The sequence below is a fragment of the Lepisosteus platostomus genome, chromosome 23, assembly GCF_059453375.1.
Source record: "Lepisosteus platostomus isolate fLepPlt1 chromosome 23, fLepPlt1.hap1, whole genome shotgun sequence".
NCBI classification, from domain to species: Eukaryota; Metazoa; Chordata; class Actinopteri; order Semionotiformes; family Lepisosteidae; genus Lepisosteus; species Lepisosteus platostomus.
The window spans coordinates 7,511,816-7,650,228 of record NC_142633.1 but is presented as its reverse complement, the minus strand read 5'-3'; the positions used below and the strand labels follow the sequence as shown (position 1 = coordinate 7,650,228).

Sequence of the window (138,413 nt, the reverse complement as noted above, 5' to 3'; positions counted from 1 at the left end):
ATCAGTTTATTCCCTCAAGAAAGGCTGGCGTGGAGAAAATGTTTTGTGATAAATCGTGTTGTCTGCAGCTTTTGGTGTGACTTTGTTTTCAATACAAAAGTGGTTATGCATAAAAATAGAGATAAATTACCGGTACTAACAGGATTAGATGAAACACACATGATGGTTTCTCTGGAGAATTTCATGTTTATCAGTTATTACAGTACTTGTTTGTGCCTTTTTCTTCATTTAATTAAATTCCTGCATTTACAAAAGGCTGAGAGCCTGGGACGAGACTGGCCAACCATACACAAACCCGTCTATTAGGATTAGCCCAAATTTTCTAAATAATCTGTACTAATCATATATGTTTTTAGAGACAAATGCTTTTGGAAATTTAGTGAAGTCCTTTAAAGGAGTAGAATATGTTTAGAATAATGTACATCTACAGTGGTGTGAAAAAGTGTTTGCCCCCTTCCTGATTATTATTTTTTTTGCAGTTTGTCACAGTGAAATGTTTCAGATCAAACAAATTGAAATATTAGACAAAGATAACACAAGTAAACACAAAATGCAGTTTTTAAATAAAGGTTTTTATTAAGGGGAAAAAAAATCCAAACCTACATGGCCCTGTGTGAAAAAGTGATTGCCCCCTAAACCTGCTAACTGGTTGGGCCACTCTTAGCAGCAACAACTGCAATCAAGTGTTTGCGATAACTGGCAATGAGTCTTTTACAGCGCTGTGGAGGAATTTTGCCCCACTCATCTTTGCAGAATTGTTTTAATTCAGCCACATTGGAGGGTTTTCGAGCCTTAACCGCTTTTTTAAGGTCATGCCACAAAACTCCAAAGTCTTCATTTTGTTTTTCTTAAGCCATTCAGAGGTGGACTTGCTGGTGTGTTTTGGATCATTGTCCTGCTGCAGAACCCAAGTGCGCTTCAGCTTGAGGTCACGAACAGATGGCCGGACATTATCCTTCAGGATTTTTTGGTAGACAGCAGAATTCATGGTTCCATTTACCACAGCAAGTCTTCCAGGTCCTTAAGCAGCAAAACGGCCCCAGACCATCACACTACCACTACCATATTTTACTGTTGGTATGATGTTCCTTTTCTGAAATGCTGTGTTACTTTTACGCCAGATGTAATGGGACACACACCTTCCAAAAAGTTCAACTTTTGTCTCATCAGTCCACAGAGTATTTTCCCAAAAGTCTTGGGGATCATCAAGATGTTTTCTGGCAAAACTGAGACGAGCCTTTATGTTCTTTTTGCTCAGCAGTGGTTTTCGTCTTGGAAAAGCCATTTTTGCCCAGTCTCTTTCTTATGGTTGAGTCATGAACACTGACCTTAACTGAGGCAAGTGAACCCTGCAGTTCTTTGGATGTTGTTGTGGGTTTTTTTCTGACCTCTTGGATGAGTCGTCGCTGCGCTCTTGGGGTAATTTTGGTAGGCCAGCCACTCCTGGGAAGGTTCACCACTGTTCCATGTTTTCGCCATTTGTGGATAATGGCTCTCACTGTGGCTCGCTGGAGTCCCAAAGCTTTAGAAATGGCCTTATAACCTTTTCCAGACTGATAAATCTCAATTACTCTGTTTCTCATTTGTTCCTGAATTTGTTTGGATCGCAGCATGATGTCTAGCTTTTGAGGATCTTTTGGTCTACTTCACTTTGTCAGGCAGGTCCTATTTTAGTGATTTCTTGATTGAGAACAGGTGTGGCAGTAATCAGGCCTGGGTGTGGCTAGAGAAATTGAACTCAGCTTTCCAAAGATGTGATAAACCACAGTTGATTTATGTTTTAACAGGGGGGGCAATCACTTTTTCACACAGGGCCATGTACAGTAGGTTTGGATTTTGTTTTTCCCTTAATAATAAAAACCTTCATTTAAAAACTGCATTTTGTGTTTACTTGTATTATCTTTGTCTAAAATTTCAATTTGTTTGATGATCTGAAACATTTCAGTGTGACAAACATTCAAAAAGATAAGAAATCAGGAAGGGGGCAAACACTTTTTCACACCACTGTACATTTCCCTGTCTAAATCTTACTTGACGTGTTGCCTACCTAATTATCCATACCACTTTCCCTCTTCCAAACCATCTGAATGTTTAAAACACAATTTCGATTTTTTTTTAAAGCCGATTGTACAAGAAAATAAAATAGTAATACATAAAACATGGGATACATTTTTTTTTGTGTGGAAAATGGAGTTAATGAGGACAGGACCATTCTCCTTTCGGCTCAAGCAACATGACCTAAGTGGAATTTGCTATGCCTTCTGTGAGGTCACTAAATCTACTGTGCCAGAGAACGTCGAGACTCATAAACATGGAATCATTCCTACGTTGTTCGGGATGAATTATCCCTGAGGAACATCCAACCATTTTCTAAACACTTTTTCCAATTCAGGGAAGTGGCGGAGCCGGAGCCTATTCCGGCAATGGGCACAAAGCAGGATACACCCTGGAAGGGATGCCAGTCCATCACCCGGCACACACAGATACATAGCCAGAAAAACAGGCTCGCAGCCAGTCTGGTGTCCTGGCAGTTGTGCTACACTGCTTGGAGAATCATCCATCCATTGTCTAACCACTTCATCCAATTCAGGGTTGCTATCCAGGTGCAAGGCAGGGTACATCCTGGACAGGACGCCAGTCCATCACAGGGTAGATGCAAATGCCCCCACACTCACACCAGGGCCAATTTTCCCAGAAGCCAATTAACCTACCAGCACTTCTTTGGGAGGAAACCAGAGCACCCTGAGGAAACGCAAGAGAACACGGGGGTAACATACAAACTCCACACAGACAGCACCCCAGGTCCAGACCTGAACCCAGGGCCCCAGTGCTGCGAGGCTGCAATGCTAACCACTGCGCCACAGAGCTGCCCTTCTACAGAAAATACCTTTTGCTAACAAGGGAAGTGAAGAATTGTAACGAAAGGGAACTAGCTTCAACTCAAAGCGTTTCAGAATACGTTTTGGTGGACATTTGCTTATTAATCATAGCTGAGGCAAAAGAAGAATCATGCAAAGTTGAAAAAAGGTGGCATTCTTCCCTCTTGACCAGAATGTCCAACTCAACGTCCCATCTCGCCTTTGGCTGAAACGTTAAACTTGATCATTTAAGCTTATATAGGGCCCTGGGATCAATTGGGGTGCCATCTGTGTGTTCGCATGCATTTTCAGCCTGGTGCCCCGGTCTCCTTCCTCCAAAAACATACTAGTAGGTTGAATTAACCTTTATTGCCCCTAAAGGAATTAGTCTTTCACATCAGAAGCTCATAAACATATAATCTAACATATACAACAATAATACACTACAACAGCAGTACATTACCACAATACAAAACAACATTTAATAACATCGCACAATCAGAACTTAGTCCAGTACTAAAAGATTAAAAACCGATGATTAGCTGGTAAAGTGTCTAAAACAACATCAATAATAATAAGATCCCTACCTGCAAACAATCTTTTCTTTGTTCAACAATTCAATGCTTTTAGGTATAAATGAAGTAAATGCTCTCTTAGCCTTCATGCAGGGGATTTGGTACCTCCTCTCAGAAGGCAGGAGAGGACATTCTATTAGAGTGGGTGAGAGGGGTCATGGACGATTTTAAGTTCAGGATTAATCATATGTCGCTCCATTAGACATGTTTTTGAGTTCAAGGATGCATCGGTAATATTACCACCAGGCCTGATCATTTTGTTAAACTTGTTTTTCTTCTGCAAGGACAAGGCACCTCCTCAGCTCCGAGTACAAAAGATTGCAATGCTTTAAATAAAACCGTCAAATGTTTTTGTATTCCTTTACTGTTGCAAGATCAGTTCCACTTTCAGTTACAGAGTTCATAGGAAAAGAACATCTCTTTCATTTGTTAACGGGCTTGGAAAATTGGGCCTGGTGTGAGTGGTCACACCAGGTGTCTGTGTGTTCCCTGCAGTGGACTGGTGTCCCACCCAGGGTGTACCCTGCCTTGCGCCCATTGCATGCTGGGATAAGCTCCGGCCCCCCCTTGACAATGGACTGGATGAAGCAATTGGAAAAAGGATGGATGGATGGATTAGAGGTCCCATGGCACTGTTTACAGGAGCAGCAATGTTGTTCTGGCTACATTCCACTTTTATTTAACTGGTGAATTAGTTTAGGTCCTTTTCCACCACTGCTGATGCATAATGGCTGCTATGCATCACCCAGTTCTGCACATTAATGACAGATGAAATAGGATCCCACAACAAAATCTAAACTGCTTTAGATTCTAAGGGGTGAGAAGTATTACATGAAAACAATTTATTATTATTCGAAAAAGAACACCAAATAAACTGGCGGTAAGCAGGTATTCTTTATTACAATAAATGTTACTTAGAAATAACCACAAAACCATTACACACAGCAGTGTAACATACATTTTGTACTGCTGTCATTTGCAGACTCTCTAAATGCAAATGATAAATGCAGGGGCATTTAGAACAACTAATGTCACTCAAGCACTCTCATAACATCTGCAGATAAGTATCCAATTGCAGTCCAAATAAAAATGCATACACCCCATTGTACAAAAAAACCAAACACCAATTAAAAATTCATTTTTTGTCTTCAGTTAAGCTTTTTATAAATTAGAGTAACTGGGTGCAGTCGTTCCTAAAATTTTAGGTACACTTTACATATGCCTAAATTTTTACGCGGTAAAAGTGTCTGAATTCCTGTCTTTGTACAGAACTTGCTAGCCAATGTTGCAAAGAAAAAAAAACACATCCCTCATTTTCTGTCCAAAAAACATGTTCATCTGAAGCAGTTCCAATACTGAGTTTAAACAGGAACATGATTTTAAAACAGGACTTTTTCCAAGTGATCCTTAAAAAGCATACTTCTGCTCTTCCGATTTACAGCAAACTATAAAGCCATTGCATGGCATTGTAAAGTCTGAATTGAGTGTACCCATACTTGAGTACAGAAGAGATATCGCAGATTAGGAAACAAAAAAGATATACTGTTAAAGGAATGTTAACTGGTACAAGTCATTAACTAGAGTTATATTTGGCAAAACATCTTCCTTCTTCAACACTAAAATCAACTGCAGCTCATCAGTCTCAGAGAAACACCCCAGTGATCTAAACTCAAATCATAGATATCTATTGCAATGTGGACCGTAAAGTATCTGACAAACTGCCAATGTCAGTTACATGAAATTTGTTTTTGTAATAACCGGATGGGTAACCAAAGAATCCAAAACATTTTTAACCACCTTTCAGTAAACTTCCAGATTTTTCCCCCATCCTTACCCAAAACATAAGTTTCAGTTCTGGCAAGATTCTTATTTGGACCAGACTTCTCCAAACTTTAAGAGAAACTGCTGACACACTTTTGAGCCATTTCCTTTCATGATGCTGGGAAGCTACAGTTGAGACACATCACCCAATAACAGCAGTGTCGGAGGTGTAAGTCTTCCACAGGTGAAGGACTTGAAATGTAGCCTTTCGGGACACTGAAAAAATGTTTGAGCAACTGAAATTTCAATTCTTTTGCTTTTCTAAAGCTATTTTCCTTCCTTCCCCCTATCCAGGGTCTACTGAGCAAATGACAAAAGGTCCTAACTACTATTCTGGAGCAAAGGCAAGCAAAACAAGAGCAGCAAAGGTATTTTGGCTCATGCAAATTCCTCTAAATTAGACTCAACAGATACTTCTCAGAAACCAAAGTGTTAGTCATTCATCTGCCACAGGATGTTTTTTTTGCTTAAAATCGGACCACGCGTTGCAACAGATCATCTTTTATTTCAGTGCTTTACCTCTATCTGTGGTCAAACTGTTAAAAACAAAAGACCCAGCCAGAACCAAACCTTGACCAATTCTGTCACCTCATATTGAATCTAGTTGACATTTAGAGCTACTGACCTGAAGTTAAAATATTTTGCTTTTAAGGCTAAGACCTAATTACAATCTCTTGTAAACCCCTTCTTTCACCATCTAGTTATTCTGTTACAAAAAATAAAATATTTCCCTAGAGCATTATACCATCCAATTGCAAAAATTTGACATGAGGTATAAGATTCTTTTATGCTGAAGTTGTTTCCTTTGCTGGCTACACAACATGACAATTTGAACCCCAGTCCAACATGTGCAGAAGTACAAAGCACTCGACGAAATAGGCTGGAAGAGATTTTCTGCTTCAGCCTCCTCAGTTGGCAATTTTCTCAATTTCATCAAGGTCATCTGTGTCCAGTTTTTCTATTTTTTTGTCTGTTGGGGGGAAAAAAGGTTTCAGTTACAATTCCTATTATAATGGGAGAACTGAATTGCAGGTTCTGTCTCTTAGACAATTTTTTTTTTAACCAAGCCCGACCTCCACAGTAGGGCATTAAAAATATCACTTTCAGGAAAACACAGGTGTTGATCCGAACGTCAAAACTAAATACAAAAATGGGTTCGGAACACCTGGCTCAACTGAAACTCAACCAGCCTGAATGAGGGTTAGGAGTGTGCTTTCTGTTCCACCACCTTAAAACAAGATTTAAGACTAATCTCCAGGTTCCTATTGGATTTAAAAAAACACCTTAGTATTTCTCTTGTATGTAAAAGGAAAAACTTTGCTCCCAAAAATGCAGACAACATGCAAAAAGCATTTTGAAGGACAAAGAAAACTGATAAGTCTTAAAAACAAACTGTACTTTTGAGTCTGACAGCCACAAGACCATGCTGAATAAACAGGACCTTGATTAACATCTCACTTGCCTGGATTGTGCCATATTAGTTCTCTCTCCTCAGGTTTAGGAGTATGCACTATCCCCTCCTTTTTCAGCTGGAAGCTTGATGCTTCAGATTTAGGCACTGCTTGGAGGGCTGACAGCGATCACCATAAAATACAAAAGCACTGACAAAACCCAGTTAACAGGGTCACCATCACTTGGAGAAGCCCACTGCTTGGGGGCTAAAGAGACAGCCCAGGTCTAAACCTGCAGCTTCTTGGCTATAGGGTCCATCTTTCTCTCCAAGTGAATGTCTTCACTGGATTCATCAGTCAGGAGTACTTCACAGTGCTGCTGATGGGTGTTGCTTTATCCTCCAGAAAATACCGATACACCTCACAGCTCGCCCCTGAAAGTACCGAAAAGGCCACCTGCAGCATGCCAGATTCAAAGAGAAAATGACTCCTGTAACCCCACCCACCCCCCCAGACCTGTAAGTAAAAGTTAACTTACTGAAGTGCTCTTGGATTCGATTGAGGATATTCATGCTGAACTTGCTGTCGATCATGTTGATGGCCAATCCCCTCTTCCCGAAACGCCCCGTGCGACCAATTCTGTGCAAGTACGTCTCGTTGTCAGGATTCCCGTCTTTATCCACGGGCAGGTCGAAATTGATCACCACGGATACCTGCTCTACATCAATCCCTGCAAATCAAACACGCGCACAGAACTTTAGAGCGACACCAAAGATCTTCATCTTAAATCTTTTGCTTCTTAGTTAACAGATCCCAAACACTTGATCAGTCATTTCTCAAAGGATCCTTGGAACTCACTGCCAATTTGATTAAGGCACCCGTGCAGCAGAGGACTGTCAAGTTGGGAATTTTCCAAAAATCATCTGGGGTTCAAGTATAAGTTTAATACTAACGTGTACAGTTTTGTTTGTCCTTTCAGTATATTTATCATCAATTGCCTATCAATCATTAAATCGAACATATTTGTGCTGAGCATTTAACCATTTCAGATCTCTTTATATCACCCCCACTCATGCAGTAAGAGGGAAAAATGAAAATCTAAATTAAAAAGAATCTGAATCAGCACTACAAGCTGCAGTCTTAACTTATCAGTGTATACGTTAATGAAAGATAAGCTAAAACAAACTGCAGGGAAGTCCATCAGGTCTCGTGGGACGCTGTCTTCATCAGACACAGTTTGGACGGGTGTCCGGAAGGTGCACGATAACCACCTCTGGCGCACACGTTGGTGGTGACCAGCACCTTCTCCTTTCCCTCCCGGAAGCGCTCGATGACCGCGGCTCTCTGCTCCACCATCATTTCCCCGCTCAGCAGGGCGACCTGGTGCCCTTCCCGGGACAGCTCCCCTGCCAGCCAGCCCGCTGTCTTCCTGGTCTGTGGAGGACGGGGAAGGGGAAAATCCGTGACCGGCGGTGTAACCCCCCCTTACAGCTTACACTTTGCAAACGTCTTTCCTTTCGATACCGCCCAGCTGGTAGATCTGAAATTAGCTCCGATCGCAGCTATGAACAAATCACTCTAGTGCTGGAGCAGAAAAGGCTACAAGTCGACATGGCTCAAGCATTTATATTCCTCGGGGGCCACTGGCAAAGTCAACCCAGTGAGATTTTCAGTGAATTATGAACCCCAGGGCAAGTAGAAACTGTGGTTATTTTAAACAAAGGCTTGTGGGAGTCTATAGCGAGCACTGGTTAAAAATATTTCAAATTAACACACGAGCAAAATTCTCTAAAGCATGTTTCCAATTTAACAGGGCTGCTTTTGCATCACTGGAAGTTTTGCTGCCTTAATGAGGCAACACAGCGCTACGCATACATTGCTATTCAGTCTCTTTTGTGATGTAAATTGGAGGTTGTACACATTACTGTGTGATCAGTTTCACCGTGGTCTGAAATGCACTCAGCAATGCAGATTCATTATAGCCCTAAATGTAAAAATAGCACAGTTCCCCATTAATTAGGGTCAATTACATAGTCTATCACCTTGACTATACAGTTTTTGAAAAATGGTTCCTCAATCATGATTGCAGCACAGGAACCTGAAAGGCTTCTTCCTACAAAGAAGGACCAACGGCATAACCTCTTCTACCACAATTTGTTATATACAATAGTGACATTCTTGGAACTAGCAGTTTGGCTACTATTCGAAACTGCAGCATGATTACAAAGTCAATTAAGCCATTCCTTTACTTGGCTGAAGTTTGTTCCAGACTCCCACAACTCTTTGCGTAAGGAGGTGACTTGATTCCCACGTTTTTCCATCTGTGTCCCCTGGTTCATGTTCTAGTAGGACTTTGGGCAGTCTTTTGTGCAAAGGAGACGTTTCCATTTTCAGTCCTAAAAACACTGGTTAATTTCTACTTCTGAACCTGGGAGACTCTTGATTATTACAAAAGCACATTCCATCTGTACTTACATGACAGAAGATCATAGCCTGGGCAATGGTTATGGCTCCATATATGTTACAGAGCGCGTGGAACTTCTCCTCTTTGCTGTTGCAGAGGACATAGTACTGCTTGATGGTGTCCAGAGTCTCCTCCTCGCGTTTGAGCTTGATGATGTTGGGGTCTGGGACAATCCTCTGTGCGAACTTCCACACAGAATCCTCAAAGGTGGCAGAGAACAGCAGCATCTGGCAATCTTTCGGTAACATTCTGCAAGACGAGGGTTGAAATCCAGGTGTGAAGCCAAACTACCCTGCTAGAAATCTCTTGTCCTGAAGCAGCTCTGAACACAGATTTAGAATGGCCGTCTAGAATAATATAGAAGGTCGCGCCTATTTTCCCCACCAGTATTCAAAGACAGCTGGAAATAATTGCATCACTTATCTCATTAAACTTTGGTAACATTGTTACCACTGCACAAAGACTGTAGGATGGGGATCCCTAGTTTGCAACACAACAGAAAACAATTTTGCTGGACAGGCACTGTACATAACAGAGCAAGGCTGAACACACTGTAGAGCTGTCAGAGGTTACAGAATCATGCACTGCGGTGAAAAGGTGTTAGACATCTCAGATGCATCTATCCATTTCCTAATTGCTTCATCCAATACAGGCTCATGGGGGAGCTGGAGATTGGAAAGCAACAGGTGCGCACACACACACACATTTTCCCAGAAGCCAGTTAACCTGCCAGTATGTCTTTGGAATGTGGGGGGAAACCTACACGAACAGTGGGAGAACTCCACGCAGACAGCACCTCGGGAGCTGAACCCAGAGCCCCAGTGCTGCAAGACAGCACCGCTCACCACTGCGCCATCTTAGATGCAACCAGGAGCAAATGTATGTGAAGAGCAAGAAGGATTCACTCCACACCTCTACTAGAGGTTCCTACTACTTAAAAAAAAACTTTGTTTCTAACAGTATCACTTAGCTTGAGTGAGCAGAAACCAAGTTTGTAATTTAGCAGCTTTTTCTTGCATTGTTCCTCTTTACACGCTCATTAATCTAAAATACTACAAAACACAAATCAGGATTATGTTCAAAGACAACGGCTACAATTTCATGAGGAGATCGCAAAATGCATTGCCAAGCGGCAAGAAAAACAATTAGTTCTAGAAGCAGCGTACCAAACCATATCTTTCTAAAAGCTAAGGAAATCTCCCAGTAACTTGCTTTTTTTTTTTTAACTTTACAACCTCAAGTTACAAAATCAATCTGTCCAAGAAACCACCTGTTATTTGTGCAGGTCTGTCCTCAAGGCTCTTGCCTGCCATCTAACACTGCTGAGCACTGCTGGAGAGACGCCTCTGTCCCAGACCTCATACAAGGCTTATTAGCAGCTGGTGTTCGTCCAGCTGCTACACGCGGCAGCAGCATTCAAGACAAATACGAGACGACACTTGAAAGTGACAGAGCGAAGAATGATGAAGATGAAGAATGATGAGAAATAAAATTATAGCCATGTTTCCTCCACGGCTGTAGAGTGTACACAGAGTGATGTATGAGGTGGCCTTTTTTAGAAATCTTTCTACTTCTATGCGTTCTGTTTTGAAATAGCTGGGTTGATTTCTCATTTTCACACAATAGCAAGTGTTAAAGCAGCATTCAAGACAAGCGCTTTGAGAAGCCACCTTTAAAGGCGCTTTATTATTACTATTATTATTATTAAAGCATGTGGTGCTACTGGTCTTTGTGGCCAGTGTACGTACAATGAGGTCAAGATGGGCAAACTGTAGCACAAATGGAGAAACAATTACATTTTACAGTTGAAACTGTGAAGATCAAACCAGTTTGTAATGCTTCTTCTTTGCCGATTGTTGATTGTGCAATGTGCCCTATACGGAAATTGCACTTTCCCATGAGCACCCGATAAACTTTACCAGCACTCGTTTTACGTCTGCTGCCATTTGCCACTGTTCGATATGGTTCTATAGAGCTAAAGGTGGAGGTACTATTGGCAAACTCTGTACCAGTCCCTCAGTACCATTCCACACATGTGAGGGTTGCACCAGGGAAAATGCATCTTCTCCATGTCACCCTGCAACTCCCAGCTGCAGGTGTGAGCCTGGCTGGGATGGGTAGCTGGGATGGGAGGCCTCCTGGGAAAATGAAGGTTGCTAAGGTTGCAGGTGTTAGTGGGGCCAGTAGGGGGCACTCACCCTGTGGTCTGTGAGGGTCCTAATGCCCCAGTATAGTGACAGGGACACTGTACTGTAAAAAAGGTGCCGTAATTCGGATGAGAAGTAAAACCGAGGTCCTGATCCTGTCACTTCTTGAAAAGAGTAGGGGTGTTACTCCAGCATCCTGGCCAAATTTCCCCCTGGCCAATCCTGGCCTCCTTATAATCCCCATCTATGAATTGATTTCACTACTCTGTTCTCCTCCCCACTGAGAGCTGGTGTGTGGGGAGCGTTCTGGCGCACTATGGCTGCTGTCACATCATCCAGGTGGGGCTGCACACTGGTGGTGGAGGGGAGCGCTTTGAGAGTGGAGTATCCAAAAAGCAATATATAAGTGTAAGGCATTATTATTATTAAAGATAAAGGATCTACAGGAGGGTTCCTGCTTCAAGTTTCACATATTTTGTGTTACCCTCAGCACTGTATTTAATCTTCTTGTACTCTGGTCTTTGGGTAAGACAAACACTAGGTCCTACTGTAGTGATTCAGCAGTAATATTACACAATTCTGCAGACCCATAGTAAAAGACTCTGCGATACTCTGTGTACATTCATAATCTACCTGGATTCCCTCAGAATCAAAAACGTTGGCCGAAATTGCTCATATCGGTATCCTCATTATGAGCTGCCACTATTTTTCTCCGTTCCTCAAAGGGGAGCTCACCTCTGAATGCGAATGCTCTGGTCTTGGTGGCCTTGCGTTGCGATCATGACGTCGGCCTCGTCCAGCACGAACACTTTGATCTTCTTGGGGTCGATGAACTTGAGCTTGACGCACCAGTCCAGCACTGTCCCCGGGGTCCCGATCACGATCTGCTCCTGGATCTTCATGCCCCTCTCCACTGCACGCAGACACACAGACACACTCACAGAGATCACTTGTGTTCTACTTCAGAGATGGGCGCTTTTATTCTAAGTTTGGGATTGGCATTTTTCTTCTGCATTCCTAGTTAAAGAAATAGTATGAATCGGTATAAAGCTTAAGCCTCAAAGCCAACCTACAGGGAGAGTGAAATGAAGAACTTGGTGAAAATCTGACAAGCTCGCAGCCAGTCTGGTGTCCTGGCAGTTGAGCTACGCTGCTTGGGGAATCATCCATCCATTTTCTAACCACTTCATCCAATTGAGAGTTGCTATCCAGACAAGCAACAGGCACAAGGCAGGGTACACCCTGGACAGGACGCCAGTCCATCACAGGGTAGATGCAAATGCCCCCACACTCACAACAGGGCCAATTTTCCCAGATGCCAATTAACCTACCAGTGTGTCTTTGGACTGCGGGAGGAAACAGGAGCATCCGGAGTAAACCAATCAAAGGGAGAACATACAAACTCCACACAGACAGCACCCTGGGCTCAGAACTGATCCAGGGCTCCAGTGATGTGAGGCAAAAATGCTAACCACTGTGCCACCTGCTTGGGGAATCATGTCAACTGCTAATAAAGTAACCCAGATTTTTCACCTACAAACAGGAAAGATGAGTTTGCGCCGAGAGTGCAGTTTGTTTTAGGAATAGAATTTTAAAAAAGCAAGGAGTTCAAAACTGAACTGACAACACACAGGAGTGAAAACAAAAGGAATTGAACTAAAATGCTCAATAGACAGGATACTCACATTTATTGCCACGGATGGCGTAAGCAAGTTTTACTTCAGGATAAAACTGCCCCATCTGCTCAATCACCTTCCCCGTCTGTAAAGCCAGCTCGTATGTTGGAGAAACGCACAAACACTGAAAGAGGTGGGGGAAAAGACAACAAAGTCAACATCAAAATGATTTTTAAAGCAAATTACCAGGATTACTAGGATTTTGCTTGAGCCAAATGCTTGATCAGAAGCTAATATATTTCAGTTTTCTATCTTGAAGCTTTTTTAAAAACTTCAGATACTGCCCTCATTGACTTGCATATATGAAATACAAACAGCTGAAGTTAAACGATTAAACTTAATTAAGGCTTTTTTTTATCATAAGTATAGCGACTTTCTGTCATTGACTCAAATCAGCATAGAACCTTACCCAAACATCACAAAATAACTAAACTTGTATCAAGGACACCACAGAAATGTAATTCTAAGTAAATTTCTTTATATATATATATTCAGAAGAGAGAAAATATGGAGCCCCTGCCTATCCAAACAATGACTTATTCAACTCACCTGTGGCCACTTGTTTGCAGGGTCCACATGACTCAGCATGGCCAACACAAAGGCAGCTGTTTTACCTGTGCCAGACTGTGACTGCGCAATTAAGTTCTGAGGCCTGAGAACAAATCACACGAAAATGAAAAAAATCAGACAAACATACTGTTTGTTTGGCGATTTGTATACAATCTTATTAAAGGCTGTTCTCCACCAAACAAGAATAGACCTCTCCTCTGCTAACTGTATCCTGAAGGTCTTAGCTATATTAAAATACAATATTGAGCGATATAACCTCCACACTTGTTTACAATTTTGAGGTCTTTGCATTTTGCATTCTGACGATTCTAAAGGCATTTTTCCTTGAATTCACAAAGCAATCTTTTTCAGAACAGTTATCCACTCGGGGGACTGCTTAATTACTCAACACTGCAAATGTTTTTAGGATTTGGCACCGATATTACCTTAATGGTTTTGGAATGACGATGCATGGTTCCCCAAATAAAATGTACATGAGAATGCAGAAGGAAAACAAGGATCCCTTTCCACAACTTGACAAGGACTACATTTCAGTAAAACATTTTCCAGTTTTCATTAAGTGAAATTCTACTCACGGCTCTGCAAGCATCATGGGTAAAGCATTCTCCTGGATTTTGGAAGGTCTGTTGAAACCCATAGCGTACACACCCTGAAGCAACTGTGGTTTCCTGGGGAGACAGACAAGAGCTGCTCAACACACCCGTGCCCTGACTCCGACATGGGCAGCTGATCAGTGACACGCCTGCAAAAAGGGCAGTTTTGTCTGGAAAACCTCTGGGGGAGAAAGCACGGTCAAGGAAAGAGGTCTTGCAGCAATTCAGAGTCAAGTGCTTATGTTCATTTCACATCACCCTCATTCAAACAGGCTGGTGATACAATAGCAAAGGTCATCAAAACGCTCGGATCAATGTTCATATAAATCAGCGTTACCCCAGCTCCAGTGCCCAAAGACTACTTACACTCCGGGAGAGTGAACCAATCTAATCCTGATCAATTCTCTAGACTGGTAAACATTACATACAGGTGCTGAAGAGAACAGTTCTTCTGTGTCGTAACCACAGCCCCCTCTGATGCTAGAAAAACCATTTTGTCCAAGTCCATGGGCCTCAAAACTCTCCTCTGACCGAGACTTAAGAATGGTTACAAATGAGAAAAGGCCTAGCTAGCCAGAATTGCTGACATGAATATGGTGAAAACCTCTCTTAGAATTTGGTACTTAGATCATCATTGAGTGAGAGCTGCCCATTGTGAAGAGCTGTCTTGAAGTGATACGGTAACTGTATACGCTTGTGATATAACAGACTGTTAAACACAATATGTGCCTGACAGCCGATCATCATTTGTTAATGTAGTTCAGGTGGGTAGCTGCGTCAGCATGCGTAGGCTGCAAAGGAACAAGAAATAGGTTTATTCCAAGCTGAAAAGAGAACACAACATTTCGGCTGTGGAGCCTTCTTCGGGTGTGCACAGCTGGGAAAGAAAATAGCTGCTGCTAACACCTGGCACCTTGCTCAGGGCTGATCGGCTGATGGGGCTGGGGGGACAAAAGCAGGGATTCCTTCCGAAATTCCCCGTGAATCAGAAAAGAGACTTCTGAAACATAAAACCACATTTGTAATTAATACCTGAAGCACAGTTTTTCCCTTTTGCATTTCCCTGTGTTTTTCTTTTACGTACATTTGTGTCTATATCCACTCAATGAAGTCTTAGATAGAGGATAGCAGCCCTCCTGTACAACTACCACAACAAACTAAAAGATGCAGCCCTATGCTACTTTACCCAGCATTCCGTGTACAAGACAAAAGCACATACAACAATTATGCAGTGTTTATATTAAGTTTGAAACACAACACTTATGTTCCGGTATGGACTTACAGTCTCAGCTCCTCAAAGGATTTGACAGAATACAGCGGGGAGTTAGGATCTCTCTGAAGAACCTCTACTTGGTTGGTGGTGTTCACCAGATTACTGCGAATCAGTTTATTCAGCAGTGACTGCGCGGCTCTGTCCTCTGAAACAGAAAATAAAAAACCACAGCTAGATTCAAAGACAAACAGGGTGCTTTTTAAGTTTCATCTGAGCTCAGAGGAACCTATAGCAAACAAGATAAAATATTTTGCTGTTCCCAGTTACCCCAGTTATAGATGCATTTGTCCAAGAACTGTAATCCTATAACGAGGGCATCAAAATGGCAAAATAAATGTCAAACTGCAACTGTTCAAAACCTATTTGGTCAGTTCAATCTAAATGTCCAAAGTAAACCAACATAGTTCCGTGTCTGCCATTGATAATGTGTATTGAAGTATTCAGGATATTTCATTTTTTCAAAACCAGAATGGAACCAGAGAACTATCACTCCAAACATGAACTGAAAAGGAAACGAAAAATCTTGCAAAGCGTTTTGACACTTAAGGTGATTCTTTTATTCACAAAAGTTAAGAAAAGCTGAGTGAGCTGCAGTTATGAACAACCTGAACTTCAGTTTCAGTAACTTCTGTTCATCCCAAAGTGTGCCATGGTGCCCCTTTGGAGAGGTGGGTAAACGCATGAAAACCAATCACCTCTGAGAATCCACATTTAAACCACAGAAAGGGGAAAACACTTCTAAAACAAACATAAGAGTAACATGGACTGGATTTCTGGACTGAAGTTTTAAAAGTATTGTGCAATACATCCTGGATATGATTTGGATGTGTTCCTTCACTGGGTAAAAAAAAAAGAGAATTGCAGCATTGAAAAGCTATCACAACTACATAAGTTAAATTTTCAGAAAGTAAGAAAGGTGCAGAATAAATAAGAATGAAGTTTTATGTCTTACAAACCAAACTAGAAAAAATCAGATTAGTACACCAAGGACACGCCAAGGCAGAGGGGCAAAAGAAGCAGATATCTAAAAAATGAAAGAAAAGTAGAATGCAATCAAAGCAAGAACGATGTGCACTAGACTTAAATACATCCACTTGTCCATCGTCAGTAATCCTCTTATCCTGATGTAAGTTGCGGCAACAAAGAGTCTATAGGCATAGGCACTCAAGGCAAGACTGGGAGCCTGTGACTGCTTAGACTGAGCAGGACAGCAGTCTGTAACAGGGTCATGGAGAAAGGGACAGATCAGCATGTGTCCCCAGCATTTTCGTTTGGGAGATGGGATGAAACTAACACACCTGGTACGAACAAGGAGAGAATATCTTCACTTCTCTAATATTAGAGGACAAAATATTTAAATATATACAAACCATATAATTACTTACGTTTAGACAGTATGCAATCTGAATTCTCCTGCCTGTTTAGTTGTAGAATCTAACTTATTTACAAGTGACTGCAGATAAAAAATTAAATTCCACAGCACCAATGCTACAAAACTAACTACAATGTTTTGTTGTACTAACTGCACATATGTCTGAATCTTGCTGATAATGTCACTCCAGTAAATGGTTGCAAAAATGAAACAGGGTTACTCAGAACCTCATACGTGAAAGCATTTAAAATTAACATTGATTATTACTCCTACCGAGCTGTGAAGAGACTCTCAACATAGTGCCTCTCTTACAGACAAGCCCAGCTAAAAAGCACTTGACTAAAGTGCACCACTTCTCAAAGCTGTCACAATTCTACAAAAACTCGCTCATGTTTTGGATGGCTAAAATTATAATTCAAGATGCCTCCCATCTCCTGAATTCTCAGTTTGCAATGCTTTTCAACAGGTTGATGTGTTGTTCTTTATGTTTGTTGATGAATTGTACATTGTGTATTTTAATTAACTGTATTCGTTTTAATTGGAGAAACCTAAGACAACCTAACATATTAAATATAATTCCAAAGAAACCCATATCAGTTTCAGGATTTTATTTTCCAAAAATAAACCAGTTAACGCTTTTTGTCTACTTAACGAAAGCAGTCTCAGGTGCTTGCATCAAACTTGATGCTTGTGAGATGCTTGTGATGACCCATGCATGATGGCTCACACCTGCTTAGCTTCAGTGGGCTGACAGTTATGCGCTGCAGGGTGATATGGCTGCTGGCCAAATAGTACTAGTAATAGTACACCCTATACCATTTTATATAGTTTCCAAACTATATAAAATGATAAACATCAGGATAGCTCTGAATCTAGTATGCTCGTCGTCAGATTTAATCTGGCCCTAAACACTACTTTCTTTCTACTTCCTAAGCCACAATGAAGCAGAACTAGAAGTTCAAGTGCTTTTGCAAGTTATGAAAAACTGAGGAAAAAACTAGCCCCTGCAGCTGCCCCTGGCAGTCACAGGCTCCAAGGGAGTGTCTGCAGCATTGCAGCTAAGTCAATGTTCTGCGAAACTGAAACAAACGTTACAAGCTGCAATGTACCTATACCGTGGATCGCGGCACGTCACTTTGCTAAAATGAGTTGCAATGCTTTTAAAGATGCAATAAAATAAAAGCGTACTCTAAGTAGTGTAGAGTGGCACGGTGGTGCAGTGGTCAGCATTGCTGCCCTGGGCTCAATTCCTTCACCTGGGGTGCTGTCTGTGTGGAGTTCGTATGTTCTCCCCGTGTTCGTGTGGGCTTCCTCTGGGGGCTCCAGTTTCCTCCAACAGTCCCAAGACACTGGCAGGTTAACTGACTCCTGGGAAAACTGGCCCTGTGAGTGTGTGTGAGTGTGTCTGGGTGTGCCCTGTCCAGGATGTACCCTCTCTTGCGCCTGTTGCTTGCATGACAGACTCCAGCTCCCTTGTGACTCTGAACTGGATGAAGTGATTAGAAAATGGATGGTTAAGTAGTGTATTAATGACCCTTACCACATAGTTCAATCCCTGTTATAAAAGCATTATTAGTATGAGATGGGGTAAACAAACATCAATGTTGATGCAGCCCTTAACTACAAAATACTTTTTTTGTTACTGTAACTATTTTGAATAATAGGTTATTAAAGTAATGCATCAGATTTTTAATCTGCAGATTTGAACGAGCTGCCACTGACTGGAAAGTTTAAACAAAATATGCAGTCTAAAGTTAAGTTTCCTGTAGAGACCCACCTTTGTCCTCATCTTCTGGTTTGTCTGATTCATTGTCTTCTGGCTTTGTAGTGCCTGTATTGATAAAAAAAGAGAAAAACGTATAAAAGCAGATTTTTCAAAACAAAGATTTTATATTGAAACAATCAGCTCAATTCCCGTCCCATTTAAAAGATATTTCACAGCACAGACTTCAATTACTTGAAGGAAAAAGTATTGTTCTGCCGTCTCAAAACACTTACCATTTGCCTCAACACTGGGCTTCTCAGTTTTGGGTTTGTCATCCTTCTCTTTGATTTGCAAGGTACCCAGCTGTAATTAGAACCAAAAAAAGAACACAAACACTCAGGGCCAGGCAATATCACAGAGAGCAGCTTTCAAACAGAGATGACATGTTTATGACAGAAGAAGAAAAGCACAAAACGCAATGGATAAACTCATAGCCTTCTGACAAGCTGTATATTGTACAGGACCGCACGCCTAACCTAATTAACTCAGGAAACCCAAAATGTCTCACCCTTCAATTTTCATACACTTTGATATACTTAAGTTCTTTTTAGGGTTACAATTGGGAAAGTGGAAAAAATCGGACAGCTAATGTTATTTTGTTATTTTGCTCTGTCTTAAAACTATTTAAATGAATTGTACGTCTTGCTCAAAAAGCACGGTTCAGACACAGTCGGCCAGGCTAATGGATTACCTGACTGTGCTCGTAGGAATTTCGAAGCTGCATAATTTGTTTCTAATACAGAACGAACGTTTCGTTTCCTGTTGTTCACTGCACATCCATCACAAGAACCGCACATAGGAATGATAGCTTTCACAATACAGCATTTGCATAAAATCTGAAATCTGAGAATAAATGAGATAATAAAGTGCAACTGGGAACTTTCCTGAAAGTATCAGTGATCCACTAAAACACAACGTAAGATGTAGCTAAAGTTCAAGCTTGTTTTCAATGAGACGCAACTTTGGAAAATGAGAGTGGAGCTACGCTTTTAAAAAGACTGTCGAGATTGGACCGGGTCGCTTGGCATAAAAAGTCTCATCTCTGATAAGGAGAGATCTGCAACTATCCACAAACGTCAGAATATGTTTTCCTATACATATAACGACACCGGCAACAGCGCTTTTGTGTGTCCAAATATCTAAAGCCTTTCCCCCTGTATCCCTTCCAGGCCCAGTCTTTTTTTACAGTAGAAACACCCAGTTGCCACCTTACCGATTCTGCAGCAGCTTCTTGTTCGTCTACAGCCAAGGCCCAGGAATCGGTAGCCATAATTTTCCTCTTTGGGTTAAGATAATACCTCTTTCAAGTCAAATTTATGACCGAACTTAATGTTTCCAGAAGTACACCTTATTGTAAACACTCCACCGGCACTCGCTTCCCTGCAACTGTCCCAGCAGCACAACGCAAAAGAAAAAGCTGCGGCTGCGCACATGTAGTACTACACTCAGAGGCATCCGACTGGAAACTCGGGAAGAAGGTATTTCAGTTCCGGAAAGCGAAGTAGATTTACAGGAATGCGAAACTAAAGCAATGGTAGTTCCCCAGATGTTGACAAGCGTATGCACCAGTTTTTAACGGATATAAACATTTTATATGCTAAAGTTTAATCACAAGATGTCAAAATACGGATGTGTACAGTATCCAAAAGCTGATTAAAAAAAATCTATCACCTCACTCTCGCCGGGTTCCCCCTCGTCCTCTCAACATTTTGTATTACACTTTACTCAGTTGCTGGTGACTGAGGCATTGCTGGATGCAGCAACTAAGGGTGTAAAAAATAAACAGCAACTTCGTGACAAAGCAAGTATAAATGAAAACCGTATGTTAAAGAACAAACACCTGGGAAAAGTCTATTAATCTCCAATGCAAAAAGTAATGCAAAACACATTTAAAACTTGAGTCTTGGCTTGGAATATTTATATTACTTTTGTTTGGATTCACATAACAGATTATTTATGAGTCCATTTCATTCAAGCTGCACTATTTTAGTGTTGAAAAGAGAAGACTACATTACAATCGATTGTTAATTTGTTTGATTTCTGATATTATTGGTGAAACCCCATTTGGCTGAGAGATGTATAATGTACTAGGAGACCAACGTGATTTTAAAGCAAGCATGAAGTGACTGATGCTTTAACAACAGGCAATATTAGGTTTATTTCCATGTGTGGGGAAATAAAGTCTTCTGTAAAATAGTTTTTAATATACAAAGGAACAACTAATAGGTTTATTCCATGCTGAAAAGAGAAGAGAGAAAACAACGTTTTCGGCTGTGAAGCTTTCTTCAGGTGTGAGAAAGACAGGGCAAACAGCAAAGATTAAATAGCACAGAAGAACAAAAGCTGGGAGAGGGGAGGAGGCAGGAGGGGCAGAGAGGCCACTCAGGAAGTGCAAAGTGGAGAGGGGCGAAGAAAGGTGTGAAGAATAGAGAAGATAACACGAGAATAAGTCAGTCATTGAGAGAAGGGGGAAGGTGTGAACGTAGTTTCAGGATGAGTTCCGTTTCTGTTGTTTTTCTGCTATGGGAGTTGAGAAACCCTTCTTTGAGAACAGAGACAGAGAGATCAGTGTGATCTTGGCCGTCTGAGGTGAAATGAGAAACTATGGGCTTGGAGAAATCTTTCATCTTCACAGCCCTAACATGTTCTCTGAAGCGGTCTCTGAGTCTCCTTCCGGTTTCCCCAGTGTAGATACATGGGCATTGTTTGCAGGAGATACAGCAAATGAGGTTGCTGGAGGTACAGGATGTCGTCTGGGTGATCCGTAATTTTAATATACTGTATGTATATTAAATACATACAGTTTTTAATATACTGTACGTTAAAGTCGGTGATGGCTTGGCATCCTGTATATGCCAACTTGTGCCCCTTGCTTGCTCTGGCACCCTGAGTCCCTGACTCAGTCCCTGAATTGGATGAAGTGGTTAGAAAATGGGTGGATGACTATGTTAAAGTACAGTATTCTTCAGAACTCAAAGGAATTTCCACAGAGTTTCTCTATTGCTACAGTGGTATACTACTGCAAAATGCATATAAAGTTTTAAACAAAATCTTAAAGTCATTTTAGTTTGCCAATATTGTGCAGAAATTCAGATAAACCAATAACTAACAGAAACAACTTAGTTACAAACTGTATCATGCAGACTGAAGGAGCTTTTGGTAAATGTAGCTGCCATTAGGAAAATGGCTCCATTTTAATTCCAAGGTTCATTTGCTTATCTGAGTTTTCCTTATTAGTTTTGTGTAGTGGTGAAATACTGAAAATGAGACAGGAAATCAGGTGAAAATTAGAAAGATGTGACTCTGTACTAATGCCACAAAACACATTTTACAGACAAATGTGAATTTATTCATTGAATAGGTTGCCAAGCTATATTGCAGAGCTTTCAGGATAAAACATGACACCTGTAGCAGTCTTCATTTGGTACAAGCCTGTTACAGAATGTGATGTCTCTCCATTGGAATGTAGACTTGAACTGGTCCAAGGTGACAGGTCTTTTCTTCTCTGCCTGAGGAGCAGAGCTTTGTGGCTTTGAGTTCCTCATGAGTAAGCCATTGACACGCACTGCCACACTGAAGAGAGTGTGTAAAACATATGTACTGTATCTTTTTTTTAAAAAAAGCCTTAGAAATAGATGTGACAAAAAATTAAAATAGATATTTTTTACGTTCTAAATCATAACTTATGGCAAAATACATCACCTTGTTTCCATTATGATCTATTCAAAAGCATCCTGGAATATACATGAACTTTTGCCTTTTGTGATAATGAAGAAATAACATTTTTTATTCTAGTTGTGGTCCTTGGTTCCACTCCTATGTAAAGCACATTCTTCGTTGGGGAAGGGGTTTGGGACAAGACCGGTATGTTTTGAAACTTTATATTAGGTAATTCATTAAGGAGGTCAGGCTGTGTCAGTTATTATCACTTTCTTGTCTACAATCTTCTTTTCTAAGGGTATTTATCACACACAGAAGTTTTCAGAATTCCCTGCCTCTTTTTATAGTTTATAGTTTATAAGCAGGATAGACCAAACCTAAGCTGCTTAAATTAGAAAAGTAACAAGTTTTAAAAACAATTTTAAATACTGGACATATGACAATCATCCGACAGCTACTATTTCTACAGATTGCGGCAGTCTTTACAATTCTACTAATAATTATTATACTGCTACCATTTCTATTGCAGCTGCTATTGATCCTGCAGCTACCACAATAATATTTCACAATCTGGGGAGTGGAAAAGAACAAGTGAGAGAAGATTGCAGCTGAAATCTGAATGCAAACAGATTGTGAGTGATCCTGTATTGGATAAAGGTTTCCTGAATGGTTTCTGTGGAGTTATTCTTCACAGTGACTCAGTATAAAGACTCCCCTGTGGAAAGGGCAGATGGGTAGAAGAGGCAAGTGAATTCTCCTGCTGTGGAGAATCTGATTCATTTTTATTGCCTTGTTTGAAAGCATCATGAAGGAAGGGCTTGCTTATGAGCACATTAACCACTGAAAGTAAATTTATAGCACATACCGAAGATCTGTAAGCCACAGGAGTAATACTGGCAGTACTTATGCCAGCAGCCATATCACCCTGCATCTCACCACTGGCAGCCCCACTGAAGCTCAGCAGGTGTGAGCCTGGTCAGTACCTGGATGGGAGACCTCCTGGGAAAAACTGGAAGAGGTGTTAGTGGGGCCAGCAGGGGGTGCTCACCCTGCAGTCCATGTGGGTCCTAATGTCCCAGTATAGTGATGGAGAAACTATATTGTAAAAAGGCACCGTCCTTCAGATGAGATGTAAAACTGAGGTCCTGACTCTCTGTGGTCGTTAAAGATCCCAGGACATTTCTCGAAAAGAGTAGGGGTGTAACCCTGGTGTCCTGGCTACATTTTCCCCTGGCCTTTACCAATCATGGCCTCCTAATAATCTCCATCTATCAATTGGCTTCATTATTCTGCTCTCCTCCCCACTGAGAGCTGGTGTGTGGGGAGTGTACTGGTGTCTCTGGTTGCCGTCGCATCATCCAGGTGGGGCTGCACACTGGTGGTGGAGGGGATCCCCATTACCTGCAAAGCACTTTGAGTGGAGTATCCAGAAAAGCGCTATATAAGTGTATGCAATTATTATTATTTGCTCTGCTGATAAACCAAATCAAGCAATTTGCCATAGAAACCTTTATGAGTCATGAAATAATTATACAAAGGAACATCGTTTTAATTGCTTCTTTGTCTTTGTACAGTATCAGGTAATTATATGATAGTAGGTTACCTCTGAAAAATTAATAATAATAAGCAAGTGACAGGGTGTCATGAGTGTATGTCCAAACAGATGCCTCAAGTGTACAAAGCACTGACCAACACAGGCAACTAATGGGAGGCTGTTTGATGATGGCAGAAGTCCTGAGCAGGAGCCTGTGGTTAAAGATGTTGGTAAGGAATCCCACAGGTAAGTATTCAGTTGGGTTCATCTCTGGTGATCAAGAAGGCAAAATCAGCACTTGAACATGTAGAAAGGCCATTGTGATTCTGGCTTCGTGGGATAGGCATTATTGTGATTGAAAATGAACGGCAGGTGCCTACGTCTTGTACTAACAGTGGAAAAGTGGTCCCAAAATGTCCCCATATCCTTGGAGAGTGACACTGTCCTGTACGACACAGTTCTGATTCACTAACTACACTGTCACTCCTCCCCAACCGCACTAATCTTATTCAGCAATACAGACCTGCATGCGTCAGTCCCTGCCAAGTTCAAATGAAACCTTGATTCATCAGAGAAAATGATCTATGCATGTCGCTGCTGATGAATAAGGCTTCATCACAACAAGTAATTCTTTGCCGCATATTTCTGTTTTGCAGTGGAATGGTAAATAACTCAGGACACCCATTTTGGTCCTGCCTTACTGCGGGGACAATCACAAATATTACCAGTTATCCTAAAATAGTTGATTAGACCAAATCGGATTGCGAAGTGAACATTGAATTAATGCACAAGCAACAGCAGTAAACAAACCAGAATTCATAATGCACTGTGCCTGATTGCGGATATCAGTGGGGGCACTTTGCAGATGAACGACACAATGCATTGACAAGGTCTTATAATATATTACATGATTTCCTCGTACACCGAACGGCATTTCACAAAATGTGTGCGCCGGTCTGTTACACACCCTTCACCAATGCAGAAACAATGCTTGATAGAGTCTTTTTTTTTTTTACAAACACCAAAGCAGTCTGTAAATGCTCCTTTAGAGAGCGATTTGATTCGAAAAAGTGCCATTGTGCTTTGACTGCCTTTCAGCTTTTGATTAGCCTTCATAAACTAACATGATACAAATATTTTAGGTCTCGCATTCTGCGTCGCATAAATGCTAACTCAAAGCTGCACAGTGCGAGGAGTGCATTTGACAGCTACAGTTAAAATACAATATGCTTGTGGTGCAAGCAGGCAACACTACAAAGTTGAACAAAAGGTGCTTATGAGCTCATCTTCTGTAGTGGGTGGTGTGAATTAGTGTGGTGCCGGTGATACTGCTTTGCGGGTTGTGTCAGAGTAATAGCTCATAGGATTTACACTACAAGGGGACAGAAGAGCAGAATGGATGGTGAAAAGGAGGTAGGAGAGTAAGCTGACCAGCAGAAGATGAGTAGGGGGAACATGAGAGGTATAGGAGCACACAGATTACTGTTACTGCACTTATAGAGAATGATTTAATATTTCATTTTAGGAAGGCATATCTAATATCGAGGGTGGCGTGACGGCGCAGTGGTTAGCACAGTGATGGAGCCCTGGTTTCTCTTCCAGGACTGGGGAGCTCCTCCTCACGTTTGTGTGGGTTTTCTCAAGGAAAGCTCTGCTTTCCTCCCCCAGTCCAAAAACATGCTGCCAGGTTAATTGGCTTCTGGGAAAACTGGCCCTGGTGTGAGTGTGCACATGCCTACCTGTATGTGTCTGCCCTGCAACGGACTGGCATCCCTTCCAGGATGTACCCTGCCTTGTGCCCCCTGCTTGTTGGTCCCCTGTGACCCTGTGACCCTGAATTGAAAGAAGCAGATAGAAAAATGGATGGATGGACCAAATACTAGAAAACATAACCTTTAGAGGCTGCAGAGCAGTGAGTTTGACTGGCATCAGTAATCAGTCGTACCTTAAAATCTGGGAAAATGTTGAGTTATACCTAATAAGCAAGAAATCTATTATTTATAGGAAATAAGTAACAACAACAAAAGATGCCCCGTTTTCTTGAATCTAAAAATGGGCATCCTAAATCCTAGGTCTGTGGCATCTTCAACAGGACTCTTTGTAGCATTTATCAACAATGGGGAAAAATGTACCTTTTTTATTTAGCACACAGATATCACTTTCCTCTTGTCTTGCAAGTAGGAGATTTGGCACGTTCTGTAGCTACTCAGATAAAAAAAAGAGGGCAGAGCAGGAATCACGGATGAAATTGACAAACAGGAGGCTCAGACCTTCATCAGTGGTGGGAAACAGGTTCTGCATCTGCACAGGAGGGGGAGAGAGAGACAGGAAGAAAGAGGTTTCCAGGCAGCAGAAATTAATTTAATTGTGGAGTGGATGCTGAGATTCTGGTTAAGCCATTTTTTTTCCTTCTTCTTTTTTTCAATCTCATGTCCTTCAAGGAAGAAGCCAGCAGGGCTAGATATCGATCGTCATGGTTACCTCCACCACAACAAAACAGATGGAAGAGACTAATGATGGTCACGGATGTGCAGTACCTTGCCCACTTCTCATGTCTCGCAAGCCCTGCCCGGCGACACTGGGGGCTTTAGAATCAAGCAGAGGGAGAGAGAGAGAAAGAGAGAGAGAGAGAGGAGGAGGGTGATATCACACTCGCTGGAACCCAGACGTGTTTTCTCCCACATCTTTTTTTTTTTCTATGCCTGGTGTTGCATTAACTTCTGCCTGTACCCCTAACTGTCAAAAAGGATTCCTGAATGGGGTACTCTCTGATATAGAACTGTCTTCTCATTAAGGGAAGCTTTTCCAACTCCAGTCACAAGAGAGAGCGAAAGATACTTCTTATAACCACATGTTGCTGATTCTCATCTGGGTTGCTGCCACTGTTCTATCTTTCCTTCGGTTCCTTGGGGGGGCGCGTGTGGGGAACTGGTGTTTTCGGAGAGGTGCTGCCAGCTGACATTTTCACCACGACATACAGGGACAACATCACTGACAAGCAATAAAAAAGGCAGAGGGAGAGAGAGGGGGGAGAGAGAGAGAGAGGGAGAGAGAGAGTGAGGGAGAGCACCAGCTCTCCTTTTGTTTCTGCTCGTTTGTCACTTGTAAGAAGAACTGAAAAAATATATATTGACTGGCTCCCTCACCTGATTGAGGCAAACGATAAGGTAAGAGCTGCTGGTTAAAGACTGCATGTCGGCTCAGTTATAGTGCCATGCTTGTGCTGTCTTGCAATGTACTTGAAATAGTGCTGGATATTGGCAGGGGAATCTTTAATGTGTGCTTGCAATAGCCTGGTATAGGTTGAGTGGAGAAATGTATACTATCAATGGTAATATATAGAGTTGAAAAAAATATTATTTGTGGAAAGGCAGTAAAGAAGGTTTAATATGATGCTCCTAATCCTAAATATAAATTTGGAGTATTACAAACCTTTGCAATGCCTGCAATCATAATAGTTTAATTAACAGGGACCCAAGTCTTTCTTTTAAAGCATCAACAGGTGCCTTTCGTACTTGCTGATCTCTGCTTTAGAACTGAATGGAAGGGTCACAGCTGCAATACATATGTTTTCCTTTCAGAATTCTGAAAAGCTGTTAGAATCAATTAACCTTTTCCCGGGAGACTTGAGTGAGTATTTCACAGGCTGAATCCCTCGAGAGCTTCTTCCTTCAGGTCCTTTCACACTGCTCCTAGTTAAATGTCCACCCTTGTTAGCACATTCTGTTAGGAGTCTGGATAAAGTGGGCTGCATGGTTAAGGAAGGTTACAGGGCTCGTCAGGTTTCAATTCCAGCATTAATTTTCCAAACCATGCCCAGAAGAAGTGTAGATTTCTATTTATAGCACTTCATAGCAATAAACAAAGACAAAAAGTCCATCATCCAAGACACAGATCAAAAAAACAAAACAAAACAAATTGGCTGTTGTACTGTTGTACTGTAAAATTAGTAAGCAGAAGGTGAATTAGACATCATCTTGACAAGTTTGGTGGGTGCATCTTTGAGTAAAAATAAAACTGGTTAAAAAACTGCATACGTTGAATAAATGGGGAAATTGTGGTATGCTTTATAAAAGTGCTACTGTAAAAGAATGCAACCATGCCTTTCTTTTCACAACAGTTACAGGTTTATCATGTAAAAAATGCTGTGGGGCAGAACTGTTGCACTGAAATATTGTACCTGAATTTGACTCTTCGCTTTGTTGTTAAATGCCTAGTCTGTGGGCGATATCTATATTTTTGGGGCTGCACCCCGCAGCTGGGAGACGAATATTTTGACGCGAATGACGGGTTTGCAGTCCTTTGGTTGTGCACAGTCAAGGCCACATGATGGCGCTGTTGTCATTTAAAAAGGGGCGGACACGAAAGATCTTTCCAGCATCAGTGGAAAATCAGCGTGCCCTTTTCAGTCTCAATACGTCTTGTGGGAGCTGGCTCCTGAACCTTAAGTAAATTACCGAGGGCAGACATGAGACAGTTTGGCAAGATGAATTCCAGGATATGTTATGGACTTGGCATATTGTGATGCATTGCCCTGTTAATGCATGGTAATTGTTGCAATGCCATTTGTGCACAAAATAAAACCCGTGCCAACATCTGATATATTAGACACACGCACTGTCTCTCTGCGCCTCTTTTTCTCAATAGAAACAATAAAGATGACATGTTTTACAGTTAACACAAGCGACTCTCACATCCTGCACATACAGTATGCCTCACAGAAGTCACAGATGCATGAACTCCAGGCATTCTGGTTTTTAGCTTTAGCAGTATGTACAGTATATGACTTTCATGAAATTTTTGCTTTGTCTATTGAAATCATCTTCCGGGAGCATATCTGTACTGGTCGGAATTTTCTGTTTCCCTCTCTGCTCAAGCTGATCTCTTAACATTTCTGTGATGTACTGTACAGTAAATGTCAAGCAGGATTGGGAGATGCTGCATGAGCTGAGAAACTGCTATTTTCCTTTCTCATTTAAATGAATTAGTTTTAGTCTGGTGGGGAGTTAAGGATCATTATAAACCAGGAAAAATAATCCTCCTCCCTCACCTTTCTTTAGAGTACTGCATCATGTCTAAATAACCATTTTATTCCTTCACAGATTGCTTTAAGAATAATAATAATTGCTTATTATTATTATTATTATTATTATTATTATTATTATTACAATTATATATCGCTTTTCTGGACACTCCACTCAAAGTGCTTTACAGGTAATGGGGATCCCCTCCACCACCACCAATGTGCAGCATCCACCTACTAGTACTAATATTGTCCCTATGCTTTTCCTTCTTTTGTCCCAAAGCTATTCCCAAACGTTCATGTTGCCATCCCTTTTTACAGTGCAAGCGCAGCATGATGAGGAAAACCACACATATCATTGTTCCCATGTGGTTTGAGTCTTGGAGTTTAAAAGTTTAGACCTTGCTTCATAACATCAGTTCTCTGCTGCTTAATTGGCTTACCTTCATGTCCCCTGTTCAGTCTGTGCCTTCTGGTGGTTTCCACAAGAAGAAAAATAAATCTTTTTAGAGAACTTTGTCAAATATTATTTTTTCCCCTCTACTTCGAAAATAGGGGAGCATTTGACTATTTGGGAAATGTTGCATTACATCTGCAACAAGTTAAATGCTCGTTAGGAAAGGATTAGAGATGGATTTTCGGAGAATCAGCTGCTTTGCTTGACTTTATCTTTATGACTCGGATAATTTTGTATCCTTTGATTGAGGATTTATTAAACAAATCCTTGGCTTTTCCAGCAATTTTCGGAACATGTATCTTTCCTTCTAATGAGGAGTTATGGATACACAGTAGTTCTCTTCTGCCTTCTCCTCCCCTATCCTCTGTGGGGCTACCGGCTGAGCAGACTGAGTGATTAGCTACTTGATTCTCAATCTGCAGGTTTGTTCCAGATGTATCTGTTGTCTCTAGGGGCTCAAGTGCCAGAAATCAAAACTTTACACAGTTTTCCTTCCTTAGCAGGATGGGAGAAATATACACAGGTGCCTCTGTGGTTTTATGTAAAGAAAAGACAGAAAATAAAAGACATTTGTGAGTGTTCTTTCACAAGATGGATACTATTTGCATTCCTCTGTTGGAGATCGTATGTCTTTAATGATCTACTTAAAGTGTGATGAAAGTTGCCGATATGAATATAGTGTGTCTTTAATACAAGGTCCTTTCAGTGATGCGATTCTATTCAGGGTACATGTGGCTAACATCAGTGATATGAAAGAACAGCTCTTGATAGAATTCAAATCTGGTTTGATTTCCACCAAAGCATAAAGTTAATGGCATGATTTGCCTAAGATGATTTATAATGTCATGTCCAGTTAGGACTGCCAAATGGCCACATCCTGTATGTACAGTACAGGGCACTTTGAAAGAGTGCTGGTGTCTGCACATGGGTGATTTCTATGTCCCCGCTGTCAAATTTAATCATTTATATCATTAGCTCATTGTTGAGAATTACAGAATGGGCCTAGGAATAAGGCATTGGATGCCTATGCTTTTTGTAATATTTACACATTTATTGTACAGAATCTCCACCACAGGCCTGCATTGTGGTTCTTAGCAGTATTTTGCCAGGTATCCCTTATTTTAAACATTTCTGGGCAGTTTAAAATTAATTTATTTTTAATAATTTATTAGGCTGCTAAGATGAATGAAAATCTATTTTTGCCCAAGAAACGTAGCCCAACCAAGCTTAATTAAAATATGCCTAAACATGTTCACTGAACGCCCATGTTCAACAGCGACAGATTATAAGAATTTATATTATAAATGATTACAATTATTTCTAACAGCTAGGAGCAGCAAATTATGAAATCTTTGATTCGGTTTTTAAGACCACACAATAAACAACATAGACACACAAGGACATCATGTATTTGGAGGATTACGCCAAACACTTTAAGAGGTCCCATTAAAAATGTTCTCAGCTAAATTTAAAATACCAGAAGTGGTTTTTAGTGCGTTAATTTATTTTCAAGAGTTGGCATAGCGTTGCACTGTTCACAGCACTGGGGCACTGGGCTCAATTCCTGGGGTGCTGTCTGTGTGGAGTCTGCATGTTCTCCCTGTGTTTCCGTGGGTTTCCTCCACGTGCTCCGGTTTCCTGCCACGGTCCAAAGACATGCTGGTAGGTTAATCAGCTTCTGGGGAAATTGACCTGGTGTGAGTGTGCGCAGGTTTGTATGCCCTGTGATGGACTGGTGTCCCATCCAGGGTGTATCCTGCCTTGTGCCGATTGCTTTTTGGGATAGACTTTGGCTCCCTTATAATCCTATATTGGATAAAGTGGTTTTAATTTCCATTGGTAGGAATGGTGCCTGTATTCCTAGATCCCTCAAGAAAACGTGGAGGAAAGGCCAAATAATTATATCCTACACAAAAGGAATTTGCATCAAAGCATCAGAGGCTTTTCATGTGACATTAAGATGACTGGCAGCGTCCTGATTTGTTTGGGGAGCTTGTCTTCTGTCTAACAATGAATGGAAATGGGGCTTTATGTCCGATTTGTATGTCTGAGAGGGTCTTGGTTAACTTAGTGCTCCTGCGCTAAGCAATAATGAATTGCAATTGTTCATCTGTCATTGCCAGTAATGAGGTGGAGCGCAGCTGACTCACTACCTGAATTGTACTACGGGTTTGTCACCATAGACAGACAGAACCATTCAGTTCAATTACACGTTCAGTGAAAGCCTTGCTTCAGGATATTATCTGTTCCATCTGATGCATTTCCTAAAATGTTGCCATACAGCACGTATCTCTCAGGGAGATAAGGGGAGATAACATTCCAGACATACTAACTAAATGCATTAATATTTCTTTTTATAATCTTGAAAATGTAAGCTGCGTGATTCTCTAACCAGGTAGTGGCTTGCCCATGCTAATGACAAACAGCTTATTATAACAAAATCTAGAATTTTATAATAGGTTCTGCTGATGACTAATTTTATTATGCTATATTATCTTGTATGGATTTATTAAGTGTAAATAACAGACCTCAGACTGTGGGGATATTTTTGTGTTCTCTTGTTGAAATGCTATTAGACATGCAAGGATATTTTTGCAAAAAACAGCCAGATGGAAACGAAGTGATTGGGTATTCCTATTTGAGAAGCAAAATACAATACAAATACAGAGTATAAAGTGCTTTGTTTCCCTTTCTGTGGATGAGCAGTGCACAGAAACAATTCATGTCCATGCCTTCACCATAAAAACATGTTGCTTGCTTCTGTGACCCGAAGTCTTTTAATCAATACATCAAGCCTTATATTAAACAGGATAACCACTCTTTGTCTTTTTGAATTCCCAAGCCTTATTCCAAGAGGTTGGAATAAAGTCAGGCTCTGAGGGAATAATTATTTCGCACTCTGGGGTGCAATGCCTCTTAATTAACAACCCATCGCTGCAGGTGACCTGCAATTCCACGGCCTTTTGTTTTAGCAAATCAAATTTCATTATTTATAAGGTGCAATTTCACACCTGGCATCGCAGGGCGCACTGCAAAGCCTACAATATAACCAGGTTAAGAACAAGGTAAAATGATTAAAAAGACATATCAATCCCATTTGGGATGCACTGTGGGACAGTATTTTTTTCTTTTTCTAAAAATGTAGCACACCAGCTACAGTAATTCGTTTTAAATGTGCACATAACAAGCACGCATCAGCATGCTGTCGGTTCTGGATAAAGGCTGCTCCTCACCCTCTCTGTTGCAGATGCACTCAGGGTACCTGTACCTTACCTTTTGTGGACACAACCAAAACGGTAACAGACCAGTTTCGGTTGTGTAACTAATGTCCTTTTGGCCATGACTGACGTAACTGTGCTGCTGAGTGCCCTAGACTGCACCTGCTTAACGCTGAATCCCTTGTTGCTATCAATCCTCAAGAACAGCATCTTTAGTGTGCAAATGTGACTGCTGCCAGAAACACTGTGAGGCTTGGTAGAGACGGAGATACCCTTAAAACACACTTGGCTGTAACGGCTTGCAAAAACTGTTCTTATAGTTTGACGTACAGATGGATTACAATTTGCCACTGCAAAAACCTAACAGCACGCTTGGATGCTTTCTCACATCTTCAAAACCTGATCGATTCTCCCATTTTTGCACGTTTCTTGTGGATCAATGTGGATCTTAATGTGTTCCTTGACTTGCTATGTTTTAACAATTTAATTGAGCTCTTGTTAGAAAGTATTGAAACCATAGAAGTGCGTCTTTCAGTGTTGTAAGGACCCTTTATTTACACAAGCTTACAATACAACCCCTTCAAACAGGTCTCTTTGAAAACATGTGGTTCTGAGGAGCAGCTCAAATATGCACTTACTTGTCACATTTAAATAGTGTTTTGCCTCCTTTATAATTATGAGAATCACGCCTACAACTTAATTGCTACCCCTTCGTAAGATTGCATTTCAAGCACGTTTCAAAGAAATCAAAAGAGAAAGCCATAGCCGTATTTTTCTTGTCAAAATATTTTAATTTGAAGTACTTGAAACTTAAAAGAATAGGTAGTAGGGTTTTGGAGTCATGGTAACACAGTGGCTAGCATTGCTGCTTTGCAGCTCTGGGGCCCTGGTTTCTGTGCCTGGGGAGATGTCTGCGTGGAGTTTGCATGTTCTCCCTGTGTTCCTTTGGGTTTCTTCCTGGTGCTCAGGTTTCCTCCCATAGTTCCACAGACAAACTGGTGGGTTAATTGACTTCTGGGAAAATTGGCTCTGGTGTGACTGTGTGTGCCCTCTCCATCCAGGGTATACCCTGCCTTGTGCCCGTTGCTCCCTTGTGACCCTGTATTGGGTAAAAAGGTTAGAAAATGGATTAATGGGTGTATCATTTTTTTAATTTGGCTTTTGCCTTATTTTGAAGATAAGGTACTACTACATATACTGTACAAAGAGGAAATCTGAACAATGATCCCTCTGTATAATTATGACTGCATGAAGGTTTGTATGGCAAAATTGGTTCATCAGAGAGCAAACGACAGGGTGTTGTAAGTATATGTCCAAACACATGCCTTCAGGCTGCAAAGCACTGACTCCTGAGTCCCCTGTGAATCTTATACGAGATAAAGTGGTTAGAAAAGAGGTGGATGGAATATTTTTCAGTTACGCTTTTGAAACTTAAATAAAAAGTAGTGAGTTTCTGAATGGAAATGTCCTAGACCTTTGCTGATGCTAGAGTGCCGCTATACAAGCAAAGAGCTTGTCGATCTGTTTCATCTTTATATTCTGAAGGTAATCCGTGGCACTAAATTGATATGAGCAAAACAATTGTGCTGCAGGGGTGTGTCACATGCAGTTAACAGAAAAGCACATCACTACTCACGCTCACAACAAGTATAGCTGCTGCCAAAGCATCAGGATAGGAAAAAGAGAGAGGGACGCTCTTGAAAATCACTACAAGCTTTTAGTCCAATTAAAATGCTAGCTTGTTTCATCTTCAGTTGTATTCCTTTTCCATGTTTGCTTAGTCTGTCTTTTTCCATCCTGGGACAGTGGTGCACCACAATGCTGGGTTTCAGGGCTGCTGTCAGGGGCTACACAATGGGTACAACTGCAGGTGCAGCAGCAGCACTATAAGGGATGATGCCCTGACCTGCTTCCCCAGAAAGCAAAACACCTGAGGGGTATTAAACTCTCCCTTTCATCCTTGATGGGGCTGAGAATAGCAGCTTCAATATTCACATGTACAGTATAACGTAACACATGTCTCTGCTTGTCTTCAGTACAACAGGCTTTATTCAAAATGAGATTCTGATCTTGGATTCCAATTTGCCTCACCGTTTGTTTCCTAAAAAAAGGCATTGTTTTGCTGAAAGAACAAACAAGAACGTCACAGCAGTGACACCAACAGACAGAGCTAGACTAAGGCCTTCCCTGAATGCCACCAGTTCAATCAGTGAAACAGTGTCTCATTCCTCTCTCTCAACCACCGAGAGAATCCAAGCTTGAGGTCAAAACTAGAGGCAAAGCACTGAGGAAATCCTAGAGTTGAGGTCGGGACAAAGCGGGCTCAAGAGATATCTGAGCAGAGATGCAAAGCCAAAGAGCTTTCACAGCACACACTCAAGAGTCTATATACCAGAGCCCTGAGTACTCTAAGAGTAGACCTTACATTTTCTGCATCACCTGAGGATGTAAATTGCCTGCAGGTGATAGAGGTTTCCTGTTGGAACATGCTTCCATGGCAACCGGCCCTGAGTGACAGGTGAGTGGAGGTGTGGCCAGTTACCACTGAATGCTAGCCTGCTAGCCTGCTCTGCAGCGTTCCAGTGGGAGCAAGCCTGACAGTGGGGTTGCAGTTCACTGTTGGATAATTCTCCTATAGGGAAAGTGCTTCCTCGGGAGATCTCCTGTGAAAGATTTTTAAAGCATTTTCTTTCCTTCCGGGTACCCACTTCACTTTCCAGGAGGGGAATACCTGCTCGAGTGTGATGGAGTGCAATAAGTGAGCATGAGAGATCCTCCACATGGATCCATTTTCACAACTCAAATTCAGATCCAATGATCCTAGGAAATCACTTAACAGGGAAAAGGCAATAAGCTCACGCCTCAGAAGTTGTTGCAGACGCTGCCCTTAGTGGCAGTGATAGTATTATTCTAAAATCGCATCGCAACACAAATATTGACTTTCTCTAACTTGTGCTTGATCATCAGGTGCTAAAATGTTGGCCCTGCTGTTACTGTTGCCAGTGATCAAAATCCAGCACTTGTGTCTGTGTATCCACCAAACTACAACACAATGACAGGCTTTCAGAAATATTTCATAATTCTATTTCAAAAGCATGACTGTGAAGAGAAGGTCACCACCAGCAGCCCATATTGCCAGCTGAAAGCTTTCTCATAGTGAGAGCAATGAGCTCCAGCCATTAGGATCACAGCAGAGAAGTCTAAACCGCTCAGTCTGGTGATTCAGTCTTCACCAGATCTGTGTTGTGGTAAAAATAAAAAGCCATTTAAATGTATGCAGGAAGGATTTCATAAATGAAATGGAAAAAAAAATGTAAATGAAACTTTTGAAAGGAAAACTTTCTCTAGCAGAATTGTGTCATCATATTTTCTTCTTTTCCACATATCTTTCTCATAGACCCATTGTACTTCAACAAGATGGCGCCTCTACTGTGCAGGGAACTACAGAAACCCTGCTACACATTTTCACCTACTATACCTCCTTTCACACGGATTTGTTCTCCTTTTTGACTGAGAATCTCTGCTAAAGTGCCACTGAGCTTGTAATGGATTTATTTTACTAATGAAATGAAATTGGCTCTGTACGTCCTTTTCTACAGATGTAGATCTTTTCCTTGGGAAAAATAAGTATACCAACTCAGATTTATTGCACTTCAGAACTAGGGGGTAGTAATAGTCAAGTGTTCAATGTGCTGGGTTTTCGCAACGCATTGTTTGGGATTGTAATGTAAGCAGCAAAATAAACCCACCTTTGTGTACCAGCTCATCCCAATTTGTTTAGTCGTGTTGTAGATGTTGCTTGGCAATTGCATTGTATTTGATTTGATGCTGCAGCTTGGAGATTCCTGGTCACTGCTGGCAAATAACATAGTCCAGGTCCTGAGCAACTCCAGGACTCCGGTTCCAAACTGTGCAAAGGATTCCATCATCTTTGCCAGCCACAGATCATTCTTAAATAGCAAAAAACTGAAACTGTGTTACGTTACAAACTATGTTTGTTATTTAATAATTCGATGTTTCACATGCTTTCAACAGGTGTTCACGTGCATGCGTGTTGAAGGACTCATGCAGTCACGGAAGGAGTCCTTCACAATTTAAGTCTTGATCCATGAGTATGTTATCAGTCCCAGTGGAACAATTTTGGGTACAGTCAATGCACACCAGAAACTTAAATCAGTATAGAAAGACATGATTGTCTATTGGTTAAATACAATGCACATATATTACTTGGGTATTGAAACATAAAACATTTTATAGGCTTCAAATGATTAACATACAGTACTTCCTGTTGGAAACTTTATAAATATTGGCAAATGGTCCATCACCAAAATCCATTTCATCTCGGTTTTGAATATAAACTGCAGACTGTAATTGAAAAAGGAATTTTATTGTTATGAGGTGATATTCAGGATGTGTTTTACTCCAATGAAGTGCTGTACATAATTACTTTTTTAAATGACTAATTCATGAAACGGATGTCTGAAGAAAATTCTAAAAGCACGAAAAGGCTGCCAAGCAGAGTGTTGCAATTCAGAGCTTCACTTCATGACCTCACTCCCCCAGCATTAAGAATTTTCCTTGGTCTCAGCGCTTGCTGTTCAACTCAGATTACAGAGACGGGGTATTTGTGGGGAGTGAACTACGACAGGTGGATCTATGTCGTAATTTCTTAAATTTACCTCAAAAGCGTCATGTGTATTTTGTTATTTTCCCAGTTAACCCAGTGCGCAACAGAAAAAGCCTACCATGCCCGGTCTCATCAACAAGGGAAAACGGAGTGCTCTGCCACTCAGTACCTCTGAAATCACTTCCTGTGTCAGAGGTTACACCTTGGCAATGACAGCTTCCCTGACCTACAACAACATAGAGGACCATCCTATAGAAGGTAAGCTACCCAGGTGCAAACCTCATAGTAAAAGGTAAAAATGTAGAAAGCCAAACAAAATTCTCGATGCACTCATCAGAAATGTACACATTGAGCGATATACAGTAACTTTATACTTTACTCAACTGTCACATTAAAAACTCCAAAACTGTTGTAGCAAATGGTTTAGGAGATGGTTCTTGTAGGTGTAGCTGAACCTTGTCCTTGGGAAATTTAAACTTTTAACATTTTTTCCAAGTTGGGAAATTTGTTAGAATATCAGAGACAGCGAAGATTGTTTACTTTGTCTCCTTCTAAGATACCTGACTTGTGTGTGCTGGTATTCTTTTTTTTCTTGGCCTCAGACTCTGTTTAACATCACCGAACATCCAATTATCTCCAAAATCAGTTACACAATCGCAACACTACAACATTTGTTCATACTACATGTCCCGGCAAGCAATCATCATGTCTGCTGTAAAGGCTCGACTCTCCTGCCACTGGCAGCAACCTAGTGAATCTAATACCCATCCGAACTGAGAAAATGCACCACAAAATAAACAACAGGGGCTTGTGAGCAACGGTATTGTAATACAACTCTTAAGGTAAAATCTGAAGAGTAGGAAAGACTGCATGTCTAGCCCTCAAAAGTGATATACAGTATAGCACACTGACGAGAGAGGAAGGTATTTACAGGCATGTTACAGTATTATTTTGTTATACAAGATTGAATCGAGTGAATTACATTAAATGTTTTGTAGTAAAGCACAGTAAAGCAGTTGCTGAGATTATTGCTCTGTCCATGAGTACCTGCTTCTTAAATTTAAAGCCAAACTGACTCGATACCACAGTAATCAAGAAAAATAAGCATGCAAAAATGACTGCAAAACCCTTTTTGGTTTACTAGGGCAATCAAACAATGGGAGTGTTGAGAACAGGCGGCAGAAATTATTAATGCAATTTCTCTCTCTAGTGCTTTTCTACAGCCTTTTCTAAATAGTGTGTATCCTCAGCAACCTATTTCATTTCATACCTGATCAAACAAACGACACCCAGCAAAATTGGGAAATGATCTTACCAGATAGCGATGGTGAATGTTAAAACAAAATGTTTTTTATGCGTTTATCATACTTTTATGCATTTTTGGTTAGTGTTGACTTATGGATTTTTTAATACTAATTACAGGTTGATATCTACTGTAAATGAATTAGAGAAAGTGTGGTTTTACACACCACTCCAAGCATTGATAACCTAATTTTATTCACTAACATTTGGTGCAATGACAACAGTTGCAGTCCATCTGCTATCACCTAATTGAAAGTCACACGTTGGGACTGATAACAGAGAAACAGAGCTTACTGGCTTGTATGTTTTCCACACAGCTAGAGGGCCAGCAGCTCAGAGTTCAGCTGATTAACAAACACAGGAAATAAAAATTTACAGTTTCCAAATCTGTGTAGAAGAGACAGAGATAAGGCTGAGATGTCGAGTGTTTACTGTAGGTGGTCTCACTGATGCTGGGTGGCAACAGCAGACAATCAATCAGGGAGACATACAGTATGGACAACAGCAACTGAGAAAGTCCTGCGAAACCTACCAGTTGGCCTGTGGGAGGAAACCAGTTCGCCCAGAGGAATCCCTATGAGAACATGGGGAGAACATACAAACCCCACACAGACAGCACCCCAGGTCTGGAATTGAACCTCCGTGCTGTGAGGTCACAATGTTAGCCATTGTGCCACTGTGCTGGAACATGGCACCTTGAATTCCAATTCAACAGCTCCAGGTTGTCTTGGAAGCCCTATCTACAGTCACAATCGTCATCCCTCCTCCAGAGGGCGCTCAGAACCTTTTTGTATTTTAGTTTCATTACCATGTTCACCTTTCCCTTGGTCCCGTGTATTATTTTAACCTCGTGCCTCTGAAGACTGGGGCTCTGCATTGATAGACAGATGCCTCAAGGCTCGCCTAGCATCGAGTCGCCCCACATCTGCGGCTTGAGGGCGCAGGCTTCAGAACGGCGTCCTGACCAGCTGAGTCCGGGGCTCGGAGCACCTGGCCTCGTTACCCTTCTTTTAAACTTTCTTGTTCCTGGTTCCATGTCGCCGTTCCTTGTTTTTATTCGTGTCTTGTCTTGAATGGATCTCCTGGTTTTAGATCATGGACTGTGCCCCGGTTTTCCTATTTGGACCATTTTGGACTCGTTTGCCTGCGCTCCTCCCTTGCACCTGGATCACTGTCAACACCGCCCCCCCTGTTCGCCCTCCCCTCCGTTCCTCACCGTGTTTTCCCTGTTGCCCTTCTCCAGTCTCTTCCGGGTTATACCGTCTGCACAGGGTCCTAAATACACACTACACGGGAGTCAGAACCGGCTTCCGTTACACCTCTCTACACTGTAAATGATCAAATGTGAAATGGTGAGATGATCTAGCAGCAAGAAAACAGATTTACGCTTGGGGAAAGGCAGCAAGTGTCTCCACCTTCAAAAGAGCTATCTTTCTTTGTGCCCTGTTTCTTGCAATTTGTCTTTGACTACTTGATAATTGTGTCTCTCAATGCTGATTCGGCAGTTGCTTTTCACACTTTGGCATCCCAGACTGCTGGAGACACACACTAAGCGCTTGCTTGAAGCTTTTTAATGATTTTTTACTACACATCTGCTTAACAGCTTGATATGCAAAATTGTTGAAAGACAAGAAAGGACACCATATGTTGTTACATATTAAAATATTTCCTTTGATCCTCTTGAAAATATAGTACCACATCTTCAGACGTTCGTGTTTCAATTACGGTATATACACTAAGTCATTTGTTTACGTTAAGGGAATATTATAAGAACCAATAAACTCTATTTTCTTAATATGGATGGTGCCATATTGTTATCAGGACACAGGCAGGAGCTACAGTATATATTTCACATCAATTAGAAATAACAATACAAATAATAATCGTAGAAGGCAGCAATGCAGCCACATGTGACAGTGTTTCTCAGTTCAGAGCTGTAAAAAGAATCTGGTTTTCCATTTTGTCTCACACACTCGTTCTTTGAATCCTGGTAATCTTTTTGCTATGGCTAATACTGTAAATCATTTATGTGATAGAGGCCTCATTTCCAGAGCTGACTGTGAATTGAAACCTTTGCTCTCCCACAAAGTCTTCTATTAATGACAGAATGGTCTATGTACTGATTGAAGTTCACTCTGTGACATTTAGTAAAACTGGATATTTTTCAGCAGAAATTACTTCTGTTTATAGTCAAGAATGAACAGATAAATACTGCAGACCTCTGGGTTAGTTTCAATACCTTCCTGGCTCTCAGGAGTAATAAATATCCTTGTCGCATGTTTTTGTCTTTGTTTAGGCAGTACATTTATCAAAACTATCAATGAGGAATTCCAGTGTTTTCTTTCATAAAATATTTTTATTTCAAAAAAGCATTCTCTGTTTTGAAATTGGATCTGCATTGGATTTCTCATTTCATTAAACTGCTTGTTTTATCAGCAAGTAGCTGAGGTAACGCTGAATGAATAAATATGAACAAATATTCTCTTACACCTTGTCCTTGATGTTTTCAGAACTACACCTAAAAAACACATCTAAATGGTGGAATGAAAAAACATTGACTGCCATTAATGTTAAATAAACAAAGAATGGGAGGTGGTCAGTGTGGAACTTAAGGGGATAACCCTTTTATATAGAAACATATCAGAACACCCTTATGGAAGCTATTCCTAACTGTCTGTGCTATTCAACATCACCTACAGTAGTTGCAGCATGGAGCTTTAATTCGTAATGTAAGAACATAAGCAAAGTTATAAATGACAAAGGGCCATTCAGGCCATGTAGTTTGTTTGTTTCGAAGCTAATTGATCCCAGGATCTTCTTCAGCCGTTTCTTGAACGAAACCAGGTAATTGGCTTCGACAGCATGACTGCGTATATTGTTCCACACTCCCACCACCCTTTGTGTAAGGAGTGAGATGCCCAGCCATGTAGTTAAAGCCAGTACCCTGGGATCTTTTCTAGAAGCTTCTGAAACATCCAGGTAGGTAGATCCTTTAAAAATAGGTTAAACTTGTTTTGTCTTGGTGAATGAGGAAAAAACAAGAGGAGCTGCAAGAAACAGAGTTCTTAATTATTTCAATTTGTAGTGCAGGATTCCAAAAATACAAAATCTAAACTCTAGCAAGGACAATTATATTATAGTAAATTAAATTGTGACATTTTCATCAAAGTGTCACGTGACCAGAGTCCTTAACCACCCAATAATAAATCTGTGGTGTAAAAGGACCTACTGGTAGCCACTTCAATTTAATTAGCAGTCAGTCTTACAGTCAGTCTCAGCAGTTACTCTTCACTATTCTGCTTGTCTTGGAGAAAGACTGAGGGAGCACTACGATAACCATGAGTCTTGGATTTCCTGATATTGAAGATTTCCTTCAAATGCTTAGAAATCTTCCTGGATCTTTCTCCAACTGTATGTCAATTTACAATTTACTGCCAAAGGTTTTCAGATAACTCTCCATTTGTCCCAGTATCAGCGTGCTGGTAAAGAAAGGAACCTGTTCAACCTTTTATTCTCTCTAAGACTGTTCACCTGCAATCCAGGCTTTTCCGGATATAGGCACCGCATCTTATTAAACGGACATTTCTAGCAGCTGATAGGAAACAAATTTGCTTTGATTGAGTAGTTTTGGAGTTTTATACCAAAAATTGACAGATAAATCACATAGAAACAATTATAAAAATCAATTTTTCCCATCACCTTCAAAGACAATGGTAAAATAGTTTTATATTTATAGTCCTGTTTTGGTTTTAAGAAATTTAGGCACCCTATATGTACATTTCCATTACAGCATGTGAACGAGAATAGTACGTTTCTTCACATCCTTCTATAAATAGTATTTAAACATACTCCAGGACTGAGAGCTTCTGACCTGTCAAATAGTTGTTTAGGAAGACCCGAGACAGTTTCAGATTTGCCCACTCCCTCTCCTGTTTTTCAGGTCTCTTCATCTACCCGCTGGATGAATGCTCTACAGTGGTGGGCTTCGAAGCCATGATATCCAGTCGAATAGTCACGGTGCAAATTAAAGACAAAGCCAAAATTGATGACTGCTACTTCGACTGCTGTACAGTGGCCAATGGGACGTTCCAAAACGGCAGTGGTAATGTCTTAAAAGATTCATTTCTAGATTAGAGGGCACAGGTTCAAGACACAGTGACTGAAACTTTAATTCCCACAGATTATGAGAAGATTAACACTACACTGAAAATAGAAAAAATGAAAAATGTAACTCCTAGTTGTCTGCAGGAGGGAATATTAACCTTTATAACTGCAGAGCAGGAGAGGTGCTCATGGGAGTTTCCCCACTGAGCCCACAGTCAGTGTCCTGTGATTGTTGTTTTGTCTTCTGCTGTTTTCTTGCTGTTTGCCCACTGCACAGCTGGGTTTCTGAAGCTTGGTACCCACTGTTTCAACAGGAATTGTAACGTTTTAAAGGTGATGATGCCACAAACTGTGACTTGGGTACAGGATGGAGAAATTATATTTAAAAAAAAGCTTTATATAAAAAGGCACACAAATGACTTTGTGTCCCTTGAATCTGAGTAAAGACTGGAGCTTTCACTAGAGTTATATTACTTGATTTAGGAGACATGCCAAGAGTTGCCATGAGTTACTGTCAATAAGAAGATTTAATTTTACTTTCTAATCATGCACTTGAAGATCTCCCTTCCTATACAGAAATTAAATGTAAAGATATACACTGGCAAATGTAAAGCTTGCTATAAATACGGTACATGCTGAAAAGATCATGAAAAGCTGAAATATATTAATGGCAATACTTTATGAGCAGACACTACAATGACACTGACACATACACTATGACATATATACATATATACATACATTTCCCCACGGGATTAATAAAGTATGATCTATTTATATATAAGACATACTGTATATTCCATTAGTTCGTTTATACATGAATCACCCTAATCTCTAGCTTTCATTGATCTATGGCTTGATGAAGGTCACCTCAAGATCTCTCCTTGAACTGTCTTCTGCTAAAATAGTCGCAACCTTTTGAATTATAAAAACACTTTTTGCAAACTGCAAATATTTTACTGGCAAGAAAGGAGGTTGTCCCCCTCACATTTTGTCATGTCTTTGAGTGGGGGGGAGATGGATTCTCCACACAATTATTTCTCGGTGGGGTTTTTCTTAAATTTTCCTTGCTTTTACATTGTGTTCTGCTGTGTTCCGGCACTACCGGTTTCTAAATGAGCAGAGACTCTTTATCTGGGCTTGGATGCAAAATACATGTACTGTCAAGAAACTGAACAACTGGATTTTATGTGCACATGTAGACTAGACTGTCTGGGTACAAACTGGACAAACTGTCCATCTTAAGTGTAGGGAAACTTGGATAAAGAGTTGTAGAAAAAATATTTAAAGAAGGAGATTTTACTCTCGTGAGTTCGTTTCTGATACAAAAGTTACTTTTTTTCTTTTTTCTTTACCCTAGCTGTAGGGAAAAAAGTAAAAACATTGCACACAACAGAATCACCTTCTTATGCACAACCACTTCAAGACTCCAGATTTTTTGGAGTAGTTAAAACACAGGAAAGCAAAGGAATGTAACCATTCTCTAATGGTATCAGAACTTCCAAAAAGCCACAAATGAAAAGAGGCCATACAGCCAATAATAATTCATGAGGAATGAAAGCAGTCTAAGACCAGGACCCCAATGCTTAGAGAAAACATGACCAAGGGGATAGCTGTAAAGGTGGATATGGAGTGGAGGAGGGATGTGAAAATGAACGAGGAAGAGGAGAGGGTGAGGTGTAGTATACGTGTGCACTGAGGCCATTACGTCAGGATTAGTTGTGAGTTGCAGCTGCTGAGCTTATTTAGTTCGACTGCCTTCACCCCTCCTGAACTTAAGCTAGAACTAAATTTATCTTGTTCGATTTGTGCATACAGTAAGTCCTCTATTGCCTGTACTGGGATCAAACCACCATAGACAAAAAGCCCTTGAGCCCACCTGGTCTGGGAGGTGGAAATTCAGGGAGCTCTTGGAGGACAGCCATGCAAAAATGGAGAGAAGAATGAAGAGGAAATGGAGAGAAAAATGATGTCCACACAAACACCCCAAGCAGCAATCAAACCTAGGAGTGTGGGGCTGTGAGGCAGCAGTACTAACCATGCTCTATGTCTCCATGCAGCCTTTATAACAAGGGATTCTATGACTCAATCTGAAGGGCACTCTTGCTCATGTGCTTTCTTTCTCCACACTAGGACACATCATGCTGGATGAGGACTTGGAGCGGACAGTGTTAGTTGTTAACCTGGGTATCATTCCCCCATTGGAGACAGTGACAGTGCTTGTGAGCACGTCCTCGGAGCTGATGGCCCTCCCCAGTGGAGCGATCCGGGTGACCTCTCCCCCAGTCTGCACCCCGAAAGTACAGAAATCCATTAATGAAGAGCACAGCCACTCTCAGAACCCGACCAGAAAGTAAGCATCTTTAATATGCAAGGCAGCATTCGACCTATTCTCCAATGGCAGGGACTTCGGGGAAATATGTCAAAAATCAGTTTTGCTAACATTATAATACAAACGTTCCTCAAAAATAAATACTCCCCATGTGAGCAATTACTGCTATATCTATTTTGTGCATTCTTTCACACGCTTAATAATTTTCTCCAATAGCAGTTTTGCATCACTACCAGGGTTTTTCATATCTGTTTTGGAATTGTTCTCTATTACCATACACTCCCCTCTGCTCTTTCTCAGTTCCCTGCTTAAACAAAGCTTGATATTAGAATTTTCAATAAGTTGTAAGTTGCACTTAGATAGCACTTTAAATTTTAGACTGACCAAGCACAAACGTGGAGTTTAGTCAAAGCTTTGGGGTTAGCTCTCTTGCTTTTATGATCAGTGAGGCTTTTAGGAACAGAAAGGGAACTTTAATGACTTAGTAATCAGGACTCCAGTTTAAACTTTCATCCAAAGCATGGCACTTCCTACATGACAACATCCCCTGATGCCATAATGGATCACTGGTTTGGAACTCCTGGTTCAGAGGGATGAGCATTATCTACTGGTGCAAAAGCACCTCTTACAGTATGCCAATTTTGCTTAGTTTCTGAGTGATCAGGCAACAAGGCAGCAATGGTACTGACAAAGACCACAGTCTACCCCCGAGTTTTTTAAACAGGTAAAGTCTAGGATGATTTTTGTTTTCTGATCGCAGAATTTTATCTTGAATCTCTTGAGTATTTGACAATGCCCTTCCCCACGGAGCAGTATGGATAAACACATTTCTCATTTTGTACCACTGACACCTCTTGTGTCAGTGATGACCTAATGCTATTTCTTTTTCTTTCTTTCTCTTGTCCAGCAAGGATAGACATCATTGTGCCCTGGGTCCCCATGATCAGAGTACAGTAAACAGCCAGCTATGTCTTGCTTGGTTACTGGAAGAAGAGCCAATCAACTCCATTGATTATGAATTTAATTTTCAGCTGGAGATCAGAGGACCCTGTCTCTTAGCAGGTCAGCAGAAAATGAAAAGTGTACCATTGCAAATTGAGCCTGATCCCATATCAGATTGTACAGACCCTGATGGTGTTTCAATCTAATGCCTCTTCCTTTGGAGAGCTGTTGTGTATTAATATATATTCCGTCTGGCTACCAGATGCCAAATTGCTTTCCTTCATTGCGATGCTGATGCTACATTTGTATTCCATAAATTTTATTTGGAGAATGAACACATTTGTCAGCTTTCTCATTCTTTAGCCTCCTCCAGCAATATAAAGTAGTCACTAATTTAGTAAGCTCACATAAAACCCACTGCTTGCCAAATAAACATGATTTGTATTTGGTATTATCTTTCTGGAAGACGAGCTGACACTAGTGGAATGAAAACCTGTTAGCTGAAGGAGTTCAACACTGTATCGCCGAATAGTTGGGTTACTCCAAATGCTTTCTTGAATGAATGGATCCCCACATCAAGTGTGGCAAATGCAATACAATGTTAGGTACAACCACATTCATCATACCAGCAAGCCTCCACACACATTGTCTTTAGTCCTGCCCACCTACATGTAGGTCCTATCAGCATTCAGTAGAAACAGTCTACTACCCAGTGTATTATAACCTCAGATGTTCTCTGAGGCGCATGTTAACCCTGGATGATCAGATCCTTTTCCTACAGTTTATGGTCTAAAGTCATTATGATAATGTGCTGATTATTTTTTCCTGAAATTTCTTGCTCTGTAATCTCTGTAGTATAACTACAATCACACAGATGGATCAGATGGATGTGCATTAGGTTTTCTGGTTTCTCTGTGCTAATCTGCTGATTGTTGAAGCTGAACATGTAATTCTCCGGACCCTTCTCTCATTACAGTCTGCCTTCAATCAGGCTGATAACAACTATGTGAGCTTTTTTACTGATGCAAGGCATGGATATATGTTTTCCCATTTTTGTGTAATTAATATAGTCTTTCTGAACCGCTTTTCATGCAGATTCTTAATCGGCTGCTTTCGCCAGTATGGATTCCAGTGAAATACCAGACATTGAGCATGTGGTATTTTTATGAAACCATACAGTGAGAGGGTTTGGGAAGTAAAATAAAAATAAATAACATGACTTTCCAGCTGGCACAAAATGTAACAATTTACAATTTACAGCTTGTCCTCGATGGTGGTGGGCTGGCTAATATAAAAAATGAACATTTTAGAATTTTAAAATGTTCCCAGAGGGTGCAGTGTGGTTACCACAGACAATCAGACATGTTTTTGTATGTGATTTATCCAAAATATAAATGATTTAAAAATATATAAACATAGGTCTTTAAAAGAAATTAATTGGAGGATGTTTTGTTAAAATTATTGTACAAATTGCAGATGTTACAGAATCCTAAAATATCAGATGATCACTAGCATTGCATTGTAGCATTCTGCCAATGTTATATTTTGGTTTTGACAACTTATAAAGTATGTTTTGACAACATCGCTTGAAGTCTATAAATGTGTATCACCATAATGTTTCTCCGTTGCAACTATTTATGACATTGACACATCGAAACCAGTATATTATTCGGTTAGGAATTTTGTGAATAACCTAAGGCCCTAGTGGATCCCTAAAAGGCTAAAGGCTTAGTGAACATTCAGTATATTATCAGCTAAATACGGTGTATTAGTCAGTACAATCAGAAACATAGTAAATAGAATAATAGTAATTTTGTAACACAACTAAAAGTATACGAATACAGGGAAGAAGATAACTTGAAGTTGTCCTAAATAGAGAAAGAAGAAAGTGACCACTTCTTGGATGCAGGAGATTCCAGTGAGTAGTGGAATGAACAATAGTGATCTCTTCCTTGGTGCTCCTGTACTAGGTGTTCAAAAATATATGATTTCAGGATGTATGGGTGACTGTCATGGTGGCTGTAACCTTCCCTGGTGCGTTGATGATGATTCTGCCTGTGTGCAGGTGTAGAGAGTCCGACTCATGCGATCCGGGCAGACGCAGACCCCTCAGCTCATTCTGCCACCAACATCGTCGTCACCCTGGCTGACAAATACACCTACGATCACCCTGTTGAAATTATCATCTACCCAAGCGGTAGGTTTCTTCACTCTCTTTAATAACTTGGCAGTGTTTATTCGTGAAATCTATGATGTCTATGAAAAGACAAGTATCGACATTTCATGATATTTTGATGCCGTTCATTACTTATCTGAATTTGGATGGGAAATAATCCTGATTTCAACGCTATGGTACTTGTTTTTTTCCTTTTCTCTATATCTGACCTTAATGTACTTATCTGTTATCCCCCTCATTTTCTTGCTTTCCTGTCTTCATCATTTTCCTTTTTGTATTATATCGACATTCTCCTTTGTTACCCTATGTTGCCACAATTGTTGCAATTTTGTAATTTTTGAACAAGAGCTTCAAAGGAAAAAAACAAACATTGCAGTGATAACATGGGTCAGTGTGTAGATGGTGGGAATACACTTCTGCAATGTTGTCGGCTCAAATCTGGGGTTGTCTGGCAGTGGTAGACCGCAGCAGGTTTATAAACTGGTCATCGACTCATTCCCTGTAATTGGATAGGATGATACCTTCAGCATAGCAACCTATGACCATACACAAGCTGTGTAACATCGGGTGTCACATTGAACCTTCTTTTGATTACAGCCTTGAGATGGCTCAAAGCAGCCAGTGCCCAATCCTGTACTTTTCAGCTGCATAGTAATCTCACTTCATTGTGGCATACCTCACTACAGTCTGTGCAATTCCAAGCCCTGAGCAGCCTGACAAAAGTCCTACACAAAATAATGTTTATATAGATAAGGTGAGATAGGAGCACTGGATATGTAAGAAATATCAACTTTGAAGAATTTCTCTGTGCTAGTTCATGTACAGTAAACTAGTAAAGATCTGATATATAACACAATTGTATTATTAACTATTAGTCATCTTGGATAAAGACAAAAAAAATGCATACATGATAATACATTGTGTGATTTCTGGAGATCTGTGCTCCAAACGAGGGAAATTGAACTTCAGTAAGGAAAATGAAGAATGCAAAGCAAATTATTGTGTCAGAGAATTAGAGAACAAAGCATTGACCAGTCAATTTTTTTTTCAAATCTCGCTGACTGATATTTTATTATTTTAAAGGGTAGAATATGTCAACTCAAATTACTGCAGCGCAAGGAAATATCAGTCTTAACATTTCCAACCTACTTTTAGAACAGAACGTCAACCTTTTGTTCAGTTCTTTGTGTGCTATCGTCAAGAAACCCAAACTCCCTGACTCCACCCCGAATCCCTCTGGAACTTCCCTGATGTCTTGTCTTGCCAATGAGGTCTTGCAGCTTAGCATGGCGTCCCTGCCTATTTTTTGCTACAGCTAAGCAAGCTGCCTCTTTAAGGCAGACAGAATTTAATCCTCAGCTCCAGTATTGCCTTTCCTCAGGGCAGATCTGTTCTGCACATCACTGTAGATATAAACCACAGGTTCAGCAAAAGACCAATCAATATCTTGTAAAAGTTTCTCCTTCACAAATAGTTGAACCTTGGGTCAGTTCAATATGACTCATTTCTGAGGGTCAATGGTCCTGCTCTCACTGTGGTTATGATCACTGAGCAGTTCCATGCTTTGTCAGGGAGCTCTGCTGCACTATTATATGTGTGTAATACTTCTGATTCAATAAGTCGAATGCAAACATATAGTGTACAAAAAGGGGCATATAGAATGATAAAAATTATATGATGATTCTTATTTGTATAGAAAACTTAAGTGAAAACATCAGCCCGTATTCTATATCAGTAGCATCTGCTCAGAAGTAATTAAATGGCATAATGTCAATACTCCTTGAATGCTTGTGGATTGATTGAATGAAAGTTCTCCTCAGTTAAAAAAAAGGTTAAAACTTACAGGAAAAATACTGTGGGATGGTAATTACACCTTCTTCTTTCCAACCGGGTTCCTCTAGTGAGGTGAAATTGAAATTGAACTGAGACAGAGCTAAAGAAACTTGACATATAACACATTGAAAATAGAAGAGGTGTTTGCCAAGGATTCTACCTAGTTTAATCTGGCAGAAAAAAAATAAAAGGCAGGAAATGCCTATGGTACTGAATTTCTGAACTTAATGTGGTTTAATTAAATTAGCCAACTGAACAGTAGGACATTCCACATTGCTGAACAAAAGATTTAGAAATTATACTTGAATTTACCCCCTGAAACAAGTTCCTTGATTTGTGTCATTTCACAGCTTGATGTTGCATTTCATGACAGATAGCGAAATGCAAAGAGAGAATACCAAAATACAGACAATGCTGAAGTAATGCCACAGCTGACAATGCAGGAGAAACTCTTTCAGAAATAAAACATCTGTGTTTCATCTTTTTTAGGGTTTAAGCAAAGGAATTTAGAGGTGGCCATTAAGAGATTTACAACAGTCTAATTAATCGTGCCTAAATCACAGGATTTGCGCACACACTGTGTCTTCTGTTTTTTTTTAGTTCCAGCTGAACTCTTAATTACTGAATCTATTGAAGTACTGATTGAATTGTCTGTGCTACAAATTAGCATTAACCCTCTTCCATTTGCTGGGTTTCAGAATTCCTTAACTTACTGTAGGTGCAGTATATTGTTTCAATGACCAGTAAACTGGACTCTCAACAGTTGCATAATGCAAAGCTTAAGTTTTTGTGGCGGAGTAGTATGTCATGTAATGTGTATATGTACTGTATGTTACTAAAGTAAGAGTTTAAAGAGCACAAAACATTAAGAAGTTTGAACAAGTGAACACACTTGCACACTTGTGAGCCACACTGAACAAGTTACAAAAGTCCTTTTCTGATGCCTAGGGATGAGGGTACTAAGCAGTTAAACAGCTGCAATGAAAACAGGAGACACAGGAATCCGGACAGCCAGGGCCTAGAAACTCTGATCTCATTTGCCTGGATTTTCAGAGCCTCATATGCCTCACGTCCTCATAGAAGATGGGGATATGACACCAGAGGAGTATGATGAGCACCTGAAGGGGAGGAGTGACTTCATCAAGGGTGTGAAGAAGGACCCGAGCTGTGAAAAGAAAGTGAGTTTGTTTACGCTGTTTGTGTCCTGAAAGTCAGAGGCAGGTTTAAGCAGTAAGGCTTCAGTTCAGGTCTGGATGGAACCTGCAATCGAGAGATCTGTGGTTCACACCTAGCCTACCAGGATAGGATACTCCTGAGGCACACATCTTTTCTCCAAACAACAGTCACAGATATTGAGCTTTCTTCATGCACCCTCCCCAGACATTCCAACTTCCCTAGATACACCAAAGAGAATAGAACTTTAGGAGTTCAGCCGAATCCTAATCAATGTGCCCTAGAGCGAAAATTTATTGAAAGTGTGAAAAGTAGTAAAAGTTTTTTTGGATTTAACCTCACATAATACCCCCGCCTTCAAGAGGAATGAGCCAGGGAGCTGCTTCAATGGTGAAGAAGTGGTGCTCAACAGGAGAGAGGTTAATTTGTAGGAATTTGACCTCCTTCCAGACTTCTGGTTAAAGACATGACATACAGTATCTTGTCATACCCTCCCCCTGCATTTCTCCAGGAAATGTCATCCAGCTCTGCAGTGAAATAGATTTTTTTCAGCTTCATGAACCAAACTGTTCCATCAGGCAATTAACTAGGGACGACCAGACCGATGCAAGATGTTCTGGAGTCATCAATTAATAATGAGCACAAATTAAAAAGAAATATTGTAAACTACAGAAGGAGACAAACAAAAGAGTGACGGGTCTCTCTGCGACTTCGTTTCCTGCATTTAAACAAATCCAAAAGGAACTGATGAATTCATTTATTATTTTATTACATTTTGGAATAGACACTTCAAGTGCCTTATCAGCCAGCTCTGTCAGATTTTTGACGTGATTACCAAAGGGAGAAAGATTAGCACATACAGTAGGATGAATTATTTCCTATCTCTCACAATGTTTCGTTTTGTCTTATGTGACTTCACTGTTCACTGTTGTCACAGGCGAAAAAAAAATCACTGAAATAATCCATGACACTTTTACATGGAATAAAAAACTGTTGTAGCAGGAGGTTGATGGCAGTTATTAATGCTCTGGACCAAGAAGGAAATACAACATAGTACAGAGAAAGCTACAGAAAGCCACACTGGTGGTGGTGGAGGGGAGTCCCCATTACCTGTAAAGCGCTTTGAGTGGAGTGTCCAGAAAAGCACTATATAAGTGTAAGCAATTAATTAATGACAGTACTGTGTATGTGTGAAAAAGGAACAACTTTTGTTAAAATGGAATTCACGAGGAAGGACAATGCCCAAGATCAAATCGTAATGAACTGTAGTGGAGCGAATATTTGACTTAACCCGCTTGGCTGAGGGCCAACCTCCTGGCCACAGGACGAGGCCAGGTAACCAAGGGGCAGCTGCAGAGGTGGACTTGGGGTGGAGGTGGGATGCAAAAGTCGGACGCGAGGAAGAGGGACATCGCGTTTGGTATTTATAGCGTTTGTTGGAGGAAGGACGAAGGGAGGGATTGCTAATTACTGGTGGCTGGGAATGATTGAAAGTGGTTGTTGTCATCCCTCCCGAACTTTCATTAAATAAACTCCATTAAAAATCTGTAATAAAAATTAATATATTCCATGAAATGAAATACATATGCACCTATAAATGCTTTAAAGTGCATGAGTTTCTGTGTAACACCCTGTTATAATATAATTTCCCACTGTCTTTTTCCGTTTGAGCACTAAAGTCTTATTAACCAATTTTCAAACCACACATGACTATTTGCTTGAATGCCCCCTTCCTGTAATTTGGGACTCTACAGTATCTTTCATAGATAATTTTTAAAATAATTTTACTTGGAAAATGTAGCACAAGAGGGTGGCTCCTCTGGGGCCCTGGGCTGTGTTCTGGACTTGTGGTGCCATCTGTGGACAGCCTGTAGGATAATAGTTCAGGTGGGGAGCTGCGTCAGCATGCGTAGGCTGCAAAGGAACAAGTAATAGGTTTATTCCATGCTGAAAAAAAGAAGAAAGAGAACACAACATTTCGGCCGTGGAGCCTTCTTCAGGTGGCTTCTTCAGGTGGCTTCACACCTGATGAAGGCTCCACGGCCGAAATGTTGTGTTCTCTTTCTTCTTTTTTTCAGCATGGACTAAACCTATTACTTGTTCCTTTGCAGCCTGTAGGATAATTTGAAGGTGGATACCTTGGAGCTGGTATATTCTCCCCATGTTCATGTGTATTTGCTCTGGGTGCCCCAGTTTCCTCCCACAGGCTAAAGATATACTGGTAGGTTAAATTGGCTTCTGGGAAAATTGCCACTAAGCATAAGTAGTTGGTGTCAGTGTCTCTGAGTATGTTCCAATGCACCGGTGTCCATTGCAGGGTGTACCCTGCCTTGAGCCTGTTGTTTGACAACATAGAGCATCCATCACAACCCGGAATGGGAAGAAGCTGTTAGAAAATGGATGGTTGAAAGTACTACATTATTGTAACTTGGCAAAGCATTTGTAGCTTGATTTGAAAATTCTCTTGCCGACATATACAGTAGTGCTCTCAATGGTGTGGTTTGAAACCATTTAATAACTAGCTTTGCACAGGTGAAACACTAGTTTGGCATAAAAGGCAAGATACAGCCACAATAAATTCACGTCTCAGTAAATTCAGCAGGTCTTTGTAGTCTGAAACTTTGAACTTTGAAAGTATAGAAATCTTTGGTTTCTTAAGCCTTTCCTTAGATTTCTTTATTTTACACAGACAGCACAGGCTTTATATAGAAGGGGTTTTCTCACCTCTCTCTGGGAACAAAATAAAACAAATTACATGGTAGACTGCCTGTATAACTGATCTCTTTCTGAAGACTTAATATCCCTCTATCAACCATAAAAGAGTATCTATAGCAACCGTATAGAGCCCTGCAAAACAAGGCAGATATACATAAAATTACAGAACCGAGTTTGCTGCCTTCATCTGGTTTCCCTGGTTATCTGTAGATTGCTGTGGCAGGGCAGGGCTACAGTCTGGGCCGCCTGATCAAATTCATGTTAAAAATCATATCAATAGATGAAGTGTGAAGAAATTGTTTCAGATAGTCTATTTAACGATTTAAAAAATAGAGGTATACTCAGTTTGCTATTTTGCAGATTTCAAAGTAAGCATGAAATAAGGTATTTCCTGATAAAGTCATACTTAAGATAACTGTTATATAGATAATAATATATATAACAGTTCTATATTATAACATTTTCATTATAATTGTTATATAAATGATTATTATGTAATTAAATAACATAAGAACACAAGACTCATTACAGGCTGGAGGAAACTCAGTTCATCAGGTCATCAGGTCATCTGACTAGTAACTGATAGATGATTGAGTATCTCTGCAGACAGCTTCTTGAATGAAGCCAGTGTATCAGCTTTGACAAGATGACCGGGTATCTTGTTCCAGACTCCCACAACCCTTTGTGTAGAAGCACTTCCCCATGTTTTCACACCAGTCCTCTGGTTTGTGTTTTAATTTTCTTTAAGAAGAAGTCCACTTTGCTAGCTTTGATATTGCATTTGAGGATTTTGGATACTTAAATAAAATAAATTAAATTAGGTCTCCTTGTAGGCTTCTCTTTTCAAGATGAAAAATGCCTTTGGGCATTCAGTAAGTGTATAACATGCTGTAACCCCAAATCATCATAGGATTCCAGAGAACTTATATGTCTATTGGCGACCAATATTGCACTCAGCATTTTAGCCCTAACCACTGCCTCCCTATCTGTAATAAAATATTGCACAATACTATAAGAAAAGCCTATGCAAGAGGTTAATGGCAAGTACAAAACTGATTTATTTTACTTTAAAAAATGTTTTATTTAGTTTAGATTCCTAATCTAATAATCGTGGAGTTTGAACAGTAATCATGCAGTTTAAAACTAACAGATCAACATGTATTGTTCATATCACTTCCCCTCTCGTGGACAATATGAACATCCCAAAGTAACCACTGAGAACAGCCGATTTATCTTAGCAGACCAGCTCAATTGATCCCTAGTAGTCTTTCAAGCTTAAGGAATATGACCTTGTCTAGCCCATTGACCTACTCTATATATAATACAAATGCATTTCTTCTTAGACATGCCAGTATGACCAGTCAATTTCAAGGTTAAGAGTTTAATAATATATGGACTACATTACCAGGATGCATACTGGAGATGGGGAAACTGGGAATTTTCTGGGATACACTTAATCCTGTGATAGGTTCACTCACTATGCAAGAAAATAATGAGAACTAATGGGCTAATGGCCTGTTCTCATCATCGCCAGTTTTTATAAATAGGTGTGCCATTAACACAGAGGCATGGTATCCTAACATGAACAGAGACAATCAGCTGTTTTGAGCTCATAGCTGGGGAGGGGTTTAAATGTAGGAAATGCTTAGGAACAATCCAGTGATTTACAAATATGATTGGACTAGAATTGAGAAAAGTATCCTTGCTAGTCTAAAAGGCATACACTTCAAAACAAAAGGATTTCGTTTAAACATATAAAAAATCCTTTTAGAGTAAACAGCTAAAATGGCAATGGTTGTTCACCTCCAGACACAAACTGTCATTCCACCTGCTTGCTGTTACACCACACTCTACAAAGCAGGGAGCAGAGCACAGCTGCAGGCTGGAGGTCCTGACAGGACTGCAGTCTCATACAGTAGCTGTGTCAGTGTCCCACGGGCTCCCAGACATCTCTGAAAAACAAAAGAAGGGATCTCTGACTGAATTGAAGCCTACCCAATACCAGAGGATAAGTCAGCTGTCATCAAACCCTGAGAGACCCTGGTCACTAGTTTATGACTTGTTCTAGATCTGAACCAGCTCTTTTAGGAATAAATACGTCCAACAAGTGGTCTGTGAGGAATTCTTTACCAGTTAAGTCATCGGGGACCCAAACTACTGTACATTATTTACCGTTTACCCTTTATTGAATTATTGAAAATTTACATTTTACTTGTCTTTTTAAAAACGAATGAGATAATTAAAACGTGCAAGACTTTGCTTTACTTTTATTGCACATAGGACGGGGTTCTGTCTGACCCATTAGGTCAGATTAAAGACAAATGTCTGATAGGCTGCGATTCATCCACTGGACACAGATTCTGCTTCTTGAAAAGGTGAGTTCTGCTTGTTGCCTTTAAAAAATATTCACATGGGTATCTTATTGTGCCTACCCTTTTAATACTCCAGGAATCTAGGGGGGCTTTTCCTCCTGGAATGGATGTATCCTTGAATATCTTGTGAAGTATGGACAGGCCTGGTTCAGGTGTTATATTGAAGCTAATTTGGCTATTATTAAACTATTTAAGTTAGCGAACCTTTATTTTCTTAATCAGTTCTTAAATCTCCAGTTGTGATCACACTGATCATCCATCATAGAGATAGAAGCAGCCTTAGTATTGGTTTAAAGCAAAATTCACTATAAGTAAACTCTACCAAGTTGTCCTCAGCTTGTGAAAATGGTTGGCTCTTACTGATGTCTGAACATTACTTAATGTGTTAGTAATTTATCATTTACTGACAATGTAGGGTGAATGGAAGATGTCTTCAACCTGGGTATTTGCACATGCTTAAATTCCAGCTAGCTCACCATTGAAAATGAATTGAATTTTGAATCCCACCACCCACTACATGCTTAAAAACAAAATCTTAAAAATCTGTCTTGTTGACTACTGCTGTGTTTGCAAATTTCAGGTCGAGATTATCCGAAAACGTCTCCACAAGGATATTCTCCATAACCCTGTCGTCATGCTCAACTTCTGCCCAGACTTGAAGGCCGTGCCTTCAGACCTGAAGAGGGTTCAGGGAGAATTTATTTTTCTCATCGACCGCAGTGGAAGCATGAGTGGGGTGAACATCAGTAGAGTGAAGGTAATGTTCATTTATTTTGTTACCCTCTTGTTCTCCGGAACTTTGCTCTGCGGTGGTTCGGGAACTGGGACCAGATTGTCTCAACACCACCACATGTGAGGCTATGGATATCAACTAATGTCAAAATAAAAAGTAGTGGTTCAACATATTTCACCACGATGTGCTTTTCTACAGACTGGCAATTCTGAATAATGATGCCACTGATCAATTGGTAATTGTCTCAGTTACAGAGCTCTCAGACATCTGATGACTGTAATTGGGATTAAACATCCTACATAATATCCAATTGTAGTAGTAGCTGTATGTTGTTGTTTCCACTATACAGAAGTAATCCTTTAGGATTTTTCCTGCAGACTTGTTACATACAGTATGGCTGACTTGGCTTGTGTTGTCAGTAGGTTGTGTTGCTGGATTGTGCTGGTGGTTGGTGACTAGTCACTCACATTGAGTGACTTCATGTTGTAATGTACCAGGTTGTAGCAAATCTTGGTCAACTTAGTCAACTACAGTAAGGGCAAATTTTCTATCATTGCATTAGTGCAAAAGTTTACACATTGTGTGGGTTGTGAGATGACTGAAGGGCTATGGTCTTAATAGTAAAAGTTTAAAACTGGTCTTGCTAGTAGTCAGTGCTGTCAAATGACAAAGGTAGATGTCTTTACTGTGGAATGTCGTGCAGCCAGTTAGATACATTCTTTTCTTACTTTTAAAAGTACAAAAGCACATTACCCAATTATCTTGTTCATCATCTTTCTTTCATTGTGCCAATCAAAAAATAAGCAGCTTGCCATTTGCTTTTACTTGAAGCAAATGAGGGCACTTTAAAAGGGATAAAAGCCTTTATCTAGCAAGTAAAGGATGTTTTGCCTTGAAGTGTTAACTCTTTTGAAGGAGGGTGGTCAATATTTTTTGGCTCCGTTTCAGCAATAAAGGAGTTAAACCCCAAAATACAGAGCTGTCTCTTTGTTCCCTCCTGCATGATCATTTGAGCTACAGCTTTCTTAGTTGATAAGAACTGAAGTCTTGGCAGGGCTCTTTGAAAAAAGAATTCCACGCCACATCTTTGAGTAATGACAGCTAGTCCCCTGTGTCAGATAAAAGCACTGAAAACTACAGTTCCATATTGGAAGAAAGCTCTGACAGATTTTAAAATGCTCCTACCTGGCTTTGAGATTGGTGATGGCTGACTGGCCCTATTTTGTGACTCACAGCTGGGCAGCAACTCAAACAAATTTTCAAAAGAATCTAATCTTCGAGTGAAGGTCACTGAAGTAACTAGTCATTTTAAAGGCTAAGGGGAACATAATAATATGATTATTTTCTTCTTCTTTAACCTCAAAACGAAGCTCCAAAGTAATGTAGTCACCAGCATGCCTTTTAATATAATGAAAAAAATATGCAGCTTTAGTTGCAGTTTTAAAATCCTAGATTGCTGGAAGTAACAAAACAAGAAAGTCATGCTTAACACATCCATAAGAGTTTCCTGGGACATGATTCCCCTGTGACCCTGTACTGGGTGGATGTCCATAAGGATTGGACTTTTAGTTTTTAGCTCAGTTCTCCTATCTTAATTCTCCTATCTGAATTTGGCCTATTCGCTGTTACCATTGGAGCTGTGTGCTAAGCACATATGAGGCTTGTAGTAATTGGAAGAAAGTAATTTTAACTTGTGGATAGGACGTGCAGTGGCACTACCTTGGGAACAGCACAGCCCAAAAAAAACAGGCATAATTTATTACTGCTTTTGATCTTTAGGAGCTTTGAGCTGTCCTGCTGCTTTTCGGGGTGTGATTCCTGTCACTGGGAGCGCTTTCCAATCTTTCGCAGGCCTATCCATGATAAATCGTTTACTGACTCATGATTAAAGGAGTAGTTTTTTTTTATGGTGCACTGTACCAGGAGAGATACCCCTCTGTAATAGTGTCAATTTCTCTTGTAGGCTTCCTTAGAGAATATTGCATTCTCATACTGGAAAGTTCTTCCTGTAATTTGTCGAGCTGTGCCCTTTTGGTTTGTGGGATTTTCAAATACTGTATAGTAATGAAAGACATTGTGGGTTGCTGGATACTAGCAAGGTGGCACAGTGGTACTGTTGCTGAATTCTGGGGTCCTGGGTTGAATTCCAGTCCTGGGATGCTATCTGTGTGGAGTTTGTATGTTCTCCGTGCGTTTATGTGGGTTTCCTCTGGATGCTCCAGTTTCCTCCCACAGTCCAAAAATATACTAGTAGATTAACTGGTTTCCAGGCAATTTTGACCTGATGTGAGTGTGTTTCTACCTGTCTGCCCTGCAATGTACTGGTTTTCCATCCAAACTCCTGACTGAGGGTGTTTTGCCTGCTGAGGCTCAGTTCCCCTGCAACTCTGAGTTGGAAGAAGTGGTTAGAAATGGATGGATGGTAACTGGAAAGTTCAGTTGGGATGATATCGATTGAACTGGGAGTCAATTCAATTTGGATGTGATAGTCAGCTGTCATGGACTGGGTGATTGAAATGAATACAGGAATGATGTGGTGTTTGAAGAACAGAGCAATGCATAGGGTCACTAAAAAATGGGGTAGAGAAACAATGTTATTATTCTGACAATAATTCTTTCCTTGTAGTTTGGATAAAGGATGGGCTATAATGGAGGTAGACTGTTAGGTTGTGTATACTGTATGTCTTTTTTTGTGATTTTTGCTGTTATGGGTGTAATCATAGTGTCACAAGAACAGCAACAAAACAGCAAAAATATTTAAATGTAAAAAGAAAATTGCAAATGACTACTCATGGCAGGAGTTTTTGATAGCTCCTGAGAATGTCAAACTCATTATATTGCCCTGTAATTATTCATTGTCCAGTTATGGTAATAAGTATAATTTCCTTGCACAGTACTCTACAATTTGTATAAGGGGGTGGTTTAAATTTCCTAATAGCATGTTTGCATAAATGACCAGTCTGGCAGTTCAGCTGTCCTTGGCCATTATTAGCTTTCATTGTTGAATATTGGAACATATACTGTAAGTGCTGCATTGGCAGAGAGTTTTATACTGACCTTTTCTGCCAATTTGGATTTATGTTTTCAAATCACAGTAGTTTTATATACAGTATGTTGACTGACACAGAAAACCTCCTGCTTGCTGTCATGACAGCTTCCTGTCTCATGCCAACCAGGTCAGGTGACTGAGAGCAGCAGCTCATTCCCCACAGCATTTTGGGAAATGTGGTTCAGAAAAGGACCTCCATCTTGTCTGGAACTATTGCCCTCTCACAAGTACTGCATCTTCTTCTGCCACATATCTGCATTCCTCATCTTCTTGGTTTCTGGATGCAGGGTGGAACAAAAGTTGAGGCTCCTGTTTTTGAAGGACTTCAAACGGGATCACCTTTTTATACCGATTGTCTTCTGTCTGCTGAGAACCTCCAAATTTACAAAATTTGACAAATTTAATGGTTCTAAAGCATCATCTGAGCTCCAGTGGTACTGAGATGCTGTTTTTCTGATGCAGACAGGCAGCAGTCAGCTTGGATTCATATTTTAGAATATTAATCAGACTTAACTAAACTAAGAATTTATCTTTTAGTTTTTTAATATAAAGAGTTTTAATTCAAAAGCTGGTCAAGGTTTTCCAAACCTGAGGAACCAGAATTGTCCCATATCTGATTCACCCCTGTAAAATATTAATTGTAAAATAATGATTTCTTTCAAGAAACCAAATATTTGGCCATACCCACTACAGCAAGGATCTCTGTAAATTACAGTACCTCATGTTCTCCATGATCTTGTAGTAGGCTCATCTAAGTGAATACAAATGAGTCTCCTGGTTCTTAGGCATCAGCCATTGATAGCAAGGTAGTTGTTACAAGCTACATAAATCTTTTGCTTGGGAGAACCTTATGGCTGTTCTAGTAGTGGTGTTCTTTCAACATGGTGTTTGAGCCCTGTAGCTTAGAGATGACTAATTTGAGCCTGTGCTATGTTATTAGTCAGTTATGACATAGATTCCACAAATATCAGCTAACAACAGGCTTGTGTGGCTTGAGTTTATGTTAAGCAGGGTATTCGTGGCTTCATATGCAACAGTGACTCCTGTGGATTACAGAGTGCTTGTGAGCTTGCACTGCTAAGTTGCGTCTGTCCTTCATTCGATGCTATGTTGCTAGGCTGGGCTGCAGGAACTGTGCAGTTTGCAGTTTGAAAAAAGATAGGTGTCCAGCAACTGCTAATACAGAGGATGGCTGAAAGTGGCCTACCTCCCTACCAAAGCTGTACATGGGTTGTTGAGGCAATCTGAGCTACTTAATCATTGCCAATTCCAAAATGGATTTATAGAGAAGTAACTGGGAATTCAATTTTAAAGGGGGTAAAAGGTAGTCTAAATATTTTTAAAAAGAAAAAAATACTTGTCATAACTAATGTTGAATTGGTGATGCTGTAATACATTTCTCTAACATTTCTCCTGTGTAACTCTCTCTCAGGATGCCATGCTGGTCATTCTTAAAAGTCTGGTCCCTGCCTGTCTTTTCAACATCATAGGCTTCGGCTCCACTTTCAAGACACTGTTCCCAGCGAGTCAGACCTACAGTGAAGTATGACACTACATTTCTCCGAGAACAGCCCAGCCTTTTCCTCACCATGTACAACAGTGCACCTAACATTCTGGCTTTTCCAGAGGTTTACTGTGACTTCCTAAAGGAATGGGACCACAAAGTATTGCACTGTTGGATAACAGCAAGATTGAGGTTTTAATTTAACATCATAGGCCCCCAGTCCTCAGAAGAACCCTTGTTCCGTGACCACAATATAATGAGATAATTGGTTGGGCTGTTTTCCTATGGACTCCCTATGGAGGGGTTGGGTTCTTTTTTTCCAACTGAGCCATCAATGACATAATTAAACTCTTAATGAAACTCATGCTCTGTTCAATAAACCTTTTGAATTGAATTCGGCTTTTAAAAACGCATCTGTAGTTTATCTATAAAGGTTAAAATCTCATACTGTTTGGTATGCATTCAATGTTTAAACCCTGCATTTAGGTACTGTACATCACAAGCAAAAGGTCTGGGAAAGTACTGTATAATGAACAATAAATATAGGACTGATTTAAAACTATTTGCACCTTTTATTTTTTACAGTACTTCCAAGGTCACACACAAATGCACAGAAAACACTGCAGATTGCCTTTAATGATAGGACACAGATACCAAATGGATGTATATGCATTGACCCCACGCATCTCTGTGCTCATCAGGACACCCTTGCCATAGCCTGCGATTACATCAAGAAAATCCGCGCAGACATGGGCGGCACCAACATCTTGTCTCCTCTAAGCTGGATCCTCCATCAGCCTCTGTACCGGGGGCACCCTCGTCTTCTCTTCCTGCTCACGGACGGGGCTGTCAGCAACACGGGGACAGTCATCGAGCTTGTTCGCAGCCACTCCCTCATCACCAGGTAAACCAGGGGCCGCTGAGGTATCATCTACGGATGAGTCGCTCTACTTGTGTGGCTTGGTACAGTGTGTGGTGTTAGGGGTGGGTCTTATTCGTTTAGGAAGTATGAGTTTGTGCAGTTTAAACACGAGGAACGACGCATATCAGTAGTCAAGTACCCACGCAACCTGTTAACATTTTGAGCCAAATATTCTTTTTATTTCACTTATGCCTGCCACTAGACTGCTAATGCAGATGATGTTGTCCCTTTCGGCATCATCTGACTGAACTTTGGCGCACACTTGAGCGATTCACTGCCAAGTGTGAAGCAGCTGGGATGAGAATCAACACCTCCAAGACTGAGGTCAAGGTTCTCTCCCAGAAAAGAGTAGATTGCTCTCCGTAAATCCACTGTAAATCGAGATTCGGAATCGTTGTCGAGGGGAATCGAAATCCAGGAACCAGAAACACACAATTGAGAGATCAGGAGAATTGCTGCGAAGGCAAGACGTGAAGCTCAACAGGGAAACCCAATACTGAGCATTGAAGCAGCTTTGTGCTGCTGTTAAACAGTCTGGAGCTGGAAGGTGTGGTAGTTATTGGGAGGGCTGACTGGATAATTAATTCTGAAGTCTATGCCTTCTGGAATTGGTGGCTTGTGTGTGATTGCGGGTGGTTGTGACAATTTACTGTACAGCTCCACAAGGCCCAGTCATGAGCAGCATTTGGTGGAGTGACTTAATTCTCTTTAGCATCACTAAAGGCTCATAGATTGGACATCACATAGATCACATATTTGGTGACTTCATCAGCCAGGTGATGACCTTACAGTGATTACAGTTATGTTAAACTTATGGAAAAATACATTACTTTTAAAAACAGAAGATGGGAGTCTCATCAGCCTCAGGTAGAGATTCCCACAGTTTAATACGTAGGGCTTTGTAAGTCAGGAGACAACTTTTAATGCCGATCCTGAACTTTACAGGAAGACGATGGGATGAGGCTGAAACAGAAGTGATGAGTTTGTAGGAATATTTTGGGCATACTGGATGTACCTGCAAGCAATGTGTTAAAATATCGCTCCAATCTAGAAAAAACAAACGTATAATACAGTTTCACAGTATCTGATTAGGACAAGATTGGTTGTACATGTGCAATATTACATAGTTGACTTAAGGACACCCATTCATTTTTCTGATGTAAGTGTCAAATGTTAAACTGAGGTTGAAAAGAGATTTTTAATCTGGGTAGCTGATCACAGATGGCTGGACTGATGTTATTTATAGTAGACAAGTCTGTGTTTAGGCCCCAACAGCATCTTCTTTGTCTTGCTACTATTCTGTTGCAACATTATTTTAATATCTGGTAAACAGCTTGTAAGAATAGAGACTATTAGACTAGTGTCATCTTTAGAGTGCAAATAGTTCTGAGCGTTATCAAATAACAGGGGAAATGTACACCATGATGATGGATTACGTGGCGAAGAGGTATAGAAAATAAAAATAATCTTAAATTGAATGAGACTGACTGGGCTGATTATTTTCCAAGAATGGCTTAAAAAAGGAATTGCACAACACGTTTTTACACATTAAACTGCTGTGACAGAGTCACATTACAAAAGAGAACGTTTTCTGATCAGACTAAAGCCAGCAATTATTTACAATAGGCTTACAAGTGGTTCTTCTTGGCAATAAATATACAGCTCCAATATTGAAATGCGGCTTTGAATTGTTCAAAATACTGTGTCATGTTAGAGCAGTTGTTGCAGTATTAGTAGGTTTCACCCTGTTTAGTTTACCTGGCAGTCAGTTTTAGCTGATGTCAATGATTATATTCAGGAAGATTAAACATGAACAAATCAGTAATTATTTCATAATAGGAAACAATTATAACACGGAAGATCACAATGAGTTAAACAAGGTTAAGAACGTATAAAATTGTTAAAGGAAGAGAGGAAGCCATTTGGCCTGTTTAACTAATGCTGTTTTTACGAGCTTCAGGGATGTCATCCTGACATTTTCAGAAAGAAGCCAGAATATTAGCTTGAACACCATGGCTGGATGCCTTGTTTCAGAATCCCACGACACTTGAGTAAAGAAGTGCCTTCTCTTCCTACTTTCCTGAGGATATAAAAAATAATTTGAGAGGCCTCAGTAGTTTTATGCCTTTCTTGAAATCACTGCTCATTATTCATGTCATATTTGAATCCTTAAAACCTGTCTGTACCTCATACATCCATACAGAATAATGAGACAGCAACTGAGTGAAGCATCATTTCTGTGCAAAAAACACATCTGTCATTTTGTTAAATAAAGCCCCTGGTTATTCAACTGCTTAACTCCGTTATGTTAACCCTATTCCCCCCTTTTTAACTGTTGTCTGTTAACCAATTAAAGCAACAGAGCAGTAAAAAGCTTTGAGCAGCTTGGCAGTTAGTGAGATTCAAGAAGCCACAGAGCAGTTCAGCAAAGGTTTGAAACGAATTTTAATTTGTTAAAAAATGCCATTTTCTTGAGAACACCCAAGAAGTGTGTATCTTCCTTGTGGTTTCCCATTTTTAGGAATTTTTTATAGACTGCGTACAGCTTCAGCCACTTTCTGGTGTTACCTACTGTATACACACGGCACAATGGCTGTTTTTGACAAAGCTATCCTCACCTTTCAGTTATTCTCAAAATGTTACATACAATGGGTGTCTGCAAAGAGAAAACCTATAAAGAACCCGGATGAGGTTAGGTTCTACACCAGAGAGCAAGCTCCTAGATTATCATGGTCTAAAAACAAATGTTTAATTTTATTTTTGTAAATCTGATCAGTTTAAACTTGTCTCTTTATACCTCTTTTGAATGTGTTTTGAAACTGAACAAAACAAACCTACAGTAATTCCAAAAACAATCAAGGAAGAGACATGGTCTACAACAAAAATGTGTGAGTAGTAGGATGAGAGAAAGAGGATAGCTCTTATCCATGTTACCTTTACGCAATTATGTGAAGCAGAAATTACAGTAAGAACATGTAATGGATGACCTAAAATAAGTCATATCATCCAACAATGCTGAAACTTAAATTAAAAAGAGCAGAGAAAAAAACCCAGTGCCTAACAACAAAGCAATGTGTGCAATTCACATGTTAGAGATTGCTCTTCTGGAACCCAGAGATGAATTTAACGTTTTTTGATCAGTTGAATAAAACATCAAGTTTAGCACTTTCAACGAGTTAAAGGACAGTGAAATAATATACATATTAGAGAACAATATAATAAATCTACTTGAAATAATCAACAGCAGTGATGTTCTGGCACGCCGAGATGATCTAGTTTTCTGGCTGCGTGAAGGATGAGCTGTCAATCGGTATAGAGATGAATTTACAAGGTCTCTCCTTCTGTGTCCTGGAGTCATCAAAAATCCTATGTGCCCTAGTGAATTCAACTGTTGTGTGGTAGCCACCAAACCATCAAGGAAGCAAATGTACTGTACACATTATGGTACAATTAATTGTCAGAAATGAAAGGAATCATCACCTGCGCTAATCTCCATCCTATTATTTGGTCTGGAATCATGGTTTAATCTCCTTATCTAACTGTCTGGAGGAATGACCAGGACCGGTTTATTCAATCTCAAGGAACAGGTTCCAAACCCTTCCAGAATGACCAGGACCGGTTTATTCAATCTCAAGGAACAGGTTCCAAACCCTTTTTTTTTCTTTTTTCCCCCATTTACCTTTGGGGTTTTGTTTTTATAAATTGCAAAATATAGCAATGTATATGAATATGTATTTATAGCAATGTATATAGCAATGTTTTCCTCGTCCGTGGATGAGAGGAGCTGCAACCCTCTCCTTCAGCTGCTGAAGATGATACTGGATGGTCACCAAAGTGGCACAGGCTGCTTTAATAACGACAAAAAGTTTGGCTTCCAGGGTCCTTGAGGGAATCCGTAATGCAATTCCCCAGTGAGTGGAACTGTACATCCGAGGACCATGGTAGTTCCTACTGTTACGGTCGTCATCCCTCCTTTAGAGGACGCTCCTACCTTTTTTAGTATTATGTTTAGTTTAAATACCTTCACCCGCGTCTCGTCCCCCTTTTTGTTATTTAAGCCCAGCGTCTCCGTAGTTCTGGGCTCTGCTCTGGAAGACGGACGCCTGAAGGCCCGCCTATCCACTGGGCTCAGGAGCAGCCCGAGGGCAAGGCCTTATCCCCAGACATCCTGACCTCTGAGTCCGGGGCTCGGAGCGCCTTGCTCCGTTATGGTTTTATCTTCTGTGTTCCTGATCCCAGTTCCCTGTTCTGGTTTTTACCTGTTTTTGTCTTGGAATGACCTCCTGGCATTGGACATTGGACTGCGCCCAAACTACCCCCATCGGACCTCCCTTGGATTCGCTGCCTGCTCCCTTTCCCCGAGCTCCGGATCGCCACTGTCGCCGCCCTCTGTCCGTTGACCCCACCTTCCCTGAATCTTTCTCCAGACACTTCCGGATTACACCGTCTCGCATAGGGTCTTTTACAACACACTTCACGGGAGTCAGAACCAGCTCTCGTGACATCTACAATGGGTCTTTGTAGTAGACTGGCCTTCAGGCTGCTTCCAGGTTCCTTGCGGAGGAGTTGAAATTGTTTAAAGGAGTATAGCCAGGAAAGCTATCCTAAACTGAATTCTAATTAAATTTTAAAAAATGGACAACATGTTTGAGAGCATCCCAGTTAGATTATATTTTTTGCTGGGAGGGACCAGAAGTCTTCCTTTTTCCACCCTTTAGAGAGGATGCAAATGAAAATTAGTCAAAGCCAATTCATTCACATCCTTGTACAATCAGTCCAGCTGCTCCTAAATATACACATCCTGATGACATTCAGAATAAATGGCAGTAAATGTCTAGCTTGGAATTCACATGCTACTGCAAACAGCTATGTTAAAGGTCACACTGGCTGGGCCTTTTGTTTCTCCTTATTTGTGTTTCTTAGCACAGATTAAATATGCAAAAGCCATTGCAGTTCACATGAGATATACAGTATCTCTGTGGTTATTTTTTGGAATGCACACCAGTTCTTCAAATAAGAAGGAAAGTTGATGAGAATAATCTCGCGGAGCGGTGGCCCTGTGGCTAAGGATCTGTGACCGGAAGGTTGCTGGTTCAAATCCCGTGGCTGGCAGAGGAATCCTACTCCGTTGGGACCCTGAGCAAGGCCCTTAACCCTAACTGCTCCAGGGGTGCCGTACAATGGCTGACCCTGCGCTCTGAACCCCAGCTTCCCTCCCTGTCTGTGTCTCCATGGAGAAAAGCTGGGGTATGCAAAAAGATGAATTCCTGATGCAAGAAATTGTATAGGGCTAATAAAGAAACATTATACATTATTATTAATGAGAAAACTAGAACAGGCTGTGTGTGATGGGAATAGGCTGAAAACATCACATCTGCTCAGCTGATTGTCATTTAAACTCATCAAAGGGATTTCACTTTTCAAGACGACATTAGATTAAAAAAGACAGATTTGATTAATTTTCTAAAGGTATGCGTCTCAGTATTATTTTAACAATTTGTTGTACTCTGTGAATTCTGGTTTCATGTCTTTTAATTGGACACTCTACAGGAAATCATATTTACGGGTTGTTTTCCAGATGTGTTTGACGTACAGTAGCTCATGCTGATTTTAACCCACCCAAATCATGCAGTGGGAACTACAGCTGTGTGGTGGATAATACATGATCCAATAATTACCTGAACCAAAAGCACAACTTTCTGTCTGGAAACCTGAAGTCACCAGGATAACATCTAACTTTCCTTGGCAGGTGTTTCAGTTTTGGAATTGGTCAGAGTGCCTGCAGGAGGCTGGTGATCGGGCTCTCAACTGTATCCAAAGGCACCGCTGAGTTCTTGACTGAGGGCGAGAGACTACAGCCAAAGGTATTTATTTCTACCTGCTCGTTCTTCTGTATGCTCTTCTGCAACATACAGTACTTTTGTGTAGATGCACTGTGTGTCATTGGATGTGAGGACATTCACTGCAGTCCAAGTGATGTCGCTTTATTTCGCTCTGTATTTTAAAGCACGTTTAAAACACTACTTCACCAATCCTACACATCTTAATTGTAACTAGCCAGAATATGTATCTCTTGTTCATGTAAATCATTTGGCTAAAATAATTATTGTTCTCACTTACAGGCGAGCATGAAGATAGCAAAGGATTATATTATTGGCCATAGATAGTATATGCGGGGCACCTATTAGCTATATCGTACTTTGAGACCTTTGGATTTCATTCCAATTAGAACAGAGTAGTTTATTGCCGTATGTACACATACATTGGAATTCTTAATCGTGCTGCTCTCTCGGGACACACACAGTACAACAGACAACATCGCACAACGTAGACAACAAGAACAACAAATATGTTGTGGAACAACAAATATGTAGTAGTGAGACAAAACAATATGGTAGACCATGCAAAGTGCGTACTGCAATGGGATAGAAGCTGATTTTGTGTCTAATGGTCCTTCCTTTAATGATGTTATTAACTTATAAATTAAACTCTTAATTACTAGTAAAATAATGCATGTGTAACCTTGTGTGATTCTCAGGCTTAACTGAAACAGTATACAGAAATGAGTTCAGAAACCCAGCTTTGACCCAGCTTTGAACAAGGCAAATGTTAATAACTGTAACCTCAACCCTAATGTCTAAACCTGTCCAGCACTGTCCAGGCTGAAAAAATAAATAAATCAAATAAAAAGGTCTAATCAAGTAAATAATTCACTGAAAGGGCTCAATTAAAGTCATTTTACTGACATTCTGGTGAGCCATGTACTGCAAGTGCCCTAAATGAAAATTATTTTTTTTCCTAAAGGCATTTAGTACTAATGTGTCTCACAGATTGCAATCAAGCGCTCTGTTACTCAAGCGACAACATTGTCATGGTAACTAACATATGTATGGCCTATGTACAACAATGCAGAAGCATGAAGGAGCATTTCCCGTTTGGGTAGAATATCGAAGTTCAAACAGTGAGCAGCATAAAGTCTCTGCAGTTGCAAGGATACAGCTGGCTGGGTGATTCTAGTTTTAGAGAAAGGGGATGTGATGTAACAGAATGGTTGAGAAAGATTGTGATGCAACAGAGATCCTATGACTGGCTGGGTTCCTGTGAGCTTGCAGTGCTACCAGTTATAGACAGCTGTGTAACGGTCTATGGCCAGCAGCCATATCACTCCGCAACTCACAACTGGCAACCTATTATAGCTCAGCAGGTGTGAGCCTGGTCAGTACCTGGATGGGAGACTCCTGGGAAAAACTAAGGTTGCTGCTGGAAGAGGTGTTAGTGGGGCCAGCAAGGGGCGCTCACCCTGCGGTCCATGTGGGTCCTAATGCCCCAGTGTAGTGACGGGGACACTATACTGTAAACAGGTGCCGTCCTTTGGATGTTACGTAAAACCGAGGTCCTGACTCTCTGTGGTCATTAAAAATCCCAGGGTGTTTCTCGAAAAGAGAAGGAGTGTAACCCTGTCGTCCTGGTCATAATTTCCCATTGGGCTTTACCAATCACGGCCTCCTAATAATCCCCCTCTATGAATTGGCTTCATTACTCTGCTCTTCTCCCCACTGAGAGCTGGTGTGTGGTGAGCGTTCTGGCGCACTATGGCTGCTGTCACATCATCCAGGTGGGGCTGCACATTGGTGGTGGTGGAGGGGATCCCCATTACCTGTAAAGCACTTTGAGTGGAGTGTCCAGAAAAAGCGCTATGTAAGTGTAAGCAGTTATTATTATTATTATGAATTAAAGCCTTAGATATTTTTGTCTTTTGACTTGCTGTGTGTAAACTAGGGCAATTTCAGTATGAGTGTGCTTTGTCTTCAACTCTCCCAATCGTATATGAGGGTTGTGTTGGTGAGCCTAAATCATACAGCAGTAGCAATTCCAACACTGCGGGATGTTTCGAAAAGGCAATCAGCAGTCATTTTTAAAAACAGAAAAAAAAATGACACAAAAGCTGGTAAAAGCTGTTCCTCCACAGCTTTAGAAGTCTTCACAATGACCCTTAAACCAAACTGCGTCAGTTTGCTTAAAGGCTTAAAGGTTATCACAGCTTGCAGGAGCAGTCACGAGTTTAGCTGGCTGCTTCAATGGAGCTGATAAAATTGAGATAAGAGGATGAAGAATTACCTTGTTAATCCCAAAAAAGGGGACCGTATTATTTTAGAGGAGGATCATGAACAAAATGTTAAGCTTAGCGAAGTGACCAAGTGAAACAACACAATGTTTCTAAAAAAAGAATTGCTTTACTTTTCAATTCCAAAAATGAAATTAGAACGTGGGAGGTTTTAATTGAATTCAAACTTCCCTAGAATACAAAACTAGAACAAAACAACTGAAGACTACTGTGTTTCAGAATTCTGAAGAAACTGCTTATTGGCAGTCGTGGGATGCAGATCTCAGGGCGCTCAAATGACTAAATGTAGAGGCTATACAGTATATAGGTATATACAGTCCAGTATATATCTTGTCCTGCAGTACCACTCTGTCCTTCAGATCTTAGAAGCTGAATCTTTTACTGAATTTTTATTTTAATAAAAATATAGACATATCGAATACATTTTTTGTTTTGGGCATAGTTGAGCAAACTCTTTAAACTGTTCTTTACTTGTTTAGTAAATTATTGTTGCCCTCTAGGACTCTATAGAACTCTTAAACTCCTAAAAGGTTATGTATTAAAGTCCTTTTGGTGTTAAATGGGCACGTGAGTGCATTACATTGTATCAGGCAGTACCACCTGTTAGTTCTGTATGGATCCATCTGCTTAAAACCTAGACAAGTGATGGAGGACATTGGCAGAAACACAATTAAGACAATTGGCGCTTGGGTTTTGAATGTTACCAATATCTAATCTGCCAAAAACAGTGGCGGACTGGAAAAAGCAAATCATTTAGCCAACTTATTTAATCAGCCCAGGCAATGTAGGGCTAATTTGGGATACTTCAGGTCCAAGTCTAAAAAACATTTTCGACCCTGTAATACAGTCTGGAACCTCCAGGGGTCCATATAGGCAATCAAGTTGTACTAACCAAAACAACATTACATCTTTTCGTTCGAAACTCCACTTCCTCAATTGCAACAATCCCTGTGATCACAGAAAATGTACGGCACATATTCCACAGAATCAAGCTTCCCAGATGGTGTTTGCCATAGAACAGTTTGCTGCAGAGAATGAGAAGTTAAAGGCTGGTTCGATCAGCCTTTTTTGGCATTCTTGTCATTGTTTAGATTCTATATTTATGTATGGATCTTGTAATACGGAAATTGGAGAATGCAGTCTGTGAAAGCAAATAGCAAGCGATTTTCTTTTTAGGATTTTTGGAAAACTGAAAAAGTATTTCACTCTGTATTTCCACTTCTGTGAGTGCTGAAATAAGACCGATTTTAGCAGTGCAACATCAATCTATAAAGGTAAATGTACTGTAATGTGTACAATAATATTTTATTCAAACTCAGGTACTACAGTTGTATGGCAGTTAATGCTTCTGCATTACAGCTCTTCTGGTTTTGATTCCAGACTGGGACACTCACTGTGTGGAGTTTGCATATCTGTGTGGGCTCTCTCTGGGTGCTCTTCTTAACTTCCAGAGACATTGCTGGCTAGTTGAGTTGATGTATTTACATTGTCCCTTTGTGCGGGCTTTGCAATGAACTGGAGTCTTCTCCAGTGTGAAGTGCTCCTTTTCTCCCTCTGTAAATTATTTAATTTTTAAACCTTTCCTATTTTGTATGACATATTCATAATTTCATTACCCTAATAAATACACACTCCCTGCATTAAAAACGATCACATTTGATAAGTCCCTGATCTGTTGAGAAATCAACATGACCATTATTGCAATCTTCTTTTGAATTACACATTAACTTACCCATAAAAGCAATGATCTGATATACACTTTCCCTAAAGAATAGAATGGCAGATGACCAGTGGTAGGCGTCTCAAATTCAGTTCCTCGAGGGGCTTTTTTAGTTTTTATTCCATCTGAAGTTGCTGATTAACCTAATTATTTTGGAATGTAAAGATAATAATGCAGACTGATTTTCTTAAGGTCTCTCAAGGTTGATTACATAAGACGTGTTGTGGTCTCCAATACTGTACCTGGAGACATCATGGACACATAGCCCCAAGTTTTGCAGGTTAGCAAAGCTGGAGATCCCTGCTATGGGGAATTGGGAATTGGGATATTACTGTAGAAATCATTATGTTATTTTCCTAAATACACATAGAAACACACAAATACAAACAAACATCCCATTTGAAATCCCGTTATACTGTAGATATCCTAAAGAAAGTAAAGGTTAAATAAATACCTACAGAGCAGGTGGCTTTTCTGCAAAGGATTTCTTGTAATGTGAAGACTGAAAGGATTAACACAATTAAATGACTGTTTAATGATAATTCATTACTTGGCTTGATGCCAGTCTATATCAACATCCTGAGGCTGGGAAGAGGAAATATGCTTCTTCCAGAAGAAGTACTAATAGTGACAAGCTGAGACTGCAATCATTCAACTTGGTAATACGTACAGTACAGTGCTGTGCATTAGCAATTTAGGCAGATATTCTACTCTTGTTTCCTACTATAAACAGTATATACATAGTATATATTAATTTATTAGTAATACATTTCATTCTTATTAACATGTCTTAGTGGAATGAGAAGAAATCAAGCTTATTTGACAAACTTTAATGCATCCACATCTGAACCTTCTTCAAAGATATTCTTAAAGAGCCTCAGCAATTTACTCAGATCTTCCACTGATTTGAACCTTCTTCAGAAAGATGACCACAAAAGGCAAATTAAGCATGAGGATAGGTAATGGGTAATAATAGGTAATGTAACATCTTATTTTTAGTAATATACAGTACATCCATAAAGGTAAATTTACAGCACAAATACAGATCTACCGGGGATAACTTTTAGAAGATAACCACAGATTTTTTTTTGTATACTGTAAGGAAGGAAAAAAATAGAAGAACAATTCAAAATATTGAAGACATTTGCACTGTAGTGCATCTCCGTGCATGGCATATAGTATCCTTGAAATTGTCCTTGTTTTAAGCAAACACTTGTATTTATTTCTTGAATGACGGACACTTAAGAAGGCTCCATTATCCTAATACTGTGGAGACATGCTGCGAGCTATGGTGATAGTGATAGGCTAGGCAGGATGAAGACTGTGCTGCTGAATGTAACACGTTTGAACAGAACACCTAAAGACAGAAGGACAAAGGTATTCAAGAAACAGAGCTTCCAAAAACGGTAAATCGGAAAACATTATGTGAAGACCCACACTGGACAGTGTCTGTGGTAAAGAGTCAGTAAAACATACATTGCCCAGGCAAGGCATGTCTGTCCAAAACTGGCATTGGGTATTAAAAAACGGAGCAACTCCAATTTGCAAAATGCATACGGTTCTTTATTAGTTTATGCTGACAATAGAGGACACAGCCTCTGGATTCAGTGGAATAATTCTGAACAATGGGATCATGACGTCATTTTTAAGGAGAAGTCTTTTAACTGTTGCTTTCAGGTTTGGACCAGTTTGTGCTTTTGCCAACTCTTAACTGAAAGCGCACCCTTAACTTTGGGACTATCTGTCCATGTCTATGGATACCTGGCCACTAAGGCAGGCCAAATCACTGAGCCAGAAATACCCACCTCACTGCTAGTATTCTGCCTTCAGTGCAGAATGGGGCGGTGTGGTGGCTCTGTGGCTAAGGGTCTCTGGCTGGAAGGTTGCCATTTGTATCCCGCTGCCGGCAGAGGAATCCTACTCTGTTGGGCGGCAGAGCAAGGCCCTTAACCCCAGCTGCTCCAGGGGTGCCGTATAAATGGCTGACCCTGCGCTCTGACCCCAAGCTTCTCTCTGTGTCTGTGTGTCACATGGAGAACAAGTTGTGGTGTGCGAAAAAGACAACTCCTAGTACACGAAATTATATATGGTCAATAAAGTGATCTGATCTTATCTTCTCATCATGTTCCTAGCTCCGTGTCCACTCACATATTGTGCCTTTGTTTCAGGGAGTAACTCATAATGCTGTGAGTGGTGCCAATGTGGCAGGAGTTAATCTTCAGATGCTGAATCCTGATATTTGCTCAGACAAGGACCCGGAAGGTTGGAAGGAAATGCACAAATTGGTGGTAGACAGTGCCTATGAGGTTGTTTTCACTTTCAGCGCGTTGACAGTGGAACGTACTGAAAATGTAGCAGCACCGCATGACCTTCTTGACTTTCACTGAAGCTCTTTTGACAGATGATCAGATCCCTGAAGAAGTCCATGTCTCCAGTCCTGAGTGATGTTACCATTGACTGGCTGTTTCCCGAGACCAAGGAAGTGCTGCTGTCCCCCACTGGTGCTGCCCACCTGTTCCCGGGGGATCGCCTGATTGGTTACTGTGTTGTCTGTGACACGTCGCGGTATCACCCCAACCCCAAATCTGTGAGTATAAACTGTAGCCATGCAGCGTTTGTGAACTTCACAGACATTTCTGACACATTACATCCAGTGCCCTCCAAAACTATTAAGAAGGCAAAGTCAAAACCTATTGGTACTTTACAGTTAGTGATCATGAGAATAAATGTGTAATATAATTACAATATAAAATACATTTTTTCATAGGCACAAGTTGGATCATACTGGAGCAAAAATATTAAACTGATCTGTGTTCAGTCCTGTGATTTCTCAAGAAACCATAATTATCTGGAGACTTACTCTTATGTTGCTGAGTGTAAAAGTCAGTATTGAGCTGCATATCACTTTGAGGCTAAAACTGTATGAACCCACTGACCTCCCAAAATATTTGCGTGATATTTTGAATTGCTTTGCCAAGCCTTTGTTGAGCCACTTGGAGTTTTCCTTTGTTTTTTTGGGGTGTTATAACCCCCTGTTTTTTTCAGCCTATGCATTGCACGCTTGATAACATTTAAATTTTGGGAGAGTCATGTTTAGGGGTCTGGACTTGTACCTGGAAGCTTGTAGGCTCCATTTCCAGGTGAGACACTGCTGGTATACCCTTGAGCAAGGTACTCCATTTGAATTATTCTAATAAAAACCCTAGCTGTGGATTTGTCTGCCAACGTAAGTCGCTTTGGACAAAAGCATCAATCCCCCAAGATTAAGATGAGTAAATCTGGAGATTAAGTTAGTGTATGCAGTCCAAGATTTCCTGCTGCTTTCTGGGTCATTTTGGGTTATTGTGGTGCTGCACGGTGAAGGGCCATCAAGTACTGAAGCATTTTCCACATAAACCCCCCAAAAAAAGTTTCTAGAAATGTCAGAACTCATTTGGAGGATGCCGTCAGTCGGTTAAAGTTGAGTGAACCAGCTCCAGAGATGGCATACTCCACACTTCTTTACAGGTAAGCCTGTGTGCATCAGAGCATGAGCAGTATCTTTCTTTCTCCTCACTTAAACCTTTCCCTAAATGGTGCAAATGTTTGTCTCGGAGTTCTCGCGGCATCACCTATAAGATTTTGGTACATCTTATAGTGTAGCCTTTTTAAATCTGGAGCTTGCGGTGATTTTATGGACAGTTAAGTGTTTTTGTTTATAGACTTGATCAGAGCGATGGCATTGTAGCTAAAGATCTGCATCTGTAGCAGGAAGGTTGCCAGTTCAAATCCCATGGCTGGCAGAGGAATCCTACTCTGCTGGGCCCCTGAGCAAGGCCCTTAACTCCAGCTGCTCTGTACAATGGCTGACCCTGCGCTCTGACCCCAAGCGTCTCTCTCCCCACCTTTGTGTCTCGTTGAGAGCAAGCTGGGGTATGCAAAAAGACATTCCTAATGCAAAAAATTGTATATGGCCAATAAAGTGATCTTATTTGCTTGTCATCAACTGCAGAAGTTTTGCTTTGTTGATAAAGTCTTGATTAGTAATTATACTTTTAGTTTCTTTCATGTTCAGCACATTATAAATGATTGACTTGGATTGCTCAGTTTCTATGCTTCTGTTGTTCTGGTTGAGCTGTTCTTTACTTTCAGCTTCAAAAGTACCTGTTTTCAATCTAATCTAACAGAAAGAAAAGTTTTTATTTTGGTTCCTAACAGTGCATTCCAAACTCTGAAGTCAAACTGATGCAGGTTGATTGGCTCACAGCTTTTTATGAGCCTAATTGCCCTACAACTAGCACCTGGCCAACAAGCCACACCTGTCAGTCAATTGTCCTAAAACCATTACTCCTTACAAACAAAACATGTTGAACCCTGTCAAATAAACACTAGTTTGTTTAATTGAATTGACTTTATAAAAAATAAAATACTTAGGGGATGTATTTGCGCATGTTTTGTTTTCTTAAGAAATAATGGAAAATTCCAGTTTAGACTTAACTGTCCTAAAACATTTGGATGGCATTGTAACTAGGTAATTCAGGTGGAAAATATTAACTGCTGTAATATATAACTAGCTGAAATTTGTATTACATTACTTATGAACTTATAGCCCATTTCTAAATTCTATAAACATGATTTGCAAACTGATTTGCTAACCATACAAACTGAGGTTAGTGTGGGACAGGACAGATTTTTAACATGAAAGTGATAAATGAGAATAGTGAATTCTTAATTTCTGATCTGACCTTAGAAACAAAAATCTGGTTTCTTGCAGTTTTGTACACTGTAAATCTGCTCTGACTGTCCCTGACCATATGCAGTATGTTTTACTGGTCACTAACCCTGATTCCTATCAGGAATAGTCCTTAGTATGAAGTTCTTATTTAACTATTGGAATTATTTAGTGTTTCATAGCTCAGAGACTATACTGAGTTGAGGGTGTCTAGTACATAGCACAAAATAATATATACAGTAAGTTAGTAAAGGGTCATAATATTTTAAAATTAAATTAATGTCCTTTAGAATTGAGGAGCTACAGTAAAACACTTTCTTTCCCAGAAGTTTTGGAATCAAGGCCAATTGTGAGCCCTTGATTGGTGACACTGCACAACTTTTTGATCCTTAGATCAAAACAACAACAACAATACTACTACTACTAATAGAAATAAAACCACAAGACGAAGACTAACAGGAAAAATGTTGTTATATTACAAAAGGGGAGAAGGAAAACACTGGAGTACACTGGTTATTTCCAGTAAACTGGAATAATCAAGCAATAAGGATTTAATGATAATTAGAGAAAGACAAGATATCTATTTAAAATATATGTATGTGCTTTAGGCATTTTTCTTACACTGCCAAATATGATATAACTGAACAATAGACTATAACTGCACTAGAGTGTAACCGCAGTTCCATTATCAGGACGTTTGCATTTTCCCTCATGCTCGGCAGGACAAACGAAGACGGTACAGCATGATGCGGTCCAACGAATCGGCCAGCTCCGTCTTCTACCATTCCCAGGAAGAAGATCCGGCCAAGTCCATCTGTGAGGGCAGGGGGCTGCCGGGAGAAGGGATGGTGGTGTCCCTGGGTGACAGTTACCAGGAGACGCTGTCAGAGAGCACAGCTGTCAACACAGAGCAGGCGATGATGGGTACGTGCAAAATATCCACAATATCTCACAATATCCACTTCCCTGACCGGGAGACTCTAATAGTGTTGTGGGAAATTCTTCCTCAGAGGTGCAGGACACAGTCTCGTGCAGATTCAGTTATATTGAGCTCAAAAAGTACACAACGTGCGCTGGGTCTGCCCCACAGAACAGACAAACTGCAAGGGTTTCCCAGCTCTTACATACAGTCTGAAGAAAGTTTGTTTCACAATCTGAGTGCTTGTCCTGTCCTTTGATATGTAATTACTTCTTGTCCTGCTCTGTCTTGCTCTAGGTTCTGTCCTTTTATATGCAGCAGACATTGGTCTGCTTTGTCCTGTTTGTGGGTGTTGTTTCTGTATTTTATTATATAGTGTTAAGTCACTGGGGATACTAAAGCAATTCAGCTTTATGGCATCTTAGCGTAACTTTTGTTGAAGGCTAAATGAACAGACCCCAGCAACACCTCTCTCAATATTGTGATGCTGGATATGTGAGATGTATTCATGTCCCACTTCAAATAGCATTAGTAGTCAGCATGGTAGATTTTTTTGGGATCATTGCCCATTTGAGTTGTATTATTTAACTGAGGACAATACCACTGCAGTATAAGCTGAACTTGGAAACACACAAACAGAAAACAAAACTGAAATGCTCAAGTTATTAGAGTTGAAATGAGGCTCCTGCTACAGTATGTGGCAGTGTGAGCCTTTTTGAGCATTTAAGAACTTCACATTCCTGAGTGTAAATCAACACCTGGGACTGCACATTACTTTATTTTGTGAAACGTAATTTGAATGTTCAGTCAAACCCTAATTAAGGTGGGGTAGAAGCTTGATGTCAATTAGTTTGTCATCTTGCCTCACACCCCTGGCAACAGAAGGACAATGTGTTTGTGAGGGCAAACCAGTCGGAACCCTCCTTAGCAAGCGATGAGCCAGGAAACTACTGAAAGAGCAAAGAGAGGGTGGAGGAAGGGATCTGAACTGAAATACGCAAGTGAGTAAATTAAAAACATGATATGTATCTGCAGGTAGGCGGGCGTAGGACAGATTTTGATCTCACAAACTATATCTAAACCTTTGTTATAGCAGATGTTTTTTAACTCCTTAATTTCTATGCACTGTATAAATGAAGACTGCCTGATATAAAATGGAAAAACATGCATTTAGGAAAGATAAAAATGTTTTGTAAATGATACATGGAAGGAAAAAAAAATGTTGGAAAGTGATTCATTTAATTGCATATGAAAGAAAACAATTTGAATGAAAATCTTGAATAGAGCATTAATGGGATATTTCTTTTCCATTTTTCATTCATGCCGTTTCTCTCCTATTCCCTCACTATTGGATGGAGCTTCATATTCATACACCTTCTCACGTCCTGTCTGTGTGTGGTTTTAGTGTTTTTTATAAACATGGTGTACTGTATTTGATGCAAGATTTCTCCTTGCTTTCAACCTTACATCAAAGGTGTACTCCCAGGCTGTGTTTTACAACACACATAATTAAACATAACCTAAACATCTGTGTGTTTTTCAGAACATCCATTTTCAACTTTACGAGTGATTAATATAGAAAAGCAGGCAATTCTACAAACAATGAAAGAGAGAAGAAAACTAAACAAAAAAAAGGACACACTATCTCAGCATTGCAGCTGGACTGCTTTTGACATCTTGTGTTTCACTGGCTTCTACAATACAGTATCTAAATAAATTTAATGCATGTGCTTGTGCCTTTTAGGGTTTTATTTTCTGCCTTTTAGTCTGGAACAGTGGGTTGGGAGAAAAACTCCTGCCCTCACCAATCCCAGATAAAAACACATAATGTTGTCTAATTTATTTCAGTTTTTGCTCTTCTGAAACAGCATTAGCAAGCCTTCTTTGTTGCTCACTTGCTGTCTGCTCCCCATTCCCATTACACATCTTGTGGCCCAAGGTCACCTCCTGCTGCTTGTTGTTACTCTATAGTTTTTGGGTTTTTAGCCGTTATTACACCCCCCTTTAAAAATAATGCCACATATATGGCTAATCCATATTTCAAACTCACTCGCCATCTAATGCCAGTTTCATCAATCAGACTCTTACCTCTGGAACTGCTGCTTCAGCTCTCCAAGTGCAGATATCTTTCAATCCAACTTTACTTCTCATAATCCCAATCTCGCTTGATTGCTAATGAACTCCTCCTAATTTAAAGAAGTGGACTATGTCTCTTTAGGGAAAGGTCTTACAACATTGAGTCCTCTCCTTCTTCTCCTTCAACCAGCCAGAGAGAAGTCTTTGCTCTTTCACCCTGCATGGTATACAGCTAGCAGCTCACCTGCTGATGTGCTTAAGCTTCTCCCCTTTGTGGTGAAGACATCACTCCCCAGCAGCCTCAAATAGTCTCCCTTTGCCCCTCACTTCTGCTGCTCTCGTTTTCCCTGCTACTGTTTTGCGAGTGCTTTATCTTCTCGGCACTCATCTGTTGCTTTCCAAGCATAGCCGTCCTGCTCCCTGGTGCAGGTCTTCCCTGATGAGATACCCGCGCCTATACCAAACTGTAAGCTGACAATGCAGAGTACAGGCTCTGTGTGCTTTCTGCTCAGGCTTTTGGCTTCTGTCCTTTTATTTCCGGTCTCTCAACAGTTCAGGTGTCACCGTCCTGGCCCTCTTTCTGTGAAGACAGTAGTTCAGGTCAGTTCAGACTGCAGGCATTTGGTTATGCCACTCCTGATTGGGAAAACCCACAAGTAAGGATTTAGAAAGGACTATATACTGTAGTGTAGTCCTCCGATTGGCCCTGCAAGTTCCTGCATCAGTGAGTGTCCAAACATGGCCCTGATAGCCTCAGTCATGTCCCTGCATTTAATCGCTCTTATCTTTTTGACCCTTCCCCTCCCTTAGCTGACAGACCTTGATACTTGTGTACTATTGCAAGAGCAGTCCCTTCCTCCACTCCTTCAGAAGCTCCCATGCTGAAATTCACTCAAACACGGATGCAAATTTAAAATAATTGGATTGAGGTAACAACGCTATTCCATCTTTACTTGAGCAATTCATATGCATTACAGTCTGTGTTGTAAACTACTTATTTATTAAGATGCTGTCACATTCTTTGCTTTATAACAGTTTGGCATATGTAGGGTTCATTTGTGTGGTTCATCCCCTCTGAAAGACTAACTGCCTTGTCTTTGTGGCCAAATAGGTTAAGAGGAAACATACCTGTAATCCAGATATTCCTCCCATTTTACACAGCTGGATGTGTGTAACTGTTTAATATTTTTCTCCCATTAACACAGACTTTGATAACTGTAGTTTTGTATTAATTTGTAAAACCATTCATCTGTATAATCGTAGCAGTTGTATTCTGCTTTGGCATGTGAAAAAAATCAACTGAGTTCAGTCTTTTGAGCTCCGGACGTCTAGCCAGGACATCATCCCTCCAACAACAAGTCAAAGACCTTTATTGTTAATACATCTGAATTATGTTTTCCGTTATCATAACTGTATTACTATTGTTATTTGATTAGATGTGGTAGAATGTTTATTTGTTTTTCTTAATATCAGTCTTTTCTTCTCTTTATTATGATTCATGTGTCACATCTGTTATTTTGCATGAGTCAGCCAACTCTCAGACTTATTTGTCATTGTATCAAGAATACTCTACTGCTTTCACATCTAGATTGATTGGTCTAATAACATGTGAGAGTGAACGCTTATCCTCCACCCTACCTAATTAACTACAAATAGGGGTATTTAACACCCCTTTCTCAGTATACATTTTTATATCCTACCCTCCACACCATCCTCATCCCCACCCAAATGAAGTGAATGACTGAGTCTTTGACTCATTTTAACTAGCGAGGGGTTCTTACAGTAGGTAATCAATTCTTAGAGGTTCTTAGGTAATCAATGTTTTTAGGCCTGGCTGTTCCCTCAGCCAAGTAGATTAGAGCTGGATCTGAGTCTTAAGTTGATCACACCTAAACTGCTTGTTACTAAGTTCAGTACGGAGTTATTGAAAATCATTTAGCTTGGAACACATTTTAATGATCCTGTTGGCACTTCAGTACTGAGAAATTGGTAGATTTCAGTCAAGTGGAAATGACCTGCCCATTGTTTTGATCAAATTGTTAAATTTCCACCATATCTTTGCATAATGCAGAGATACTAATCTCTGGTGTTGGAGAGCCACAATCAGGAGGTTTTACAGATATAAGAACATGCACAGTGACTAGGGACTTTGGAACAATGGTTATTTAAATCAGATAAGACAATAAATATCTCGATTACTTCCTTAATGGTTGAATGCAAACCAGAAGACTCTGCTGCTCACCCAGACCAAGGAATGCAAATTAAAATGAATTTTCTCAGAGATTCAGGTGGCTTAATGTGAATGCTCTTTCTGTTGTTTAGGAATGGATGCCAAGAGCTCACCACGGAGGAGGGCGTATAGCACCAATCAGATAGTTGATTACAATCCAGTGAAAAGGGCCTTCACCCCGAGTGACCCAAGCTCTGCTGTGGCTAAGAACCCGCTGAGGAGAGCCAAGATTCAGGAGCTCGTGGGGCAGCCCAGCCCTGACTACGGGGTCCAGTGGGCGGCAGATTTTCAAGTAAGAACCAAAATCGCCCACCTTCGTTTGCTGCCTGTGCTGTAGAACTGCACCTTCAAGTTTAAAATGCTCATGGGATGGTTAAAAGTAACGATACTGTATATTTTAGCGAGATTATTTTAGCATTTCTTACAAGACAACTGAAAGCACATTTAGGACAGAGTGTACATGTACAGATTTTTAGAATCTAAACCAAATTAATTCCATAAATTTCGTACAAATGACATAATCAATGTCAATTCAAGAAATATATCACAATAATATATATTATTGTAACAAACATTTTGGTTTAAAATGCTTTAATCAGAAGACCGAAACTTTATTGCATAGACATTCAAGGAGGTGAAGATCTGCTTAATAAACATCTCCCACAGTAAGAAAATTGCATCTTTTCAAATGTGTGGATTTCTTAATGACTTCAATTTAACTGTCCCTTTGAGTTAAATCAAACTTCTCTTTGTATTGTTTTATGTGATTCATGCTTTGTAATGTTTGTATTCTTCTTTACTGTTTAAAAAAAATAACAACACTTTGGAAAAAAGCAAGGAAGATCTGAAACTCACTTTCACAGGATATTTTGCATACAGGATACACCTTTTCAGAAAAGGAAGTATGTGAGAATAATACATTGCTTAGTTTATGTAAGAGCTAACACAAATGTTTATCTGAAAAAGTTAAAAGTTAAATTTTGCTAGAGGCCATTGTCTTGAAAAATTAATATAGTGAGGAGGGGATGATATACATTAAAAAAGGTTTCACTTGTACTATATGTCACATATAAGATTCCTACCTCACTGACCAATGAGTATCAATTCAATTTAGTCATCACAGGGGGCAGTGAATCAGAATTCATTAACGGGCTTATTTGCAATTATGAGTAATGAAAATAACTGGCAAGTTCTTGCAGGATTCAACAACAGCAACATTGCTAAGTTCCTGAACTGCCTTTCAAATGAGCACCCCAAAGTGCTGTACAATTATGACCAATATCAGTTAAAACAAGTAAACAAGTGGTGATCGTGTTTTTGTTATAAGCTTAATTGAAAATAACGAGTCCAGAGTACAAAAAGACAGAGCATTCCTCAGTCATCATAGAAGGCATAGGAGCAATTCATAGACATAGATTCATAGACAATTCATTTAGACTGGCAGAGAAAAGCATAGGATTGTCAGTCTGTGGAAACATTATAAGAGCCAGGATGAGTCTTTGAGAAAAATGTCTTTAGTAAAATCAGAACATATGTAGCACTTGTCTATCTCCTTTATAGCACTGTATATCCGTAAACTTCATTCTGGACAATAAAGCAAAGAAAAACAAGAAATTACTGTACATAATGCAACATCACTAAAATAAAGACCACATTTTAACAGGCCACCTGGGGTAGCTCAATTCAATAAGTTTGACATTCTCAGATTCCTTAGAATGGAACAGATTGATCCCAAATACCTCTAGATTATGCATTTTTAAAGACTATTATTTCTTTCTGAAGGAGGTTAGGAAATAACCTATGAAACGTGTCACTGTAAAAAATAATGAGGTGTAGAAACTGAGCTAGACTCTGACAGGTCTCGGAACATTAACCTATCCTAGAACATGCAGAAGGAAGATTATTTTTTCAGGCTTGCTAATGAAAGACGTGATTTGTTCATGGTTCTTGTGATTTATATAATTGCCGCTGACAGTTACACTAAGAGAGAGATGTTTGGCATCCAAATTAACTATGGCTGCTTTTCAAAGCTCTAAAAGGTTTACAGTGGCAAAGATATTTGTTCAGGAAGGGGAAAAGGTATTTTTACTTCATGTAATGCTTTATGCTCATTATGTAAAATATCAAAAAATGGCAAGATTGAATTTTTAGCTTGATAAGGAATAAGTATGGTTTCAGTGACATTTATATTAAGATTATGAATCTTCTACTCCAAACATCATTCATGGATATTTTCCTGTATGCCATTTAATTTAGCAAATTAATCGACAGCAAAAAAATACCTGAAATTGACATATTAACCAATACAGATGTTGGTTAATATACAATATTCAACAAGACAATATTAATATATTATATATAATATACAATATTCAACAAGGCAAATGACCAACTGTTAAGAAATCATTTCCTATGATGTTGTTTACTTAGTACCATGGTTCCTATAATTGAAACCACTGTAATAAGTAATTTATGTGCTGGTGGACAGAATATAGTTACTGTAGCATGAAACCTGTGTAGGTCTGGGCATATTTAAGCCTCTTTAGTATCCTAATAGATACCTCAGTATGTACAGGTATGACGTTATAATAGTCTGGATAGTGGGAGAAAATCCATCCAAACACTGGGAAACCTGAGAGAAATTGTTAAATTAGTCTGCTTAAGCCAATATCGAGTTTATTTAAGTCATTAGGAGCCAGGCTGGAATGACACACCGATCTTCCAGGACCAACAGGGTGTTCTCAAGCTCCAAGGGAGTTTAGAAAAAAATGGCAGAAAGGGTAGGAGTGGGATAAAAGAGAACATCAAGACTTTTGGAAGTGTTGGAAGGATTCTGATTGAATTAAGAGAAACAGCAGAAGGAGGAGGAGAAGAAAGCAAGTCAAGTTTAGAAAGGATAGGTTTGAGGGCATAAATCTGTCCCCTGGATGAAATGGCTGAGAAGCTACAGTATGTAAATATGGCCCCAAATCTCTCTTTACAGCTTAGAAATAACCAGCAGCATCAATAAAGCTAATTTTATTTTAAGTGGAAATCCTTCCATACTGGAGAATATCATTGGGAGGAAAAGTTAGCTGATTAAGAAATGCATCTTCATATTGGTGCACCCTGCTGTTAATGTAATAGGCTTTATTACAGCTCGAGTGACTGGCGTGAGTTTAATGAGAAATTTTGTAATTAATGTAAATGTCAGTAAGCACTTTGGAGAGCTGGGTGTGATCTGAATGATGATTCGTGTGCACATAGATAAGGATGTGCATTGCTACATTTCTGTTCTTGAAATTATTCTCAATAAATATCAAATTAAACTGATTTACAGGCATTCTGGGAAATCCCACAGGGGTATCTTAAAAGATATGTTGAAAAACTATTTGGCTTTTCATGATCTTTCACCTGCACAACTCATTAATATTCCCACTGAACCATTAGAAGTGTAAATACTAGAAATTCCTCTTAGAATTTCATGGTAATTCTGCTCACTAGAAAATTGTATTCTTATACAGTTGGGGTGATTCATATTGGAGTCACCAAAAACACATATTCATGAATATGAAATTGAAGGACTGGCCATCTAAATATTCCTGAAGCGATTAAAAAAAATCTTTCTGTTCACTTTATTTGAAAATGAACTAAAGGTTTTGATATCATTTCCACCGTTCTAACATTTCTATCTATAACATCTCTATTCTGCCATTATGACAGGCCTACAGTACCTCTAACCAGGGGGCTCAAGAGACCTGCACACACGGGGATCATAATGGAACATTTTTTTCCAAATCTTTCATTGTACATAACACACACCTACTCTACACAACCCAACATTGACTATCACCATGATTCCCTTCATAAACCAGACCAAGTCTAAATTCAACCCAGTGAGAATGTTGCTCTCTGCCCTTCTCCAATGAACTAATTAATCAGTTAATACACCACCCATGTTGACCTGCAATACGTGCAGACCCTAACGATCTCAATAAGCAGGGCAGCTTAAACTAACATTCTTACTGCTGTCAAGAAAGAGTTCTTTCCGGGCCCTATGCAGACGACACGATCCGGGGTTGAGTGAGGAAACACTGAGAAAAAGTCATGCAGGATACGGGAATGAATACGGAGGGCATGTCCAAAGTGCGCAGGTGGACAGGGGGGTGAGTCCGGGGCAAACAATCCAAACCACAGTCCAATGCAAAATCCAGAATGAGGGCAAAATGTCCAAAGCCGGGCGGTCCATCTGAGACTGACGGTTAAAAACGGGAACCAGGTCGGAAAGGGTAGGGGGAGCGGGAACAAGAACAGAAACTTAATACCATAATGGAGCCAGGAGCTTCCAGGTCCCGGGCTCGCACGATACGGGAGTCAATGCAGAGCCCCGAACTGAGTGGGCGTCGGGCTTTTAAGGGGGGCTGGAAGGAGGCTGGAACAAGGGGCAGGTGCACAAAATCAGGTCAGAAGTGAAAGAGCCGGAGCGCCCTTAAGGCGGAGGGACTACAACCGTGACAACGACTGCTGGCCTGCCACCACCGTCTGTAGTTAGTTTTCCTTAGGAACACCAAGGTCCTCGTAGTGTGCCCAAGGTAGGCCTCATTGTTTTTAACCTCCTCAGCTGGTAAGCTTGTGTGCGTCATCAGCCAGAGTGTGCCCCTCCACCTCACTCCGGTCTTTGCTCCTGCCCCAACAGGAGGGTTTGGCCCAAGGCCAGGAGCAGGATCTGCCCCAGCTGGGTGCCAGCCTGAAGACGGTGGCCAAGACAATGGCTTTGGAAGACAGTTCGAGATCATCAACAGACAGCCCTTCTGTCAGCAGCACTGGAGACCCAGGCAAGAGGGGAATCTTTGCCTTTCAAGTACTGTTGTCATTTTTAAGGCTTTTTGTACTCTTACTAAATTGGCTCTCATTTTTGGAATCACAGGAATGAGGCGGTTAAGCACAGCTCTTGGGCATGACGTGACAGGATGGCTAGGTTAAGTGCTTTCCTTGGTTTCTCTAAATTGTTCCTATGGGCTTCTTTCCGAGTGCTTTGCAAAGAATTAATGTCTCTTCTGGGGTGTAATCCCAGGTTCTGCCCTATGTCTCTGGGATAGACTCCCAGTTTGCCTCAGTCCATACCAGGAATAAGCAGCTTTCTGATGAAGGATGAATGTGCAATCCTTACTAGCACTGGTGTTGGAGAGCTTTTTCCCCGCCTCCCCTTAAAAGACAGTCAGGAGTTTTTATTTCATGGGCATGGGAGCGAAACACACAGAGATGCTCAGTGTATTTTTCTCAAAGTAATTCAGCTAGAACAGTCCTTAAATATTTTTCTCCTACCTACAGTCCCACGCTTCCCTGTGCTTACAAGATTGGCAGTGTTCCAAAATCAGGCACGTCTTCCTACCTCCCTATTTGCTAAAGATAACTTATTTTAATACAGTTGGTTACTTAGGCTCATAGCACACAATCCTATATAATGGTATAGAATTACATAGTAGCCCCTGTGCCCAGCATTCTTCCAATCCATATAAAACCAGTTCTGAATGTCCACCTTAGAAAATATTGCATCTTCTGCCGGAAAAGTGTGTACAAAGTTCACAGAGACCCTCTCAACACTGGGAAACAGGAATATTCTCACCTGGACTAAAGGAAACCTGTCAATTTCCATTACCAATCATCGACACAATAACGTTTTTTCGCGCAAGAGGATTTCTGTGTCTCTTACCAACATAACACCGCCATCAGGTTTGAAATTGCAATTGAAGTTGCATAGTATTGTTACCACACTCCCTCAGTAGAGAACCTCCACCTTATTAGATAGATAGGTAAGACTTTCTTGATCCCGAAGGGAAATTGATGTGTTACAGCAGCCCGAGACAAGCAAAAAAAAAAAAACAGACATCAGGATGGACAAAAAATTAGAATACGTACAGTAATACAAAATAAACATAAAATAAAATAAATAAAAATAAATAAATACAAAGGTGTGTGCAAAATATGATCATAGCCACTGTAAAAACAATTAAATATGTGCATAGCTATATACAGATTGAGTGTCCAAAAAGTACAATGGAGCAACATGCTGTCCATAGACGAGGAAATGAAGGGCTAACAGTCCTAGCCTAGGGCAGGGTTACACACCCTGACAGCCGCCGGGAGGAAAGACCTGCGGAAACGTTCCCTTGAACACCATAGCTGGAGCAGTGTGTTGCTAAAAGTGCGCCGCTGCCCAATAATGGTCCCAACAGTTATCGTTCTCCTCACAGATGGCTACCCCCATCAGCTCTGTGAAATCGAAACGCCTCTGGAGGGGCCCTCCCTGGACCCTCTCCTGTTCCAGTCTGCCCCTGGCGGTCAGCCGGGGGGGCACTGCAAAGCCGTGATCTCAGGGCTGCTCTGCGGGAGGCCAGTTCGATGGGAAGTGGCCTTTGACATCGAGCCCTTCCTGAAAGGGAGGGAACGAGAGGAGAAGGTGCACGAGGACCTGTGGAACGAGACCTTCCACCACCTGGCGGGCCGCTCGATCATTCAAGACTTTGAACAAATGGCAGAGAAGGAGTGCGAGATCGAGCACGGTGAGGCAAACACAGCGCACGATGTGCAGAAATGTATTCAGTGAATGCATGCTCCTTATTTGTGCAAATCTCAATCCAAGACAGATTAGACTATTCTAATATTTACACACTCATATATATATATATTTGTGAAGGGGTTTGGGGAGCTGTATCACCGTGCGGTGATTGCAAAGTAAGAGAGCAGAGAATCATCTCATGTTGAACGTTCTTCAGGTTTAAGTATCTGAGCAACCACAGACCCCTGTCGTGCAAGCAGCTGTATTTTAAAACATGCCCGTTGTAAAAGGCTTTTAACAAATAAATACGTTCATTTTTTTTCCCGATATAGCAAACCAGAAACTCCAAAGTCCCAATTTACAGTATTTATTGTGAACGTTTCCACAAGGTACACAAGGTGGCAAGAGACTGGTCTTTTGCACTCCTGTCTGTTCTTGTGTTTCTCAAATCATTACTTTCTTCCTCACTGCACTCCTACATGTGAAGGAAGCATTTTCTTTTTTCCAAAGCAGTTCTGCAAATTTTTTTTAAAAAAAGCTTTTTAAAGAAAAATACCTTCAAGTTAAACTGACTGATCTTCATAGGCAACGGAGTAAATTCTCATTTACAGTAGCGGAGAGTGAAGTCTCTTTGTTTGCAGAAGCTGTTAGGTAAAATGGAATTTTCTTTTGTTTATTTTTAAGTTAAAAATGATTAATTATGATTGCAAGCGAAAGGTCTTACTTTTTTGTTTAAGTTTTTATAGATCCCTGGTTTATGCATTGATTGCAAAACGTACACTTCCGTTCTGTGATAAGATCTTAAGAATTTATTTTCTTTACTGTGTTTTCATCTACAAAGCTCCATGCAATTAAAAAAAAAACTCGAATTGTGGTACACAAACCATTGAACATGATTGAAGATTTAAACCTGGAAGACATATAATAAATAGTTGGCTCAGAAGAGATTGGCACATCAAAAAGTCACCATATTATACTGTAGATTTACTATAGTAAACTTTGTAAGTCATCTTAAAAACGTTTGACAAGTACTTGGAGGGATAAATTAATATAATTATTAACAATTGACTAATTGATAGTTATAAAACCTTTAAAAGACCATTTTGTCATTTTGTCACAGGTTCGGGAAGGAGATACCAGCTCAATGCCATTCACACCAGCAAAGCCTGCAACATTCTGAGTAAATACACAGCATTTGTGCCCATTGATCTGGACAGTAACGAATACCTGCCCATCTTTATCGAGTACACCAGTCCAGGTAAAACCTAATTCAGATTAAAACTTACTTAATTAATGTTTTAGAAAACCTTGTGTTTTAACAAGATTTGCCCTGTTACTGACAGATCTCTTATATGATACAGTGTTTGGTCTTTGCAGAGCACAGTGAGGAGAGGACAGATATATTTTGTATAATGTCAGCACACGGTAACCTAGTCTAGACTGATAGGGGTCTACAGGTGACCATCACTGTCCTTTATGTACTAGTGTATAGTTTACCGTGCAAAAGTTTGGAATTATTTCCAGATATACGGATACAACATTTGCAGATAAACAAGTCACTGCAGCAAAGGAGAACAAGTTGATCAGTTTGGCCTTTTACTAGACTTGCATAAAAGCACAGAAGAAAAACACGAGCATCCAGTGAACTGTGAACTCTTTTTGTCTTTGAATGACTGTGATTCTTCCTCCAGGAGACACATCAAAGCCAAGCAGCCAGCTGGGCTCTCGGTCCAACAGTCGGAGGAACCGGGGCTACTCCATCGGCCTGGGGCGGTCTCAGTCAGGCTGCATTTCGGAAGGTGGAGAGGACGGATTTTCAGCCATGAGTAAGGCTTCAGAATTCTTTCAGGAAGTCTTTGTTAATTTCTACCTGACCAACGGGGTCAAGCTTATAACACAGAACTCAGATACAATTCAAATCATGCCTGAAATGTCTTTTGAAGCCCTCAGTGCACGAAAGTCCATAACTACATCCCGTAGTGTAGAGGTAAAAGATGAACACTGATTAGTTGAATGTCCTGTTATCGGTATTATTTCCCCTTGTAAAAAACCAATTTCTCCATCAAATTTTGAAATCAATCATTCAGTCCTCCAATTCATAAAGCACCTTCCAAGTCAAGTATCTCAAGATAGGGGGGGTAGTGGGGGTTATTCATACAAAATAGACAATATGTCTTTATCATCCTTTAAAAGTCTTTTTTTTATGTCATTCTGAGACTACCCTCAAGATAAGTACTGTGACAGGCCATGTAGTGTTACAAATTAAAAAAGTGTCAAGTCACCAACAAAAGTCAGTATGCAAACAGTAGGAGTACACACTGCAGTGCACTAATGGCTTGTGGAATTGAAATGAACAGTTTCAAGTGAACATTACAGAGACATATTAGGGACATCGTGGATATAGCTATCGTATAGGAGGATTTTGCTGGTCTACAGAGATCTGCATGTCCTGACATACAGAAGACATGATGCATGGATGGATTAATACCCTCATTCATTCATTTCCTTTTTTAAATTATATAATGTCAGCATGAACAGAGGGGTTGGGCAGCCTGTTGACCTGTTGACCTTGGACCCCTAGAGGCTTTTCTCCTTACTAAGGAGTTTTTGGTTCGTCTCCTCCATTGTCTTCTGGTCTTCTGTTCAGGATTCACAAAATATCTGGTTACTTGCATTGTTAAGCGCCTTGGGGCAACCTTGTTGTGAAAGGCGCTATATAAAAATAAATTGAATTGAATTGACATATAACACAGACACAGCGCCACATCTGGAATTAAACAGTAGAAAGTGCACACCATTTTCACACCACAATAACAGCATTCTGCAAAACAACCTACTGTACACTTAACTCCCAGTGTTCAGTGTCCTAAAACCCTGGGAATGACATTCCCTGTTAGACTTCTCCTTAAGTGTTTCTCAGTGATGTTAACAAAATACGTGATCGCATTGAGACCAGAATAAAATATCCATCTGTTTGTTTTCTAACTACTTTGTCCAATAATGGTCACTGGGGAGTCAGATCCTATCCCAGCAATCAACAGGTGTAAGGCAGGGTACACCCTGGGCTGGGGGTCATTCCAATCCAGGGTGCACACAGAGAAACACACACCAGTAACAGAATCAGAATCGTTTTTATTCGCCAGTAAGTCAGGTACAGGAATTTGCCATTTGGATGTATGTTTGGAACCTGCTCAACACAAAACCCACACAGGTGCAAAAGGAGCATTATAATTACTGACATAATTACATTGGACAATATACAAAAGATGGGGAGACACAAAAACAGAGTCACAAACTGTGCTCACAGTACAGTGCAGATGTGCGGAATCTGTAGACATTACAGTATCTATAAGACACAAGTACATTCACATATTACAATTCAGTGCAAACGTGCAAACAATAGACATTATAGTATATGCAAGACACATGGCAAGTTCAGATCATGTGTGAAAGTAGGTCTGTGGGGAAAGGTGCTAACCACTGTACCAATGTGCAGCTCTCCATTTTATATGAACAATTTTAAACAATGGCATGAGCTGGAGTGCGAACAAATTTTGATTTACTTGAATAAAACGATGAGGATCAAGAAATATAAAAACTGACCATGATATTAATTTCAGAAAAATCACTCGAACTTGGTTCTTTTTCACAGTCTGGTGCTGTGTAATGGATTGTCTATGTAATACAGTACATAACACAACCTTGCAATATGTAATGTAGCCATAGGCGATGCGGTAGCTCAGTGGTCAGCATTGCTGCCTTGCAGCGCTGGAACCCTGGGCTTAATTCTGGACCTGGGGTGCTGTCTGTGTGGAGTTTGTAATTTTCTTCCCGTGTTTGCGTAGGTTTTCCTTCAGATGCTCAAGTTTCCTCCCACAGTCCAAAAACATGCTGGTAATTTAATTGGCTTCTGGAATAATTGGCCCTGGTGTGGTCTGTGTCTAAGTGTGCCCTTCATGGACTGGTGTCCCATCCGAGGTGTGTCCTGCCTTGTGCCTGTTGCTTACCAGGATAGGCTCTGGCTCTTCCTTGACCCTAAATTGGTTAAAGTGGTTAGAAAATGGATGGATGTAATATATGCTTCTAATACATCCTTGTATGCAATATATTCTTGTGATGCATTCTACAGAATCTGTAATACAGTATATCCCCGTAATAAGCATGTTTTCCACTTCTCTTCAGGTGTATTTGCATACACTACATTATTGCGAGAGAAATCCTTTCCAGGTCCCGTGGTTCATGATATGACTTGTGCCAGAATAACACTGAGGATGTTCTATCTTTACTGAGAGAATGAAACAAAAGGAAATTAAATTATTTTTCTCTGCCAAGCAGACTCTGTCTCCGAGTTGTTGAAAGGGAGAAAAGCTGACGAACCTTCTGTTACAGTATGTCCATCAATCTTTCTCTGTTTGTTTTATTGTAGACATTGAAGACGGCGTGTCTCCCTGTAGCACTCCTTCATCGTCAGGCTGGGATAGGTGCAGTTTTGTTGAAGGTAGACACATTAACCTGTAATTCATTTTTTGGGGTTTGCTTGTTTTCTCAAAATGCTTTCCAGGGACAGGTAACATACATGCAGCCAGCAATCTTCAGAATCTCTCCCTGCACATCTTGGGATAAGCATTTACACAATGAGTCATTTCAATATTGTAATTTCAAGGAAAAACATTTCCTGTTTCAGTAATTTTATTTGTCTTTCAAACAGGCAATTTATTAAGAAATAGAAGCAATTTGGTTGTGACTTCAGCAGCACTGCCACTACCTCCTCTATTGCTTATTATTCATGACTTGATAGAGGAACATGAGGAAGATTACAAATGAGAAGGGGTCACTCAACCCTATTGTCTCAAAAGGTGGCTAGCAGCTCATTAATCCAAGGATGTTGTTAAACTGTCCTTCAACAACATGGCTGGACAGCCAACCCTTTGTGTAAAAAAGAGCTTACAAATACACTTCTGCATCATTTCCTCTTTAGCTCTCTGGTTTGTGCTTCACTGTTGAAGGTCTAGTGAAACCACAAAACACATTCCCTTTGGGCACTAATATTGAAAAAATAAGAACCCCTAACTACTGTACAAACGTAAAACTAAAAAAAAAAAAAACCCTAGTACTATTATTCTACACGACATGAATTATTCAGCCTGCTGGTTCTGATGACTTCATTGGCCTTCTCTTTCTCAGAAGACAAGCAAAATTTGACACAAAAACAGCTGTTGCAGGTAAATAGAAGACAAAATGCCATTTAAAACAGTTATTGTGGGCGGCCAATGGCAGAAACAGTTTTCTTGTCAACTTTGGCACACCAGGCATCTCTCCTTGCAAACAAGTCCCTTGGTTTTTCCATTAAGCATTCTGAACTGCTGAATCGAGCTGTTCATCTAGATCCTAGATTACAAAACACAAAGGGAAGCTACTTACAGTGGCTATAGAAACATACGCTTTCACAAATAACACATTCTGTGGCCTAGCGGCCTGAAATCAAGACATACATTCAGAATTTATTCTGCCTTTAATTCACAGTAAACATTGTAACAAATGGCCTCACACATTCTGAAAAGCAATAAATGAAAACCTAGAAAAGTGCTTTGGATCAGTGTACACTCTCCTTAGTAATAGTAGTTGCAAATTAGCTCTGGTGTAAACCAGCTATTAGGCCACAAAATGTGTTACTTTGGAAAGGGTGTTTAGACTTTCTATAGGCACTGTATATACGTACAGTATGAAGTAAAATTAGATTTATACTATTCTGGGTATCTGCATAATTGAACTAAATCACCCAAAATATTCTATTTTTTAAATATCCAAACAACTTCAGGCCAAATTTGAAAGACGTTATACAACACCTGCTACACAGCAATTAGTAATGTCTTTGTGCAACAGCACTTTGTAGCCAGACGTTGTCAGATCTGAGAAAGTTAGTATCCAGAAGAAGGATTGCAGATCTCTGAACATGTGGGCGCCCATATGGAACACGTTATTACTGTATCTCCCTCTCAGAGAAAATTGTTGTAAAAAGGCAAGAAACGGTTATAAATCTTGTTTGAATGTATTTGATTTCTTTCAATGTGTGTGTCCCATCTTCTGTATGAAATGTATGTAGTGAAACTAATAACCACCCAGGGACTATACAGCAAAATTTAATCAGTTATAAGTGATTAATGGTAATTTATCAGTATGTAAAACTTAATTAAATGAAAATAGAAAAATGTATTATCTGCAACAAATATCCAATTTACAAAAAAAATTCCAGCCATTAAAAGAACAGATGTTAGACACAGAAGCTGGGTTAAAAGAGCAGGCTAAATATGACGTACAATAATACAATTAACAGAGCTGTGTTCACTGCAATTGTATTTCATAGCTTGTAATCTGCATCTCGGATGTCTCCAGTTTTAATTGCTGGAGTCTTTTTGAAATTTGTTCACAGTTTTCTGTTACAGATGCACGTATCACAATATTTTTGACTCGGGAATGTGTGTAGGTAACGTCTTATCCAAACACTAATCAATTGTCAAGCTTTTCAGTGTGCAGGTGGAATATTACTCTGTCTTCCACTCTTCTAGAGTTTACTGGAAAAAAAAATGAACCATAAAGCATAAAGCAATGAAACTTTATCTCACTGTAGTAAAACCATTCTTTTGGTAATATTTTCCGAAAAGCACTCTTTTATTCCTGGAGGTGTTCCGATGCAAAACTGAGTGCAATCTTTTATAAAAAAACAATAAGAAACAAGGAACACTTTGTATTTTGTAGTCAATTGTATTCCTACCAGACAGTGTCTTGACAGTATTTAAAGCAATTGCCTTAATACTGTCCCAGCTCCCAAAAAATCTGATTATATTTGGAAAATGTTATGTACAGGTAAGTATACATGTAATGCCAAACTTAAAAACGCATCCCAATAGATGAAGATAATGTTGAACTTCCAGGCTAAGCTTGTTGGCACCATGTCCATACATTTCTGTGTTGGTTTTCTGTATAAGTCCATTGGAAACATACTCTTGGATAGAAAAACCTAGATCCACATACGTTTCACCAATGTAAAAGCATACAAAAACCAACCACGTTATGCTTAAATTGATATGCAAACTACCTACTATGGAAGAAACACTTTACTGCAAAAAGCAATATTTGATATTTTTGATGAATAACTAAACCTTTCTTTCAGTTCCACAGAGAAGCCCCTCAGTGTCTTCTGTCCATTCCCAGCGATCTGCAGAGAGCCTGTTTTCTGCCAGGTAAGAGGCCAAAATGGACTGAAGAAGCAGTTTGTCCACCTAGAAACTCTCCAGAAGTGTTGATCAGTATTACACTCATAATTATGATTCGGGAAAGGAAAGGCTTCTTGTTACATTGAGGGTCATGGTGGGGTTGAGGTATAAACTCAGTTGTTCTCAGGTTTTTCTTGAGAGATAGGCACCCTTGCAGAGGCCCTCCTATTTTAGATTTTGTTTAGAAGTATGAGTTATTGCATGGGAGAAACCTGGTTTAAATAGCCATTTTTTAATTCCAGTTTGAAGTTTTTAAACCAGATTATACAATATCTACTTTTCACATTTACACCAGTGCAGTTATTGATTGGTTTGTTGGAGTTACTGTCTGAGTTGGCTAAACCCCTTCAGGGCTCCCCAAACAGTTTTAGTCGATCCCCTCTACATTAAAAATACTGCCCAGTCTTAAATTTCTGTGTTCGTCTCTTAAATCCTTTACTAATCCACACATTAATTAGGCACTGGAGCATACACCTGATGCACTCTGTGTTGCCCAGTCACTCGGTATCCTTCCCTAATCACAAGAACCATCATTCACTATTCCACCTTCAGTTATACGGGCTGATCCTGTTGGGCCAGGGATGCAGCACTAGCTTCATGACTCACACCCCTGACACAGCTGCAGCAATTTTGTTAATCACTCTCTCCCACTCATAGTGCACACTTATCTTCTAATAGCTCAGGCCTACTCAGCATTCCCTCTGTACATCCCATAGCGGAGAACGAAGATGATACACTGCTACCTTGCACTGCAGCCAGATACATCCCTACCCTTCTAGGTGTCAACACCCATCAACCCTGCTTCAGTGTTCCTTAGCAAACTAACTACACAGCCCACCTGTCCAGCACCTGTGGTGCCCACCATTACAACCTAAACTGCATTTTCTCATGTCCTCGTTTTGAGTTTCCACAGGCCCATAAGTTAACCTGTTACCCAGCACTCCTTTTGTGGTTTTGACTCCCTCTTCCTCCCATGCTAGAGCCCAAACACAGACTGAACTCCTTTTCCTCTGGGCTGGTCTTATACATCTTCCTATTAGCTCGGGGGAGTGGCCAGTTCCACACAGAACCTCTCCTATCTGCTCCTCTCCCTCATTTGGAATCTCATTCCCCTTGGGTGCTTATTATTTAATTACACCAGATGTGTCTCATTTTACCCTGTTTTTGTTTTCCCTCCTTAATAGGTGTCTTTCTCCTAAAGCCACCTCTCACTACCTCACGTCACTGCCATACGATGAGTGAAGGCTAATAAATTGAAGCCTGTGCTTCATTTTATTTTCCTTTCTGATTTTATTAACGCTCACTTTTTGAATTATGATCAAATTTGGCTGGGTTGAAGTACCTAATTTTCACACTTAAGTCAACTGGTGAAGTACATTCGTAATTTTACACCTGATAAGTGTGGTGGCGTTTGCAGTTCACAGGTGCTGTGGAGGTGAGAACTGCTTTCAGCATGAATGTGTATGAGTATGTGAAGCATTATTATTATGAGTAGGAGTAGTAGTATATAATTCTTTACACGTATATATGGTTATAAAAATGTCAATTTCAGTACTTTCTCTCTGGAACCCATAACTCTTTTTGGTTATCCAAAAAGATTTGGCTATCTGTTTGGGCAATTTGAGCTCCTCAATGAAGCCTGTAGCACTCCTTCTATTGTGAAGGTTTAATCCCCTATTTTTCCAAGACAACACAGCAGGCTGTGAGAGATTGAAGAAAATCTTTCGAGGTCCCTTCTCTGATAAAATAACAAAAACACAATACATCAGAGGACAGGGGGCACGTAAAGAGCTGAATGCATGCAATTATTTTTACCTTCAATTGAGCTTGAGCCCAGTTGAGTGGCCACAAAGATTGTGATTGCAATTTGGGATGATGATCCAGGAGTGCAGGAGTGATGTACTGTATATGGGTTCCTTATGTTTAGAACTGGCACACACAATGCACTGTTACACCCATAAAGCAAAAGTTAAAAGAACTATGTTCATGTGACAAGCTCCACTTAATCCAGAGGCTAATTTGCTGTTAATAGAATCTGATAAAATTCAGCATTAATTGTGCAGAGGCGTTGTCTTTATTATTTTGTATTTTGTTTTTGATGCATTAAAATTGATGACCGAAGAGAAGACCAATAGTTATGCCTGCCGCAAGAAAAAGCAATGTCACTCAGATTTTAACTAACCTGCCACACGTTGTTCTATCATTCAAAGGAGAACTTATTTTCAAAGGTTCTTGAGAGTGGCTGAGAAAATGAATTTGAAATAGAAATGCAATGAAAACGATTCAATAATGAACTCCACTGTGCATATAACTAAAACCACAAAAAATAAGGTTGTCTATATGTAGACTTTCCTTTAGATATGTAATGGTTTCTTGATCACATCAAACTCTTCTGTGCCTTTTTAATTAAGTGCATATAAAATCCATGTGATGCAGCTAGGATTCAGGATTCCATAGTGGGATCTCTAGAGCAGGTGGACCCAGGAAAACAAATATATAAACGCAGTCATTATGTTTGGAATACGTGATGCTTTATAAACAATTTGGAAAAACAAAACCTTATCTCCACTTTGAGCTACAAACTGACTTCTTCGGTCACACTATACACAGAAGGCAGCTAATCTGCTTACTGGTTTTCACACTTTATCTCTACACTCTTCTCTCTTCCTAACCAATATCTTTCAAAAACCAAGTCAATCTTTGAGACTTCAGACCAATCCTGGAAGCCAGCTATTCCTGTTTTTTTAAACTGCCACCTGACCAAATGCCTTCTCACAACTGGTCAGGTGACCCCACTGCATTCCCACAGCATTGTGGGGAATGTGGTTCAGACATGAATTTCCTTCTTGTCTAAGCCAATTGCCCTCTTACACCCTTCTTATACCAAGTACTATTAGAGACGAATCCTTCCTAAGAAGAATGAAAAAATGTCTTTAAAAATTGCCACCAAGCTCTTTATCCTTCAGTACAAAGATTTCCTGAATTCAGCCCAAGAGGCACGAAAATTTAGTAAAGCCTACTTCTGTGACACCCACTTGCTAAAAGAAATGCTATAAAATTATTGCCAGCCTACAGTAATCTCTGCCGAATGAGTCTAGTTAGTAAAGGGCCAATTTAAGTGCAGCCCACACAAATCAATTTGATTTAAAGGGAGGTCCAGCAGAGAAAATTAAAGATGTAGAGACAGAGTGAAATGAAACCAAAAGAATTGTATTGCAAAATTTGGCAACACTCAAGTAACAGAAATCAGTAATCACCGAATCTTACTTAACCAGATTCTTAACTGAAACCTGGACATATCTAATCTTCAGTTCTAAACAGTCTTTTAAAATAATTAATAATAAAATCAATGCCCTTCCAAAGCATTTGACAGCAAAATAACTCCTTTAACAAGTCAGTAAGGGCCCAGTGCCTATAATAATAATAATTAATAATTGCTTACACTTATATAGCGCTTTTCTGGACACTCCACTCAAAGCGCTGTATAGGTAATGGGGACTCCCCTCCACCACCACCAATGTGCAGCATCCACCTATAAGGTGGTGATACAATTAAAGCTGCTAAATGAAATTGAAATTCAACACTAGGGTTCTTTAATATTTATTAATTGGCACACAAATGAAGGGACTGAATGCCATATCATTCTTAAAACTGTTGGGGGCAGTTCAAGTATGATAGGTAAAGCTAAAGTAAGCCTAAGATGCTCAGTATGTCTTATGAGCTTAATAAAAGCTGAAATGCATCTTGTTTGATGTGTTTGCTCAGTTGGAACACTCCATGCTGCTCCAAACACCTATACTGTATATTCAGTTCAACCAGACACGAAGATGTAACCTATGTTAGGTTGTAAGATCATAACACATATCATCAGTGTAATATGCTTTATCATCCTGTTGTCCTTCTAGGCTTAGGTTTTCCCTCAGGTGATTAAGAGATTCTACCAATGTATTCTCAGTCCATCCATCCATTTTCAACTCCAGATACTGTAGCACCCAAGGACCTGAGTTGTACCCAGTGCTGCAGAACAGCATTGTTAGCCACAAGTGCCACCATGCCTCCCCAAGTCTTTACTGAAACATTATTATCTTAGAGTTTTTACCAGATCGAAACAAACTTCATGTAAGCATTGAATACAGAGAAAACATACCTAAAATGCTAAACAATCTTCCAGAAAAAGGCAAAACAAAACACCAACGTATATTGAACACAGTTGATTCAAGAGAATTCTGTAGTGTTGTTCATGTAGCCAGCAGCCCAGTCTGGACAGTAGCTTTTCTACGTTGTAAAGAGGTTTGACTCAAGTTTAATCTTGTTTTTTTCTTCAAACTTCTATCATGAGAGCTAAGCCTCTCCATTTTCTGTTTTTTTCACACTGCATTCATCACACACAGTGTGACGTGATAATTAAACTCTTCACTAATTGATTTCCACCCTCTTTACACTTATAACAAAATAACTCATTGTTTTTTTTATCATTTGAATATCTCCAGGCATCCTGTAAGCTCTATTGTATGTTGCATCAAGATTTATCTTTCATAAAAAGGTGTGCCCAAAATACCAGAAATAACCCAAGAACTGGATTATTAAATCAAACTCTGAGCATACTCTTTTCAGTTGATTATATTATTTTGTAGTATTCTTGATTTGATTGATTTGAACAAAATTGTGGTATTATTTAATCAAAGTACTAGAATTATGTTCCTTAATTGACAATTTCTTTTCAATTTTCCAGCTCCTGAGCAAAGAATTAGCTCATGTCCCTTGTCTATATACACTCCAGTACAATTCGTTAGTCTCATGACAACTCCCTATGCAGAGGCCTAAATTTCTTAATGAGCAGAGTGCGTCTTTGTCAGCAAGATAAAAAAATAAATGAATTAGTGGAAACGAAGGTAGATTTAATAGTCCTCCTTTTATTTCTGGAAAGCTCAAAATATTTCTCCTCTGCGTTTGTTAAAGCTGTATCTGACTGGCTTTACCACACAGACTTCTTAAGTGTCTATGAGACCTCTCTATTTTTCAGCACTACATTATCTCTGTGTTCCTTTGTCTCCTTTCTATTCAGTTACCTTTGAGTTGGATGTAATAGCTCTTTCTCCTTATTTTTTAAATGCTTCCAATATTCTCTGTAATGCCGCAGTCAGAGATAATACATGAGTTTTAATTCTCTTACCATCAAAAGACTAACAACGCACAGCCAGACACTCCATTCAATTGCACAGAAAAGCCCTGCGCTGTCATCCAGGGAAAGTGTAACACAATTTATATGCCAATAACATTCGTATGAACAACCAACATTCCATTAGCCCTCTAGTCACTGAGGGAGACCTGTCAAAACATACGCCTCTTTATTCTAATGGAGAAGACAGGGTTATTAAAGTAAATCTTGTTTTAATATAAAAAATATGCAAAACACCATATTAAGTGTGCAAAATAAGCCATTACTACATCTTGATACTCAATGCAAAATCACTGGAAACTATGGAGTATTACAGCTGACACCCCATTTTAGTGCAAAGGCTTTCTGCACTGCACATGAAATATCCATTTCCATTGCTTTCCCATTTTCAGACATAATTCCTAATTCCATGGGTTTATCGAACACATTAGGTTTATTGAACACTTAATTCAAACCATTTCTTTACCATTTGTAACGGTTTTCACAGTCAATACATGAGCTACAGACAGTCAAAACACGATCAGCACACGATCTACAGACAATTAGAAATAACATTGTGTCAAACACTCCTGAAGGAATCACTCTTTTTTGCATGCACACCATATGCTTTTATTTCAGATACCTGGCCATTAAATCTCTTAAATGAAGGAAGACTGACCAGCCTCTTTGATTTAATTCTAGTTCTGGTAGAGTGCTGGTAATAATATCTAATCCAATCCTTTTTCCACTGCAGACAGTGAAAGAAAGGTCTTTCTTGAGCAAACATTTCAGATCGAGGGATCTGTAAGCCGGTGTGGTCAGGACCTCAGTTGGAATGGAAGCAGGAAACAGTGTAGGTAGGGTGAGGGTTACTGTAAGAAGAGCAAGATGTCAGTGTTATAACTCCTGAAAATTTCAAGGTTCGCCTGCTATCTTGATAACCCTGAGCTCTTGTGTCTTTCTGTTAATTACTTTTCCAGGCTCAGCCTCAGCAGGACACGACTGCTGACAAAGGCTGCTCGGGGATTCATGTGCCGCTCGCCAAGCAAGACCAGCGAGTCCGTCAGCGAGTCAGAGAGCGAAAATAACGACTACATCCCACTGGTTGGTGTCTCCACACCTGGGACCTCTAAGCTAGGTCTTATGTGGAGAACCGGCATGTCCTCTGGTTTTCCTTCCCGATGATCTATTGCCATAATTACCGAGACACTGGATTTAAACCCTTAAAGGGGGAACTGCAGTCCCGATTCCCGGTTCTTAAATCTCGGTAACAAATTAAACTCCTTGACGTTATCGGAAAAAAATGAACACGTTTCGAATGAAGCACAAAATTGTGAACTTTGCGAAAGTACTGTAAGTCGCCATGTTGTCGCAAACTTGCATTCGAACTCCCATTCGAAATTTGCGACGCGAAGCCGCCCTTCCTGCTCACTAGTCACTGTAATGACTATTGTCATAGTCAATACCCGCAAATCAATACAAGCGAATCAGTACAGGTTTCACTGCATTTCACAGTGCCAAGCGTTTTTTTCCCAGGCTGGACCCCATTAGATGGAGTAAGTCCAGCCTGGATGGCACGGTGCACAGTGGCGCAGTTTTCTTTTTGCCTTTTTTGTGTTTTTTTTTTTCCAGTTTTGGCTCAACTTCTATGAGTGCTCACCACGGCTCCTCCGACTCCCACATTGTTACTACAAGTTACTGTGTACATTTGACTTTTATTGTGGTTTGAAATGCACTCATCAATGCTGATTCTTTCTAGCCCCGAGATATCAAAATAGTGTTGCAGTTCCCCTTTATTGGCGGAGACATTTATGTCAAATAGGTCTTCCTTAGTGGTCTCAATTCTTATACACATCCAGAGGACATTTTGGTTCTCCAAGACTATGAATATAGAGGACTCTGCTTTTAAAGATGAAAGCAAGCTATCATGCTATGGTTGCATAAGGAAAGGAAGATGCCTGGGTATCTCAAATTCATCTCAAATTGAAAAATGAAATGTAACAGAACTCCCTATAGAATAGGAACTCTTGGCTATGGTTAAAAAATGGCAGTGAACTGAAACTATGCTTAATGGGTTCTATGAATACTCTACAAAGAGCAAAAAGAGAAGAAACTGAACGTTATTTAGCACCCGTTTCTCAATTGTTGAACACCCAGTGTCCGGATTTTTATTTCCACATATTTTGTTTCCATTTGCCAGGCTCTCAGCTAATCAGTGCAGCTTGTTGTTACAACTCTCATATCAGATGAACAGGCGCACAACCCCCAGAAATGTGCGTGTTGAGGCCATCTGTTTTTTCATGCTGCAAGCCCACAAATCAAAAGGGAGCAGAGGAGTCATTTCTGATATCCGTATGGCATGAACTAACAAAGGGGTTAGTAGGATAGCTGTCCAGTCATGTTGCAATGTCTGAAAAAACTGTGCAATGGTCCGTGGTTAACGATGTTGTTATTGAACAACCTAACTTGTCCCACAAGTATTCAATGGATTTCTTATTGACCCATCTAACCAAAAGCAATGTCTTGTAACCCTGTCTGTATGAGAGTGAGCGTTAGTGTATTGGAAAATGAGCTATTTGCATCTGTTGGACTAACAATATAGGAAGAGGACTGATTGCTAAACATTGTCCACATAGCACGGGGTATTGAGTTTACCCTGTACAATACGTTAATAAGGAACAGATAGCTTGAAGAATTCGGTTTCTTCTCTTTTTCTTTCAGCATGGAATAAAAGTTTACCAGTTCCTTTGCAGCCTACACATGCTGATGCAGCTCCCTCCTCAAACTTTTCCAGTACTTTAATAACTGATTGGAGCTGCACATTAAATACATCCCACTCTTTCCCTCCTCCTTCACCAAACCTGTCTTGTTCAACAAAAACATAAGGGAAGCAGAACAGGGTAATGAGACGCAGGAAAAAAAGGACAGAACACAAAACAGATTTGTTCTGTTTGTTAAATTGAATAACAAAAATGTTCGATGAAAGAATGCACATTATAGAATAACTCAAAAGGTTTGAAGGCTAGTATAAAAACACATTAAAAAGTCAAAGAGAAAGATATAACATTATTGTAACGGAGATGAAAACAAATGGTTATTTTGTGAGTGATACAACATGCTAAAGAGCAAATAGAAGATGAAATAATCTCGCAAACATTGATGAGAAACCTGTAGACTGCAAGATTGTAGACTGAAAGAAAAATGTCTAGTAAATAAATATATTGGTCCTGTGGCTCTGTGGCTCAGGATCTGTGCCTGTGACTGGAAGGTTGCCGTTTTGTATCCCATGGCTGGTAGAGGAATCCTACTGCGTTGGGCCCCTGAGCAAGGCCCTTAACCCCAGCTGCTCCAGGGGTGCTGTATAAATGGCTGACCCTGCGCTCTGACCCCCAGCTTCTCTCTCCCTGTCTGTGTGTCTCATGGAGAGCAAGCTGGGATATGCGGAAGGACAAATTCCTAAAACAAGAAATTGTATATGGCCAATAAAGTGATCTTATCTTATCTGTTAAGAAAGAAATTGACAACATGCCTTAGGCTGTCAGTGTAAAATTTGTGTTTTTTAGCTACAGCTGTATTATTGACTGTAATTCTAATTTCTGTTGCAACTAAAAAGCAAAAGAGAATATTTCATACACAAATAGGCAGCAGACTTGTACAGAAGCAACTTCTTGTCATTAATCTGTCATGTAGTGCCCCCAAGCAGAATTTACTCGGTGAATCTGACAGAAGGTAGATATTTTAAAAGATGGAGCAACTACTGTATAAATATGAATAATACATGTAGATCCACGTTTACTAGTAAATATGAATATTAACAAGATGGGCAATTTTATAGAGAAAATTGTGCAGGCAAAACCCCGCAGAACAAGCCTTCTGTTGTGGTTTTTAGAAAGATTAATAGATTTCAAGGGGCTGCTTGGTATGCAGGTCGAGTGAATGAAGCTGTCAAGCCAGCTTGAAACCATTTCAGTAAAATTAACTGTGATTAGCAACACAGCAAATTCCAAGGTGCCTGAATGAAGAGTTGACATTCTTATTTATAGACAAAAAGTTACACAAGCTATGAATCTACTTTCCTTTTTAAATGACAGAACAATATTTTAATTCATTACTTAATTTTGGTCAGGTGGACTAAGTATTGTGTTTGTCTTAAAGATCAGATCACTTTATTAGTCCTATACAATTTCTTGCATTAGGAATTTGTCTTTTCGCATACCCCAGCTTGCTCTCCATGAGACAGACAGACAGAGAGAGAAGCTTGGGGTCAGAGTGCAGGGTCAGCCATTTATACAGCACTCCTGGAGCAGCTGGGGTTAAGGGCCTTGCTCAGGGGCCCAACGGAGGAGGATTCCTCTGCCAGCAGCAGGATTTGAACCAGCAACCTTCCAGCCACAGATCCTTAGCCACAGAGCCACCACTCCACCTCTATATAAAAGATATAGACCTGTCATAAAAGTCAGTAGTGTATAATCAACTGTCTGGCTATCATTTTGCAATGGATGTTTTTCTAAATCCTTATTTCAAGTTTCATCCTGTAAGTTGCAAACATAAGGTGGTGTTTGTGAAAAACATTTTGTGGCAAAGTATTTGTAACACTTAAAGTGATGCCAATTTGTTAGGCATTCTGGAAATGGAAGTTGAGCATGTCTATGAAACAGGAAATGCAGCAACAGTATTTTCTGAGTGTCCAAGTGCTGTATGATCATATTTGAAATTACTGGTTATCTCACTGTTTTTTATTTTTGTAAAGGTACTGTACATCTTTACCAGTTAAAGTGGAAATGGAATTTATAGAACTATCAAGATCTCATCGGATTAGTAGAATTTCTTTCTCCTGCCCTCCCCCTTGACACAGTCTGTGGTCCTGGTGAGACAGAGCAGGTCGTTGTTGAAGAACAAGCTAATGATTACACACATGGTAGGCTATATGCATCAGCTACCACAAAGATCTATTGCTCTCAGGTGTCACAACAGTTATTTAATCAAATTCCTCCTTGCTTAGTATATCATATTAAGACTGACACCAATGACCATAAATTGTGAAAGGATGTATTGGACAGATTTATAACACAAAGTCTCTAAAGCAACCTCCCCAGACACCATCTATCCATTGCTATATGGAATTATAAATGTATTATTTGCCCACGGTGCCTTCAAATAAGTTAATAAATGTAATTGCGTCTTAGAGTGATGTTTGTATAAAAAATGCAGATGTGAAATTTACCTGGGAATGGTAAATGGTAAACACCCAGGGAATGCACTTTTCTCTCTTCTTACTTCTTGCAGAAGATTCAGGAGGATAAAAGCTCGGACCTCTAGGTTCAAAGAAAGCTTCTACCCCACAAGAGTCCTAAACTCCACCACTTAAATCCTGCCCCCACTTACACCCGTCAGGTTTTGCACTGAACTCAGAATACTGCCACTGCTAAATTTCACTGCCGTCTAAATGCTGGTTAAAATGAGAGCTGCTATCCTGTTCCTGCCTCCAAGAATTGTGATGTCATTTTCTAGGTCAATGTTATATCATCATTTCTGTCCTTTTTATCACATGAGGAGAACACGCAAGTGAGCATTTCATTGTTAAGATGTGTAGTTGTGGACCCTATGCAGACGGTATAATCCGGAAGTAGGTGGCAAAAGACAACGGGGAGGAGACGAGGATCAGGGCAGGTTGACAAACAGGGGACGTGACGAAGGTGAACTGGTGCTTGGGGGGCTTGACCAAGGCAGATAAGTCTGAGGGAGCCCAGGGGGGAAATCCGGGGTGAAGTCCAGAAACCGGGAAATCCAGACGAGACGAAAACAAGACACAGTTAAAAACCGGAACGGGGTCCGGTGCAGGGAGAGGGAATAAAAATGGGGATAACGAGACCAGGTGCTCTGAGCCACAGACTCAGCCGGGTCGGGACGCCAATAGGGGGCCTCTGCCCTCAAGCCACGGGCGTAGGGCGACTTGGTGGTAGGCGGGCCTCCGGCGTCCTTCTTCCAATGCAGAGCCGGGAGTAGCAAGAGCACCCGTCTTAAATAAGGCGGGGCAGGATTGAGGGCGGGTGCACATGATCAACTAAAATGTGAAAGAGCCAGAGCGCCCTTAAGAGGAGGGATTACAACCGTGGCATTCATTGTACAACAAACCTGAACTTGAACTGCAGAGGGTGGAATTCAAAGCCATTATTATTTTGTTTTCCTCGGTAGGTGTCCTTACAGCTAGCGTGTGGTGCGTTTGTCCTGAGCAGTGCTTTCTCCGAGGCCATCAACATCCCCATGGAGAAGCTCAAATGGACCTCTCCGTTCGCCAGCCACCGGCAGAGCGCCTCCCACATGTCGCATGCCGGCGGCAGGAAGACGGAGGCCCCGGAAAATGGCAGGAAAACGGGCTCCCCATCGGAGGCTTCCCCAAAAGACGGGGCACCGCGAGATCACTGCGGCTACCAGCCCGACGAGCTCGGCGCTGGCCTGAGCCCTTCTGCTTTTTCAGGCGGTCTGGCAGGAAACCGGCCCCGGAGTCCGCAGACGGAGAACGGGCTCCCCGCGGACCCTGGGCCGTCGCCTGGAAACTCCCAGACGGACAGCGGAAGGGGGTCCGAGTCGGAGGGCGTGGACACGCCCCCCCCCGTCAGCAGCCTCCAGAAGTATCTTGAGCCCGAGGGGATGGTGTGGGCTACGGCCGTGGCCCTGGCTTGGTTGGAACACAGCTCAGCTGAATATTTCATAGAATGGGAGCTGATTGCTGCCAAAGCCAGCATGTGGCTCAATTCACAGGTCATTCCGGAAGGCCGGGATCTGGCTTCAGTCAAAGCTGCGGCCCGGCAGCTCTTCGTCATCCTAAGACACTGGGATGAAAACCTGCAACTGAACATGCTCTGCTACAACCCCAGCAGTGTCTAAACCCGGCGGACACTGAGCCGGTGGGGATCAAACACTGTGTTGTCACACTGTCGTTGTGTTTGTGGCTTCCAAAGCTGGTTTTCGTGGGAAAAGGTTTGTGTGGATTTGAACTTCATCTGCCAGCTTGCTGTTTTAATCGTTGGTTCATTTACCTAGATGCTACGTTTATCTATATAGCAAGAAGTGGTCAAATAGGGAGCAGTTGCATTATTGATACAAAATGTAGCATGCTTGTGTGAGGATTAAGCAAAGGTTAGGGGAAAGAGATCAGAGGGCTCTGATTATTAGAGAAAGACCTTCTCTTTTTTTCTAATGTGTATGAAGACCCTCTAGGCCCTGGTCCAGTTAGAAAGCATTTCAAAACAAACAAAAGTGAAGATGATACTAGATTAGCTGGAGTTGCAAACATGACAACCACAGCAATTGGAAACTGGAAATTCTGGAGGAATTTCACATGTAGAAATCTGCAAACACAGTCACGTGTGTCTATAGAAAATGAGTGTTACTAAGTGGAAGGTATTTCAAACTGGCAAAAAGAATATAGCATTTTACGTAGGAGGAGCTGAACTTAAGATAACCTCCAAAAGGACTGAAGAGTTCATTCTGGCTCAGCAGTGTCCTCTTCTAGAGGAATCAGTGAAGTTAAAAAACAGGTGAAATGTATGCTTGGAAATGCGATGAAAGGAGATGAATCCCAATCAAGGGCAGTCATGCTACAACGGTACAATTCTTTTCTAAGGCTATGTTTAGAATACTGCATTCAGCTTAACTCACTGTATCACACAATAGAACTCACTGCGCTGGAAACAAGAATTTTAACATTTGAAAATGTCATATACTGAGAACTTATAATAACTTAATCTATTTAGGCTACTATGACAGAATGTCTCGGTGAAATCACTGAGGCATTTAAAATCCTGAATTGAACTGCTGAGAGTATACCAGCTTGTTTAAGCTCGACAAGGAAACAAGGACTAGCAGATACCAGCGAAAGTACATGTGTATCAGTACAATTGGAGGCTTTTTTTCCACATGGAGGTGTGGGTTTTTGGAACAGACGATCTCATAAAGTTGTGGAAGCCGTTTTAAGTGGTATTTATAAACAAGTAGAAAGACAGCTTCCAGCATTGACAACCCTGTTAAATCCATTTTATTTTTGACGTTGTTAGTTATTGGCTGTTTTTTGAAAGAAACAGTCATTGGGAGATCAAATTAATTAATGAAAAACAGATGTTCAGGTTATTCAATTTATAAGCTGAGGAAAGGAGAAATTAGATAACCTAAAAAGCAAAGGTATATGAAATGGAAAATCAAATAATAAGAGTCTGTCTTTATCTCTGAAAGCCAATGTCTTGTTGTTATGCAGATTTAAAATATCAATTTTGGTTGTGCACTGTTTTTAGACTTATTCTTCAGAGGCTTAATGGACTTGTGCCATGTGCAAAAAGGTTTCAGTATGCCCCCCATTTCCACAAAGCAGTTTTTAACCAAGGACCCCATACCAGCATCTTAAGATCTAGCATGTTTGTATAACCAGTTGTTCTTAGCCTGGGGTGCACACACCCACGGGGGTGTGAGATGCCCTGTCTCATCAAAAACACAAATCACATCAACAATTTTTGATCTGGGGTGCGAGACCATAATTTGAGAACCAAGGGGGTGCAGGTTACAGGTGCAGGTTGTTAGGCTGAGTGCAGGTGCAGTTAAGTTAGGAACCACTGCCTTAGATGACTTCAGAAAGCCTACAATAAAATCTTCTGTTTCTGTTAACCAGTATCGACCTGAACAAAACAAGTATAGTTCAACCAGGATGTTCAACAAGTGTCTGAAGTCAAAGCACTGTAGTAAAGGTAAAATGTGCAAGGATCCTATGTAGGAATTAAAAAAAATGTGCTGAGTTTCTACAGTTTATGGGGTACAATACCGTAACCAAATAAACTAGTTCAAGTAGGTAGAAGGTTCCACAGCTGAAATGTTGCGTCTCTTTTCTTTTCCGCATGGAATAAACCTTTACCTCTTCCTTTGCACCATATGAACTAACTCATTCTCCAGAAAGGAAACAACATTGCTTGAATTTACATGTGAGCCAAACCGGCAAATGGACCAGGACAGACAGTTGTTGTCAACAAAAGGATATGATGATTAAGGCCTGCCAAAGTTCTGGACTGGTAGATTTAATTTTAAATGCAGGCAAGGGCATCTCAATTAAAACTTTAGAAAGGCTTTTGCCTTACTAGCCCTCATTTCCACTTGTACTTATTAATATAAGTGCCCTATGCACTTTCCCAACCGTTAAAAAAAAATCCATTAACAATTGAGCATCTGACATTTGCCAAACATTCTTTAATTATTATGCAAATTACACAGTATGACACAAGTCCTTTAAACACGCTGTAAGGACCAAAAGCAAATGTCAAGAATAACTGGACAGCTGGTCTTCATTATTTTTCATCGTTTTAGTAAAAAGTCACAATTTTGTTCACGCAACCCATAACTGCAAAAATGGTCAATTCTCTAAAACTGATAATTGGTAGGCCTGGACCAAAAAAAAAACAACCTCTCTCACTCAAATAATGGAAACAGGGACTTTGAGAGCATTTATGGATAGGCATCTATGATACCCATATGGTACTCCCTCTGGTGAAAGACTGCTCTGCTTTTCCACTTTTAAATGAAATCTTCCCAGCACTATTCATAAGCCCTAAGAGCAAAACTATTCTAAACCATACATTTATATGTACAAATGAGATGACAGAAAGGGAATTTATGCATGAATCGGTCATTAAATATAAACATTTTCTATTTCAACTCACCACATTATTTCGGTGCCTTTTGAGCATATTGCTTCACCTTGAAATATCTTACTGTTTAGGGTTTGCTGTAGCTCTCCTTCTGTTAGACTGTACTGAATTCCAGTTTTTCTCTGTGCTCATTAACCTTAAGTGCCTAAATACTGTTTGAGCTTTCACGAGGACTGTATCCCACAACATTTCTTAATACTCAAACTGAGAAAGTCACTCTAACATCTGTAAGATTGTCATTGTCTCAATAGCACGCCTTCACTTTAATATAAAATGAAAAATATTTTTCTGCTTCTACGTGCGTTTTTTTACATTGTATATTGTACACATTGAAAACAGACTTGCTTATGCTTGTGGTCCCTTATGAGTGGACGTTACATGGTTTAAACTTGAACATGAACTTGAAGATAGTTTACATAGGTTTTTTTAGACAGGCTTAATTGAGAAACGGTTTGTTAAAGACAAGGAATGTTCCCTTTTTTAAAAAAATGTTTATTCTCTCATATCCGAATAGCACTTTTAAGTTACATGTTTGGCAAGACATAAGCTGTGTTTTTGAACTGGACACTGTTTATTCACAGAATATTTTATATCTTAATTCTGAATGAACACTCTATGATATTCTGTACATTTATTTCAAGGAACAATTAAGACAGTGGAATTTTAACACGCTATACTTAAAGTTGTTTTATTATGCACCTGTTTTTGAGACAGTGATGTTTCATAATTATGATGTATGAGAAAACCATCAATGATAATCAATTCCACTGCTTTTACTCCTTAATCTGAATTAGCCTTTTTATTGATCATGACAGACATCAAGCTCAAGTGTTAAAAAGGTAATTGTGCATATTTTAAAAGCAGTGGCTTGTGCAATTGCCATGTTTTTGTTAAACTTTTCACTTCCTGAATTTTCACATATTGATTATTATATTAGAAGATATCTCCATAAATGTTCAAACTTTTTCAAAAGGGATACACAAATGTTAAAACAATGGACTCCAGCATTAAAAAAATTGTTTATTCAGATACAGGCCTTGTTTAAGCTACGTTCCAACACATTTATTCCTTTCTCTGTAGATGGTCCACCACATTGGTAAAGGAATGTAGATGTTTAAGGATTATTGTCTCAAACTCAGATATGTAGAATCTGAAAACAAAGTGCTCTAGAACTGCTCCATCTTCACTGCATTACTTAAACAGATACAGTACTTTGGAACTCTTTGTGATTGTTTGCCAGTATAAATTCCGTAACTTCTTGACAAACCATGGTATTTTTGAAAGCTGTGCTTGTAAAAATGTTGTTGCAGGCTTTACTTTAAAACTGAGGATCAGTGGAAAAACTCTGTGTTGCACAAGTGACTGTAATAAAAATGGTGTTGACTGTTCAATACTATTATGTGCTGCTAAACGGTGAAGATTTGAAAAAAAATCCCAGTGCTTAAATGAGCAATGTCACTGCATGTAATAAACTGAAATGGTAAATGAAGTAAATATACTCTGAACTGTTGTTTCTTATTTGGTTGTTTTTTTTTACTAATACATCGTAGCGGGTTCACTTTGCTGGGCTCAATAATATTCCTCAGGGAAACTTATGGTATCTTTGTATCAGTAAGTAATTTAATAATCATTTAAAAATGCTTGCATAAACAGTAAAATTAAAATTAAATGAAAATCCAGTTAAAACTAGATTCATCTGGATCAGATGTTTGACAAACCCACTGACTGAAAGCTAGTGTCCAGTTTAAAGACAAAATACACATTCAGGTCTTTTCTTTCCTAGTGCTTTTGGTTTAAGCTAGAGTTTTGATAAGGTACAGTACTACGCTAAACAGCTGGGACATTTGATCCACTGGATTTCGGCTGTACGTTTTGTATCCAAAATCACTAAAGTTAATTGAAGAGCAGTCAAAATAGTATTGTATACTGTATCTAGCTTTGCCAGAAGAAGAGCTGTGTAATGTAGACCAGGATCACAATACAGCAATTTCATATCATATCTTAATAATCACAATTACATATTATAGTAGTGTACATATTTTTGTTTTTTGTTTCACTACGTACCAATTCTTACAACAAGCATAACCAGTATTAATACAGGGCTGTGATTCCCACCATATTAACAATTAAGTCTAGATTTGCTCTAGAACACTGGTGAAATACGATTTGGGTATCCAGTCCACACTTGAGCTCTGTGGAGTCCAAAGACTCCTAGGATTTCTGCACAGATAAGCAGACGAACAGCTCACGTCTCCCCGTGAAATACGGGTTCAAACCGAACAATGCTGGTACCCAGTTTGTGAGCTGGGTGGGCTTTTAGACCCCCAAGTTAATGCGTCTCTCTCTCTCAATGTTACTCCATGCCCCTGGAGGACTCGTCATTCCACCTCACATTCCAGCACTGTTCCCAATTAGCCCATTTATCCCAGACTTTGCTGGGTAGTAGCTTTCCAGAATTTTCCAGGACCAGTCACTCCGGATTTCCTCTGGGCCGAGCTGATGAAACATACTGCACACCTAATGACGGGAAGAGACTCTTTTTAATTACTGAGCTGGCACAGATGACATCTGCACTAGGAATGAAGCTAATAAAAGTTGCCACAATTATACACAAATAGTTTAAAAATGTAATTATTCCCTTCAATAAAATAACTAGCTTGTTGCCATGGACGAGAAAATTAAACCAAAAATAACCTGTGGCCTCACTAATTTTGTGTTTAAAATAAGATCATGGAATATTAGCTCAGTTTTCCTTGGACAATATCTTCTGGAGAAGAAAACATGGCAGATTTAAGGGCAAAACAAGCCTGAACTGATGAAAGCAAGGACACAGGGTTCCAATTTAATTTTTCATTTTCTTGGAGTACTGTATATGAGAAGAATTCAAAAAGAATTGTATTTAACCTGCTAGCAATTGAACCATCTAATGATTATTGATATTAACATAATGCAGATTGTTCCCCTACAGAGTGTAAGCCCTGATTGGAGATATAATTGATTTTTCATTTGTAAAGTTTCCCTTGTTATGCCCACAATAGTCCTCAAAGTGTAATTGTTAGAGTGGTCCTAATTCTAACCCATAAAATGAACTCTGCCAGTTGGCTAACTCCATCCATCCATTTCATTTTCTAACCACTTTATCCAGTTCAGGGTCAACTGAAAAGACATACTGTTCTGTAGCAAGTCAAAGGCTCAAGGCAGGATACACCTTGGACAGCACACCAGTTCACCACAGGGCACACACAGACACGCACACACCCACACCAAGGCCAGTTTTCCCAGAAGCCCATTAGCCTACCAGCATGTCTTTGGACTCTGGGAGGAAAGAGGAAAGAGCAAGAGGAATCCAATTCAAACACAAGGAGATCATACAACGCTAATCACTGCACCACTGTGTCACCCCATTTTGAGAACTTAATTTCTCAATTTTGGTATAAGATCTCATTTCACTGCAAATGCCGATGCATGAGAAATTAAATAGGATTAGAACAAAAGTTTGAACTCAGCTCTGAGTTTTGAGCTTCTGAGCTCCCAATATCCAGCAAAATATAGAAGAATACTTGCAATCCAAGTGATTTCGACTTCATCTAAGTGGTTGTCTTGGCCTGTGGGTGTAGAGAATCACCATTATTCCTGCGACTTTATGTGTCAGATGTGTTTCAATAAGTGTCAAAATGAGGCTGCTACAGTACCTCAGTCCATCCAGAAAACTATACTGCCACAGCATTGAATCACTGGAAACAAGCTTGGATGTTAGCTTTATGGATTTGTTTGAGATTTCCACACCATTTGAACACCACAACATCAGAAAGGGATAAGCTTAGCTTGCACTTGCTCCTGGGCCTTATACGTCCTAACCACGTAAAGGAGACTCATTATGGATCACTTTTTCATTAGATTATGTTTAAATGCCCAAATCCTTTAAATATATGGGGTTGTTTGAATGTTGTAGAATGTCATCTTTTTGAACACACAAGCAGTGCCTTTTGTGACCTAAGAGACGGGCTGAATGCTACAATGTCTTACTGAGTCCCTCAAACACTCGGTCCTATTTCACAATTTCACTGAATTGAACCATGGAACTTCTTGAAGTGATACATAATAGCATTACATCTGTACTCATAATTGTTCACGTTGGAAGTTTATCATGCTTTTAGCTGGTAGCATTAAGCGCAATGCAACTATTGACTTTGACTGGAGAAAAAAAAGGTTTAGTCAAGGAAAACACCAACATTGTGCAGCAAGGGTATTGAACCTACAACAACTGGTAAGGAGACAATATGGCCTCTCATTGATCCTCAAGACAGCACCTGCAAAACTGTCTTGAGACCTGTGTGAACTTTACCAAATATCCAGCAGCCATATCACTCTGCAACTCACAACTGACAACCCACTGAAGCTCAGCAGGTGTGAGCCTGGTCAGTACCTCGTTGGGAGACCTCCTGGGAAAAACTATGGTTACTGCTGGAAGAGGTGTTAGTGGGGCCAGCAGGGGGCGCTCACCCTGCGGTCCATGTGGGTCCTAATGCCCCAGTATAGTGACAGGGACACTATACTGTAAACAGGTGCCATCCTTCGGATGAGATGTAAAACCGAGGGCCTGACTCTCTGTGGTCATTAAAAGTCCCAGGGTGTTTCTTGAAAAGAGTAGTGGTGTAACCCCGTTGTCCTGGTCATAATTTCCCATTGGCCCTTACCAATCATGGCCTCCTAATAATCCTCATCTATGAATTGGCTTAATTGCTTTGCTCTCCTCCCCACTGATAGCTGTTGTGTAGGGAGCGTTCTGGCGCACTATGGCTGCCGTCGCATCATCCAGGTAGGGCTGCACACTGGTGGTGGTGGAGGAGATCCCCGTTACCTGTAAAGCGCTTTGAGTGGAGTGTCCAAAAAAGCGCTATATAAGTGTAAGCAATTATTAATCTTAAATAACTTGACATATTTAAAAGTTGAGTTCTTGGATGGAAAAGTACTAAAAGATCCTATAGCTCTTGAAAAACGTTCTGGCCCACTGATTCAATTTCTTACTTTTACTTTGGACCATTTTTTTAACCCTATACCTACTGCATGCTATAGCACTGCTGTCCACTAATTAACGTTTAAGTGAAAACTACTGGATTTTTCATTCATGCTTTTTAGCAATTTCATTCACTGAAAAACAAGCATCCACCTAACCGAGCTCCAACACCCTGGTCCCCAAAACTTTGGATAATTCAAAAGGATTTTTGTCAAAAAGGTGGAACTACTCTGTGCCCAACAGGTTAAAACTGAAGCAGAGTATTTCAGCAGGTCTTCCTCATTTGCTTGTTACTACCTGCCCAGTACAATGTGTGACATTGCAAGTGCGTTATTATTGGAAAATGACTGTGCATGAAGGTGCTAACTGGTAACGTTGTAGAGCTCTTGAGTAGTAGCTGTGCTACATCAGGCACGATCCCTTAAATAGGCTGCAGCTGCAGACATGTTACTGAATCAAAATAAGAAAAAATGGTTAAAAATTACAATTTGAAATTATTTTTCGGACGAAGAAAGACTTCAATGAAGACAAACGCACAAAAATAAATGCTTTGGCATAAGTGGTGCTTATATTAAGAAAACTGGGAATGACCGGTGTCCCGTACAGACTGTATCCCCCTTTCCCTGTTTGGGAATAAGATAGGCTCCATCTCTCCCTGTGACCCTGAATTGGTTAAATTTGAAGTGAAGTGGCTAGCAAATAACCTGATGTGGCTAGAAAATGGATGAATGGAGATTAGGAAAGGGTATGATTGTGGAACAATGGTTAGTATTGCTGCCTCACAACCCTGGGACCCTGGGTTCAATTCCTGACCTGGGGGGAGTTTGCATGTTCTCCTTGTTTCCTCTGGGTGCTCCAGTTTCATCCCACAGTCCAAAGACATGTTGGTACGAGAAGTTAATTGGCTTCCGGGACAAGTGTCCCTGGTGTGTGTGTCAATGTTGGCCCTACGATGGACTGGTGTCACATTGAGGGTGTACCCTGCCTAGTACCTGTTGCTTGCTGGGATAGGCTCCAGCTCCCCCATGACCCTGAACTGGATGAAGTGTTAAGAAAATGAATGGATCTTAGGACAAACTTAGCTAACTACCAGCTCAGAAGATCCGGATAAACCCCAGTAATGTGATTTTGACAAAGAAAGAGTTGTTATTGAAATGGCTGGCTTTAACCTTTTTGGTTTGAGGGATGATCTCTTGCCCATTGGATGAGAAAGATGGACCCTGCCTCCCTCAGCTACAATCCAGAGGGCTGCTGTCCTGGTGGTGGTGCTGATGCCAAAGCTCAGAATGATGGGATCTGAATCCTTGGTCCTTGGTCCAAACTCTCATGATTAACTTTGGTTGCTACCCAATTTATTTTCTTGTCATTATGTCCTTTTACATTGAAGGTTCTCCATCCAGCCTATTTCTGCAGAGAGGTGGATGTAACACAGTTGTCACCGCAAATGAGCAAAGTAAATTGTGAAGAAATTGCTAATAAGCGGTCCAATTTTTTTCAATGTCACACTGGCAATGAAAACATTATCACAGCCAGTCAGAAAGGATTAACTACATAACAATATAGTAATATAGAAGATGTCGAAATTGATCTTATTTTGCCAGATCACATTTCATTCTGTTGTTGCCAAGCACGGCCAACATTTTTATTTTTTTAATTGCATTGTTTTTATTTAATCCATTGACTTAGTGCCCAATGGTAATACTTATTACAACCAGTAGATGCTGCACCACACTTTAAAAACTGATGGGAAGAAATGTCCTTCTATCCCTTCAGCCATTGCTAATTTAGTGGAAATAGCCTGCATGGATGCAATGCATCGCACTGTAGATCTACTAACAATGCTTACCTGTGAATCTAAACTGAGGGAAAGATTTATAGCAGTTTTACAGCTACATGCTTTCAAGAAAAATGTACAAAAATCCAACAGTGGTCGCAATAAAGCCTGCTGCAGCTTCATCGATTAGTAATTAATGAGCCCCATTATGCAAGTGCAAGAGAATCTAATTGCATATGATATTGAAGGCTAGATCAAATAGCTAATGTAGGAAGGGTTGACGAAGAGAACACTACATCAAAAGTATATTTGCCCGTAAATCTTCTCAAGAAAGAATGCCATGTGAATGTGCAACAAAGAAGTACACACTCATTAAAAGGACTAGGAGTTCAAAGCAATACCAGGAAGCCCGCCTTGACCTTTCCCAGAGAAAACGTAGCGGTAAAGGACAACATATTGGTTTAGCCTGCTCTTAATGCACCCTGTGCTTTGAGGAGTCTTTATCCGAGCTGGCTCCATCAACGCCCTTGCCTTTAAAACCAGCACGAGCCCTGAGTTCCTTAATAATGTCACAGCCAGACCGACAGGCAATTTCAGCTTTGGGAGGCATTAGCACAGCGCTCATGAACGCAGCGCCAAGCCACCTCCGAGGCAAAAGAAGAAAAAGGTCATGGCACAGATAGGGGCTGTCACTTGAATTAAATGAAAAATTGATTCCACTCTTCTTGCCTCTCCTATGGGAAAGATTAAGGGATGTTTTCGAATGATTCAGACGGCAACTGTATCGATTTCTCTTCCGACTCGATAGTATGACAACGTGCCCGGAAGTGTGCCCCACTGCGCTGCATTGTAAGAAGGATTTTTGCCCGTGCTTCACATGGAGCACTCCCTTCAAGAGTGAGAGATGCCCAGGAGGCAAGTCCTTCAATGAGTTCTTTCTTGATGATTCGCAAATGTGTCTGCTTCAGCTTCGGCTTTGCTTTTCTCTCACACCATAAGTGGTTCTCACGTCAAAACCAATGAGCCAATGAGAGATGGCTTCATTTTGGACTGCTATTTGGATTTGCTCTTAGAATTGATCAATATGTCATTTAACGCAAGAAGTGTAAAGGGAGCCAGTCCAGGCTCCTGCGAAGCATAGTTCAGGACCCTATGCAGATGGTATAATCTGGAAGTAAGTGGAGAGGGACATCAGGGAAAGGTACAACAGGATTAGGACATGGGGGGGAGGGGGATATGATGACGGTGATCCGATGCTCAGGGAGCAAGGCAAGGGCGAACAGATCCAGACAGTCCAAAGTGGGAATCTGGGGTGCAGTCCAAAGTCCAAAACTGGGGGATCCATCCAAGACGATACAAACAAGGTTAAAATCCAGAACGGGATCCGGGGCAGGGAATAAAACCAGGAAAAAACCAGGATAAGCCCTGGGGTCAGATGGTCAGGAGGCCATGATAAAGCCGTTGGGTCTCTCCTGGACCCGCTGGTAGGCGGGCTTCCAGGCGTCCATCTTCCAGTGCCGAGCCAGGAATAGTGAGAGCGACCAGGCTTAAATAATGGAACACAAAACATGAGGCAGGTGCACAAAATCAACGAAAATATGAAAGGGTCAGAGCGCCCTTAAGAGCAGGGATGCCGATCGTGACAAGAAGCATCTCCAAAGGAGGGTTTCCCCCGAGGTCCCAGGTAAGGAGGTTCCCTTTTCTCTTGTTGTTCTCTGTCATGGGGTGTGGGAATCACGTACTCCACTGCAGTTTCTCTTAATCCTTCCTGGAGGGCCTCCAGCAGCAAGTGCCTTAAGCAAGTCTTGACCCTGCCAGCTGCCCCTGTTACTGCCAGGGGGGCACTCCCCCCTGTTATTAACAGTTACAACTGTCTTCACATAGTGGTGCAAATTTAAAACTGGTGATGATGATGGTGCCTGTAGTTCCAGTAGTTCCTGCATCAGAACTGAAGAACAGCTTTAGAAGCCATCATGCTTTCCCATCATACTGCAGCATCACTTCATCACCTGGACTTGGCTTGGATAATCAGGTCACAGGTTGAGCCCAGCCTCCATTCTGGCCTGTGCCATTAGCTGAATCACAAAAATAGTCAATGGCTCTGGTACTGTAAGTGCTCCCTTCTACACGGAAGCCGGTACAGTCCTCGTCCACTCCGCATTTTCACACAACTGTCCTAGCTGTCATCAGAACCGATTAACAGTTGCCAAGTCCAAACTGGGGGGAGTAATGAAATAGTCAAAATCCCAAAATTCCAAAATTAAACCAATGTAAGTGCGAATATAAAAGCTCAAATTGTCTCCAGCACAAACATAAGCTAAGAAAGATATGCGCTGTAAAAGTGTACAGATACAAAAACAAGAGTGTGCCCTCTTTGGAAAGGAGAGAGGGAGGCTGGGAGTTTTCTTCCCCCATCGAATGTTTCTGATTGGAGTACAGCCTTGCCAATATACTGCATGGCATGTAAAGTTCTGTTTGCTCACGTTTGAATTTTATCACACTGCTAAGTTCTTCCACCTGCATCACTGCCCCTGCCATGGTCCTTTGACCCTGTCTGGAGGATTCTGACTACCTTGTGCTGGTGTTCAAGTGGATCCACCTCAGAGAAAGCTGTTATACCTTAGCAGACATGCTTAGTTGTAGAGTTGTTGTCCGCATCTTCTGATATCTGCTGGATGAGCAAATTGGATTAAGCTTTACAGAAACCCAAGCACCCCCCCCCCCCACGATCTTTCCTCTCATCCAGTGCTGGAGCCATTCAAGAGTTACTCTTCACATCATATTTATTCAGCATGTTCAGATCCTTCTGTCGGCTGAAGCAGCAAGGGAAAATTGCCCACAATATTTACTGGTTTCCCGTGGATCGGTCCGCATGGTTCCTTCACGATTTTAAGGGGAGGACTCATGCTTTATTTTTTTCCCCTCTCTGTGGACAAAAAGATCAAATCAATTTGCACGGCACTGAATGTGCCTTAGCAGGCTTATTGTGCATTAGTTCAGTTTGTTTTCTCCGAGTAGAAAGCTGCCCACAGGGTACAGTAGAGAAGTGTTGCTAGGCTATGCAGCTGTGCGAGACAGCTCTAAAAGTCAAACAGTTCAGAAAGAAGGAGTATGTTTTTCCATTAGCAGATAAAGGAACAAAATCACATTATGAAGCTAAACATGAACAACATTCCTTTTCCTGTTTGCACCTTTAAACAGCATCCTTGCAAATTTATTGCCGTTCTTGGTGATTAATTCTACAGCTTGCTTTCATGACTTTTCTGGAATGGTGGCAGCTTTGATGCCAAGAATCACACATCCATCATATTCAGTATCTCATACATTTTTTTTTCCATAAATCAGGGCCTGCCCTTCTCACACAGCAATCACACATCACAGCATTGAGTCCACTAGATGCTCATGGAAGCTTGTAGAGACATATCCACTCGGTCCTCAGCAGCTGACGCAGATCTGTACGAGATGAAGCTAGCCATAGAATGAAGTGGAACAGAAGTTTCTCCCGTGCTGCCAGAACTGTGTGGTTATTTTGTCTGCTGACTTCTGACTCTCAAGGATGTCTGAATTCATACATTAGCCAGGTCTGCTGTTGTCTTCGATGGTGCACCAAACCTATGCAATTGTCAAAACAAACTATCATATTACTAGCAAGGTTACGTACATCAGCCTTGCCCCCTATTGCACAGCTTACTGATGTTAAAGCCTGTTGTGCTATTACTTGTGCAATCCCCAGTAATAATTGGGGCAAACCACATGCTGGGCTAATACTACTAACAAGATGGATCCCTCCTGTGGAATATAACATACTTTAATCCTTTGGTGTATAAGGAGAAACAAAATGTAATTGTAATGAAACGGGAAAACAATGGAAGTTTTCAGTTCATAATGCAAATATATTGGAGGACTTATTGATTCACAGATTGTCTTCAATGAGTTACAATTAATAGTTCCAAAAGGATCTGAAACCCGATGATGTGATTTTGATTTATAATTGACTAAGGCTTGTTTTTTTAAATACATGGATTTTATTACATTATTTAAAATACTCTGGGTCTGGACTGGACACTGAACCCACTGGTGACTTTATTTACAACAGAGGGTTTAACTGAATTAAATTTGCTGGCATCCACATCACCCTGTAGCTCACAGCTGGCAGCCCACTGAAGCGCCGCAGGTGATAAGAGACACTAGTGAGCTAGTAAAAAGTGCAAAGAGCGAATCCAGTGAGCACAGATTGCAAAAGAAATGTTAATAAATGAATGCAATACAGTACTACATCGATACATGAAGTACTTCTAAAAGCAAGAATGGAGTAGTTATAGTACAATCCAGAATGAACAGAAGGACAGCGAAGGTAGATGGAACATGAGCTTCTCTTCTGGGGATAATAACACAAACTCTCAAGTGGATGCAGAACTTATTGGGCCTGAGGCTGAATATGAGGAAAGTGAATGGAAAGCAGGTAAAAGCATCCAGGATTGGCAGCAAAACATGAAAGGAAATGGGACTAGAATGTCTTTATTATCCCCGAGGGGCAATGTGTTTTACTGCAGTAGACAATACAAAAAAACACACAAACAAACAATACACATATACTGTACATACCCAGAACAATCGTTTGTTAAGCAAGATTATAGCCACAGGTACATGAGAACTTAAACTTAAACCTTGTGTGTGAAGGTTCCTCTTTAATAGAATACGTGTGACACAAAACTCTTAACTGATGGATGTGAGGTAGGGTCGGAAGATCGGCACCAATGAATTTCTGACATGCTGCAGTTTGACAGCCCTCTCCAGTTTGTTCTAACTCCTCAGATTCAAATTTCCAAAACGGCAAATCAGGGTTAATTGGTACGAACTGCATCAGAGGGACTCATTGTAATGGCTATGAAGCAATATGTTCAGCACACTCCCCATAAAGGCTTAACTCCATTGCTGGAGGCAAACAGATGCTCACCGAAAAGATTTAAGGTATCTGTAAAGGAGAGAGCCAACCAAATCAAAAGACGTTTAAAAAAGACATGTTTTTGTCCAATAACTGCCAGCTCTCTGAGTAAATACAGCCCTTAACATCCCTGTGTGTACTGAAGGCTAGACACAAATCCGGAAAGTGTTAGTACTAGAATCCACATAGCTTAGAGGAGTTCAGTGTTACATAAATGGATGTGTAATCAAAAGGTACTAATTTAGCGACTGTTCAGGTGCAAAAGAAAACAAGAGAAGGCTCAAACTGATTGAGAAGAATTACAGGCAATGCTGTACTCTTAAGTGGACAATAAAGAAATGCCATAAAAATGATAGAAATCTTAATAACAATGGTAATGGTGAAAAACTCAGTTCATTTTATTCCCTTTTTAGTGGCTGAGCAAGTATAATCAGCTTTGAAGAGCAAATACATTCAACTAGGCATTAAAAAATATAAATATAAAAAAAAGAAACTGAGGGTACAGTATTAATCAGATTTCCACAAAACATGTGTTAAAAATAAACAGTAGCACGTAAAAAGTCCATTTTCATGCTCCATTGCTGTTATGGTCCCTGCTGAAAATCACAGCCTTTTGGAAAAAAAAAAGACACAAAATCCCACAGAAAATCCGACAACCGTGTTGGAAACTGTCGACCAGTAAACACGACTGTGTAAATATGCAGACATACAAGTTACAATACTTAGGGAGAGAGTTGTTACTTAAATTTACGTGTTAGTCTCAACCATAAAAGTGTTTTAAAAATTGAATCTGGGTTATATAACTGGCATTGTTTAGAACATGTAATTATAAAATATCAATTTTAATTTGTGAAATGATCTTTCTCTTCCAGATGAAACTAAAGCACCGTTTTTCATAATTAGTCCTGACAGGGAGAGCTAGCTGGCCAGGTTGCTATGGTAACCACCAGGGAGAAATGAAGCTCATGCTGCCGATCTATAGCCTGACTGGAAGGTATCTGTGCTTAAGTGAGAATTACAGTGGGTGAGAAGGCACTGCAGCAAAGATATTAACAGACGTTGGTTGGTAAAAAGCACCAACCCAGATCAAATGTTCATAGGACTGTATGCAAACATAAAAAAGGGAACTGATTGCAAACAACATTTGTGTATCAGTGAGAGAGGATTAAAACCTTTGTTGTGCATACTGTATTTTGCATAGTTTAATGCAGTTGACATATTAAAAAAGTTATATAAATGCCCAAAACACCATTTAGAAGAACTACAATCAAAAACCATGGCACTTGGATATTTCAGATATTCATGCAGCATGATGCTCTGATCCACCTGTATGTATTCAGGGATAGAACAGAAATCACCCAGACTACTAAGTCTTCTGCAGGTGGTAAACATTACTGGTAAAGATCTGTGACAGCCTCTCTTCAATCGTTCATTCAGCTGGTAATAATTGGTTCCCCCAATAACCAGTGTAATTTGTGAAGGGCCCTTAGTGTAATTTTAATTTAAACCTTCATCATAGTTTTGAAATATATGCCACAACCTGTATTTCATTTCTGTTTGATTTTCGTAGTACAGCCTTAATTATTTTAATCAGTATTTCGCTTCTTGATTTGTAACCATTGTGAATACAGGGCACACTTCAGCTACAATAATACAGTAACTACTCAGATTTCAATCTGATCATTTTGGATATCAAACTCCACTCCACTTGAGGAGCTGCAATATTCTGACAAGGGGGGTTAAAGGTCACTGTCAAGTTGAAGCGACTGCAATAATTACAAAGCCCTCACCGCTAAGAATGGAAATCAATATGTTTGCTCTCTACTGTCAATCATTTTTAACTACTCGTAGTCACTCCAATCAGAAGAACTGAATAGTTGATCCCCAGTGACAAGACTACAAACGAACGGTGCTTTCTGAGCTGTATTAACTAACCTCCATCTAGACTACACACAGGTTACAGCCTTCAGATGCAGCTGTCTTGAGTTCCAGAAGTGATATTTTTCACTCTCTAGTGTGTAGAACTACTTGTCACAGAAAAAAAACAGAAGGTGTCCTTGCAGGAAATGGTAGTTTGGCACCAAATTTCCCACAGAAGTTTAGTATGTATTCTGTAGTTTTTAAAGGAGTCAAGCATTTTTGATTTGACGTGTGATGTGGTATAAAATGACGGTGTTGTATTTCCTAAGCATGGAAGTATGAATACCCTAGTTGCAACGTTACCATAAGTAGTTAAGATAACCAAAGGCTCTGTGACTCATAGCTTCTAGTCTGGGTTTGGTGACAAGAGTCCTGCATCGATGCTGAAGGTTGGATACACAGTAATTAGAAGATCAGTATCGTATGGGAGGAAAGCTATTCAAATTTTAAAGTCAATACAAAAATTCATCTTGAAATCACTGCAGAGGTCCCAGGATAGCTGTAATGTGAACATCATATAAAGACTGCGTTCCCTGATTAGCCTTGGATGATGCCAGAAAGTAGGGGTAAGTATCATTTTGATATTGCCTGGATCCCTTGAGAATCCCAAGTGCATCACACACACAGAGGTACATGAAGTGTGAGAAAATTGGTAAAAAACTGTTCATTTGGACACTTGGGTCAATTGACTTAGGACTTACTGGAGCACAGTGTACATTAAAATAGGTGTATTTTTTAACTTAACTTAAAACCTTATGTTCATACACAAACATTAGGATTTCTGGTCCTCCAATTTCTCAAACTAGACAGCACAAAGACTTCTTTCATCTTCAAACTGTTGAAAACCTTCAAATTAAAATTATAAATGATTATAACATGAATAACAATGAATTATAAAATTTGACTCAGATGCTTTAAAATAACATACAGTACATATTCTAAGAAAGCCCACTTGTATAATATCATGTGTATAATACCAGGTGATACTATTTTTTTCTACTTCAAAATAGCTAGATTAACAATGAAAAATCTTCATATAGGGAGTGAACTTGCCTGAAGTAAGAAAAACTAATCATATTAGACTATTATTTAAAGTGAGTACATGTAAACAACTTGCATATACTAGCTCTCACAATACTTGCTGATTATCCACAGAGTTGAATAATGAATACTAAGAAAATTAACAAATCAACAAAATGGTTTGTCTTATTGTAACTTGTTTGTAGTGTAAGGGATTGCCCAGATGACAACTAAAAATAATAAACTGTAGTGCTGCTTATCAGCCATTTTTGGTGTCAGAGGAAAGATGAACCTAGTCACGTGAAAATGTGTCAGGCATAAGGATCAATGTGACAAATAAAGATGAAATTTGAACAAGTCACACAAAGTTTCATTCAGTAGTTTGGTTAAATCCTAATGAATGACACAGAGGGATGAAATGTATTGAGGGTACCTGGTGTGACTCCACTAGCTGAGGGAATGGGAGCCCAGTTGTGGGGATGAAGCTGCCCAAACTTCCCTTGTCTACTGAGAGAAATGAGCCAGGGAGCAGCTGCAAGGGTGTAGATGGGGGAAATGAGCCAGGGAGCTGCTACAAGGGTGTAGATGGGGTGGCAAGGAGGGTGCAAGAGACATGCACAATTAGAAGGATGTGAGACTTATGTACGTAGGTGAGCGAAAGTGAGCAAGGTTACGATGTAACCTTCCTCCTGAATGTTTGTTAGAAACTCCATTAGGAACCAAAAAATTGGCAGCAGGTCACAAGGTGTAAGCCAGTGCCCTAAAGAACTGCTCTGTCAATACATTATACATTACAGTAGCTCTGCAGGGATTTACCAGCCTTTAATTAAATAAGAAGGAATGAACTTATAACACAAGGTTGTAGGGTTGTGCTTTTAGGAATTCAAAGACATGTGTTAGGACAAAATATTCAAAAAGTAAAGTGCTAATTAACTGGCACAGCCTGAGTGGTATGTTCTGCGTTTCTCCGTTACAGTAGTGGAACTACTGTAGTAAGTCCATAAAGTGGCAGTCTGGAATGCTGCCAGTGAAGCTGTCAGGGGCATTTTAAAAAGCTTATCCAATAAATAGTGGATTTTTTTCATGGCCCAGAAAAAAAAGCTATGACCGCATCAGTTGAGAAAGACTCATTAAAACCGTCAGGCAGAAGTGAGCATGAGGGGATTGGAAGGCTAAATGAACTATCACATCTCCGAGAGACGTGAGAGCAATACAGAGAGCAGGGAATGTGTGCCGATACCACAGATCAGTGAGATTTTAGAGAAGTGCATACCAGAGCTCTTGAGAACAATGCCATGTTTTCCCTCTCATATTAACAACAACAAACAGCAGTACTAATTGTAGTACTGTATTTAAACACTCTGATCCTCCATATTATGGCATTATGTAATACTTTATAATCTAATTTTAAATATAAAATTTATTTTGGCATGTTTACTAAAGCAGAGGTTTCCTGGAGTCTTCATCCTGTGCATCTTGCCTCAGTGATTGACAATCCCAATTTGCAATGGTCTTAGAACCTCCCAGAATCTAGTATTCAGGTCCTTTCTTGTTCATTTCTTTAATTATGATGATAATTTGTTTACTTGCATGATTTCAATTATACTGGAGCTGAAGATTTACTATACCTACTCTACCTGTATAAAATGAAATAACCTGAAATTGCATCGATGGGATCTGAAAACTAATGGATTCAGGTGAGGCTTTAAGTATCTCTTTCTCATTGTTTTCCCTTGGGGGAAAGTGCACTCTCCTATTCTTCCTAGGTTGCTCCTCATTTTTTTCTACAAGTCACTATATCTTCTGCCTAAATCTTCACTTCTGGTCAGTCACTAAGCACAGCACAGACTCATTATACTTGCTAGCTCACTTAGCTCATCTACTGTAGCTAGCTCATCCCAATTGATTCTGTGCCAGCCAATTCTTCATCTTAACTTAAATAATCACTATTTAATCAAAATGTTCACTAACCTGAGCACATCAACTCAGCCCTTCACTCTTACTCTTCGCTCCTCACTAACAACCATTAACTGTTCCAGATCAATAACTTTATTGACTGATCCTGTTTGGCCAGGGACATCTCTCTGTAATGAAGGTTTGCCTCCCTGAAACAGTCGAAGTGTGTTTCTTGTTTTCTCTCTCTCATCTCACTCTCACTCAGAGACTGCCCGACTGCCTGCTGAGCTGACTGTTCACTCAGGGCTTAACCTGCTAACCTCCTGACACTCAGCTATGGGGAGAAGGTATTGTTGGAGAAATATTTCCACTTCCCGTTGAAATTAAGTAATTAAATTAGAACAATCCCTTAAATAATTTTCTGTTATCTATCATGCTTCCCTGTGCTTATCAGTTTGCCAGAGTTCCAAAATCATGCACATCTTCCTCTTCCCTATTAGCCAAAGATAACTTCTTTTAACACAGTTGGTTACTTAGTTTCATAAGTTCCTTTATAATATAGTATAAAATTACACAATAGCCCTTGTGTCCAGCATTCTTTCATTGCAATTCAAACCAGTTCTGAATGTCCACCTTATAAAATACTGCAGCTTCAGCAGGAAAAGTATGTACAAAGTTCACAGAGACCCTCTCAACAGTATACTGGAATATATCCATGTGATGTCCCACTTCTCCATTTAATAAGACCTCCATTCAGCCTTGGTGCAGCTGGCCAACCCTGTTCCTCAGCTGCACACTTCAGCCCCATCAGGCATGGCAAGTGAACCACCACACCGCCCACTTGTCCAGCATCTCCGAAGCCTCTCAGTATTCCACCCTAAGATGTGTTTTCACAAGTATCCTAGCTTGCTGTCCCACAGGCCTGTAAACATCCCAATCCCTTGCTAATGAGAACACTGCTCAAGGGCTCTTCACATTTTCTTAATGGAGGATTTCTCCCCAATAGAAAACCCAACATCAGTTCCATAGTATTAGTAAGGAGTAGCGACAAGGTTAACGAGGATAACGTATTGAAAGCGTATTGAAAGTTTATTTGGAATAACTCACGTGGCTGTGGAAAATGGCTAACATTGTATTTGAAACGACTGAACAACCCTGTGTCACCCAATTGTCTGTGTAGCTTGATGAGTTATTTGGATCAATGAGAATCTTGGAAAAGCTACAAGCCAAAGGAGAAGCCAATCACCCTATCTGACTTATTTGGTCGTTATTAGTCTGTTGCTCCAATGATCCCACCAAATCCTTAACTAGGATCTACTGGCAGGTAAATGAGTAAAGCAACCCACTGAAGCTAAGCAGGTGTGAGCCTGGTCAGTACCTGGATGGGAGACCTCCTGGGAAAAACTAAGGTTGCTGCTGGAAGAGGTGTTAGTGGGGCCAGCAGGGGGCGCTCACCCTGTGGTCCATGTGGGTCCTAATGCCCCAGTATAGTGATGGGGACACTGTACTGTAAACAGGCGCCGTCCTTCGGATGAGACGTAAAACCGAGGTCCTGACTCTCTGTGGTCATTAAAAATCCCAGGGCGCTTCTCGAAAAGAGTAGGGGTGTAACCCCGGTGTCCTGGCCAAATTTCCAATTGGCCCTTACCAATCATGGCCTCCTAAAAAAACTCCCCCTCTATGAATTGGCTACATTACTCTGCTCTCCTCCCCACTGATAGCTGATATGTGGTGAGCGTTCTGGCGCACTATGGCTGCCGTCGCATCATCCAGGTGGATGCTACACATTGGTGGTGGTGGAGGGGAGTCCCCATTACCTGTAAAGCGCTTTGAGTGGAGTGTCCAGAAAAGCGCTATATAAGTGTAAGCAATTATTATTATTATTAAAGTGAGTAGGACAGTATTTTCTTAATTTCTAAGTTTTCTTCTTCGATATTCTTACGTTAAGCAGTTCATCTTGAATAGTTTATTTGCTTTTTTAGTACCACTTAGACCTCTTTTTGGATACAAAACATGTAGAGCCCTTTAGCATTTCTTCTGAATGTGGTGAAAGGTTGAGAAAGGGTTTAAATATCACAAGTTTAAGGAAAAGGTAATCACATTTTAAGTGTTGATGTGTACAAAATGTTCCATGAAATAACACATCATAAAACAAAACTTCACTGTGTTGCTTGCTGGTTTGTTTGCAAAGTTCAGTATACTCGTGAATGTGTCTTTCACTGTGAAGCAATATTTATGTACAGCTATGCAAGTCAGATGAAAATGAATGTGAAAAGTTCCCCATGTTTGTAAACAGGGCTTCTATTCTCAGATGTGACACTTGCAATTGTATGGGAGTCAACCTTTGCTCCATTGCAGGGCACACACAGACACAAACGCATACACTCACACAATTTCATTACAAAGAAGTAATATATTTCAAAACACAATTACAGAAACTTACACAATACGTGTTTATGAAGTGGATGTAACATTCTTGAGGTAATCAGCATTTTACTGACTGACGTCAGAACTAGACCGTCTTGGTTTGTCTTTTCAGAGTTTGACAGGTTTAGTACTGAATCTCTTAGTTGTGCTTCCAAAGCTCCTCCTGTGTCAACGATCTGAAGCCTGACCTGTCCAGAAGATTTGTCCATAAAGGCCTTGACGAAGTCCACCCAGTGACTTCTTCAGAATCAAAGGTCAAATACGAACCAGAGGATGTGAGAAAAAACTACATTGAAGTGGATTAAAAATGGCCAACAGGAGGCACTTTGCACTAAGGATTGTGAGAGTATGAAAAAGCTATCTGTTCTTTTTGTTCAACCCGTTACCCTGATTTCCTGAAATTGCTGGATGAAGTCTTGGGATCAATTAGCTGCTAACTATCAAGCAGTCTACTGTACAGGGGTCAAATGCCTTCCTGTGTTTTAAGCTGCAGAGTGGATTATCTAGTACAGGTGCATATTCAGGACGAAAACCACAAAATGCCAATTTGAGCCTGGGCTGTGCCATTAGCTGACTTTGACTGGGATTGTCCAGGCAGTGGTGCACAATGGGCCAGATTAAATGAATGGCCTTGAGGCAGCCTGGAAGTCTTCATCTTGTAACACAAAAGCAGTAACTTGTGCTGGGCCAACAGGAACTGGCAGGGCTTTCAATGAGAGAAACATCACTCTTTTTCCAAATGTGTTGTGGGCATTAAGAAACAAAATTGTGGATGGCTCCATTAGTGTATATTTCTGCTGAATTTTCTCACACGCAGGTACAGGTACAATATTTTTCCTATTTATGTTACTTAAGTGAGGGATTTTCACATAATACATGAAAGAAAATAATAGAGAACAAAGTTAATATTTCAGCTACTGAATCATGCTACATATTATTCTCACTACTGGTATCTATAGCAACGGTCAATGTTGCTGACACAGCATCGAATCTTGTGGGAAACCAGTTAAAGAAAAAAAAAACAACAGATGTGAAGGTTTAACAGAACGCGTTCAGAACTGAGGATCAAGGGCATCATGAACCTGAACAGTCAGAAGAATTTTGTGTATTACTTATTAATGGTTCATTCTGTCTTGAGTGAGAAAGCACTCTTCTGATCTGCACAATCGGGTAATTAAACATGAAACAGCGCGTCCATCCAACTCAGATGTTTAAAGGGGCGACTGAAATTGGCTACTTTGTCTCAAATTCCTGCTTTACAAAATGGGCTATTCTTTGTTTTTCGCTTCAGAATCTGAGACAACACAAATCCTTTTTTAGTAATTACTCCTTTCTTAGAATTGGCCATACTATACCCTTAGCAATAATCGCTGGCAGGGCTTGTTATAAATATTCTTGTCAGGTTATCATTTGAAGTATTGCAAGTGACCCCATAGCAAATCACATTCTTTAACTAGCAAAAGACGGGGGGGAGTGCAGGCACCACAGCAGGGTCAGTAGTGTTCCGCTAAGGTCACCTTGTCAGCTTGTGGTTTGAGAACTCCTGTTTCTTGTTTCCTGATCAGCTGACGGCAACAGCAGACCAGCCCAGGCCGGGCCAGGAGCTGATCTAGGGACACGCAGGTGTACTCTGGACAGGTGAGTCTTGAGCACGGAGCTGAGGGTAGCGAGAGAGCAAGCACCATAGGAAAGGGAAGAAGAGAAGAGCAGGGAGAGCAGAAACTAGAAGCATGAGGGAGTGTGACAGCATGATGAGTAGAAAACCAGGGTGGAACAGCTTCAAGTAACAGCCTGAGGTGCAGATCCCCACTGTCAGGCTCTTCTAACTTGTGCTCCCATTCCTGGAGCCACTAAACTTCTGGTTTTCATTCCACCTGAGCTTAATTGCCTAATTGAAGCCTTAATTGAACTAACATATAGCTTGATTGAAACAGTGGCACCCCCACCCCCTCAATGAACATGTCTAGAATTTAATTTTACTTATGAAACAGTGCTAGAGCAGCCTCCAATATGTTTCTCATCCCGTGAAGTTAAGCAGCTTTAAATTAATATCGTTAAGTCAATTAATGGTGCAAACGTGTAACAGAGCTCATCTGGAAGAAGAGCCAGCAGGCGTGTGATCCTCCAGGACCAGGAATCAGAGCCCGTGCTCTGGTGTGTGGAAGGCACCATTCACTACCCAGACTTAAGTAGAAGGTCCAATGGCCTTTATTTCTACAAATGATTAAAAAATAAACGGCAGTAGTTCTAGCATAGAAATGTGTCCCACGTGCAGTTGTAGAGCATCTCTTGCTGTAGTGAGTTAACAGCTCGCGTTTGTAGCAGTAATATGCTTTACAGTTATAACAAATCATATTGGGAGTGTCAACATAGAGGAACAAGAATGCTAAATTGCAGTGAAATCACTGAGGAGTGATCTGCACTTGAGTTCAATGCCAAATACTTCAACAACACTTCTTAAGCTCTGCCTGTATGTGCATACTGTACCTACTAATATTCTCTCTAATATGTGAGCATTTATAGCAGCAGATTTTAACGGTGGTTTGAGGAAAGCATGACATATCAGTTTATTTTCTTCCCTCCCCCCACCCTTCATCAATCAATGCTGCTATTTCAGTTATAAGCATCAGATATTTACTTGGGGTCAAATAATATGGCATAATTCAGTTGCATTGCAGACCCAGGTCAAAAGTAGGAAAAAGCAATACAACTACAAAAAGGAAAAAAAAAAAAAAAAAACTTTCTTCAGAGGCATAATCTTTCTACCAACTGGGTAGCTTTTCCATCCCCAACTTGATAACTACTGTAGGAAAACACTGCCAAAAGTGTTCTCTTTACTCTAATATTGTCAAATATAAAGATTCTTTTCCCTTTCACATTTTCTAACTCTAACAGAAATCCCAGACTTCCTACTCTCTTGATCCAAAGGTAAACCATGGTCTGTTGCTACACCCTTATATACACACAGAGCATGGGCCTTTATTGTCACCACCTGTGGCCAATTAAATCCAAAGCCTTCTGCAATTGGTCCTAATTGTCTAGTGGCCAACTGGGATATGTAGTTCTTGCCCCTCTTGAAAGGCTCCTTAGACTACAAAAACAAAACAGAGGAAGTTACAGGTGGTAACGTCCTTCTAACTCTACCCCATAGTCATAAACACAAGGAGAAAAGAAGTGGGAGCAAGACCAGGGAACATGGTATCAAATCATGGGAAAAGCAAAGCATATACTGTTTTATAAAGATCTTAAAATGGAACTGTATTTTGAATTCTGATGGCTAGTTGTAAGGTGGTATGGTAGCACGGTAATTAGCATTGCAACCTCACAGTGCTGGGGCTCTGTGTTCAATTTTGGAACTGGAGTGCTATCTGTGTGGAGTCTGCATATTCTCCACCTTGTTTGCATAAGTTTCCTTCAGATGCTTTCCTCCCACACTCCAAAGACATAGTGGTAGGCTAATTAGGTTTAAAGTTTTGGGCTTCAGGAAAAACTGGCCCTGGTGTGGGTGTGTGCATGTCTGTATTTGTATCTGTGTGTGTTCTGCTCTCTTGAGACCCTATAATGGATTATATGATTAAAAAAATAGATAGATATTCAGTTTAGTCTTAAAAAAGAGCCTCCTTCATCTACCTTTTCTTAATTTAAAGTCCACTAAAGAAAGCAAACCCTACAAACATGGCTTTACTGTTTGCGGACAAGATATTAACATTCTGCAGATGTTCTCCTTATTTCCAGCAGTGATTTGAATTATAATCAATAGTTCGTGAACCGCATTTGTCTCCTGATCCACCTTGAAGAATTGCACACCCACGCAGCTATTAAAATGTTAATGCAACATTTTATTCTGCCTAGGATAAAACAAGCTGCTCAGAATTTGGGTTGAGGTAGTTGAGACTGCAGAAGGAGAATGAACTCTGCAAATAAAACTGAATACCCCGAAGCTTGCTGGTACCTTCATGTAGCTGAGGCAGCCAGGCAAACTGATTTACAGTGAACAGAGCTCCACCTGGCAGAGTAATCAATACGTCAAGTCTCAAGTTTGTGATCATGCCACTAAAAGAGGCTTCCAGATGTCACAGCATATTACATTCTATGACAGACAGAGCATTCCCTCTTATTTGAAGTTAAAGATCATTTCATATGATCCACAATTTCAAATAAGTCTCAAATCTTATTGGCAGCAGTGACTGGCATTATAGTAGCTACTGTAAAAAGAGAGTTAGCCACAGTTTTTCCACGGGCATTCCCCAACATTTTCTCTTAAAACATAAGAACATAAGCAGCATTTTTTTATTTGGTTGCTTGCAGGCTATTGCAATTGAAAAACTACAGAAGGTGGCACACTGGCGCAGGTGTGATAGATAGATATTAGCACTGCTGTCTTGCAGCGCTGGGGCTATGGGATCAATTCTGGATCTGGGATGCTATCTGCATGGAGTTGGTATGTTCTCCCTGTGTTTGTGGGGGTTTCCACCAAAGACATGCTTTAATTTTAATTGTGTTGTTGGAATAAAAAATGCCCCTAGATTTGAGTGTGTGCACATCTGTGTTTGTTTCTGTGTGTGCACTGCAATGGACTGGCGTCCCATCCAGTGTGTCAGGATAGGCACTCCCCTGACCCTGAATTGGAAGAACCTGAATTGGTTATCATAGTCCTACTTTGTGCTCCAGCCAGCGAGAGACCGCTGTCCTTCTTCGGTGTGCTTGCTGTTATAACACTGCTTTCCTCTTTTCTATTCCTCTGCTGTTCTTGGCCGCATCTTAACCAGCTGCAGAGCGAGGCGATGTGAATCCTACAGCAGACACCAACGTATTGGTCCACCTTATTTCCCCTCTGCCCGCTGCCGTATGCTACTGTACATATTTTTCATAAAATGGTGTGTTTGGGGCTGAAAAATGTCATTCGTGATTTCCTTCAGCATTCAATATTCACCAATAACAGACACCCCATTCCCTCCTATTTGGCTGTTAAACTGAGGACAAAGAGGAGATAAAACAGTACAATTGGTATTGAGTGTTATGACCCGGATGTCTAGAACAAGACGAAGCCAGAGGCGCTAATTACTTGACCTACCGCCTCGCTCAATCACCGACACACCCTCTCCCTATTAAAGTACCCAAGCACAGCTCGCCTGTTCCACTCTGTTAAGTATTGCTCTTTGTTTTGAGCTCCCTACCTGCTTTGGCATTCTCTCTCAGTCTACACGGCTCCTGATCTTTCACGTTTCGGACTACTCTCCTTGGATCACGATCTGTCCTGACGTTTGGACTTTCTCTCAAGGTAAAGGACTTTTTGGCTCTAGTTTTTCGACAGCTCTTTGGATCACGGCTTCGTTTTGGCTGCTGTCTCGCTTCCTGAACCAGCACAGGATCCTACTCCAACTGCTCCGTGACCCCTTTCGTAACATTGAGTTCTTTTATGCACATCGATTATTCAATTCAGTGTCATTCTAAAATTCACGTCTTTTCTTCTTTTATCAAAAAAGTGTTTCAACAGTCTTCTTCTATATTTTTCTGATGTAATCCACAGAAGTAGGGGATACAAAAATTGTCAAGTGCAGATCATTATGCTGCTCGAACGAATTGCACTCAGGGGAACACATTTATTGTGCTCACACTAAATTCTTAACTGTACAGTACATGTTCTTCTTATTCAGGTGGATACAAGTTTATAGCATGCCATAATGCATTTTTTTTTGTAGGAAACGAGAAGAAAAAAAGTACTTGCTCATTCCATAAATGTGCCACAGAGCAAGAGCAGATGAGTGTCTGAAGCATCCTTCAGCTCTGGATCAATACAAAGTCATCTTATTCGCTTCTCAGCTCCACAAATCCTCAAATCCTTAGGCTTTCCCGCTTATCAGTATAGCTGCTTCCCTCTCACAAAGAAAAACTGCTGCAGTGTCTTCAATGAATAATTGGGTTTTAGAATTCTGTTAAGAATCTCATTGTCTAAAGGTGTTCCTGTTGTGCATAAAGCGATCCACACCCTTATGTTACATTTCACTGATGGAATTACTGGGCTCTGTGGTATTGAAGAGTGGAGACTGCTGGATTGCCATTGAAGATGGCATGACAATGGCCTACTTTTAGGCCTTCAACTCAAATGAACATTACATTAAAATAAATGCAATATTGCACATAATATATCAAACCATACATAGTCATTACACGCTATTCCTACAGGAATCCACACAGCTTTCCAGAATCTGCAGGTTTAGTGCCCCACAATCACTCCAAACCACTATAATTGCACAATATCCCTTTGTCTTTGCACATAACACATTTATTGCACATTTTCATAAACCAAAACTGATTCATTTTGATCTAATCTATTGATTAAGTAATTTGATTGGCTATGGGGTGAAGAAATTCCTCATCTCCTTAAGTCTGCATTGAGGGTATTCTTCATGCAGAACATGTGAGGAATCAGAGAACTACTTACTGTACAGCTAGTCTCAACATAGTGTTATTGTATTGTAATTGAGTGCTCTGCTTGACTGACTGCTACACCATCGTAGAGTACATCCTCAAGGGTCTGGAGATCTCGGCTTTTTGTTGCACACATAGATTATTATACAAGACAGTTACTCGGTACTGTTGAAAAAAACTACAGAAATGAAAAACATTAAAAAAATCTGAATACTAGCACCAAAAACAGACATATGGCATATTAATTTATTTAAGTTTACAGGCAAACTTGACAGGCCATTGTGTATCCATTTAAGCTGGAGACAGCTGGCCATCCTTTCATACCCAGAAAAAAGCAAAATAATGAAATGGTTGTTCTAAAACCAAGTTATAATAACACTAATTTCTAAAATTTTGACAGCCCATCTCTAACTCTTCTCTTCTGAATGTCATTAGTATCTGAGACTGTAATTGTAACTCATGACATTGACTTTGTACTCTGATTAAATGAATATGGCAGAAGCCTCCATTGAACTGCCTGTTGTCTCTATTAAGTGTTGCTGTCACACTTCTTGCAAGTGCTGGTAAAGATTCACATGCAGCTACAGTATGTTGTTTGTTTTCCTTACTCATCTATATTTAAAATCTTGCTCAGAGCTAAGTTCTATGTCTAGTATGGGAAACAGACCTCCTTAAATCCTTAAATTAAATCCTCCTTACATACAGTACAGAGCATGAAAAACAGAACGTTTCTCTTGTTTCAATTAAAAGCTTACAGCCACAAAAGCATTTTAATCATCACCCACAACTTTCAGTTAAATTTATCCATCCATCCTTTTTCTAATGACTTTATCCAATACAGGGTTGTGGGGCACCAGGAGCCTATCCTGGCAAGCAACAAGTGCAAGGCAGGGTACACCCTGGACAGGACGCCAGTTCATCACAGGGCACACACAGATATAAACAGAGATGCACACACACCAGGACCAATTATAACAGAGAAGAGATATTGAAACTGAAGCTATCCCTTGCACAGTCTGAAAATGACAGGAAAAAAATGAAAACGATCCCAGTGATACGTCCTACATTTGATTGATTATTTTAATTTTATTTACAACTCAGAAACCTTTTATCTAGTGCCCTGCTGACCTCCCTTTTATTGTTGTCTCCCAGGTACAGATACAAACAGCATGTGCTAGAATCAGGAAGGCTGTTAATAGAATATCTCGTGTTCTAGAAACACATTCCAAGAGGCTAGGAGTGTATTTTTCAAAGAACAGCAGAAGTGCATCTTTTACAGTCCCTTCAAGTCAGGACCTAAACTCAATTCTTAAATACAAAATGACATTAACTAGAGACTAGATTTATATATTTATATACTGAATATACTGTATATATATATATTTAACTGAGAAATCTTAACGTTAAGCAAAAATTCTGAGTGCCTTTCTACAGTACATCTGTGACCCAAATACTGTAACTATCACACATAAATTGCATCCCCTAAGAACATTGCTTTTATGAATACAAGTCCAGGTGTAAGGAGAACATTTACATCAATGCATCTCAGAAGCATCTATAATCCAGATGGCTTGGCATTGTTACTGTCCACAATGGAGGATTCCAACAAAATACATCTTTGAAAAGCAGCTTCAAATTCTCTGCCAGAGGGATAATGAATAAGCAGGGTGTTGGGATTGAGTGATTATCTTCCCAAATGATGCATAGCAGCATTGATTGGTATTTATAGCTCTATACTGTACATGGTGGCATTGAGCCAACAGTGACACAGCACAACCTGCCACATTGATATTGGTGGGCTTTTGATTTACAGCACTTCTTAGAAGAGTGGATTGCCTTTCACATTGCTAGGCAACTTGTTCTTAATACAGTGAGCGTCTGGTGTTTTGAAGTGCCTTCAATATTAAATGTCAATGAGCTACCACTTCAATATTCTACAACATACCCTCTGGCTTGGTCTCTGTCTTGAATCTGAATGAATATTATGGATTAAATACTTCCAATCTGAGCCTGTCTGACATATTTTGCTGAAGCGTCTGTTGATTTCTGAAGATTTAAAACTCCAGTACTTGCTTAAGAGCTTTAATTAGTGGCTTAATTAAACCCACATGAATGGATATTGCACAAACTCATATATATATATATAGAATATATTCTATATTTGGCTTTGAAACCTTGTATAATATAATATAAAGTATAGTAACTTTCTTCACCAAGAAAATATGAAAATAAAAACGAATTTTTCATTGAGGGTTTCTTTAATTAAAAAAAAACTTTCTTCCAAAAAAGTGATTGTCTTGAGCAGTCAAGTTATGATGAAAGGTAAAATAGCACTTTAGATCACTTAAAAAAAATATTCAT

General features: G+C 40.3%; 2 protein-coding genes and 1 long non-coding RNA gene across 4 annotated transcripts; 1 reads left to right on the top strand and 2 right to left on the bottom strand.

Annotated features, from left to right (window-relative positions):
• Positions 1–4,308: 4,308 nt before the first annotated feature.
• Positions 4,309–19,929, bottom strand: ddx19a (DEAD-box helicase 19a). Its single transcript, XM_088616775.1, has 12 exons — positions 19,719–19,929; positions 18,739–18,808; positions 18,518–18,571; positions 15,378–15,513; positions 14,078–14,170; positions 13,482–13,584; positions 12,942–13,056; positions 11,992–12,169; positions 9,121–9,358; positions 7,917–8,079; positions 7,184–7,375; positions 4,309–6,224 (listed from the first exon to the last, which is right to left on the bottom strand). Exons 1-12 carry the CDS (start codon positions 19,773–19,775, stop codon positions 6,163–6,165), a joined length of 1,461 nt encoding a protein of 486 aa, XP_088472901.1. The 5' UTR covers positions 19,776–19,929; the 3' UTR covers positions 4,309–6,162.
• Positions 19,930–25,920: 5,991 nt separating this feature from the next.
• Positions 25,921–112,126, top strand: vwa5b1 (von Willebrand factor A domain containing 5B1). Of its 2 annotated transcripts, XM_088616952.1 has the most exons (22): positions 25,921–26,866; positions 37,113–37,282; positions 42,267–42,428; positions 44,564–44,783; positions 45,670–45,824; positions 47,770–47,901; positions 50,767–50,891; positions 56,554–56,730; positions 61,188–61,298; positions 61,961–62,163; positions 67,931–68,045; positions 74,428–74,613; positions 77,460–77,661; positions 82,055–82,254; positions 86,638–86,776; positions 88,196–88,504; positions 89,621–89,758; positions 90,192–90,326; positions 92,927–92,998; positions 95,672–95,741; positions 101,913–102,036; positions 107,128–112,126. In XM_088616952.1, the coding sequence occupies exons 2-22, from the start codon at positions 37,144–37,146 to the stop codon at positions 107,818–107,820; spliced, it is 3,807 nt and encodes a 1,268-aa protein (XP_088473078.1). In that variant the 5' UTR covers positions 25,921–26,866; positions 37,113–37,143; the 3' UTR covers positions 107,821–112,126. The 2 variants fall into 2 exon arrangements, with proteins under 2 accessions (XP_088473078.1, XP_088473079.1); XM_088616953.1 differs by lacking the exon at positions 25,921–26,866 and having other exon boundaries at positions 37,065–37,282.
• Positions 77,191–80,350, bottom strand: LOC148641963 (uncharacterized). The gene is made up of 2 exons (XR_015929566.1): positions 79,745–80,350; positions 77,191–77,634 (listed from the first exon to the last, which is right to left on the bottom strand). It is a non-coding gene; the product is annotated as an uncharacterized LOC148641963 (long non-coding RNA).
• Positions 112,127–138,413: the final 26,287 nt, after the last annotated feature.

Bases quoted from the DNA above. Each gene is read 5' to 3' on its own strand.
- ddx19a (XM_088616775.1), bottom strand. From the start codon at position 19,775: ATGGCTACCGATTCCTGGGCCTTGGCTGTAGACGAACAAGAAGCTGCT. The intron at 18,572-18,738 runs GTAAGTGTTTTG...TTATCAATACAG, and splicing joins GCCCAGTGTTGAGGCAAATG to GCACTACAAAGCCAGAAGAC. The intron at 15,514-18,517 runs GTGGGTCTCTAC...TTTCTGTTTCAG, and splicing joins ACCAGAAGATGAGGACAAAG to AGGACAGAGCCGCGCAGTCA.
- vwa5b1 (XM_088616952.1), top strand. From the start codon at position 37,144: ATGCCCGGTCTCATCAACAAGGGAAAACGGAGTGCTCTGCCACTCAGT. The intron at 42,429-44,563 runs GTAATGTCTTAA...TCTCCACACTAG, and splicing joins GACGTTCCAAAACGGCAGTG to GACACATCATGCTGGATGAG. The intron at 45,825-47,769 runs GTCAGCAGAAAA...GCCTGTGTGCAG, and splicing joins AGGACCCTGTCTCTTAGCAG to GTGTAGAGAGTCCGACTCAT.